Here is a 142753-nt window from a genome sequence, read left to right as displayed (position 1 = left end):
CATGACACCAGCCAGCTGCAGGTAACACTTGACCTGCTGCCTGATCTTCTGGAAGCAGTCCACAATGGGCACCGTGGGGATGGTATGGATACGACTCAGAATGTCCAGAGCCACGTTCACCAACCCCTGAGGAACCAGCACGACATGGACCCATCAATGCCACAGCAACTTAAAGGGACCCTTTTGAGATTCTGATGAAATGTTAGAAGCAGTTAATATCTCACCATAGTAGGCTGGAGGTGGTGCGGCATTAATAATATTCCCATGAAGAACAAATGCTAAGAACAACTATTTAAAAAGGTTCAGAACATTGCTTTTCCACTGATGGCTTTGGGACTAGAGCCGTTTTAAGAAGATGGAAGTCTGTGTGGTTCTGGTCCTTCTCGGACTATCTTAGCCTCTGGGTCCAGCTAATCTGGATTTATACTAATTAAAGACAACAACAGTTATCTACTGAGGGTAAGAGATGAACTGCTTCCCACTTTTCTTTTGTTACAAACCAGAAATATTCCTTTAAAAACTAAAAACCTCTGATGATTTCTGCATGTATGAAGCGTCCCTCGAACTCGGACCAGTACCTGTTTACGAGCGATCTTCCCATACTGAATGATAGCAGAAGCTGAGGCATGAACTCCCAGCATGGCGTTGTTGTTGATGTTGTTCGGGTCGTGTTGTGTGTTGGTCTCGTATGCCGTCACTATAGCTGCAGAGGGAGGAAAAACAGTGATTAAGATGACGTTTCTTACAATGACAAAGAGAGCGAAGATGTTCTGCTGCCAGGATCGCAGGAGGACACCGGGGACGGCAGACATATTGAAGAGCAAATGAACCATGGAGATGGATTCCATCAACTAAGATTCCACTTCGCTTTAGGTTTGAAGGCTGTCGAGTATAAATGAAGTGGATTTTATTGGCGTGCCGCTGCCAGCAACACCATCATTATTTTAGCCCTCAGTGCCACGTGGAGCTCAAGTTGCTTGAGACATCACATTTTGCAGTGGCTGCCTCTCTGAACGGTTTCAAAGTCACTCCTGGAGAGAGCAGAGCACTGACCAGAGATGTGTGTGTGTAATGTCCTCTGTGCCATAGAGAGCTGACATTTGGAAATGCACAGACACCCTGAGGCGGTTCTTCACACCGTGGCCTTTTAAAGAAGACCCCTTCCTACAACTCACAGAACCCAAACAGCCATCTGAGAAGGTGTCTAGGTTAACGTGGCATCTTTCAGCACATGTGCTGGGCTCAGAAGAACCTGGCTACACTTACTGCGGGTCACATTAAGGAGGAAAACATCAACCTGAGAGTATTTGTCACCTTGGTAGTGGTGCTGGCGCCACATGAATATGCTGCTCCAGTGAGAGAGGTCATCTGAAACAATGGGCAGTCGATTCCTCCACGTCTTCACCACTGTCTTCATGTCATGGAGGCTGGTGCTGCGGCCCAGGTTTGTGGGCTGAAGCCCTGCATTAATCTGAGCTGCTTCCTGGAGCTCAATGATCTGCTGAGCCGCCTGGAGACAGATGATGAGGATTAAAAGCAGTTCTCGCTCGTTTTGCATCTCTGAGACAACATTCAGTCATCTTCCTGCTCACTTTAAACAGACTTTAAATGAAAATAACAGACCTATCATTATGCACACAATGAACACAAACAGCCAGCAGAAGGAAATGGTTCTCATGTGGATTTAATGTCCATCTGACTTTAATCCTGGTAATAATCTGTTCGTGCAGCTAAACAAATGAAAGCTGTTATTTAAACCTGCAACCTTGTTTGCACAGCGTTACACACACCGAGTCCATCTGCTGAACACAGATGCCTGCTCACTTACTGTAAGCCTTCTCGTATCAAACATTGTTTTTCTCTTCTATCTATGACCCAAAATCACCATCATAAAAGGTTGTATAGTTAAAACACCCAAACGGACCCCTGCCCCAACAAAACACAGTTTAAACTTGACTAGGAATTTTCTACAGGGGTATTAGAGTAAAGGGGCTGATCACATTATAAACATCATTTTATTTGTAAAATCATTTAAAAACCCTGAATCATTTCCTCCCCAACCACAGTTATTCACTACGCTGTGTTGGTCTGTCGCATTAAATCCCAGACAAATAAAGCAGGTCTGTGGTGATAATGGGAAAACTTTGCTGAGCTCCAGATTCAACCAGAGTTTTAACGTCTCCACCCCAGGCATGAAGCTGAGCTCCTTCAGAAACGGACTGCTGCATCCTAGGTGCACAGAGCAGCGTTATCACAGGTCCTTTCTCCCAGTAGCTTTATAACCATCACTGCTCCCAACAGACTCAGTAAGTATTTACGCCCCCTGCTGTTTTTATGCACAAACATGCATGCACATATACAGGGGTTGGACAATGAAAGTGAAACACCTGTCATTTTAGTGTGGGAGGTTTCATGGCTAAATTGGACCAGCCTGGTAGCCAGTCTTCATTGATTGCACATTGCACCAGTAAGAGCAGAGTGTGAAGGTTCAATTACCAGGGTAATAGCACAGTTTTGCTCAAAATATTGAAATGCACACAACATTATGGGTGGCAAGTCTTTGTGATGTATCAAGAGCCACGGTATCCAGGGTAATGTCAGCATACCACCAAGAAGGACGAACCACATCCAACAGGATTAACTGTGGACGCAAGAGGAAGCTGTCTGAAAGGGATGTTCGGGTGCTAACCCGGATTGTATCCAAAAAACATAAAACCACGGCTGCCCAAATCACGACAGAATTAAATGTTCACCTCAACTCTCCTGTTTCCACCAGAACTGTCCATCAGGAGCTCCACAGGGTCAATATACATGGCCGGGCTGCTATAGCCAAACCTTTGGTCACTCATGCCAATGCCAAACGTTGGTTTCAATGGTGCAAGGAGCGCAAATCTTAGGCTGTGGACAATGTGAAACATGTATTGTTCTCTGATGAGTCCACCGTTACTGTTTTCCCCACATCCAGGAGAGTTACGGTGTGGAGAAGCCCCAAAGAAGCGTACCACCCAGACTGTTGCATGCCCAGATTGAAGCATGGGGGTGGATCAGTGATGGTTTGGGCTGCCATATCATGGCATTCCCTTACCCCAATACTTGTGCTAGATGGGTGCGTCACTGCCAAGGACTACCGAACCATTCTTGAGGACCATGTGCATCCAATGGTTCAAACATTGTATCCTGAAGGTGGTGCCGTGTATCAGGATGACAATGCACCAATACACACAGCAAGACTGGTGAAAGATTGGTTTGATGAACATGAAAGTGAAGTTGAACATCTCCCATGGCCTGCACAGTCACCAGATCTAAATATTATTGAGCCACTTTGGGGTGTTTTGGAGGAGCGAGTCAGGAAACGTTTTCCTCCACCAGTATCACGTAGTGACCTGGCCACTATCCTGCAAGAAGAATGGCTTAAAATCCCTCTGACCACTGTGCAGGACTTGTATATGTCATTCCCAAGATGAATTGATGCTGTATTGGCTGCAAAAGGAGGCCCTACACCATACTAATAAATTATTGTGGTCTAAAACCAGGTGTTTCATTTTCATTGTACAACACCTGTAGTACATTTTTTAAATCAGCCTACTCAGCTGGACAGTATTTTTTTTCTTATGTTATAAATTTTTCCCTTCTGTAGTTAGTACTTTTTGTTTTTTATATTTTTTTACCTTCGTGTAAATCTACATGTCTCCATTTGCCTACAACTTTGCTGCTGGTGTGCCTGAATTTGAGGGACAATAAAGGAGATTTCTATTCTATTCTGTTGGAGAAACCTGTGTAACTGCTGTTCCAGTGTAAAAGCTTACAGGGTCATACTATGGAGAAAACATCATAAAATGGGCTAAACAAACAGCAACAATAAAACTGTTATTCCTAAGGATCAATAAGAGAACCACCTAATAAATCAGTCATACTGGTCAACTTAGAACAAACATGACCTTCAAGAAAACCTACACCTAAACAATCATCAGCTCAAAGCCATCATATCATTATTTCTGACACAATTTGATTTTGATTTCCCTTATCCGGGGCTAAATGACGATGAGGAGGCCCAGTTTTAGCTGCAAGTAGCTCTAATTTATGCGACCCACATCAGTCTGAAAGGTATATGAGCAGATGATGTCCTCCCACCTTTACTTCAGCCTCTAACTGCTGTAATGCAGCCCAGAGAGGCGAAGCAGTGAGATGTGAAAATGATAAGTGAGGAGCTTCTTTCTCATTCCCTGAAAAGAAGCCTCATTGATTGTCCCAGAGCAGCTGTGTGAACATATAATCAATCATACCATTATGAGTACCTATCAGTCAATATTAACGCCAAGCCCTGTAATCGATAGTGAGGGTGATAATTCATTGATCGTTGGGATTTGATGATAACTTGATTCAAACAGTGCAGTATGTGCAGACTCTGGACTCATGGAGGGCTGAAGTTGGGATATAAAGATTTACAGCAGGTTTCTGGCTGGGAGGAGAAACTAATGGCTTTTTTCTCTTGGTTTGGGTAAATAATTCAATTACACACACACAGTCCCAGTATAGGTAAATATAGACGTTCCACCCCCACCTGACCTGAAATCAAACCTCTCAAAACCAAATAAATTAGGCAGTAGAATATTCTTTCCCAATTATCTGCTCATATCAGCTGATGGTCCACTTCTCACCTTCATTCAGGCCGTCCCATCCATCATATAAATGTATTCTGCTGCAGGTATTTAATCAAACACTATCTGATGGCAGGGAAGTAATTACAGAAACTCTAAACTAGCCCTCTATTTCCTCTCCTCGCTGCATGGACTAGGTTTTTTTCCATCTCTGCTCAGCCCGTTGTACAGGTCCTTCTCAAAATATTAGCATATTGTGATAAAGTTCATTATTTTCCATAATGTCATGATGAAAATTTAACATTCATATATTTTAGATTCATTGCACACTAACTGAAATATTTCAGGTCTTTTATTGTCTTAATACAGATAATGTTGGCATACAGCTCATGAAAACCCAAAATTCCTATCTCACAAAATTAGCATATCATTAAAAGGGTCTCTAAACGAGCTATGAACCTAATCATCTGAATCAACGAGTTAACTCTAAACACCTGCAAAAGATTCCTGAGGCCTTTAAAACTCCCAGCCTGGTTCATCACTCAAAACCCCAATCATGGGTAAGACTGCCGACCTGACTGCTGTCCAGAAGGCCACTATTGACACCCTCAAGCAAGAGGGTAAGACACAGAAAGACATTTCTGAACGAATAGGCTGTTCCCAGAGTGCTGTATCAAGGCACCTCAGTGGGAAGTCTGTGGGAAGGAAAAAGTGTGGCAGAAAACGCTGCACAACGAGAAGAGGTGACCGGACCCTGAGGAAGATTGTGGAGAAGGGCCGATTCCAGACCTTGGGGGACCTGCGGAAGCAGTGGACTGAGTCTGGAGTAGAAACATCCAGAGCCACCGTGCACAGGCGTGTGCAGGAAATGGGCTACAGGTGCCGCATTCCCCAGGTCAAGCCACTTTTGAACCAGAAACAGCAGCAGAAGCGCCTGACCTGGGCTACAGAGAAGCAGCACTGGACTGTTGCTCAGTGGTCCAAAGTACTTTTTTCGGATGAAAGCAAATTCTGCATGTCATTCGGAAATCAAGGTGCCAGAGTCTGGAGGAAGACTGGGGAGAAGGAAATGCCAACATGCCAGAAGTCCAGTGTCAAGTACCCACAGTCAGTGATGGTCTGGGGTGCCATGTCAGCTGCTGGTGTTGGTCCACTGTGTTTTATCAAGGGCAGGGTCAATGCAGCTAGCTATCAGGAGATTTTGGAGCACTTCATGCTTCCATCTGCTGAAAAGCTTTATGGAGATGAAGATTTCATTTTTCAGCACGACCTGGCACCTGCTCACAGTGCCAAAACCACTGGTAAATGGTTTACTGACCATGGTATCACTGTGCTCAATTGGCCTGCCAACTCTCCTGACCTGAACCCCATAGAGAATCTGTGGGATATTGTGAAGAGAACGTTGAGAGACTCAAGACCCAACACTCTGGATGAGCTAAAGGCCGCTATCGAAGCATCCTGGGCCTCCATAAGACCTCAGCAGTGCCACAGGCTGATTGCCTCCATGCCACGCCGCATTGAAGCAGTCATTTCTGCAAAAGGATTCCCGACCAAGTATTGAGTGCATAACTGTACATGATTATTTGAAGGTTGACGTTTTTTGTATTAAAAACACTTTTCTTTTATTGGTCGGATGAAATATGCTAATTTTGTGAGATAGGAATTTTGGGTTTTCATGAGCTGTTTGCCAAAATCATCCGTATTAAGACAATAAAAGACCTGAAATATTTCAGTTAGTGTGCAATGAATCTAAAATATATGAATGTTAAATTTTCATCATTACATTATGGAAAATAATGAACTTTATCACAATATGCTAATATTTTGAGAAGGACCTGTAATCTCCTTCAGTGGAATTAAAGAGGCTTAAAGGCTTCTTTCATTGGTTTTCTTCCATCTTAATATTACAAAATGCAGTAAGAGAGGAAGATGAGGGTCGTTATCAGTGTTGCTCAACACCACCATGTCTCAGAGCTACTGAAGATCTCTGGATATGGATCTCCTTCAGTTCTTATCACAATACACTGACTACCTTCTTCCAGTCTGACATAAATGAGCCTAATCGACAGAGGAACGCTAACCTGCAGCAGCGGCGTGTGCACATGGGACACGATATGAGGCAGTCTTCTCCACTCACGAATGGCCAGGCTTGAAGCCATCTCCACCAGCCTCTCTATAAAGTTGAGCTGCTGCTCCTCTGGGTTGCAGATGGCCAGGTAGCCACGGTGCATATTCACCTTCCAGGCCATTTCCTTGGGACAGCTCAGCTCCACCTGGAAGAGAAAAGAGTTTCCATATATTTAAAAAACAGTCATCATTAACTGAGCACAAGGCGTGAAGTTTAAAGCAGTTTTTAATAATTTAGAATCAAAAGGTATCACCAGAAACGGACTTTGAGTAAATGATCTCACACACAGCGCCGTGCATATGGATCCAGACACAGAACTTCACATTACAACACATAGTAGGAAAATATGAAACAAATTCTCACCATTTTGTTACCCTCAACAATTAGGTCCAAGCAAGTTTCTTCACAGGTCACCTAACATTAATCAGAGAAGCAGCCAAGGGGCCCATGGTAACTCTGGAGGAGCTGCAGAGATCTACAGCTTAGGTGGGAGAAATCTGTCCACAGAACAGCTGCAACAATCTGATTTTAATGGAGGAGTGGCAAGAAGAAAGCCACAGTTGAAAGAAATCCAGAGGAACTCCTGGCTGCAGTTTGCAGCAACCATGTAGGAGACACAGCAGGCATGTTGAACAAGACGCCCTGCTCAGACGAAATCAAAACTGAACTCTTTGGCCTGCATGCAAAACACAATATGTGGTGAAACACTAACTCTGCTCAGTTTGAACACATCATCCCAACAGGGAAGAATAGTGGTGGCAGCATCATGCTGTGGGGATGCTTTTCTTCATCAGGGACAGGGAAGCTGGTCAGAGCTAGTGGGAAGATGGATGAAGCTAAATCCAAGACCATTCTGGAAGAAAAACTGGTAGAAGCTGCAGAAGACCTGAGACTGGGGTGAAGGTTCACCTTCCAGCCGGACAACTAGCCTGAACATACACCCACAGCTACAATGCTTTAGATCAAAGTATATCCAGGTGTTAGAATGGCCTAGTCAAAGTCCAGACCCAAGTCCAAAAATACAATTGACACTGTCCATCCAGTCTGACTCAGAATGAGATGTTTAACAAAGAATGGAGAAACTTTCAGTGTGTAGATTTTCAGAGATAATAATGACAATCAGCTGGAGAGGTGGTTCTGAGTCAGAGGGTGTGAATACTTATGACTGCAACGCTTTACAGATTTTTATTGTGAAAGTCCATGTATGAGTTTTCTTCTGCTTCACAGAGCAAAGAAGACCAGAGGGCTGAAAGCACAGGTGTGTTTGTTCCTGGAAGAAAATTACAGTGGTCAGTCAAAGCGCAGGTATCAGGGGTGATGCTTGATGAATATCCTGGAGACAGAACCGCCCTTATCAACTGCACGCTTTAATTGAAAGCGGGGACATTTGGACTTCACCTCCAAGCGGTGGGCAGGCAGGGGACTTCAGGCTTTGCTCCTCTCCTCTGCCGTAAAAACAAATCACCCTGCAGCAGATGCTGAGGTCATTATTCATGCACACAGCTGTCATAAATATTAGCTGCTACAACCTGGGCTATGGAGCGCAGGACAAAGAGATGTGGGCCAATGGGTAAGAAGATAGAGGTGCTAATATCAGAAAAAAATATTCAGGAGCAAAGCTGGAGATGAACAAAAGAAATGAGAGGAATGGATATGCAGAAGAGGAACGAGCAGAAACAGGAAGGAAGGGATTTAGTGGAGCTGATGTTGCCATCCAAACACTTTAATTAGATGTCACCTAAAGACAAAGCAGCTCGATGGATTGGTTCAAAGTCTCCTTGAAAGAGGAAAACAGGATTATTTGTTATACGTCAGGTACTATCAGAGCCTCCCAACCCCTCCACACTTTGCTTCAGGAAACATGAGGCGACTAAATTAACGACCATAGCAGCTGAACCGCACCTCCACAGCTTTACAGCCCCCTTTTATCCTCCCTCCCAGGGGGTGTCAGGTTATGATGGGGCTGGACAGCGCTGATATCAGGTTATTATACTTCCCCATTAACACAGAGTCTGGGTGTAATACACAGCAATATATATAGAAACTAGAGATGCAATAAAAACCACTTGGTGAGGTCACTCTGGTCCTCAGGGTTGAAGCCCACAGGCTCCACTACATCTGGGACTCTGTTAGGAACAAGTTCTCCGGGCTTTAGGAGTTTTCTCACCACCTCCTCATAACAGAGACACAGAGATTTAAACCAACGATCCTTTCCTCACCTGTACCAAAGCATCCTTCATTGCACTCCAATTAGAAACCCTCCAAGCACATTCAAGCACCAAGTATGGGTTGGAGTGGCCTTTAGACTGCCCATATTCAGTCAGTGGTTCCCACTGGTTCAGTTCTTTGGAACATCTGCAGACAAAGATGAAGCACACATTAAAACTGGTGCAAGATGATTTTTAATTATTATCACGATATTACCAGGTATCCTCTGTGTTTGAGAATATATACAGGCTTAAAGAACACCGTATCAAATATAAAAAGCATATACACTCCTCAAAAAAATAAAGGGAAGACTCAAATAACACATCCTAGATCTGAATGAATGAAATATTCTCATTAAATACTTTGTTCTGTATAAAGTTAAATGTTCTGACAACAAAATTACACAAAAATCATCAATGGAAATCAAATTTATTAACCAATGGAGGCCTGGATTTGGAGTCACACACAAAATTAAAGTGTAAAAACTCACTAGAGGCTGATCTAACTTTGATGTAATGTCCTTAAAACAAGTCAAAATGAGGCTCAGTATTGTGTGTGACCTCCATGTTCCTGTATGACCTCCCTACAACACCTGGTCATGCTCCTGATGAGACGAAGGATGGTCCTCCCAGACCTGGACCAAAGTGTCCGCCAACTCCTGGACAGTCTGTGGTGCAACGTGACGTTGGTGGATGGAGCGAGACATGATGTCCCAGATGTTCTCAATCAGATTCAGGTTTGGGGAACGGCCGGGCCAGTCCATAGCTTCAATGTCTTCATCTTGCAGGAACTGCTGACACACTCCAGCCTCATGAGGTCGATATCTAGCATTGTCCTGCATTAGGAGGAACCCAGGACCAACCACACCAGCATATGGTCTCACAAGGAGTCTGAGGATCTCATCTCGGTACCTAATGGCAGTCAGGTTACCTCTGGTGAGCACATGGAAATAAATGCCACCCCACACCATTACTGACCCACTACCAAACCGGTCATGCTGAAGGATGTTGCAGGCAGCAGATCTCTCTCCACGGTGTCTCCAGACTCTGTCACGTCTGTCACATGTGCTCAGTGTGAACCTGCTTTCATCTGTGAAGACCACAGGGCGCCAGTGGTGAATTTACCAATCCTGGAGTTCTCTGGTAAATGCCAAGCGTCCTGCACGGTGTTGGGCTGTGAGCACAACCCCCATTTGTGGACGTCAGGCCCTCATACCATCCTCATGGAGTCGGTTTCTAACCGTTTGTGCAGACACATGCACATTTGTGGCCTGCTGGAGGTCATCTTGCAGGGCTCTGGCAGTGCTCCTCCTGTTCCTCTTTGCACAAAGACGGAGGTAGCGGTCCTGCTGCTGGGATGTTGCCCTCCTACGGCCTCCTCCACATCTCCTGGTGTACTGGACTGTCTCCTGGTAGCGCCTCCAGGTTCTGGACACTACGCTGACAGACACAGCAAACCTTCTTGCCACAGCTGGCATTGATGTGCCATCCTGGATGAGCTGCACTACCTGAGCCACTTGTGTGGGTTGTAGAGTCCGTCTCATGCTACCACGAGTGTGAAAGCACCACCAACATTCAAAAGTGACCAAAACATCATCCAGAAAGCATCGGTACTGAGAAGTGGTCTGTGGTCCCCATCTGCAGAACCACTCCTTTATTGAGTGTCTTGATAATCACCAAAGATTTCCTCCTGTTGTCTTTTTCATTTGAACAACAAGATGTGAAATTGATTGTCAATCAGTGTTGCTTCCTAAGTGGACAGTTTGATTTCACAGAAGTTTGATTTACTTGGAGTTAAATTGTGTTGCTTAAATCTTCCCTTTATTTTTTTTCAGCAGTGTACATTGTTTATTAGGTCAATGGTGCATTTAACATAAAAACTCCTAGTTCTGCGGTAGGAAGCCTACCGTATCCAGTGGTCCTCCCACAGCTGGTACTCAGGGAAAATGGCTGGAGAGACGTTGCTCCTTTCATGCTCTTTTCTAGCTTTCTCCATGGCCTTTTCATAACTTTCCTGGGCCTGAAAACACAAGGACATATTTTCATTAAGATAACCCCTTTTCAGGATGAAGAAGAGCAAACAAGAACATTTATTGGTTGTAACCAAACACCAAGAAATCAGCTGGTGATAAAATTTCCAACTTGATCAGACCTCAGAGGCCAGACACTGTAAAATCCTGAGTTTCTCCTTGGTGTGAACGCACCACACTAAGGTTGAGTTTAGCAAGTTTTTATTGAGGAGGGAAGTTGATGCTAGCTATGTTTTTAAAAATCAAGTCCCGACCTTTATACTATGGCATGTCTGTGGTTCATTCAGGCTGCAGGAAAGTGAGAGAGAGCTAGACTTCTGCAAATAACAGGAAAGCTGAGTTGATGCCGGCAAAGCTGCTGTTTTCATCCTGTCATGGAAAATGCTGGATTTGGAAGTGTTTTGGTAAGGATCTACATTCTCAAGGATGAACACATGGAGATTGCTAATCAGACTTAATGAGGAAGGCTTGAAACAAACAGCTTCAATTATGTTCATACATGCTCTCATTTCAGCGCTCCTAAAGAGGAACTGGATCAGCAACAAATGCAGCTCGGCTCTTCTCTAGCTGTAACTGTTATACAAACTAATGGGTCTGTTTTCTTCACCTGCTCAAAGAAGCCGTGCTGCTCATAGGCAATGGCCGTCGTCGTCTCAGGAAACTTGCATCTCTTCTGCCATAAGCCAGCCCACATGTCCTCTTCTTGGAGCAGAGAGTAGAGCTCTGCTAGAGAGTCCAAAATCTCCTGTAAGGAAGACAAAACGGGACCAGAACCAGAACAGTGTAGATTTAACAAGACCAGAATAAAAAAAATAACTCACCCTAAACTCTAAAATAAAAAAATAATGAAACCTTACCTGCTGAGGTGGAGTGATGCTCTCCTGTTCATAAAACTCTGTGCTCTGCTTGGGTTTAGTGTGCAGGCTCAGGCCCTTCTCAAAGGCCTGCTGCTCCAGCATGAGGGTGGAGCGCAGCCACAGGTTGTGCGTCTTGCCCAGGTACTTCAGCACACAGGGCCTGATGGGGATGGGAGGCACACACTGCGACATGGCCTCCACGAAGCAGTTAAGGGCACTGGGCTGACAGTCCCTTTGGGCCTGGTGGCTGCCGCTGCACAGGAAGGGGCTCAGTTCACCAGACAAAGCCTGAGGAGCACAGAGATCATCACCTACTGCAGCTCCTTTTTACTTTAGCAGCTGTATAATGATATGGAGTATTGATAAAGGCATTTTGTTGCATGTTCGGGATGCAACATGATGCATTTTTCCAGTAAGAGAGCTGTGAAGCAGGAAAAGAGGGGAAGACAAGGGCGAGGAAGGGACAAAAGACACATTGTGTGCAGCTTTCCTGCCTGTCCAGAAAAGCTGCCAATGCTTTTATTAATGAAATCATGATACCATATAAAACTGTACAAACAGTCAAAACCTGCAATTATGTTATTTATTACATATCTATGTGTATTTCACTAATTTAAATTAATTTACTCAGTTCAGCGTAAATTATGTTGCAGAAATCAAAAGCAGCTTCTCACTGAGGAGGTCAGAGGTCAGAACAGATCGCACAGTCAGTGCTCTGAAAATCACAACTGATGTATTTCTAATGAATATAATTCACACTGCCCATTGACAGCCGTGAGTAATTTATGCCTTAATGGTCTTTCTAATTAGACTGATGATGGAGAATGCAGAGATGCCATCAGAGTCCTTCCTAACGAGGAGATGCTTTTCTACTGTCCTCCTCCAACATGTAAACACGGTTCACGCAGACATCTGTGCACAGGTGACATCTCTGTGACCCGCCACGCGTGTCAAAGCTGGGAAATATTTGGGATCCAGCTAAAGCATGCAGCTGTCAGCTGTTCCAGAGTCTAATCACTTAAAACAAGTTCTAAATACTCAGCATAAATTTGGTTTGTGAAAATCATCACCGCTTTTTATTTTTCACTCTGAATTAATCAGTTTTAGGAAATGTTTGCAATGCCTGAAATACTAGCAGCCTCCCAACGCCGTAAAGGAAACATTAGTGACAGCATGGTGCTTGATGAAGCATTCATACTTTACTGCAGTATTAACTGATAGACCAACCACACTAAGGTCCTGAATGAGGACCACATTTTCAAGACTTGCTATGAATTATATTCACATTTAGATTGAGGTCTGGACTTTGACTAGGTCTTTTTAACCCATGAATATCATTTGAACTAACCCATCCATTGTATCTGTGACTGAATGTTCAGGGTTGTTCTGCTGGAAGGTGAACCTCCGCCCCACTCTCAGGTCTTCTGGATTGAACCCCATCCATCTTCCCATCACATCTGACCAGCTTCTCTGTCCCACAGCATGATGCTGCCTCCTCCATCCTGTTGAGATGGTGTGTTCAGGTCGAGGTGCACTTAGCTTTCCAGCTCACACAACAATTTGTATGGAGGCCAGAAATGCACTGTTGGTCTTATCCAAACACAGCAGCTTCTACATGTCTACTGTGTTTCCGCCATGGCTTCTAAAGGCTTTCTTTTTGAAACTCTTCCATAAAAGATCAGATTTGTGGAGAGCACAACTGCAACTAATAGTTATTGGTCAAAAGATCATCCCACCTGAGCTGTGGATCTCTGTAGCTCCTCCAGATATACCATGGGCCTCCTCTTTAATTAAAGCTCTCTTTGCTTGGCTGGTTTCGGTATACGGCCATGTCTTGATGCTTTAAGCCTCTCCACAACATTCTCCCTGACCTGTCTGCTGTGTTTCTTGGTCTTCATGCTGATTGTTCTCTGATGTTCTTTAAAGAACCTCTTAGATTTTCAGCTGCAGTCAGACTGAGAATAAATTACACTCAGCTGGTACCTGATCAGGTGGCTTCTGAAGGCAGATAGTTAAACAAAACTTTCTTTAGAGGTGTCAGAGTAAAGGGGGCTTATTGTAAGTTCCAGAAATATTTTCAGGTTTTAGTAGTAAATGTATCACCTTCTTTCCCCTCCACAGTGTTGTGTTAAAATCTCTGTAATGTGAAAAAGTGTCTCCAGCGAAGGGGAATTTCCTCGGCCAAGTAACAAAGCAACATGCATTCATTTATCCTGGTTCAATGTTTATTGAACATCTAACCATCCGCTGCTTTCAGGGTAACAAGACATGCAGCAGTAAGCTATACTCACATGCTGCTGCCTGTCAGACAGGATTTTCCACAGTCGAGGGAAAAGCTGCACCCAGGTCCTCTCAGCCAGTGGAGTGGAGATGTGACAGAGCTGGATGAGGGCGTTGAGAAGGGCTCCCGTCTGAAACAGAGCAGATACGTGAAGCAGGAGCAGAGCTACACCGATACTAACATCTACCACTCTGATGGAGAAGATGCATTGAGGAGGACAGCAGTGAATGAACTCATGATGGCCAAGAATGACTTCAGGCTTTCATAAGTCTCCTCCATGTCACCTGGAGGCACCGAGAGCATTTCTAACAAGGGGTCATGTACCATGACCTGTTCTGAAGAACATCACCGGTACGGCTGTAGAGGAACTGCAGTCTAGTCACCAGGGACAGAAACATGAATCGGCCATTGTTTAAGCTAACATGGCCACCACTGACTGATACCTTCACATTGCACAGAGACAACACAGTTGAGGTATTTACCTTGACCTCTCGTAAGGAGTCCAGGAACTTGTCATGCCGGTTGGTCAGCATGTGCAGCTGGTTCCCAGTGTCTCTCTCTGCCTGCTCCTTGGTCTTGGGAATGGCTGTCTGGTCACCTGGGGCCAATTCTATGTCAATCTCCACATCCTGCAAACAGATCAGATTCAAGAGAAAAGCAGATTTTTAGAGACACCACAGCTCAAATTGGATCAACTGAACCTACAGTGGCCTCTTAGTAAGAGATGATAAAGAAACATTGGACATAAAAGTCATCAGTCTTTCCAGGAGTCTCACCTCCTCTTTTGTCTCGCTGTTTTCCCGTTCACGTGGCTCCTGCTTGACGTGCGTTGCCATGGCGAAGGCAGCGCGGTCATGGCTGTCAGCCAAGTTGATGACGTTGGTGATGGAAGGCAGCATGGATCCCTGGCAGCTGGTGCCGATGATGGTGTTTCGTTCACAAACTGCCAGCAGCAGCTGTCCAACACAAACACAGGTGAACAGTCTGAGAACCTCAGAGGGATAAAACTGTCAGCAACACACTGAGCTGAGAGGAGAGGAGAGTGGACCGAGCGCGGCGCCGTTTACCTCAATGCACTGTTTGATCCAGAAGTGGCTGCCCATTGCCTCCCAGTTCTGAGAACAGCAGATGTAGAGCAGCCTTTCATAGACACGGCGCTTCATGGAGGCATCAAACACCTCAAAGAACTTGGCCCTGATTACTGGCTGAGTGCAGCGAAGCCCCGAGAGGAACGCCGGCTCCAGCTTGGATGTGATGTCACTTCCTGAGAGGCTCTCGTCTCTGAATAAGACAAGGACAAACAGCCGTCAACATGGTGGATGTATTCTGTTTATAAAGTCAGTAAACCTTACAGAGCAGGTTCTGGTTTATATATAAACAAATGTGGAAATATTCACCATTAATATCAGTAAACCAGATGCGTTTGTGATTAAGATTTGAGTCACAAATATCTCTGGAAACTGTTGGGTTTGTTATTTCTGTCACATCACAGAGAGAGAGGTGATCTTCCAGAGACTTCCTAACTGTGATCCAGCATGGCTCATCAACATCACGATGTCAACACACAAACTGTCTGCTGAGGGCGGCCAGGTCCATTAGGCTGATTAAAAGTCATTGTGGGTGAGATGGATATTAGAAAAAGAGTTTCTGGTCCGACTGGTTGCTCTGAGATGAGCTGAAGAAAAGCTGGTTCTGTTGTAACTCTGCTAGTTTAATACCTTTCTGCATCTGAAGCACTAAACGCAGCAAGTATCTAATGTTACCTTAATGCCTCTTATCAGGATCTAGAGGAAAGGAAAGACCAACACAGACTAGTGGAGGTGGAATGAAAAATGTGTTTAAAATAAAAATCGAATAACTCCGTCATGCTTTTAAATTTAGCTGCTTTTATTCTGATAAACCCAAATAAAATCCAGTGGAACCAACTGCCTAAAGATATCAGCCAAGAGAGCCCTGGTAACTCTGGAGGAGCTGCAGAGATCCACTGTTGAGGTGGGAGAATCTTGCACACTGGAGTCTAGACCTCCATAAATCTGCTGAGAAGAACGATAACTCCAAACAGAAGAAGTCCTGTTTGGAGTTTGTCCTGCAGAAGACACCGCAAACATGTGGAAGAAGGTGCTCTGACCAGAGGAGACCAACATCACACGGCGTTCAGGATGTACGCCAAAGATTTTGGAGGAAAGCTAAGAGTCTGAGCACAGCATGAGTCATGGCGGTGGCAGCATCATGATATGGGGACACTTTTCTTCAGCAGGGACAGAGAAGCTAAAGATGGATGGAGCTAAACCCAGGACCATCCTGGAGGAAAACCTGTTAGAAGCTGCAGAAGACCTGAAACCTAAATACAATCCAGGAAATATAGCAGGACTTGAACATTGATGCTCACAGAAGTTCTCCATCAAGTCGGACTGAGAATCAGCGTTTTTGTAAATAAAAATGGACAAAAGTTTCAATCTGTAGATGTTCAAAGCTGGTGGAGAAAAAAAACAAGGAGACCTGCAGCGCGCAACTAAAGTTTGTGTTTGTATTTTGAGAAAAATGTTAAAGATGCATGAAAACTTTAACACTGTTCGGATGATGTCCTGCTCCTGGTTAAACTCTCCAACCTCCCGACCTTCATCAGTCGTGTCAGACTGGAAGCAAGGGCGGCTTGCCGTCGGTGCCGTGGCCATTTGGCTCCGTGATGAATGGAGGTAATTACCTGTAGACGTAATTAACGAGGTCCAGGAACTGGCCATTTAGCTCAAGTTCATCAGGGAAACGTTTCTCTATGTAGGTCATCATCTTCACCAGCAAGATGGACTTCTCACGCAGGTTTGGCATCTGAGAGGAAATGGATTATTAATTACAGTGAAATCATAACGGAGAAGGTGTCAAGACAATAACGAATGAAGAAGAAGATTGAGAAGAAAGGTTTTCAGACCTTTACTTCTCACTCTTCTACAGTTTATGAGGCATCAGGTGTTGTGTGTAACTGTTGGGCTTTGTCACCTGGTTGGCGGCCATTGGAGAGTTGTTCTTCACCCACTCCTCCACGATCTTCACCACAGCACGAAGGATTTTAGGGTCAGAGGACTTCTCAATCAGAGATGTAAGGATGACCTGGATGAAGTTCTTCCTCATCTCCATGCTCATGACAGACAACCGGGTTTTCACCAGATCCAGGCTGAGCATCACCAGCTCGCTCGTCACTGATAGGATGGAAGCAAATCAGTGACTGAGATAAAAACACTGACCAGCAGCAGCTTTAATATTCTGCACGTTGTAGGAAGGAGATGTTTCTCTGTCATTAGGGTGCTTTATTTCTCAGAATCAGAATCAGCTTTATTGCCAAGTTCGTACATACAAACAAGGAATTTGACTCCGGTACACTTTGCTCTTTGGTTTTGTTTTTGCAGAATAAACATATTTACAATGTACAAATATATAAATAAAAAGGTTCATTTGCAACATCTGTATGCTGTTGTTTTGTACTCTATTAAATGTTCATCAGAGAAACAGCCTGGAGGAAGAAACTGTTTCTGTGGCGGCTGGTTTTAGTGAACAGTGCTCTGTAGCGCCACCTGAAGGTAAAACTCTAAACAGTTTATGTGCAGGGTGTGTGGGGTCTGCAGAGATTTTAGCAGCTCTTTTCCTGACCCTTGACCTGTAGAAGTCCTGGATGGAGGGAAGGTCAGCTCTGATTATTCTCTCTGCAGTCCTGATTATTCGTTGCAGTCTGGACCTGTCCTGTTTAGTGGATGATCCAAACCACACTGAGATGGATGAACACAGGACAGACTGAATGATGACAGTGTAGAAGATGACCAGCAGCTCCTGTGGAAGGTTGAACTTCTTGAGTTGCCTCAGGAAGTACAGTCTCTGCTGGGCCTTCTTTCGAACAGTGTCTATGTGTGAAGACCATCTCAGGTCCTCAGAGATGGTGGTTCCTAAGAACCTGAAGTGGTCCACGGCCGATACAGTGTTGTTGAGGATGGTGAGGGGGGTGTATGGGGATGGTGTTCTCCGAAAGTTCCCAAGCATTTCCACAGTCTTGAGTGGGTTCTCAACATCTGCTACATCTTTTACAAGCACAGAAGAACCAAGCTGGCCGTAAAAACCATCAAGATGAACAATGTGCTGAGCTTCAACATGCTGCAGCCGCCAAACAGGTCCACTGGAGTTGGGCTGATTGAATTACTGAAACCTGAAGACTGTTTGGAGGTCCGATAGCCTTTGGTCTGAGTGACTTTAACGGCTCATGGTGGAGGGTTAATGTCTGTGTTTCCCGATACAGTCATTAGGGAACCATTTAGAGCCCTGATCGTATCTTGCAGCCATTACCTCCCATGAGGGTAACAGCAGGAATGATGAGCTGAACCAGAGCTGCAGTTCAGCTCACAGAGAAACTGAGCAGGAAATGGTCCTGAGTCAGAAGTTAGCTGATCTAGAGTGTTTTTACCTTGAACGTCACTGAGGTTTTAATAGTGAACACAGGGAGACCAGATTATCTGTGAGGTTGATCTCCTTGCCAGCACTGGGAAGTATGGGATGTGTTTTAAGAAGCTTAAATCTCCTGATGTCTCAATAAATGTCAAAAGATGTTAGAAAAAGGTTTGTTTTCCAACCTGGATTCAACGGTTCACATTTCTAAAAGACATAAATCTGAATTTCTTTTAAATAAATTGCTTTTCCAACTCGCTCCATCTAAAAGATGGAGCATGGAACTGAAAGACTTTAATATGCTCTCTGTAGTTGAATAAAGTATGAAATGTTTCAGTTATCCAAGCTGCTTTCATTTCCTGAAAATGATCAGAAACCTAGAAGGAGGAATCAGATCTACTGATGATGCACAGATGTAACTGCAGAGGAAGATTCACCAACTGATTCATTACGGACCATGAATCCAGCTGAATCATCTCTTATTTACCGACTTGGTTTAACGTGGTTCTTTTCTCACACCTTCAGCTGCATCCAAGTCTTTCACATGTGAATGTGTACCTGTACTGGTTTCATTGACCCCTGGGTTGGCCTGCTGGGGGCTCAGGTGTTCCCGGACCATCTTCTGGAGCGAGCGCATGAACACGGAGATGAGGCGGTCAATGTAGCTGGCGTTGTAGCTGCAGGCAGACTTCAGGATCATCAGAGTTCCTGTAAGACAAACGAAGAGGACGGGAGGTGGATGAAGATGGAGAGACACAGCTGTGGTCAGCGGCTGCATCACTAAACATTTACTGGTTCATTTCTCCGGTTTTCTGAGTGCCACAAAGACAAGAAGAATTAAAACGTTGAGGAAGCAGAACGGCTCTTACCAAAGAGCTGCGTCGGGTTGGTGTTGCTCGTGGCTTTCTCATAGTTAGTCAAGCCTTCATAGATGACTTTGCCCACAGCAGCGTAGAGACACTCCAGTTCCTCGTACTTGGACGCCACGTTTGACGTGCCTGAAGGGAAGAATAAAGAAAAGCATTTACTTTGAACAAAGGAAAAACCAAAAATCTGGACATCGTGACATAAAACAGAAGGAAAAGAGCAGAGATCCACAGAGTTCAGTGAACATTTGAGGGCTCAGATGATTTCTCAGACGTTAGATATAAATACGGCAGTGATGCCTGGCACTTCAACGAGCTGCTTAACGAGATCACGCTGCAATGGGCAGCAGCTAGGAAGATACACAGGTATTAACCCTCTCTAACCAACCAGAGCGGACCGTCCCCATACAGCAATAGTTGACTCACCTAAATAAATAATACTAATCTTTATTGGTCATTGCACATGTACATTACAACGAAATGTGTCCTCTGCATTTAACCCATCCCTTACAGGGAGCAGTGGGCTGCCATTGTGTGGCGCCCAGGGAGCATTCTGGGGCTAAAGGTCTTGCTCAGGGACCCAGAGTGGTAATCTGTGGGATACGAACCCGGCCCCTTGTGTCCCCTCTGGAACACAAACCTCCTGTTCTAACCACTGGGCCACCACAATAAAGAAGAGCCAGAAAAGCATCAGTATTCATACGGTTCTGTATAGTTCCACAAAACAGAACTTACTTGGCTCAGTAGGGAAGATGCTCATGAGGCGGGACAGTAGGGAGTGGACCGCCCGCAGGACTTTTGTGTTGCCACAGGTCATGCATGCAGCGATGCCCCTCTGAAGAGGCTTAAAGTGGGCCAGGATGGCCGGGGACTGCAGCACCGTCAACAGGAAGCAGAGGATCTCCAGTCCGGTGCAGATGTTGGAGATGTTAGCTTGGGCTGGTTGCTCCTGAAAAGTGTAACAGGAGAACAATCAACACAAGAGGTACAACTGAACAAAATGAAGCAGTGAAATAGTGAAATATAATGTTTTCATGACATTTACAGCGATGCAAGAATTCTTGACCTTTTTACAAACTAAAATGCATTTTATCAGGATTTCATGTGATGAATCAACACAAGGTGACGCATACTCAACTCTGACCAGCTTATCTGTTCCTGCTAAAGAAAACCATCCCCACTGCATGATGCTGCCACCACCATGCTTCAATGTGGGAATGCTGTCCAGCATTTGTTTTCCACCACACGGTGTTTAGGATGTAGGCTGGTCTCGCCTGGGCAGAGCTCCACCTTCATGTTTGTTGTGTCCTCCATGGATCTAAACAGTACTTCAGTTAAGTTGTGCTTTTCTTCTCTTCTTGCCACTCTTCGCTTTATAAAAGCTGGATTTGCAGAGCGTTAAACTGGATCATTCAGGTGACTTCTAAAGGCAACTGAACTGGTTCCAATAACCTTAATTTATTGGTATTGGAGTAAAGGGGGCATAATGCATTTTGCTGTTTTTATTGGTAAAAGATTTCAGATTAAAGCATCATTTTGTGTTCGACCCCATCAGAACATTCGAATTACATCCATTGAAAATTGTGGTTGTAACGTGAAAAAAGGGACAAAGTTTGAGGCGTATGAATACTTTTATACAGCATAGTATAACCATATCCCAATACTCCACAAAACAGCAGGACTTCTCACATAAGGAACAAGGCTTTGGGACGGCTGCTAAATTAAAGATCAATGAACTAATTCTGTCCAAATTGCAATCAAGGTTTACAATGGCAGGACCAGGAGGATAATCTTGCACTGATCCATGGTGCTAATCTTGTCTAATGAACAAGGTGACTCTGGTGATAAGGCTCCTGGCAGATATTAGGCTCTTATTGATTTGGCTCAGTATTAACAGGATGGGAGCCGAGCAGATAGAGCGTACACATGGAGTCTCCGCTTTTACAATTTAGACCTGGCCTCATGCCACACTCCTACTGACTAATCTGTGCCGGGCTGGTACAATGAAATGATAAAAGGTAATCGGATCAGGACCATTGTTCATTAGTCTGAGTAGGACAGATGAGCAGGTAGAGTGCCCTCCCAAAGGGAGAAGGGCCTGTGTTTATTTATCTACATACAGGCCGGATAGTCGGATCATCCCTCTGTGGGATCTGGATGTGTGCACATGGCAGCAGAGTGAAAACCCAACTGAGGAAGTTATTCCCTAAAGAGGACAGGGAATGCGTGACAGCTCCCAGGACATGGCAGCCCCCCGTCTGAGCAGCGATGCTAAATCGCACTGAAGTGATGAGCAGAGGAGAAATGGATTAAAAGAGAGAGAGAGAAAACAGGCTACGATAAGAGCAGGGAAGTGGTTAGAGACCAAAGGTGAGGAGATATGTCCAGGACCTCAGTGGGCCGACACAGAAAGCAGGAGGATGCTGGGAGGAAGAAAAGTTGGGGGTGGGTTGAATAGGAACGCACACGCTGACCCAGAGAGGCTGTCGTTATCTCACTACTGTCATTATTTAGCCATTATTGCTGTGGGCGCCTCACTTTGTGTTTTACAGATAACAGACGCTGAGGTGATAAAGCAAACCCTGAGACAGCTCAAGAGGACACTTCTCCTGGAAGGCCTTGGTCCTCCCTTACTGTCTGCTGCTTATTGATTGGCCCTTTAACAAGGAAGTGATAAATACAATAAATCTCTGCACTGCTTCAAAAATAATCAAAGGCTTACATGAAAACTACAAAAGACCGTGAATTCATGGAAATCCAGAGAAGAAGAGTAAAGCTGGGTAGTGGACTAAGCCACCACGGTGAGTGTGGCAGGTTGGCAGCATCATGACAATCACTGAAGAACCATCTCACCACAGTCATTAGCAGCTTGTCAAACCATTGAAGCTTGAGCTCAGCGCGGGGCCACATGTCAGGCCTGAGGGCGGTTTTCATCAGGTTGACACAGCGGCGGGACAGCAGCTCCCCTGGCGACCCCGCCACATTGGTGCTGTCGTTCACCTACACACAAGAACAACAGTGGACTGGTATCATTATAATTACTTCCATGACAATGGAGCTTCATTCCCTCCATCCAATGAAGAGGAAGGAAACCAAGGACTACCACACATTCCCATCCCATAATCTGAAAACATTTCCTCTGTCTGTTAGAGGTTTTAATACAGATGATCACTAATCTATGGTAGATAGTTCTACAGCTTTGAGTACAGAACCTGCAATAAACACTGAAGGATGGACCCTGTATAGGAGGCACTGATTGTCTCCAACACTGTAACATTGAGCTCTGCAGCCTGGAAGCAGAAGATCCTTCATGAACAAGCTTCTACAGTCCTTCATGCAGTCAGCAGGTGCCTCCTTAACCACCACACTATCAGCTGTAGATGTTCTGCTCTCTGACCTCTGGGAACATTTCTCTACAGGGATCAAACCAGGAACACAAAGCACTGCCATCAAATGAACACAAAGAGGAGATCGTGTTTGTGGGAACGCTCCCAGGAAGCTCTATATGGGAACCTATGGCTGGAGATGGTTGGATGAACAGACAGAATGAAGCTTGGCTCAAAAAAGGAGAACATTCAAGGTTAGGGACATTTCAGGAGTACATTTCAGACCTTAGACCAAGGTCAAAGGTTATTCTAATCTAAAGGAAAGCAGGGACAGGTCAGATACTGGTTTTAATTGAAACTAGTTGGGAGTTTTGGATTTTACTGTGAGGTGGCTTTAAAAGGGACGCTGGTTCTGACTTGTTTCACATTCTTTCTATGATTTAGAGTAAAGCTTCGTCCTCAGATTACAGTCTGAAATTTATGGGCTCACAGCAGCAAGAAACGATGATGCTTGTTACCTGGCAAGCAATCCTGATGAGGAAGTTGACCACAGTGTCTGTGTGTTGCTTCTCCACAGGCTTGGTGAGCATGGTCTCTGTCCCAGGCATGGATTGGCTGCGTCCAAACACCTTCAAACACAAACATCACAGCGGCTCATATGTCAGGACTGTCTGTGGAAACGGACTCAACAGAGCAGAGGGTCAGATTATAATTTACAGCATGTTGAGTTTTCCTCCTGACCTCAGTCGAAATGAAGCCCTGACCTTTCTTTCAGACACTTTTAACATAAAGAAGGAAACAAGATAGATAGAAAAACGTTTTATTCAATTTGAATAAAAAGCTAACTCCGACTGAACTGTTCAATGGTTAGGATTAATAGGAATGTATGAACCTGACTGTTGTGAAGAGCCTTGAGACGACATGTGTTGAGAATTGGCGCTAAATAAATCAAACTGAATTGAATTGAACAAACTGAATGAAGAAGGCTTTAATTTCAGCTGCTACAAAACAACCAAGAGGACCTTATTTGGGTCGCTTAGTTTCTTTAAAGTAATTTAGCTCTTTGAATCCTTACACTTTCTATGATAGAAATGCTTTCTAGAAGTAAATGTGTTAGAAATAAATCATGTTCTTGTAGAACAAACCCACATGGACCTAGATAGCAACTTCTTTCAGAACCAATAAACCAAACTGCTGTGTATTAATATCCTGAACCTCCTGTTGATATTTGGGTTTATTCTTGGTCCTGATAAACTTTAAATCCAGGTCCAATCAGCAGCTGTTCACAGGAGGGGTTGGTGGTGTGGTTGTTTTCAGCTGAAACTGACCGTGGAAGTGGTGCCGGCTGCTGTACGGAACCGTTTCACGTCCTGTCCGGTACCGGCGGATTCAAGAGACAGTCCCCTCTTCACAGCGCCGCCGCTGGTTCCCTCTCCAGCCGCTACTTCGGACTCGGACTCCGGCTGAGAGCAGAAGAGGTGAGTTTAACCTACTGCAGATGAAGGTTAAAGTTCAACACCAGCGAAGGTTTCTGTGAGGTCACTCCAGACTGGCAGGTCGATTGACATCTTCTGTATTGTTAACATTTCTGTCTCTTCCTGCCATTCCTCCATGTATTTTATATACTACATAAGTAGTACATGGAAGTATACGTATACAGTTAATGAAAGTGGCCTTTCCAAACCTAAGACTGGTAGACCACAGAAACATCTAAGCATCTTCTGCAGTAAAACTGAATATTTTAGGACTCGACTGGCGATATTAGTTGAATGTTAACAGCCCTGTGAACAGAAGCGGACTGGTTTTACTGGGTCTAAAAGACGAGACCTTTACCTGCTGGTCTTTGATCCTCTGCAACTCCCACTTAATAACCACCTCAGCCAAGTCCACGGCAAGTTTCCGTTGCTCTATGGTGACGCTGGGCGTAAAGCCCAGACGCTGCATCGCGCTGATCATGTGCTGCACCAGGTGGTGGCGGACCGGGTAGTACACCTAGGAGGCAGACAGACGCCATGAAAGCACAGTGTCAGGCAGGACTCAGACGACCTCTCCTCCTGAAGCACCATGAACATCAATCAAGCAGTGAACGGAAAACAGCAGAAGAAGAGGAGAAAAATGAAGTTGCTTGGGCTGAAATTAAATTTGAATGCAGAATGTTTCAAACATAGACAGATGGAGATAGATGATAGAGATACAGCAGAACTGGGGATCAACTCTGGAAACAGATTTATCCTAACTCATTCAGACATGCAATAAACAAACATCGAATTCCTGGCTTCGCTATATTCCTCCAGACTAAACATGAACCTTTAAATTCAGAATCCATTAATGTGGAGAGAAGGAAGCTGATCAAAGCTGCATCTAGAGAAGGACTGTGTAAAAATAAACCAGCAGCACCAGGATGAAGCTGAGGTTCATCATTGGTTGAGTTTACCTTATCTAAATAAAGTCTGTTCCTGTTATCAGCTATGAAAGCTAAATGGACGACTGCTTTAGGGTTTCATCTGGTCAGAACTAATTACTTTAATAGCTAACCAGAACTAATCGATGTACCAGCAGGTAAAGTCCAGATTTTTCCTTTCTCCTGATGTTTCTGGGGATGAAGACACGATGCTCAGACTTCAGAGTCTAAATGAACAAACTCCGACTTCACGCTCCTCTTTAGTCTCAAGGCCACGATGACACACACTCAGTCCCTCTGCTTGTGAAAACCGAACTGGGACTCTCATTTAAACATGCAGACAAAGAGCGGAGAGATGAAATGTCTATCCGAGTGGTTCTGTCAGTGTCAGAGAATATTAAAGCTTCTCACTCCGAGGGTAATTAGAGTTGATAGAGCAGGACTCTGCAGCCTCTTAATGACAGAGTAGCAAAGCCCTGTCCATCACGTGCACACGCAGACAAACATGCATGCAATCTCTCTATTACTTTATCAAACACACACACAACCTCATCTGTCTGTCATTATCTCCTCCTCAGTGTAATTATGCTGATGTGATTACATTAGATTAGTCATCTGGCCCAGTGAGAGCCGCCTGTCAGAGAGATGGAAAGGAGCTGAGGGAAATGTCAGACTTCTGCTAAAAGATCATCACCATCCTGAACATCAGCTGAAGAGGGGGATGGGGTCTTTCAAGTTTAAGAAGGAGGTGAACCTGGAGGTAAATGATCCTCTGCTGCTGAGCTGTCTCCATCCATACAACATGTTCTTTCACTCTGCTTATGGTGTCAGTTTACAAGTCAGACTGCACTGTTCAAATCTGACTCAAGATCCCGTACAGAGCCAGAAGAGTCCAGAGACTCAACAGCACCGCTGCATCCTGCCAGCAGGTCCGATTTATCATATGAAATTACCTCTGAATACAGAAAGGTGTGCGATGCAGGTAAGCTGGTATGTCGGGAAGAAAGGTGTTAAGTTGCAGGCGTTTTCCTTCAATTTCCACCTTAAAAAAAAAAATGACCGTCATGGTTGTGCCCGATATCTAAAAGGGTCCGGAGGGCAGACGCATCATGCCAGGTGGTAAAAAAACGATAAAAACATCAGCAACGTTCTTAAAGAGCAGGCCTGGCCGGCAGAGAGCTGCACACGTTGAAGCCATCGTTGTTGTAAGAGCTTGAAACCTTGTTCGTACACAAAATCTTGGCCAATAAAGCTGATTCTGATATCATCAACAAGGTGATGGTATATTTCTGTCTGGGTATCTGACCATCCTCCTCATTAGAAATAAAGAGGTCATTTAAACTGGCTGGTTCTGGGGCAGAGACCCGGCTTTGAGGCATAAACTCTACATGCTCTACAGGCTGGTGGGCTTGGCCCTTCCAGCAGCTTCATGTTAGCCCAGTTTGTCCTAAACCAGGAGGTGTATTTTTAACGCTAATCTATAATACTTTCTGGGTTGTGCACCAAATTAATGAAGTAAAAATGGGCCCAAAGCATCTTTAACTTTGTCATGGGATTCTGTACCTTTCTCACCTACACTGTAGCTTTTAAACAGGCGTGGAGACAGTTTTAGCATGGCTAATATAAAAACTTGCTCTATAGAGACTCAGAAAGAGGCTTCATGTAATCAGAAATATCAGGAAAATGGCCTGTGGAAGATTGTCCTTCCACAGGATTTCCTCTGTATTGAGTAAGCTACAGAAACAAGCAGCTGTGTGATGATGTCCTTGTTTTTATCTGGGGGGAAGCTTATCTGACCATGACAGTGAAGATGGGTTGGTTTATTGTAGAAAGGTGTTCCTTAGATTAAACTCATCCATCAGGATGTTCTGACAGGAGGAGCATTGACTTCTACATCTGCTCACCCTGAAGTGCTGCACTATTAGATGCAGTATGTGCACGAGCTGCGGCACCGTGTGGCCTTCCTCCACAATGATTTTGCGAGTCCAATGGGTCAGCATCTGATGGCCGTCCTCCATGCGAGCGGGCACGGCGGGGGTCAGGATGGCCATGGCCTGGCGGACGATGGCCCGAGCCTCCATAGTGTGGGCCTTCAACAGGCTGTGGAAGACCTGAGCAGCAGACACATCACATTACATGCATGACTTTCCTTCTGTCTTTTAACGAGTCCTCAAACTCACCTGCAGGACGATCTTCTTGTGAATGGCGAACTTCGCAATGATGTGGGCCAGAAGCAAGTGTCCGCTGTATTTACAGGCGGGGTCTACGCAGGCTTTGGGCAGCAGGCACGGCCACGCGAACGTCATGAGGCGGCGCAGCTTGCTGTTGCGGGACTTGTTGTTGTCATGTATGTGGTGGGGCGCGTGCTCCACAAGTAGGGTGGAGAACTGCAAGAGGCAGATCCTCAGAGAGTCCAACAGGTCAGCCTGCTTCTCCGGGTCCAACACCTGAAGAAAGGTGTCAAAGAAACGGTTCATCTGGGCCCAAACTGAAAGTTAATGCTGCAGAATGCATCAACCTGACAGATTCATAATCAACTGGAAACATCAGGAGGACATTTATTCACAAGGAAGGAAGACATGTTCTACTGAACAGTCTCCTTTAACACAAAGTCCTGCAGCTCTGAGAAAAGCCACCAATCACAGCCAAGACAGACGTAGAGAGGAGAGGACACAGAGACAGGATGGATGGAGGACCAGAACCATTAGCAGCCATCAGGACTGGTTTTAGTCAGTGATGAGACCTGCTACAGCACAAACAAACAAGCTGACCTTTAATGCAGTCACACAGTGACATTAACACCAGCAATTATTGTTGCTCTGATGAATGAGAGGTGTTGGAAGCACAGAGAGAAACAAGGACACATGGGAGACACCTGAGAGGAGGAACCACCAACCTCAATGGAAGTGGCAGACCAACACTAAGCAGGGTATGATGGGAAGGAGCCTGATTCAGGGTGTCAGGACAAAAAAAGTTCAATCATGGTCTCATCTGACCAAAACAACAGTTTTTTCTTCTTCTCCTAAAGAGGACAGAATTCATGGAGAAGACCTGAATGAATCCTTTCCTTCTCAGTGTAGAGGTAGACATTAATCTGGGTTGGTCTTTCACACAGAATCCCAATAAAATGCAATAAAATCTGAGGTTCTAATGTGACAAAAAGCAAAAACGTTCCACTGAGCAGAAGAGAAATGTTCATAAGTAAGATGCAGTTAAAGACGGGATGATGATGCACTAATGGGACATTGTGAAAAGGTAAATACTAGATGAAGAGATGCGACTCTGTTTAATAAACTGATCAAATATGGAAAAAGAGGTGCTGAATATGTGAGTATCTGAATGGGTTTACAAGCAGACCTTGGTGATGAAGACACTGGTGATGCTTTCTGGATTGTCTCCCTCAGGGTTAGGTGGTCCCAGGAGCGGCTCTCCTTCCCCCTTCTCAAAGCTGTACAGGAAGGCAGGGTTCAAGATGTGCTGCAGAACCTAAGAACCAGAACCAGAACACAAGTTTGAATCATTTTAATTTAACTTCTCCTGCCTCTGCAAAAAGAAGGTCACCCAAATGAAGGGGAGGAGCTGCGTGTGTACAGCTGCAGGAGAACCTGAGCATAAAGCTAGGACTTTCATCCCTATAGATGGCTGATGATCTCACACATGCATAATCACACGGGTCACAGGTCCTAATGAAGACAACGACAAGCTAAGCTCTCAATGCTCTTCATGCAGCTTCTCACATGGATCCCAGAAAGACGTCATCCATGATGGAGATATTCTTTTTTTCAGTAAAGATTTCACTTCACTGTTTGCAATTTTTAAAAAGTTGTCATTTAGAAAGGTTTGAATTGTGGAAAACCAATCATTACTAATAGCAATGTTTTGATGGTGTCCAGAAGAAAGGTGGAGCAGGTGTAGGTATGATGAGGACAAACATGCCACGTTCTGCAGCCCTTTAATAAAGTATTCACACCCCCTGAACTCTTTTGCCGTTTTACCACATTACAACAACATACTGCAACAACAACTGTGAAGCACAAGAAAAATAATAAAACAATATTTTTAGGCTCATATCTTCATATGTGGGAAAGCACAGCGAGCTCTGACCTGCAAAGGTTCTGGTGGATCCGGTTCCTTTCTGTGCAGCGACTGTTTGCATAATTTTATGTCAAGCTGCCAGTCTCTGTGAGGCCCGGTTCCACCAAACCAGATGGTCCAGCACAACTGACAGGGACACTCACAATGCATTAAGGAATAAAAGGAGGATTGAGCTGCAACCACCAGCTCTCAGGAGCAGAGAGCTACAACAAAGGCTCAAACAAACTAAACATACATGCTTAAAGAAACACCAGTAAGCTTAAAGTCCCTAAAAACGTCAGGCTGATTTTCATCTTTTGAACACAGCAACTATCCCCCGTTACAGAAACAAGCCAATTATAGCAACAGAATGTAAAACCAGTGCTTGACATTTCCACAGGTTTGTTGGTTTCGTCTCCTTGCAGCTTCTTCACAAACAGAAATACTTTTGAAATAAAAGAGGAATCACTAAAGTTGTTTTCTGCATGAAGTACTTGGATAAAACAAAGCAGCATAAATGATTCATCCCTGTTGTTTCTTTCCTGCTGCCACACACACACACACACACACACACACACACACACACACACACACACACACACACACACACATCTCTCTCTGCTCAGATATCCTCATGAAGCTACATAAAAAGCTGGATTTCTGTCAGACTCCCAAACACAAACAGACACACATTACTTCCTGTGATATTATGCTTGTGGCTAAATGCTGCTGGCATTTATGTAAATGTCAATGTAGACCACACAAACACTTCTTCTCCAGCTCATGACTCACACACACAATCAACACAAACATGTTCTCGCTGGTCCAGGCCACATGTAACATCTCCTGCTCACAAGATCAGGACGGTTAGACGGAGCAAAGAAACAACAGAACATTCTGGTAAAAGGTGGGGCGTGGACTCCTGCAGGGCTGGTAACCACGACTACACAAATTTATTACGTTCTCAGGGTTTATTTCTTTAAATAAACACCAAACTTCACAACAAACTCAAGACAAACATTTCTGGAGCGATCAGGTGTCTAAAGGCCTCTAAGCATTTCCAGGAAGAAAGAAAGAGTTTTTCTTTTATTGGAGCATAGTTGTTGAATCAACCCACAGGGACATGTGGAGTGAGTGAGATCAGAAATAGCTTAGGGAGGTCTGGGCATACAGTACATGCCATCTCTGTTGTAATTCGGATGTTCTAGTCACACAACCTGGACTCGCCTTCCCCACTGACCCATTCCGAACCTAAAAGCAGTCCTGCATGCAGGAGAGAAAGCAGTGCAGAAGGTCGGACAGAGAGATTCATCTGTGAGCCTCTGAAGGTCACAGCAAACAAAATGACCTCAGTGACTCCATCAAAGTAGCTGTGGTGCAACCAGAACTTCAGCAACCAGACAAGTCACACAGATCAGGTCCCTGAATGCAATGTTTCCCAAACTGGAGAAGTAGGTAAGCTGAGAAGCAAAGAAGTCCCTCACATCCACCAGAGAAGTACTGCACCCCAGAGCTGCATCATATTAGTAAATATGATGATGATGATGATATCGGGTTGGATATCTGCCTATCTTCCTCTTTGGCAACATGGGAATAAGTGCCTTGCCCAGGGGCACATCTGCATATGGCAGGAGGAAGCCGGAGTGGAACCCACAACGTTCAAATTCCAAGATGACTAGTCTCGCCATCGTTACCCAGCAGAACCGCTTTGAAGGAATCACTACGGCTGCATTCTGCCATGATTTTTACATACTGGACCCATCGGGTCTGGATCCTTGTATCATAACATTAAACTCCCAGGAGTTTGGCTGCTTTCCTAAACCGTTACTCCTGATCTGTCTCTTCTCACAGTCGACCAAACTAACCACATCTAAATAACTCAACTTGGCTCTTGCTGCATGTTGGTACAATGAGGTTCCAGAGGCAGCTACTGGCCACGAAGCTGGATGATTCCCCCCCCGACACACAGAGGAGGAGGTTAAAACATCTTCAGAGGTCACTGCTGCGTACAGCAGCATCTCAGTGTCTCCATAACAACTATTAGACACTATCTACATGCTAACCAGCTGTTTGGGACCGATTAATGTACACTAGTATCACAGAGGTAAACATGGTGGAGTGATGCTGCGGGCCTGTGTCCAATGACTGAGGTCAGCACCATATAATCATACATCATTTTATACGCTCAGACAATGAAAAGTAGGATTGCACCGATAAGAACATTTTGGGCCAATAATTTGATATTAATATTGCTGTTATGGCCGATAACTGATATTATATGTTATATATAATAGATTGTTTCCCTTTTCTACAACCGCGGGCATCTGTTTCTCTACTTCAGTTCAACTACCCACAATCCTGTGCTGCATCACTACCACTCTCTCATGACCAAACAGATACCACATGACCACCCACCTCCCCCTCCTCTCCAGAAACACGAACGGCAACAAGATGGAAAATAACATCGGGCCAGTTTTACTGATCGGACCGGTACCGATGTTAATGTATCATGAATGAAAAGTCTTTGGTACGGCATGCCAAACGAGTCGATGCCTGAACACATCTAATAATAGATGTGCATAGCATAAACAGCAATAAAATGACTTCACTGCTGAGGTATGGACATACTTAGCAAGCAGGAATAAAGCCAGTTTCTCAGATTGCGACTTACCTTCGCTTTTAGCTCATCGTTGAAATGAGGATCATTAAACTCAACGAAGCGGAAGAACAAGGCTCGTTTCTGGGGAATGGAGTAGTTCCTGGGAATGTCCTCCTCCATGTACTCCTTCAAGAAAGTCATGTTGCAAAGAAAGCGTCCAGTGAAAGCCCGCACCAGTTGGAACAGCAGCTCGATCTCAGAGTAGTTACGCCTGTTGAAAGGATGCGGCGTCAATAAGTTCACTCATAAAACCAGATAAGTCCAACGTGACACAGAACAGCAGTCATAGAACTGTTGCAGGTTTCATAGAAAGCAAATTATTATTTATTATTGTAGATATGTTTATACGGTTTCATTTGTATTGTATTGCACCGACTACGCCAAAACAAATTCCTTGTATGTCCAAAAACATACTTGGCAATAAAGCTTTTCTGATTCTGATCCTGATTAATCCCAAAGGACATTTTAATGTGACATTGGAGCTCCTTGATAATCCTTAATCAAGGCCAAGATTGATCTGATTCAGTCGACATACTTGCAGTAGCTCAACAAACAGTAGGCCAGCAGTTTGGGCTCCTTCCAGTTTGTGGCGGCCATATTGTCTTTACGATGTCTTTCCTGGAAGGCCTCGCTGACCCAGACTCGCCGAAGCTGGCTGACCAGGGAGTGTTGCCCTGCAAGCCAACCCTCATCATTCTTCACAATGATGCTGATGATCTGAACAGATGGAGCAAGAAGAACGTGAAAAGCAAGGTGCCTCCTGTCCAGGTGCAATATTACCTTAAATGTAGCAGAGCATACCTTAATGGCTTGAAACTGCAGATCCAGTCTGGCTGTGGTGGTGGAGGGAGACCCAGGTCGAACAGTCACTGCAGTACCCGCAGGAACCAGCAGGGGGACGAAGCGGTTGGGATTAGAGGCCAAAACATCTCTGAGTGGCTTTGCATCTTTGTGTTTCAGAAAACTCTGCATGTGAACACAAATCATAAGACCACCATCACACAGAACAATGACATCATAAACCAAGAACAGGACACTGAAGATGAGGCGTGATCCACCTATAGCTGCTGTTAACAAGGCCTCAGAACACGACACCTCCTTGATTACAGGCTGTTACAGCTGCTGACATAAAAATGTGTTTTTAAAAGAGAGGAGAAGTGGATCTCGTCTGACCATGAACATTCGGCTCCACTGAGGGTCGTTGAGGGTAGCCTCCATCATGAATAGCTCCACCGTCTGGGATGGGTGGCGAGTCAGGAACTTGATCAGAGGCTCTCTGAATGGACTGCCAGCCTGGGGCAGAGAAAACGTCAAAAGAAACACAAACAGACCAGTTTAAGTGTCTAATATTAGCTTCCAGATCCTCAGTCTGGGCTAACATGATGAATTTAACTGTTAATCTGTTGTTTACATCCAATCTAAGACCCAACTGATAAACACAAAGAGAGAAATGATTACGTGCTGCTAACGTCCCAACACATTGTGTCCTACCTCAATGAGCATGGCCCTCTCCGTCTTCATGACCACCTCCAGAAGAGGTTTGACTAGAGTCTGAGGTGCAGCTGGGATCAGATGGAAAAGGTTTATGATGGCAGAGCAGATCTTCATCTCCTGCAAAAATCCAGAAGGAAGACATCAGAAGAACAAGAGCGGGATGAACATGTGAGCCAATCAGGTTGAAACAAGCATCACAGCTTCCTGCAGACAGTCTTGATGACTGTGGAGAGACGAGGATGAATCTACTGAACTACTGAAGACACCATCTGTAGGTAGCTGGCGGTTACTGCAAAGGTATTCATACCCCTGAACTTTTCCACAGCTTGTCACATTACCAACCCAACGTCAGAGCGTCTCTTTTGAACCAACCGGACCAGCTAAAAAAGGTTGACAAACGTGGGGCATGCATTAGTATTAATCCCCCCAATGTTGAGACCCCTAAATAAAACTAGTGCAAGCTATTGCCTTCATTAGTAAACAGAAAGACGCAGCTGTTTCAGGAAGGCCTCAGGGGTTTGCTGGAGAACATTAGTATGAAGACCAAGGATCACAGCTGACAGGTCAGACAGAGAGCTGAAGGTAATGTAATCATGTTCTCCACAATCCTGACATTTATGGAGCAGGGAGAAGAAAAAAAGCTACGTGTGTTTTGGTGGTGGCAGTAGCATGATGTGGGGATACTCTTCTTCTGCAGGGACAGGGAAGCTCGACCTAATGGATGGAAAGATGGATGGAGCGTAAATCCAGGACAATCCTGGAAAAAATGGCTCAAACCCCAGACCCGAATCCAAATGAGAATCTGTGGGAAGACTTAAAACTGATGTTGCCAGATGTTCTCCATCCCACCTGACTGAGCTTGAGCCCTTTTACAAAGAAGAATGGAGAAAACTTTCAGTCAGTAGATGTTCACAGCTGGTGGAGACCTGCAAAGACCTGCAGCCCAAGGTGGTTCTACAGAGGACTGACTCAGGGGGCTGAAAACATCTGCCTGCCACACTTTTCAGATTACTGCTTGAAGGCACCAGTGTGTCTCCTGTCATGGTCTAATTTGTGCTGGTCCATCACATAAAAGCCAGATAAAATGCTAAACACAGAAGATTGTTGAAGTAATGTGACAAAATGTAAAAATGTTGAAGGGGTATGAATAGTTCTGCATGTAGCTTCTCAGGCAGAGACCAAGGCTCAGATGAGCTCCAGGAATGAACGTCTCCAAGGTCAGGAGGAACAGGAGAACTTGAGATGACAGGAACATTTTCTAACAGAACCACAGACAGATGGACATAGAGATACGGGGAACGTCCACCACCACGACACAGGTTTAACGCTTCAATCACTGACAAGACTCACTAACAGCCGGGACACATCTCACCTCCACACCCTCCAACGCAGGCTGTACCAGAACGGGAGACAATGATCAGAGTCAGCAGAACAAAGTGTGTGTGTGTGTGTGTGTGTGTGTGTGTGTGTAGAGAGGAGCAGACAGAAGCCAAATAAAAGGGTGAACTTCAGCTGTTTCTTTGGGTCTCAGATTAGTCCTCCAACTGTCCTAATGGACCATCCTAACCTCCACCTTACCCCCCTCTCCTTCCCTATTTTTGTCTTTATCGGGAGAAGCTAATTGGCTCAATGACCCCGGCTCTACTGTCCCTGCCAGCCTCGCTGTCACCAGGCACAAAGACCACCACTTGGGGAGCTGCAAAGACAAAAGGCCAATTTGCATCTAATTAAACGCATCATTTTGAATCCAGTCAGGATGAACTTGCATAAAGAGACACGAGCAAAGGAGCAGCGTAAGAAGGAGAAGCAGCTGTATTTTTCCCTCTCTGTCACCTTTTCTTTGCCTTTACAAGGTTATCTGTCGGGGAGATAATGAGGATGTGAGTAGCTGGGCCCTCCACCGCCCGCCTGGCGCCTAATTAATCATTGATTGAAATATGGGCCCTCACAACTCATCTCAGAGGAGGCCACACCGAGCCTGTTGACTACACGCCACGGTGGCTTTGTGAGCACAAGGAACAACTTCTATCTCCTTCTGTGAGAGCTATTTGGTTTAGGCAAGGAGATTATCTGAAGAAAAGCTGGAGCAGTTGACGGTCATATTGACCTGGAGCCTCTGTTTAAATGCAGGAGAGAAACAAAGAGGACACAGGTAGGAAATGTGTTTACTTACACTGCCATCACTGCGCTGGCCTCCCTTGTGCGTTATCACAACCACCTCCATCCATTTCCGAAGGTGTTGCTGAGGAAACCAAAGGAAAACAATCAGGGTCTGTTTAGCTCTGCAGGGAAGAACATTCGAGGAGCAGGAATCCACGTTTCAGGAGATAAATTATGCTGAGCAAACCTCTGCTTACTTTTACAACCATTTCAGAGCAAAGAAGAGCCAATCATTGACACCGTGCATCAACCGAACCCTGTTGGCTCTGGTTCTGCAGAACTTTCCTCCGACCTGAAGGTAACGACTGTATCTGGATGTGTGCTGAACTTTAGAGCACCTAGATCCTGTGAGCTTTTTCATCATTCTGCCACGCTAAAACCACAAAAGTATTTTATCTGGATTGTAGGAAACAGAGCAACAGAAAGCTGTTTCTGAAAAAGGTTTGAAATGTTTTTATGACTAGAAATCTGAAAAGAGAACGATGCATTCAACTTCTGCCTTCTGACTCAATACTTCATAGAACAACCTTGGTCTGCAGGTCATTTTTCTTTGTTCTTGTTTGTAAAATAACTCGGGATCTGGACTTTGACTAGGCCATTCTAACACATGAATATGCCTTAATGCATGAAGGTGAACAACTGCTCCACTAACAAGTCTTTTGTATCTTTTTCAACGATGGTTTTCTTCCATGGAGTCCAGATTTGTGTAATGCAAGAGTTGCCTTTGTCCCGTCAACATAATCTCCCACCTGAGCTGTGGATCTTTGCAGCTCTTCCAGAGGAAGACCATGCTCCTAGGCTGCTATCCTTGCCTGTCATGCCAGTTTAGCTGGATGACCACACACACTAGTTTGGCATCATCTTGTTTTGGTCTATCCCTGCAGTTTGTGGTTTTAACGTGACAAGTGAAAAAGTTCAAGGGGTGTGAATACTTCTACAATGCTCTGTGAACACATTATTCTACAGCTCGGCTGCCATGTCCTGGCTTTAAAGAACCAATGAGCAGGAGCTCAACAGCAGATGTAGAAGGTTCTCACCATCATCTGATCACAGAACTTGTCATTGAAGGAGTTGGGGAAGAGGCGCGTGACGGAGGTCAGGCGGTTGACAACGTTGAGCGTCAGACTGCGGTAGTCACCGAGCATCATCAGCAGAGGACGCATATGAGTGTGGATCTGGTCGACCTCTATCGTTGCTCCCTCCAGAAACTACAGAAAGACACGAGTTACACAGATGTAGCCTGATCTTCATCACACCAGAACATTACACACGATATATGGTTCTGAATGGAAGTACTGAAGCTGTTTAGACACCAGAAAGCCAAACACAAGCCTTTTGGCATTATTTCCATCCGTTTTCAGATCTTTAGCCTAAAAGTGTTAAAAACGACCAGTTTCATTTTCGTTCGTTGGTTTTTGCATCATTACATCGGCTATGAAACCTTCAAGACACCTTCTGTCACCTTTAAGGACCAAGGCTACTCCGACGAGGACATGGGGAGCTGTGAACAAACAGACGGCAAGCAAACAGTGATGACGCACGCTCTCGCGCAGACGGCGAGGAAATGATGCATGGCAGCCACATTCATTCTCCTCTCAGCGCCGAGAACAAACACTCCATCCTGTATCGATCTAGCCATGGCAACGCTCATTAGTGCTAGCAGCGCAGAGATGGAAGAATGGAGAGAACAGAAAATAGAAAGAAAAAATTACAGCACAGTGAAGAGGAGTGACAGCGCGGGACAAAAGAAAAATAAGGACAAAGAGCTGCGAGTAGATGATAGAAGAGGAGATTACATGGATACTTTGATGGATGGAAGCAGAAGTGGCTCAGGGACAGTGGGATAAAGTGGACGAGGTTCATATGAAGATAAGTGCGAAGCAGGGAAGGACTAACAGCACTGATCCCGTTCACAGGAGGCAGAAAATATGATTTCATTTAAACGGCACAATAACGTTTCCTGACTAGATTGCTTCTTACCTTAGGGGCACAGACTAATCCATAATTACAAAGGTTACGTCTGCTGGTGTACGGCCATGTTTGGCTCAGAAGAGATTGCAGACGGATTAAGGGATAAAGAAAGAAGCATGAGGTTTTTTTAAGTAATTGAAATTAAATCTGAATCAAATCAAGAACAAAAAAGGCCGATTGGGAGAACGATCAGGGAGAAATGAGGTAAAAAGGATTTAAACGATAAACAAAAACAAAAAGGTTGAACAGGTTTCATATAATCTACTGTTTCAACCTTAACATGAAAAGGACGCCTTCCAAAATGAAAAAGGCACGGACTGCTTCCTGGCAGCGTTCAGGACCAGCAGACACCTTCAGAGTTCATTGGTTAGTCATCAGTTCAGAAACTCCTCCCGATGAGACACCAGAACACACCGGCCAGCAGGTCCAGCTCAAGGCTGCATGATGCCTAACAGAACCACCTTTCATTAGCGTTTGAGGCGGTTCTTTGTAGAGGAAACAATTAATTCCCTAAATGGAGCAAATGAGCTTCACTTTTGGATTTAATAAGCAGCTTATGGCTGTAAATAAATCAGTCTGTGATTCAGTCCTGCACTCCGGTCCAGAGGACAGAACCAGTAAGGTCCAGAGAGAGGGGCCGAGCTGTAGGCTGCATGAACTATGACCCCAGCTCAGACATAGGCAATTAAATGACTACATGCAACCATTAAAATAACACAACTAACAAACTGAGACACACCTCATGTTTTATAAGGAGTGGAGAACATCTAGAGTGTTGATGCAGCATCTCTGAGTTATTCATTGTCCCAAAGCAACCATCTACTAATAAAAACTGCAGGATGCTGACCTTCCTCATGCATGCTTCACCCGCCTCCTGCAGCTCATTGTTGGTGGAGTTCAGAGCTTTGAACAGAGCAGCGATGATCTTCTCTCTGGACTGAGGTAAGTAGTTGCAGGCTGCCAGGGCATCTGGTCAACACAACAAATACCAACATTTAACTAAAACCAATAGAAACGGTTTCTAAAGGTTCCGGCTGGGCCAACTTACTGAGGCCGGCGATACGGAGCGGAACCAAAGAAGGAAGACTCTTGTAGCAGGGCAGCTTCATCAGAGCAGCATCCTCTGCCTCGCACAGGTTCAACAGCTAGAAACAAACCCAAGAACAACAGATAAACTGCTAGTTAAAGCCAGCAGAACTAGTTATATGGGAGGTTACTTACCTCTGTGTAGAAGACCTTGTGCTCCATGACATTGAGGTCCATTGTGAAGAGGCGTGGCTGCAGGGTGGTGCAGAACGTGTTCCCCTCCATCAGGCCAATTTGGGCATTGGCAGGCTGATGACGGAGCAGGTGTTTCTTTGGAGGAACCATGTCTTGTAGAACCTGAGGAGCATGTTGGTGTTAAGAAGAAACTCGTAGCCAGAACAAAGTAACATCAAGTTTTATTTTGCCTGTACAGCAGTTAACCTGAAACAAATAATGATAAATAAAGCACATTGATGTTCAGCAGGAGTCACAGCGTTACAAATGAACGTTTCAGAGGTGGCTTCAGAGCAGCACAGACTTCCCTCCACACAATCCTGACGGTGCTTGCTTCTACCTCTTTGTGGGGCTCCATGATGACCGTCACACTCTTGCCGGTGACCTGTGCCAGCACCTGCAGGGAGTGCATGGCCTGCTTTCTGACGGTGGAGTTCGGGGAGGTGACTTCTCGGACCAGGTCGTGGGTGACCATATGGAAAGATTTATCCTGGGCAGCCAGGAGCTCCTCGGTCTTCTCTTCATCTTTCAGTGGAGTGGCACAGCGCACCAACAACTGCTCCAAGGTGGTCTTTGCCATGGCCACGGCTCCGTTTGACACCTGAGGAAAAAACAAAGTTAATAAGATCTCAGGAATCAGAAAACAATAATGTGACAAGAAAATTACAGTTTCACATCCACTGAACATCTGTCCATGATTCAACCACAAACTTTAATGTATTCTGATGGGATCTCATTAGACTGGACCACATTTAGCAAACTGTGAAATGGACACAAAAGAAGGGTTGTCAGAATATTTTACAAATACAAATCTGAAAAGTGTGGCATTACTCTCTTTTCAGTCCTATTACAATGATACCCCCCAAATAACATCCATGACAGCCTTCAGAAGTCACCTAATCAGTCAATATTCCAGGTTAAGAAAAACACATTCTAGGGGAAGATCTGGCGCTACGAACCATATCTGACCCCCCCCCCCACACACACACATCCGTGTTTTACTATCTTTATGAGGACTTTTCGGTTACTTCCATTGACTTCCATTTATTTTCCTTGATTTTTAGTGCCTAACCCTAACCAGTTAATACCTAAACCTAACCCCTGTCCCAAGAACGGAATTTGAAAAACTGAGGACCAGAAAAATGTCCTGACTTTGTCAAAATGTCCTCACTTTGCGATAAAAATACGAAAAATGGTTCTCACTCAGCAACAAGTACAAGAACACACACACACACACCTTTAAAAGCCAGCACCAAGATTTTTAAATGCATAGATATAATCTACAAACAACAGGGTAAATACTGCAAATGTGTGGAAAAGATGCTCCAGTCAAATGAGATCAAATTCAACTTTTTAGCGTACAATCCAAACATGATGAGCGCAGAAAAACTAACCCTATAAGCCTGATTACCAACCCTGAGAAACATGGTGGTGGCAGCATCATGCTGTGGGACAGGGAAGCTGGTCAGAGTAGATGGGAAGATGGATGAAGCTAAATCCAGGACAATCCTGGAAGAAAACCTGTTAGAGGCTGCAGAAGACCTGAGACTGAGGTGGAGGTTCACCTTCCAGCAGGAGAACCACCCTGAACATCCAGCCTGAGATACTATGGATGGTTTAGTTTAAAGCCGGGTCATGTGTTAGAATGGCCTAGTCAAAGACCAGTTCTAAACCTAAATCTGTGGCAAGGCTTGAAAAATAATGTTCATAGATGTTCTTCATCTGACTGAGATCAACCGTAGATGTTCAGTGCTGGTAAAGACCTGCAGCTGGAATCACATGTTTCTACAAATTACTGACTCAGGGGCTTCATAAACAAACACACCACACTTTTCAGATTTTTGTTTTCATCCCACTTCACTCTGAGGAACCGCTTAGTGCTGGTGAGGATGCAGTAAAAATTATGGTTGCAACATGATAAATATGAGATGTTACTCCTGCATGGCGCAGTCATAAACAGCAAAGAGTGAAGGTTCTGCAGCAGGAGAGGACCACCACAGCCTGCAGCTGTTTATTATAGTGAAAATAAAAATGATCTCACCTCTCCAGTCAGGTCCATCATGACAAAGAGAAGAGCTTTGAGAAACGTTAGCTGGTTCTGTAAGACCCAGATCAGAGGCAGTCTCTCCATCAGAAACTTGATGGACACCACGCCGCCGAGTTTGGCGTACCAGGCCTGCTCGTAGCAGCAGGCACACAGACGCTCAACAATGTAGGAGAACAAGGGCAGCTGGCAAGCCTGGGGATGCAGAGGACAGAGGGAATAACAAGGATACAAAGACATAAAACACATAACATAGAAAATAAATGACTTCATCCAAAACACAAGAGCCTGAAATAACCGTAACCAGCCCTGATGTTAAACAGGAAATGAAATGACCAAGTCCAATCATTTGCTCTCACGGTAACCTACCCTCTCCTTGGAGCCCAGGATGATGCTAGCCACGTCAAAGATGACAGCCAGAGCCACTTCTCCGATCTTACACAGCTCCTTCTCCTCGTAGGCCATGCAGATGGCTATAGCATCAATGAGAACCAGTGGATCCATGCCCTTTGACCCGTTCTCCTCACTGTGGAACATGGCTGTGCTCGGCTGGCTACCCAGCTGGTAACACGGTAGCAGGAACGGTCCTGAAGAAAATTATTTCTTTTCAAATCAAATATTTTTATCCGTTTCTACCAATTGCACATTCTGGAAAATTCCATATAATAAACTGGTGACAGAGTCAGGATCTTGTGAAGCAAGGAAATGACTGCTAATGCAACGTAATTATTTAGAATAAGGCCTCACCGCACTGCTGAGCCACGGCCACCATGGTGTAATGGCGAATCAGACTGGCTACGAAGGGCAGCGCACTGGGTCTCAGGTCCTTGATCACAGCAGACATGAAGGCTCCGGTCAGGGCCTGCTCAAAGGTTCTGCGGGCAGGAGTGTCCTGGGCCTTGTAGCGGTGGGAGATGATGACGCTGGGAATCCACTTGTCAGTAAAGCTAAAGAGGAAAAGCAACACCAAGAGTTAAGATGATTACCAAGGCAGACACACACGTTAATGGTTGCTTTGAAACGTCTTTGTTCTGTTTATCCATACTTCTCCCTGCCTTGGTCTTCCTCTGCTGGCAGGTCTCCAATTTGTTTTCTTGTGTTTAAAGAGCTGATGGATCACTTTGTTTTACTAGCACCATTTCAAAGCAGCTCTTTAGGGGCAGAAAGCAGGGAAGACACTGAGGGAAGGGCTTGTCAGGGGAAAGAGTGCTGGGTGGAACTCACTCACTCAGTCAGGGGTACAACATTTCAACTCCACGCGTCATCTTTACTTTCACTTTGCTTTCAGTGAAAAACTTTCAGGTAAGGAAAAATGTTTCAAAGATGATTGAAGGAGGCAGAAGAGAAGAAAGGTGAGAAAATGAGATACTCAGATCTAGACACAGAGCCATGCTGGTGTCCAGGTGTATGTTATGTTGTGAGGGTCGAGGTGTAGGACAGACAGACAGGAAGTGAGCTAGCTGCTGGCCAGGAATCCCTGATGGTAATGAGGCTAACACACCTGTATGTTTGTGCCTGGCACTGATGGCTGACTGGGTAGGCGGCCTGTCAATGCATAATTATCAGCGATGCAGCTTAGAGAGGAATTAGTTCAAACAATGTGTAGCAAAAACACAGAAACAGTGCAGGACAGTGGCTAGCAAGAGATGTGAAGCTAACAGGAACCAAAACGAACAAGGTGTGATTTAGGAGATGGGTCGGAAGTTCAAGCAGAGGGTAAAATGATGAAGCAGAACACCTGACAAGAGCGCAGCATTCAAGCCTCCTGTTAACTGCAGATATCTTCACACTTTTTTATTTTATGTGATTTGGTTTAATTTTTACACAGTTTGGGGTTTGGTGTCAGCATGTTGAAAGCTTCAGAGGGAGAGGAGAGGACTTCAACCTGGAGCAAACTATGACCTATTTATTATTAGCCGTGACAATTCATTTTCGTCTATATTTGATATTATATTTTAATATGTTTTACTCCTATTTTTTCTAATCAATATATATTTTAGAAAATTTACCATGCATTTTAAATCCTACAAGACAAAAACGTGTCCCACGAGGGTAACTGCTTTCACAATGCATGATGGGAGATGCAGGACTGCACACCTTGTTGCTGCAGCAGAACTGCATCCAACATGCAGCTCAGTCCATCCGCCCCACGTGTTAATGTGCTGATTAGGGAGGAAGAGGAGGAGACAGCAGGAGAGGTGTTGTCAGGGCAACAAGAGGACAGGAATCCCCTCTGACACTGCTTGGTATTTGCTATAGGATGTCATTGGTTGTAGGAGTGTGTGTGTGTGTGTGTCACACTGAGCAGGACGGATCCAAACTCTCAACCAGAGAAGGAATTTGGCTGAACGGTTGATGCACTCAGTGGGAACCCGGATTTAAGGGAAGATGTCATGTTCTTAGATGTTTACCCACAATCCTTGGTCACATTGCAGAAAATGTAATATTGAACAAGCTAATTTTATTTTTGGGAAATTAAAACAACATTTTCCACATTGTTTTTCTCTTCATAATTTCAGTTTGATTCATTATGTGGAGATAATACATCTAACGCTCGTTTTGTCATCATAACAGTTTACTTGTTTTATTTAGTCAACAGGGTTTTAAACTGATTAAAATGAATTCTCATGTTCAGCAAATATTTTAAGAGCGTTTTATAATCTGAAAATCATGAGATGTTGTTGGTAGAGCCCAGGATGCTGGTAGAACGTTTCCATCAGAGAACGAATCAGACCACGTCTGCAGCTCTGCTTCTATCCAGCTTTTATGTTCAACCATCAGAGAATTAGTCCAGCTCGAAAATGTGAACAAAGCCTAAAAACAACAATACATTTTTTTTATGCTCAGCTTGATATTCTCCAAACTTATCAAACCTGGAAAATGATCAGAGTAAATATAATGTTTTTTACACCCTGAGCATTATTCTAGTATGAATGCAGTATTATAACAACAACTATAACTGGAACCAGGGTGCAGAAATATAACCCAGCCGAGTGAAATGCAGCGTGTTAACTGACTTGGGATGGGACAGGAGCTGGTAGAGAGCGTGTTTATTGTCGTCCAGACTCGTCATGGCCACCAGGAAACACTTAATGACCTCCCAGGCCTGCCGTCTGTAGTAGGGCTCGGTGTTGGCGCTCTTCAGGCAGTCTAGAGCCGTCTCTATGGCCTGACGACAAAGAAAGGGTGAAAAATAGGGTAAATACTTAAAAATGACAAGTTTATGAGATGCAGCCCACCAGTGCTGTTAAATTAATAATATGAGAAACAAACAGTATATTCTATATGTGTAATTAATTGGCTGAGGGAACACGGAGCACCATCTGGCCCAGGAGGGTCATTATCATCTCTACATTATGAGCTGTCAAGCCACAGCGACAAGGCACTTAAAAGGGGGAAAATGAAGTAATTATTGCCACTCAGAAGACGAGGATGAGGAGAGGAGAAAAGAGCAGAACTGAATCATTAAACCTTCAGAGCATCAGGTTTCAGACTCCTGACAGGTTGTCAGGTTAAACATTCAACTGTATGGAAAACAGTATTTAGAGTTTCATCTTCATGAGCTTCAAAGAACAAGACTAAACATTACATGCAACTGCTTTAATAAAGTATTCACACCCCTAGAACTTTTGGTCACATTCTCACCACAAACTTCAACAGATATTTTGGGATTTTAGACAGTAAATTAGTTCCTTATTTGTCCAACAAGTTTTCTTCCAGGATTGTCCTGGATTTAGCTCCATCCATCCTTAGCTTCTCTGTCCGTCCCCGCATCATGATGCTGCCACCTCCATGCGTCACAGTGGGAATGGTGTCTTCAGGATGTGCAGAGATTAAATGACCCACACAGCTGCTCATTGTAATTATGATATAGTTGCATATATTGTGAATTAATAAAAACAGCAACTCTTCAGATCTTTATTTTAAAATGTTGAAAACCATCATTTTTCTTTTCGCTGAAATTTGACCTAAAATCTACATGAAATCAGCCGAGGTTCGACTGAATCAGAAAGGTTCAGCAATCAGACTGCTTTTCAGCAGGCGAGATGTTTCCACTGGTCTGAGATGCAGCACTGCTTTCTGGTCCGCATCTAACACACGTGTGTGTGTGTTGTGTGTGTGTGTGTGTGTGTTGGGTGGGTGGGTGTCTGAGACCAGTCATTAGAAAGAATAAATAATGCCATCATGGTGGCCCTGCACTAGATAGATGATTACTGACTGTGGATGAGAAACAAGACATCGCACATCCCCTACTCACTGTTCCTCTCACACACACACACACACACACACACACACACACACACACACACACACACACACACACACACACACACCTGTGACAAAGACATATTGATCTCAGTGGAGAACAATAAGGAGGAATATTAAGCTCTTTTATACCTAATTCCTTCTTTCTTCATCCCACAAATAGAAACTAAAAGAGAGCGAAAGGCCGTGTTTAACCAGCAGAACATCACCATGGTCATCATATTCACCTTCTCCATGGGAAGTTGTATGGATGCTTTGCAGTCAGTGAATTCCACCTTAATGCTGGGGCCCTGGACCTCAGTCACCACATACTGCAGCCGTTGAGACTCCTTCAGCATCTTTCTGTTGCTGCCTCCAAACTTTCCCAGGACCCGGTAAGCTACGTGGGAAATGCTTTCTGCAGGATTACGGAGTGTCCGCCACAGGGCCTGCAGGACGGCACATGCATAACAAACTACCAGTTTAGAGCATTCTAGCAACCAGTTTAACCAAGACACAAACAATTGTATGAAGAGATTTCATGGCGTTGTGCTGGAGATCAACTCTTTCTGTGAGTTTTGTTCACAATGACAGGAGAAAAATTCGCCAAATCATCAAGGAGTAAGTGAGCTAATGCTAGCCTAGCGCACTTCACACTGTTTTGGGGACAAAGAACCTGGATCAGAACATCTCTTCTATAAAACAAACAGCTTCCCACCTGCATGAGCTCAGCCCGAACAGGCTGGATGTGGTCATAGAGGAAGTCCGGCTGCAGGTTGTCCACACACAGCTCCAGGGTTCGGAGGCCTTGGCTCACTAGAGTCTGCGAGCCGTTGAGTGCCGAAACCAGCGGGTCCATTAGCATGGGTAGGTAGGGCAGCAAGGAGCTCAGGCGGACCGGTACCGTCAGACACAACTCTACAAATAGGTCCTTCATGTGCTGCTTGTGGAGGCCGCTTTGCAGCATGTTCAGACCTAAATTAGAACAGAATGGAAATTTCCTGGTAGGTAAACCTTCCCACACTTTTCAAGAGGGCAGAGAAGTTTAGTTTGAAATCCTTAATAACCACTAGGGAGAGTTTTAGTGCAGCCCTGGGAGAAGAAGTAACTTGTGTAACGTGGTGACATGTTGTACCTTGCAGCAGATTAGGGAGAAGAGGTAGAAACTCCTGATAGAGAAGGTCGTGGCTGCCTCCACCGATGGAGCGGAAGAGAGCTCGGAGCAGCAGGAAGTAGTTGTAGGGTTCCTTGGCAGACTGCGCCAGCTCCATGGAGCTGTTCACTATCTTATGCAGGTGTGGCTGAGGAGAACAAAAACAAACGTTTAGTGGAAAAAAGGCTTGACAAGGTTTTCTACCACTGTCAAACAAAAACACAAACTACCTTGAGCATCTGCTCGTTCTCAGCAGCAAACAAGGAGACTGAGCCAAACACTAGTTTGAAGAGCTTCAGGTAAAGGTTTGAGAGCTCAACGTTGGAGCCCATCTCTGGCAGCCTTTCCAGAAGATACTCCACTAAGATGGTGGCGAACAGAGCGGACGTTGACAGGTTGGCTAGAAAAGAGTTTGCCACAATCTAGAAAACACAACAAATGAATCAAATTTGGAGATATAATCACCAAGCGAGTAAAACTGTAGAAACTAGGCTCTATGCACCTGTAGAGCATAGTTCTTGGAAATCCTCTCCACCATGTATGGCACAGTGGTCTGAAAGATCTCTTTGAATGTCAGTGGATTCATCATAGTAAAGACCCCAGCGAAATGCTCCAGAACCTCCTTCTCCTCCTTCATGCGGACAGTCTGGCAGTTGGCCACCCTGATGTAGGTCTGCTGGTTGTTAGCAACCTGTACCTGAGCAGGGAAGGCAATCAGTACTAGACTGGATCCAGAAGAAGCGCTGTTGCACGAATGCTAGTTTTGGTTTAAAGCCCAAGTTGTTAGTTGATGGTTGTACCTGGTAGATGTCCAAGGCCTGCATGGCGTATTTGACCAGTTTAATGTAGATCTGGGTCTCCTTTGGCTGGAGCTGCTTGTTAGGGATGAACTGAGCTTCTGAAATATAATCAGAACAAATCACTTTACTGATAAATTCTTCATATATTATTATCCTGGAAAGATTGTGCATAATGTTAATGAGGTGGCTTACCTCCAGGAGCTTTGCATGAAGTAATTCCCCAAGTAATTGTCTTGACTCCACACACCAGGGTCTTGACCAAACTACGGCAGTCTGACACCTGAAACGTCTGCTTGTCCTCCTTCTCTCCGGGGCGGTCAAAGGGCGTAGCTGGTGGGGGGGGCGCAGTGGCGACGGGCGTGGGAGGAGCGGGTGGAGGAATGGCAGGAGTGGTGGAAGGAGTAGGTGTGGCTGGTACCCCAGGTAACGCACCTGGGTCAACCATGCCCATCTCCGACTGAGGTTTGCACTTCTTAAAGATTGAGACGAGCTGGTAGCGTGCAATGGTGTGAAACTTCAGCACAAACACCTGAATCATAGAAGGAAAAATAATGAGACATATTTCCTGCCTTTCTGGGCAAGAATATTCAGATTCGGGACCTGCAACACGTACCTCCAGCATCCTCATGAGAATGTCCCGCCCGTTCCCGTTTTCCTGCTCCGATTTGGAGCGGATGCAGTCCACCAGGTTAAGCAGCAGCTTGCAGGACATGGTCTGGATGTTACTGGGAAGTGATTCGTCGTCGATGTTCTTGGCGAACAGCTGGACAGCTAGAGATAAATCTGTCAGAGGCAGGTTCTGACGAACATGGTGCACCAGATCAGCCAGGGTGCTGTAGGCCAGAGGTCTGGAAACAAAAGGCTGGGATGTAATTCAGGAACAAATACAGTGATAGTTAAAACGCTCCGTTTTTCACAAGGACAAAAAGGTCAGAATAAAGAAGGTTGAGTTCAACGTTTATAGCAAGCAGCTAAGTGATGGAGAGCGGGTCTGAGTTAATGAATGGCACTAATAGTCCTGTCTGATCTCATCCCTCTGACGCATTTCCTGGACGTACTAATGTGAAACGACAGCTATTCTGTTGATGAGGTGAGCTATTCTGGCAACTAGGAGGAGGTCAAGGAGGCTCTGAACTGAAACCAAGAGCGGCGGCAGGGCGGCCTGCCTTGGGAGGAAGATGAGGGAGTACATGACGAATTGATGGGGCAATCTGTCCTGAAGTGTTACAGTCAGCTTCCCTGAGATTTTCCCAATAGCCAGAGGCTTCGGATTAATATGATCGGACACCTAACACCCTGATGCAGCAGGCAGACAAACCACGCGTGAGAACGTCTCTGCTGACATCAAGGAGTTCAGAAGATGGTGAGAAAACGAGTACTTACCGAAGAGTCTCCCGAGCTGTGTAACCAGAGCCGATCAGGATGGATTCATCAAAAAGTTTGTCCATACAAGGAATAAACTCTAAAAACAAAGAAAGTGGCACAACTGTTGGTCGCTCTATCAACCATTTTAAATGAGATGGAAATAAAGCATTTCATTCATTCATGTGTTTTAAGTTGTGCCTAACTACCACAGTGAGGAGGAAGGTCACTATAACTACCATCAGATGTTATTAACAAGCCAAGCCCTTCTGTCCTGAATGAAACTGTGACTTTAACTGAACCTGTGAGCTCTGGTCACACAAGACCAACATCGAGTTTTTCAGCAGCAAACTCTCCAGGTGGTTTGGTGTGAAACGCAGCAGAAACATGTTAAAAACACCTTATGTCAACGTAAAGTGGAGGATCTGTGATGCTCTGGGCCTGGTTCTCTCCCGAAGGACATGAGAACCTTGTTAGAGAGTAGCCATCCTGAATGTGAGGGACAATAAAGAACATTTCTATTCTATTTTATTCTTTTATGAAGTGTTGAAATGTCATTGAAGTAAAAACCTGGTGGCCTCTGGCACAACACTGAAAATGGGTCATTACTGGGTCTTCAGGCAGGATACGGATCCAAAACATTGGTCCACATCAACAGCCTTCTTCCAGAACCATCTCAGTCCACAGAACTAAACCCTATAAAGAACCTGTGGGTCGAGCAGAAGAGCAGAGGCTAGGGGGGAGGACCCAGGACTCTGGATCATCTACAGAGGACTGGTCAAAGATCTCCCTCTCTCTGTGCTCCAACCTTGAGAAAAGTGGTAGAAGGACCCGTTACTGTCCACCTGGCAGAACGGGTTTGTTCAAACTATCGACAGCAGGGGTACCAGTAACTGTGGCAAAGCGGATAAAACATTTAGTCCTAACAGAACTTATGCCCCAATAAATAAATGAAATGATGTTTCTGTGATTTTATGCTTCTGCATAAAACATTTATTTATTTAAAGGCTGTTTAAAGCAGAGGCGTCCGCCTTATTCTGCTCAAATCATGATTATAAGTGGTTAGTTTCTGCCATTCTGACATTGTTACAAGACCAGACCAGACCAAGAAAAGAACAGACTAGACTAGAATAAAATGAGATTTAAAGTCAGGAAAGGGATCTGCTGAACCCTTGCTCCTGTTCGCATGTCGCCAGAAGCAATAAAATTAAATTCAATCAGAGACAATGGTTCCAGCATAGGAAGCTCTACTCCACTACAATCAGCCCAAATAAATCATTGTTGGGTCTTTACTCACAGCTATTTGGGCTTTTGTCTTTTATTTCATCCTGATTCTCAGTCTCTACAGGCACAGACTGACAAACCCAGGCAAGGATTAACAAGATGCTAATAATCGGACTAGTGAGAGCAAATCAAGCAATAACCTGGTGTGGAATAAAAACACTTGTGAGGTAAATGGTGTACAGTGATTAGTAGGAACTTGTGTGAGGGTGTGTGTTGACGCGTACGGCTGCGCAGGTCCGTGGTGAGGATGTGTTTGGCTGCGATCAGCAGCTCCTTGCGGAGGTGAGCGGTTTCAGACGGACAGTTGGAGAGGAGCTGCAGCATGCCCTTCACCAGCTGTTGGGAGTACTTCCCCACCAGGTCCTGACAGAGAAACACGAAGCAGTGACGGACCATCACAACGTAGAAATACTATGAACTGAAGGGAAAATCATTCATGGGCTTTTAAACTGAAAAGTGTGGCGTGCACATTTCTATCTAATAGACTGAAGTCTCTGGTTGTAATGTGACAAAAAGGTTCCAGAGGATGAATATTTATGCAAGGCTCTGAAAAAAACTGGTAACATTCAGATCAGTGCAAATGATCTGTAAATATAAGAAAATCGCTTCAAATATGTAACAAATAGTTTATTGACCATGCATGCGGAAAGCTTTCTTTGGTTTTCACACCCTAATAACACACAGATAATCTGTGGAAATCCCACATTCAGGTCAAAGTTTTCAGTTCTCCTTCTTAATTGAACCTGTTTGGTACCTGGTAGATGCGGATGATGTAGGCCAGAAAAGACAGAGTCTTGATCTGGGCAGCAATGAAGTCTGCATACAGCTCCTTGTTGAATAACTTGTGATGCCTACAAAGAAAACCAAACATTTAGTGCATTCAGAGACATTAACGGTGCGGCTGATTCTGTTGTAAACCTGCGGTTCCGGCAGTTACAGCAGCTGAAACTGTGGGTCTAAATGACAGAACCAGTTCTACAGACAGCTGCGCCTGACTGTAGAAGAATCATTCTACGCTCTGCTCTCCTGAAGAAGCTCTGGACCATTTCCTTCCTGTTAGAAATGTTGAACACAAGCCCGCTCCTTCCCTGAAACCCTAAACCTCCTGCTAAGCCAATTTCTACAAGTTTAACTTGGCCAAATGGATTTTAGCTCCTGCTTTAACGAGAAAAGTGCCAGCCAGCGCAATCCACACATTTAGTGCAAGAAAGGAAGGAAGAAGTCAAATAAATCCTGTTTAACAAGCCAGAGTTATTTTCTGTGAGGTGAAAAATGATTTGGGTTTTCCCAACTGACCATGACGAGTGTGTGTTTACAGAGATGCATCTCACCTGGCCTGAGGAGACACCTGGAGCATGATGGTGTTCATGATGAGGGGAACAAACTCTGACACTACGTTGTGGATGTTCAACTTATACAGCTGAGAAAACATGAAACAACTTCAATTATTAAAACATGTCTGGATGAACTTATCACAGTCAGAACCACGTTTCCGTGTGAAAAGACGGGTCTAAAGAGGTCCGGGACTATTTCACTCACTTGATACATCAACACCACTATGATGGGCAGTTCTGCCAGAACCTTGAGAGACAACGAGCCCCGAGGGATGATGGTGTGCTGGAGGCAGAAACAAGAGGAAGATCTAATGATGTAACTGCTGGACATGAACCTGAACCCAGTAAATGCACATAAACACAATAATACATACAACTGAATGTGTCGAGGTCAAAGATGGAGACAAATCTGATTTCCTTATTTAGCAGCAGTCATATTTAAATGTTCAGTTCACTGTAAGCAGATATGCCACTGCTAAGGGCCAGTTATGAAAACCAGAATGAACAGAACTGCAGATTCATCGTCTTTCAACACTGTAACAGCGCACTACTGCCACCCAGTGGTTACTCTGGGTGGTGTAGAGGTGATGTGGGATCAGCAGCTTACTGTTCGTGTTTCGCTGTCTTCCCTCTCAGGGGCGGTCTTAACCAAGACGGATGTGATCATCCCCACCATTTCTGGAGAGGGAACGGTGTTTTCAGCAATCACCTGAGGGTTCTCAAAGTACCTGGCCTGGAGGTAGAGAAGACAAACAGTTACTGTTTGCAAACATTAGTATTTAGATTAAGAAACGACAAGGGAGTAAGGATAAGAGCCAATCAAAATATCTACCAAGAATGAAAAATATCACATCATAGAATCTTAGGTTTACTCACAACAACTTTTGGAAGGTCTTTGTAAATCTGCTTCACAAAGTCCAGAAAGTGGTGGATCTGAGGAGAAATGATGATAAAAATGTTACAGAACCTTTTCAGTGAACTGTTTTAAATGTTAATCAGAGAAAATGTCCTCCCTGAGTGTTATTTATCTTCACACGAATCATTTTAAAGTATCAACGTCCTTCCTGTCTGCCACAGACCGAATGTATCTTTACTAAGACCCAGATCAGAAATGGACCGCCTTGATCAGAAATAAGGTTTACACATAAGACCCGTTCAGATGATAGTCCTCAACCAGGAAACGCCATATTTCTGTCACAGACGTCAACGTGTGCTTTCAGAACATGAAGCTCATGCAGCATAAGGAACAAATGTGGTCATCAGAAAGATGCTTTCAGCTGAAACCGGGTCACCTGGGTCACATTAGACTAGAGAAAGATGAACAGTGAAAGGTGGGCATCATATTTTTAAATGTTTTCTCTGAGCTCTGTGTCACAGTCTTCATCCTGGACCTTCAAATGGGCTCCAAGCTGGCCTTCATCCTCAACATGTTAATATGTGCTGAACATATTCATCCAATCAGCAGCTCACACTGGTTCAGCCCACTGTTGTGATGGTTCTGGTTCCTAACTCCAGACACAGATCAGAGACGTGGGTCGACTACAACCCTCCCATTCTGTATCTACACCTGTCATCTGACCGAGAAGCGTGTGGATCACCTGAAAGAGGCCATGGATGAGATACTCACCTCCTGAGAGATCGGAGGCCGGAACTGCTTGTGGAGTTCAATAATGATCCGGAGGCAAATCAGGACATTTTCCTCACTTTCAATCTACAAAAAAAAAACCCATGAACAACCATGAAGGTCAAACTGCTATGAACCAACTCCTGCATGCATGATATCAGGAAAAACACACAGTAAGTACTCCTCAGGGCCCGGGGCCCAATCACTGGCCCTCGAAGAATTTCTAGGACATTTTGGGGCGAATGCAAGTTATTCTAAGATGTATCTCTAAAATATATATTTGACCAAACCCATGACCGTCTAATACATACTGTAGAAAAAGATGTTAAATTAAAACCGAAGGCTTCATACCTCCAGGAAACGGAACATCACAGTTAAAATGTTCTTGGTGTGTGGACGAAGGTGCTCATTTGTTGGGATCCGGTGGATGATTTCCAGCACCAACTTTCTCAGTTGCTAAACAACAGAAGCACAAATTAAAAGGTTTTTATGGATGGCCAGTCTTACTTTAAGATACGCTGTCATGAACTCCAGACTATGATAAATATAACAAGTTATTCCATTATTTACATCAGCTGGGGTCAAACTGCTCTTAAACACTGAAGGTTCAAAGAAAAAGAAGCCAGCCTTCAGACACACACCTGGGTAGGTTTCTCTTGCAGAAATTGCACCTCTCCATCCTGAAGAAATGTCAGGAAGCGAGGGATGATGTGTTCCAAGAACGTGGAGTACTGAGGTGAAGATGTTACATTCTGAAATGGACAGGTCTCACATCAGCACGCTGCTTTGATTTCATACATGCATTAACTGAAAGCTATCATCCATCTTCAGAAACAATGAAGCCACTTCATCACACATAAAGGGCCTTCATCAAACTCACCTCGAAGTTCTCGCTCACCTCCTGCATCATCTTCAGCTTGGTTTCATCAGCTGGACGTTGAAGGACAGAGAGACACCATTAATCACACTGGCTAAGGATGCGGTTCATACTTCAAGCCTGTCTCCATGTGCTTAGCAGAGGCTCTCAGATCTTATCAGTTTTACTTTCAGCGTCCAGGTTATTCAACAGGTACATGAAGAACCACAGTCAGTCAATCAGTCAGACACACTCTCAGCACACCAGACTCTCCCAGACACTCGTACCTGTGACTGGACTAAAGCACATCGCCCTCATCACATCGCCCTCGCTAAGCACATGAACGAAAACTGGCTTTAGCACAATAAAAATACACAGATTTCCTTTGCCTTTCCAACCTTATTATTATACAAAGATCTCTTCAGAAATCTTCAAGCAAATATTAATTTTTACTGTTATATTAATCCCTATTGTTAAGAAACCTAACAATAAGTTTACCCCAAATAAATGAGATGGAGCAAACCTATTTCTGACAAAGGTATCATATAACTATGATATATGTAATAATAGCCATATGCAGCTCTTTGTAATAACTGTTCATTCTAAGCTACATCTTATATATTCTGGCTCGGAGTTATTGTAACTAGAACAGCTCATCTTCCAAGGCTTTACAGTGTTTTAAAGCATTAATCACTGCAAAAAGGAAATATGAACTAAATAATGTTTTTAGAACCAAAACAGTTTAATATTTCCAACAAAACAGGTGAAAAACTCAATGTTCATCTTTCACCAAACAGTCCCTAACTTCAAAAACAACCATGCTACCTTTGTGTCATTTAAAGCCTCTAATATGAAACTGTTTTATTGAAATTTCACAGATATAAACCTGAAATCCAACGTTTGGAAACAGGAGTATTTAATGAGATTTTCAGTCACCTGATGGTACACACTCAGGGATGTGAACTTACGTGTGTTGGCGTCTGTGAGTGCTGCCACAAACTGCAGGTACTTTTTCATGAGGGTGGTCTGGTCCACCACAGTGGGGCTGGGCGTGGGTACGAATGCCATGGTAGCAGCAGGGGCAGACGTAGCAGCAGTCTGCAGGGATCTGTGAGATCACGACATGTACTATAAAAAATAAAATACATAGAAGATTCACAGGTTAAAAAACAACATTGTGCTAATGTTTAGACTTTCTATAATTTCCAGTCAGACGTTCTTGACTTCCTCTTAAACAGGTCTTCTCTGTATCTAGAATTAACCACCACATTCAAATGGATGTTAAATAGGAGTCAATCTCACCCTCACTAGGTCCTAAACTCACCAATGTCTGGGTACTACATGAGACAACAATGTTCTGTACTGTCTACGTGTCAAAATGCATTTTCTATGCAAAAACATCCCTGCACATCACCAGAAGACCATCATCCCCACAGTGAAGCATGGCGGTGGCAGCACCATGCTTTGGAGCTGTTTTTGGTTTTTTTTTTAGGATGACCCAGGGCCTTAGTCAAGGTAGGAGCAATTATGAGCAGTTTCCAACACCACTATCTTTCAGTAACATAGTGACCAACAGCATACAACTAAATAAAAAAAATGGCTTAACTCAAACCAGATTAAAGTTCTGGAACTGCCCAGCCAGCAACCAGTCCTGAATCTAATGATCTGAAGAAGGATCCCTTCGCCATCTGACAGATTTGAGCATTTTCACAAAGAAGAGTGCGCATTTATTGCCGAGTCAAGATATGTTACACTGACAGACTCCTTCTCTGTTGCAGTGAAAGGAATTAAAAGATTTTAAACTAAAGAAATCTTCAGTAATTGCGTCTTTATGAAACACCGTTTAAAAACAAGTTCTCTAAAAGCTCCAATTTAAAACTGCTGTTCTTAATAATAACTGTAACACTAATTTACTCCCAACAGAAAAGGAGTAGTATGCTTTATGTCCTATTCACCGAGTCCTACAGATTTGCCATGAACTCTTCTAAAACTGATTATAAAGGAGCCACAGGCCAAGAAAGATTTAAAGACAGCCTGAAGATCTTCTGATCAACCTCTGAAAACATCAAGGTCTGGATCCTTGAAGCCAAACAAGGAAGGGCTGAAGACCCATTACTGTACGGGATAAAACAAATCAAAATGTTTTCTATTAAGAGAAGAGACACAAATTAGTTTTACAATAACTAGCAACAGAAAAACAACATGCCGTTTAATGGGCGCTTCGTGATGACGTAGTCATTAGCGTCGCCGAGCACCAGCGTAGTGAAGTCCGGTAAAATATTAAAGCATTTAAAACCATTTTATCGCATAATAAAAATTGTTCCAGCTCGATTTGTCCAGTGAGTTTATGTGTTACTGCAAGCAGAGAAAGTTGCCTTTAACATTGTTGCTAGAAAACAGGCAAACCGTTAGCAAAGAAGCTAGCTTCCCTAAAGAAAGAAAGCGCTCGTGCCTTCCCTCAAAAGGTACTTCAAAGTAAATAAGCGCGAGCCACATACAGAAAAACTCCCGGCAATAAATAAAAACAATACAGTTACACATTAACCCGCGTCAAAGAGGCTATATTATAAAGCTAATATTTGATGAAAGTTTAAATGACAAAGCGGAGTGCTCTCACCCTGCACCGCCGACAGGAAGCAGTCGGTCCTCCTCACTGGGACCGCCGCGTTCGCGCTCCTGTTTGCAACCAAGGCGAAAATGTCACATATCCCTCCGCGGGTTGTTTCTTACGTTCTACAGATTAAACCATACATACAGTATATGTGTTTGTCAGTGATATATGTATGAAGAGGGCATGGTTAACGATTGGCTGTGGATGACTTATTTTATTGGTCGAAAATGTTTAAACTAGTTCCAGCGGAAGGATAAAATGGAAAACATACGATATAAGACCATCGTTTTCGATGGTCTTCTTGCTGACAGGCATATCACAATCAGTAGAAGCTTCCTGTTAGACAGGATATTTTTGTATATTGATAAATGAATATTTTTGTTTTATTGACATGATTTAACAAGCAGTTTGTATTCATTATAGTGGTTCATATGTTTGCACAAAATTCCTTGCAGAAAAAGGTGTAAATTTTCTTTACACTTAACAGTTATGTGCATTACTCAGTGTTAAAAAGAGAGAAAGAAAAGGGAATGTCTTGAAGGTCGTTATATACTGTCCACATGCAGTTATGGTATGGTAAGGTACCTCTATAATGTCATCAAGCAGTTGAATTACTGTGGGCTATTTTAACCAGTAGATGGCAGTCTACTGGTTAAACTGGGGTCTGTAAACTGGTTCCAGAGCTGCATGTCTTTCTTTCTTTCTTTCTTTCTTTCTTTCTTTCTTTCTTTCTTGGCATGATCAGACTTTCCTTTATTTAAAAACCTATTTAAAAGCCCGCTAGCATCATTTTAGTGATCTTACTGTTAGCTCAAAGGAAAATGTTGATAAGCTCCGGTCAGCTGACTGGAAGAAAGAGAAACATTCAGCTGCTGTGACGAAAGCTTCAGAGCACATAAAACCATAAGCAAGTGCATGCCCAGTCTTTTAAAGAGGGTTAAACGTATGGGTCGAGTTGCCACCAGTACAGAGCTTGCTGAGTAAAGGCAACATGCAGGTGTAAGTGTTTCAGCAACACAATGAGGTATAAACTTTGCCTCTTGTCCAAATAAGGGACAGTTTGTCCATAAAATATCACTATGAATAGCAGATACAATCAAAACAACACTGAAACAGGGGAATTCTTCTGTCAGTTTGAAAGCTTCGGGCCACAAGTGAAAAGAGGAAAGTAGAAGCTTGGAGGATGGTGAACAAACAAGAACTTGGGTAAAGTGTTTTGGTTTTCCTTCCACAAGCTAAACAGTTTTGGCCCATTCCTCCTGACAGAACCGGTGTAACCGGGTCAGGTTTGTAGGTCACCTTGCTCAAATGTTCTATGGAACTGAGATCAGGACTCTGATGGTCTCTCCAAAACATGGACTTTGCTGTCTGTCAGGCACTTTGTAACTAATCTGGTGGTCTGCTGAGGGGCATTGTCCATCTGGGAGATCCATCTGTGTCCAAGCCTTAACTTCCTGGCTGATGTCTTGAGGTGTTGCTCCAATATTTCCCCACAATGTTCTTTCCTGATGCCATCTGTTCTGTGAAGTGCACCAGTTCCTCCTGCAGCAGATGATATCATCACCCCTTCACTACACAGTTGGGGTGGTGTGAGCTTCTCCCATTTCCCTCCAGATGAACATTATGTCCAAACACGTCAGTTTTAATCTCATCAGACCAGAGCACATGTCTCCAATCATTACGGTCTTTGTTTCTGAGTCCATTTGCAAACTGCAACCTGGATGTTAGAGTGATGGCTTCTTCCTCTCTGAGTGGCCTTCCAGCCCATGTTGGTGCTGGACTGGTTTCACTGTGGATGATGACTCTCTGAGCAGCTTCAGCAGCATCTTCATGAAATCTTTAACTTTTCTTCTGGGGTTGAGTCACACATTTAACACCAGAACCTGTTCATCTCTGTTCCTTCCTGAACCGTATGATGGATGGACATCCCCATGCTGTTCATATAACTGTCTGAACTGATGAACATGAAACCTCTTGTGAAGTTTGAGCTCAAAATAACACACAAATCTAACTGAATTTTTCTGAGAATTTACATACTCAAATACTTCAAATGGGAGTGATAATTCTGGCCTTGCTTTGCTGCTGGTTGAGTAAAACCTGGGTGGATTGCAACAAATTGTATTTTTTGGAATCTGTGAGCTCTCTGCTTACACGTGTGTGTGTAGAAGCCATGTGGTGAACAGCTGAGACCGAGTTTTGCGGAAATGTCATTTTGTGGAGTTTGTTTATTGTTGGATTCAACTGCCTTTAGTTTGAACTGTTTTTGGTGTTTGTAGAAATGGTTTATATCAGCTTTTAGCCTAGATTCTACTATTTCTGTGGATACCAAATTTGTTTATGTTTAACTAATTGAACTTGAAGTAAAAAAAAGTAGAAGAAAACAAGAGTTAAATTCTGCCCCCGGTACTGGAGGTTGGCCTTAAGAGGTTAATAAGTTTATTCTCTAGATCTGCTTCTTGTTGTAAGTTTTTTCATAAAGGGAGTTTTAACCGATCATCCTGAAAGGAGTTTTTCTGTTGTTTCTGTTAGCTTCCACATCCACAGCTCTGTGCTTCATGCATGGCAGCAGATCTTTATAGCAACAGGCCATAATGCTCTGTTGTAATAGCTATGAATAATAAGGCTCGATTGAAAGATGACTGTTCCTGTCCAATCTGTGAGGTTCCTCTTCTACCCACCAGCATTGCTAATGGGTTTCCATTCATATTGTCTCCTTCACAGTCTCCCATAGACTGAGGCCTGTGGCAAAAAGGCTGCAGAATGAGATTCTCCTTTCACTGAATACCACACATCATGTAAAAGATCATTTGACATGTATATAATGCCACTTTCTCCCATCGCTCCCTTAAGTAATAATAATCTGCTAAAAGATGTTTGCCTCTGTCTTATTGCACTGCCCTGTTTGTTTCATTAGTGGATTTCAATTCTTAAATCTTTTTAAAGTTTTTATTTTGTGATGGGGGCTTTATGTTAGGCATAGAGTGGATGACACACAGATACAGCAGCTTTCCAGAAACCTCTCATCTGTCCATTACATGAGTTTTTCTTTCAGTGCAATGGTGTGTCTGCCCATGCCCCTATGATGAAACCAGATCACCCCTGCAATATTTCTTCTATAAAACGAAGTGCACTCTCCTTGAGTCTGAGTCTGAATCATCAGCAATACCCTATGATGATCCATTCATGCATCTAAAAGCCCATCCACACTCAGCCTCTCATTCATATACTTTTCTAAGGTCCGCAAATGAAAAGAGCATATTGTGTACGACCCTAAACAAACAGAAAACAGAGCACATGCACTCCTCAACCTTAGTCAACGTGTCAATACTGAAAATAGCATTAGTGCTCCTCATCATGCAATCAGAGGCCAATTTTCTATCTCTAAATAGGTGCCGGTCGGCAGGTAGCTCCGCTCTGTGTCTCACAGAGTTACCTGAAAATAGGTGTGATGTCAGGGTCTAAAATTCAGCATTAAATCAAAGGAGGCAGACACACAGTCACAGGTCTCTCCAAAGCTACCTGTGGCTGTGTACAACCAGCAGAAGGTGTTGATGGTCTATTTCTGCAGCCAGATTCTCCCTATTTCTATCTAAGAAGTGATGAGAAGCCTAAACAGGACAGCCTGAGACATGTAAATTTACCTTGCAAATATCTTTTCCACATTTACTGGTGTCCTCTGTGTGATAGACCAGGACAAATATACACATTATTGTTATATATCAGAAGTCACATAATGAGAAAACAGAGTCCAGCTGTGTCTAACAGCATCTGTTCTGTTTCTGGCCTTTACATATGTCTTTGGAGAACATTAAAGAACAACCAGCATCATAGATACCAAAGCAGACAGGTCAGGGATAAAGTTCTGGAGAAGTTTAAAGCAAGATTGGGTTCTAGAACAATATCCCAAACTTTGAAGAGAGATGAAATGAAAATGCCTATGCTGTCCTGAAGACAGCATCTTCATAGTGAAACATGGTGGTGGCAGCATCATGCTGTGGGATGCTTTTCTTCAGCAGGGACGGGGAAGCTGATGAGAGTTGATATGAAGATGGATGGAGCTAAATCCAGGACAATCCTGGAAGAAAACCTGTTAGAGGCTGCAGAAGACCTGAGACTGAGGTGGAGGTTCACCTTCCAGCAGGAGAACCAGCCTGAAAATACAGCCAGAGATACAATGGATGGTTCAGATGAAGGCAGATTCATGTGCTAGAATGGCCAAATCAAAGTCCAGACCTTAATCAAACTAAGAATCTGAGCCAAGACTTGAAAATTGAGGTTCATAGAAGCTCTCCAGCCAATCCTATGGAGCTTAAGCTGTTTCACAAATAATATCTAGTTGTGCAAAGCTGGTAGACTCTGGACAATATCACTGCACTAAACCATATTTGTGACACTTTATTAGCTAATTGCTGCTGCACTATGTGTACTTATGTATCGTACGCTATTAGTACTTTTTGTGGAACGTGAAAAGGAAGAAACGTTCAACCTCAGACTATTAACCATTAATCTTTTCTGTAATCTTTTCTCGCTGATAAACCTTTAACAACAGTTGTTGATTAGCTCACAGTGAGCTGCAGTTTTACCTGGAAGCCCTCAGGAGCTGAGATCTTCTCTAAACTAAGATCCCGATCATGAAAATAGACCTGATATCCAATCAGGGTGGGATCCTCAGACCTGTCATCAGATCCAGGTCATCTCAGCTCTTTACATCACCAGAAGGTCTGATGTTTTTTATGAGACCCAGCTTCTTTTAACATCAGTATTTATCAATATTGCTCCAACTTTTCTTTTTGCCTAAATGAGGCAAAAAGTTTCCCAAACAACCGTAGCTTAAGGGATTTTTAAAAGTACTTTGAGTCGCAATGACACATCAGTTTGACTTTAATTGGCTGGAACTAACCCTCAGGTGTTTTCTGAAAAACATGTGAAGCTGATCAGTCAGATAGCAGCGGTTTCCATGACTTCGTGCTTCATTAAAGAGAAAAAAATCCCTTCCTGCCTGTGATGAAGTGCATGGGTCTGTGTGAGCAAAGCACAGTGGTATGTCTTCCCCTCTGCACACCAGGCTTTATTGGCCTTTTACAGCAAACTGGGTCTAATTGTTTACCACCACATGCGGTTTCTTCACTGCTGTCTCTATTCAGCATGTGGCACATGAATGAATAAACTGCCTTGTTCTGGATGGGTGTAATTCTGACTTTAAACATGTATTTGTATGTTTTGCAGTCACAGAACATCTCTAATAGTGGTGGTTTATACTCAAGCATTATGCTCAGGGTGGGACGCATCAGGGCATCACCAGAAGACAACAAAAATTAAAGCTTTATCAGTAACTGTTCCCGTCCCTGTAGTCAATGGGAACGGGCGCCCCCATGTGGTGAACATTGTGTAAGGACTATAAGAACATATAGCTGCAGCATGGGCTGCTGATGACTCCATGGACTGCATTTGACCATCTGTAGTTCAGAACCCTGCATTTTTAGACGGGTCAGACCTCAGATAGATTATTCTACACTGGACTGAGATTCTTGAAAACATTATTTAAGATTCAGGAAACCTTTATTTTACTTGTGAAAATACTACAAATTTGCACATTTTATCTATCTATCTATCTATCTATCTATCTATCTATCTATCTATCTATCTATCTATCTATCTATCTATCTATCTATCTATCTATCTATCTATCTATCTATCTATCTATCTATCTATCTATCTATCTATCTATCTATCTATCTATCTATCTATCTATCTATCGATCTATCGATCGATCGATAGATTGTCAGTGGGGTGTGTGTGTTATGGGCTCCCAGAAAGGGGGGCTGGCTCAGGGCGCTCCTTAGATTCAAGGACCGCCACTGCTAACATCCTGTACATTTTCTGGATAAGAAATGATTTATCATAGGTCGTGTTTTAGTTCCTGTTCAGTCCATTCAGGCTGTTCTTCGGCAGGTGGACTTGAGTCCAGTGAGGAACTGAAGACACAACAAAGGGAAGCTGAAAAATGACATCATCAGTTCAGGAAAAGGAACACCTGGTTGTCTAATTAACTTCATAAATGAACAAGTAAACTGGTGTCTTCTCCGATTTGCTCGTGACGTCAGCCACCTCTGACCAATCAGCGCGTTTTCACAGACACCTTTTTTGGTAATCCGCTTTGGCAATCGGAGCTGTCTGTTCAGCACCACACTGTGCGCGCTCTCTGCGCCAGAAATAGTCCTATTAGCGCGAACAACATTAGCGGGCTTACAGTGACAGACTCACACTTGATCGGATTTTCCTGCTCTTGCTCCTTGGTCATGGCGCTGCTTTGAGGAAACAGCAGGGCCAGCGTATGGTGAGGGGTAGACCTCCCACGGACTGAGTTTTACGCAAAGAAACTGAGGAGTTTGTTCGGCTAGAGTTCGGAGTTTTCACTCTACATGATTGTTCTTTTAAACAGAACCGGTATGTTTTCATTCTTGTGCGGATTATTATGCCTTTGCGCGCTAATAATCGCACAGCCGGATGATGGAAAGCGGTACATCTGCCGGGCAGTACCCATCAGCGGGGACGCCAGCTGCCCTGTGACATTACTACCCGACCTCAGCTCCGGGGGTCAGGAAGAGGAGCTCCGGAACACCGTCATGCAGCTACGGGAGACGATCCTACAGCAGAAAGATACGATCTCCAAGCAGCTGGGGACCATCAACGAGCTGACCACCAAGCTGTCCCTCTGCGCCTCGGCCACCGACAGGAAGTACGGTAAAGGGGCTTCGTGGGGGAAGGACAAGCAGAACACGATGGGGGACGTCCCCACAGACCCAAACGACTCCATCGACAGCCTCGGGAAAACCATGCAGGGGCTCAAGGAGCGGCTGGAGAACCTGGAGGTAAGGTGGCACCTGTTGCGCAATCCCCGCAAGAGCATGGAGCGCGAGGGGCGTTTGTAGGGTCTCAAAACATTGGGGGCTTTAGCCCAAACCTGAAATATTTAAATTTCAATAAAACAATTTATAGGTAATTTAAAGTTAAAATAATATAGGACATATTGTACCAGTTCTCTGTCTCGGCTGGTTTTAGACTGAATGTAAATTATTGTGAATCAAACAAAAAAAGTTTGCAATAATTGTACTTTTTATTTTTGTTAGAAGCTGAATGAAGGACAAGGAGAAACAGAGTTTAGGACTCATGAAAAACCATTTTACTGAAGCAAATAATGACACATTTTGAGGTATTTAGAAAAGATCTTAATCTGAATTTTTGTTGACAAAAGTTTTCATAAACTCAGAGATGTTTACTATGGACCAGATAAATGTGCTTCTTTTCTCATCTACATAAATGATCTTTTTAAACTTTATTCTCATCAAAGTGTTTCACTCCTGAGGCTCCATTGTCTTTATTCTTATATTACAAAAAAGGAAAGTGGTATAAAGTTGATTTAGTCAAATGGTAAAATCCTAAAACACATTTATTTATTTTATTATGCCAAGAGCTTTTGAAACATTTTATTAAAATTGTTCCTTCTTTTATGAACCTGTTCTCTTTTATCGCCATCTTTTCAGCACTTTATTCCACTTCTGAAGAAATTTGTCCTGCCAAAAATAATAAAAGAAACATTTTTCAGTTCTTACTATTAAACACTTTGAGAGGAAAGGATGTTAAGTTGTGGTGTTTAAAATATAGCATAGAGCCTCATCCTGGACCTTATCAGGACTAATATTACAGTTATTAATAACAGGATACATATGGTATGTATGTCTCACCTTCAGTAAAACTCTATCCTTGTTTAATTAGTTTATATAATATTTCATGTGTAATTCAGAAAAATAAAATAGTTAACTAATTAATGGTCCACCTGTGATGAACTATGATTTATTTCTTAATTATTCTGCATCTTTAAACCCAGAGCTGCATGTTTAGAATTAGCAGAAGATATGAAAGAGAAGATGGAGGTTTACTTTCTACTACGTCTTACTGGAACCAGGAGATATTTTCCTGGTTTATTGAGCAACACCTGGTTCTGTCTACATGTAGAACTGGACTATAAGACCGGCTGCATCCATGAGATCAATGTGATGATCTGAAGGACCTTTAAATGTGTTCAGCTACGTTAGGATTAAATGATTTTATTGTGACTGAAGTTAAGGACCAGATATTTTCACATTATGATGTAAATCCAGCTAGAAGCTCACAGAGAAGGTTGCTGCTGTTTTCTATCACAGATCATTTAACTTCACCTGTAGCTCAGGTGAAAGTTCCTCATCATGACCCTGAAGATGCTCATTAGAGTGAACCTCCACCTCATGTCTTGCTGGGTGAATCAGTGATTATCTGTAACTTACAATCAGTCCATCCTGAGTCAGCATTCAGGTTTCACCACCATCTTCTCCTGGGTTAAACCGCTCTGCCTCCACCTGTTCCTGAACACACCCACCAGCCTCCCTCTCTCCAGCTGGCTCCATGGTTGCTCTGAAATGATCTCTGTTCGAGGCGCTCAGTGTAACTTTTCAGGTAATGAAGGAGGCAGGTCGACTTGGAGTAAACTGCTGTTCTGGACTTCTCCAGAACCGAGTCCGTCTCTGGCTGTGCGCGTAGTTTTTTGTCTTCTCCTTTTAACTCATTGTCAGGTTAGGTGGAGCGGGACGTGATTGAAAAAATCTGATTGTTTTTCAATAAAAATGTGAAGTCCAATACCATATTGTGGCTGCATCTTAATACTTCTAAATTTCTTCTATCAAGAAGTCCGGGGACATTCAGACAACAACTACGCGCCTGTGGAGCGCCATGCGTAAAACCGTGGTACGACGCTTGCGATTTAAGAATTAGGGCAATTTTTAATTTTTGACTAACAAAAATTAATTTTACAGCAGCTTTTTTAGTATCTCAAGCAGGAGCTCTTCAAGGTTTTATAAGGCGGCGGGACCAATGGCGGCCACGAATAACCCAAACCCATAGTTTTGATGCGTCATGAGGTTTTATATATGTTTGGTCATGATGGCGGAACTTAAAAAAGTCGAACAGAACTAGATGCTAAAGATCTGCTGGGTTGATATGTTTGAACATCATTTTTAGTCACGGCAAAATGTAATGTCCTCTCTAACCTAAATATGCGATCCTGGTATAAAGAGAGGAAAGAAAGGACAAAAAAATCACCGTTCCCGGCATGATGTTGTTTTGTAAACTTGTTGCTTCTTTGTTCTGAGGTTTTTTACAATCTCAAACTGTATCCTGTTAAGGATAAAGTGTGAAATATGATTTTTTTCCCTCTACTTACCTAATGTGGCCTCTTTTCTCATCTAACAAGGGCAGCGCCTGTGAGTGGGCAGCAAAGCCTCGGTGACCCTTCCTCCCCTTGTCTTTTGTCATGATTTATGTTTGGATGGATTGTACTGGACTTCTAATGTCCCCTCGGGGATCAATAAAGTATCTTTGAATTGAATTGAAAACCTGAAAACATTTATAGAAACAAATGCTCCATATGCCATCACCCCCAGTTTTTATCATGTAAGTTTCAATAAAGACCTGATAAATATTCCTTCTAGACAGAGAAATTGCTCTGAAAGCTCCTTAATTTACTTCATTCATGTTAGAATAAATACTGAAGACCATTATGGACCAGAGCTAAATCTAGAACGACTTGTTAGATGGTGATGTAAACCACTGGAAATCCCCTGTGGTTTAGCACCTGATTACGTTTATGCACTTCCTGTTTATGTCTTCCTTCTCAACTCCTTCTGCAGCAACAACAAATGAGGGCCAACTTATCTGGCACCTCATTCCCCAGCGAGCTCCGTGACCTGCTACAGCGTCGGCTCGGGGAGCTGGAGAAACAGCTCCTGAAGAAGGTCAGTAACCTGGAGCAAGAGAAGAGCCAGTTGTCTAACGCCACGGCCGCCTACAGGCTGAAGACAGAGAGCACCCTGAATGCCCTGGTGGAGAGGATCAGCGAGTTGGAGAAAGGTACAGAGAACCAGGATGTTCCTTCCTGAAGAACCTGCAAGACAGTCAGACGTTCATTGTGACTTGAAGCTGTGGGTGCTTGAAATGTCCCATGTTTTATTGGGTTTTATGTTAAAGACAAACACAGGGTAGAGCATAACTGTGATCTGGAAGGAAAATTGAGCTTTTTAAAATCTTTTCACAAGTCAAATCTGAAAAGTGTGGCATGCACTTATACTCAGGTCCCTGAATTAATGCTTTGTCTAATCACTTGTCTATTATTTTAGACAGTCAGAGGCAAATTTTTTGGTTCAATGTTCTTCGCATAAAAGCAGTCAGATTGGACCTCTGCTTCATGCTCAGGTCTTCTGCAGAGGTTTTCTTCCAGGATTGTCCTGGATTTAGCTCCATCCATCTTCCCATCGACCGGCTTCCCTGTCCCTGAAGATGAAAAGCATCCCACAGCATCATGTTGCCACCACAACTCAACCCTACTTTAAACGTCCTCCTCCGCGTGTCGGCTGTGTTTACTAAATAATGGATTTTTGAAAGTGACTGGTTGCTCCGGATTTTATTTGGAGCTACCTGGATGGAGGGGGTTGTCACATTTTTATTTTTAAATGTTTTTAAAGACATTTATCATTTTCCCTCCTTGATGACATCATATAAAGTCTTAATTAAATGCATTGGAGTTTGTGGTTATAAAGTGGCAGAATATAAAGAAGTTCAACTGGTTTGAATATTTCTGCAAAGCAAAGATCAGGTCAAGGGAAATATGGAAACAAAATGTAGAGATAACAACAGTTAAGAGGGAACCAAAATTAGCAGAAGACCTTCCACGTTACAGTGTATGATGCAGATAAGAAAGAAATCCTGATATTTCCTAACAAGCTTTAATCTCCTGCTCTTATCTTCTATCTTTAAACCAGGGGGGGGAGACTTTAAGTCCCCTGAGCAGTTTAAGCTGTCCCTCCCTCAGAGGACCAACTACCTGTATGGCCGTATCACCAAGACCCTCCCGGAGATGTACGCCTTTACGCTCTGCATGTGGATCAAGTCCAGCGCCAGCCCGGGTGTCGGAACGCCTTTCTCCTACGGCGTTCCGGGGCAAGCGAATGAGATTGTGCTGATCGAGTGGGGCCACAACCCCATTGAGCTGCTCATCAATGACAAGGCAAGTCACCGGGCTGCTGTTGCATAAGATGGCAGAAGAAGCAAAAAGACTTACAAAAGTGAAACATTGTTTTGGTGCAGGTTGCCCAGTTGCCACTGGAAGTACGGGATGGCAAATGGCACCACATCTGCATCTCCTGGACCACACGAGATGGCCAGTGGGAGGCCTACCAGGATGGGGAGAAGCTGGGAACTGGAGACAACCTGGCAGCTTGGCACCCCATCAAACCTGGAGGAGTCATCATCCTGGGGCAGGAGCAGGTAACAGCATGCAATCCTTAGTAGATATCACCATGTACTTCACTTCAGCCATGCTGTCATGATCAGAAAAGGCTTTCTGAAGAAACATCAGAATAAAAACATGTCTTCATCCTGCTGGAGCAGCATGTTTCATATAGGCAGTAACTTTGGCTCCTAAATGGTTCCTTTAAAAACAGAACAACAAAGTGGTTTTACCCACAGAAAGTTTGTTTGAGATCATCAGATTTTAATATCAGACTAAGAAAACCTGTATAAATAAGGGGAAGTTCTATAGAATAGAATAGAATCCAAACCAACGTGGTTTAAATCATAAATTAAGTCATGGATTTAATATGATTTAATGTGATATTTTCTGGAAAGTTGGAAATTTCAGCAGCCACATGAAAAAGAACCTGTATAACAGTATGAAGTAGGCAAAAAAAATCCCAAAAGCAGAACATCTTCACCTGATCCACCAAAAATTATCATCAGCCACCCATCCAGGAGGCTCGAGAAGAACCCAGAACATCTAAAGCTCTGCAGTCCTCACTGCGTCACTTAAGGTCAGAGGTCATGATTTACAATAAGAAAGAGAGACTGGGCAAATATAGTCTCCATGAGAGAGTTCCCAGGCCAGAACCATTGCTGACCCAAAAGAACAGAAAAAAACATTTAACAAAAAACATCTTGATTATCGCCAAGACTAGGAAAACATTTCTGTGGATCCCGAAACAACTGGAGTAAAAGTAACACAGCATGTCAGAAACAGAACATCACACGTACAGTCAGACATGGTGGTGGAAGTATGATGGTCTGGGCTGCTTTGCTGTTTCAGGATCCGGACAATTTGTAGTAATTGATGGAACCATGAGTTCTGCTCTCAAGCAGTAAATCCACAAACCATCAGTTTGTGATTTTCAGCTCAAGAACAGTTGGGTTCTGCAGCAGAACAATGATCCAAAGAACACCAAGAAGTCCGTCTTTGAATGATGCACCATGACCTTTAACTGCCTGTAAAATTCTAGAGGTATTTACTTTTTCACACTGGGTAAGGCTTGTTTCGACAGATTTGGAATAAAATCCTCATTTGAAAACAGCTTTTTGTATTTATTCAGGTTATCTTTATCTCAGTATTTTTTGATGATTTGAAACATTTAATTGGGTCAAAAAGGAAAAACAAAACAGAAGAAATCTGTTTCCAGCACCATTGAAACACCGTAGAAAAAAATGTATGCACTGTGTGATCATTGCCTCCTCTTTGGATATTGTTTGCACCTTAGTGAGCACAGTGGTTGAACTGAGAGGAGGACCTTGAAGGGAACCCTGATGGAGAGAAAGTGTTTCGTGGTCTGGCTCACATAAACAAACATGACTAATTATTTGAAACTCAACATCTACACTGATATTATCTGGGCCCCTGATCTGGCCCTCTGGAGGCGTTGCCTGGTAAAGAAAAGCCCACCACTGTTCTTAGAAAAATGTGGCAAGACCCGCAGAAACCTGCAGAACTACTGATCAGGGCCAGTTTAAAGAGGACAAAGAACAGAACTTTAATGTTTAGGGCTTGTTCCAACAATAACACAACAGAACAAACAGCTTCATCAGGTTAGGAAATCATTTTTAGCCAGTAGTTGAAAAGAAAGTCCGCAAAGCTCCTCCTCATCGTTTTGACTGGTGTACATCACACCCAGCATAGTCAGACTGTAATAGATTAAGCACATGCTTTCATCTCTAAACCACCATCATATCTAAGCTGACAAAAGACCCCCATAGCATGATGCTGCCACTGCCATGTTTCTGCTATATATAGCAATTTCTTTCATGAAAGCCAAACTGTTTTGTTCCCATCTGCCAGAGTTAACAAAGTACCTTTAGTTAAAGATGTTTTGGGAGCAGTTTGTGTCTGCTTCACAGACTGCCATGAGGCTGGGTTGGACCTACTGTCATGTACACCTGACTCACAAATAAAGCAATCACACATTAAAACTCAAGCATTTAGTGACTTCCTTATTCCCTCTGACTACACTCCCCTCCTTATCCACCCACCTTTGATAGTGCTGTTGCTGACCTTGCTCTTTATGGCCCTCACAGGATGTGGTAGGCGGGCGTTTTGATGCTGGACAAGCTTTTGTGGGCGAGCTGAGTCAGGTGAACATCTGGGACCGTGTCCTGAAGCCTGTGGAGATCCAGTCGATAGCAAACTGCAGCTCCTACCTCGCTGGTAACGTGATCTCCTGGCTCTCAAGCAACGTGGAGGTTTTTGGGAGGGGGGCCTTCAAGCGTCCCCTGGAGATATGCCTCGAGCGGCTGCCCAACCTTTAGAGCTTTCCTGTCTGCTCCTGGTTTTATTGTTTCCATCAGTTCAACAAATGCACTGACCATTGTTACTGTGAGGCCCTCCTGGACTTTATTTCATAGTTTCCATCTATTCATCAGCAGCATAAATGTAACATTTATTTTAAGCTTTTTATGATTCCTTTGCAAAGGTATTTTTCAGGGTGGAATACATAATTCATCCATCATCTATCCATTCATGGTCGTGGGAGGAGGCGCTGGTGATTATCTCCGGCAGTCAATGGGCAAGATGCAACATGCAGAATCAGCGATTTTTAAAAACAGGAGCAAGGTCACAGGTTTGAACTTGTTCTTGGTTTTCTCTCCTTCATGGAGGATCAGAATGAAACAAGCTCAAATACACACACTTCCACTAACATTTTTTTAAATGTTCCTTAGAAACCTGCACAGAAAACACATGATTTTATCTAAGGCAAAAAGCTTCTGTGCGGATACTGGATCACTTCTTCAATCAGAAAGGATAGATTTTATCCTGATGTCAGAGCCATTCCAGAAGCTTGATGTCTGCATTCTTTATCCATTCCAAGTCAAGTTTAGATGTGGGTTGGAATCATTGCCCCAAATGACTCCAAGTTTCAACAGTCCGACCCAAACTGTCCCCCTCAGATGAAGGAACATTAGTTAGAATGTTCAAGAGAACTACCCAGGAACCACCAAGGTCCAACCTCTCACACCTAAGAATACTGTATTAACTGCCAAGCATGGTGGTGGTAGCATCATGCTATGGTTCTGATTTGCTGCCAGTAGTACAGGTGTACTGAACAAAGTGATTGGAATAATGAAGAAGGAGGACACCTCAAGTTCATCTTGCATCAAAAAGTAGTTCAAACTTGGACACAGATTGTCACATTTTATTGTTGCTTATGTCCAAAACAGTGGGCCCACCACCCACAGGGGGAACCGTGAGGGACCCGTGCAAAGAGGATTGGGTGGCGGACGATGGTGGAGACCTCAGCGGCCCGATCCCCGGATGCTTAGGCTGGCTCTAGGGACGTGGAATGTCACCTCACTGGGGGGGGAAGGAGCCTGAGCTTGTGTGGGAGGTCGAGAGATATCGACTAGAAATAGTTGGGCTCGCCTCCACGCACAGCGTGGGCTCTGGAACCCATCTCCTTGAGAGGGGTAGGACTCTCTTCTACTCTGGAGTGGCCCACAGGGAGAGGTGGCGGGCTGGGTTGGGTTTGCTTGTTGCCCCCCAGCTCAGCCGTCTCATGTTGGGGTTTACCCCAGTGGATGAGAGGGTCGTATCCCTGCGCCTTCGGGTTGGGGAGAGGTCTCTGACTGTTGTCTCGGCCTATGGGCCGAGCGGTAGTGCGGAGTACCCGGCCTTCTTGGCGTCCCTGTCGGGGGTGCTGGATAGGGCCCCTCCCGGGGACTCCATTATTCTGCTGGGGTACTTCAACGCCCACGTGGGAAACGACAGTGACACCTGGAGAGGCGTGATCGGGAGGAATGGCCTCCCCGATCTGAATCCGAGTGGTGTTTTGGTATTGGACGTCTGTGCTAGTCACGGATTGTCCATAATGAACACCATGTTCAAACAAAAGGGTGTCCATCAGTGCACTTGGCACCAGGATACCCTAGGCAGGAGGTCAATGATGGACTTTGTTGTCGTATCATCAGACCTTCTGCTGCATGTTTTGGACACTCGGGTGAAGAGAGGGGCTGAGCTGTCCACTGATCACCACCTGGTGGTGAGTTGGATCCGCTGGAGGAGGAGAAAGCCGGACAGACTTGCCAGGCCCAAGCGCATAGTGAGGGTCTGCTGGGAACGCCTGGCGGAGCCCTCAGCCAGGGATGTATTCAACTCCCACCTCCGGGAGAGCTTTGACCAGATTCCAGGGGATGTTGGAGACATAGAGTCAGAGTGGACCATGTTCTCCGTATCTATTGTCGATGCGGCAATCCCAGAACCCGGTGGTGGACACCGGCAGTAAGGGACGCTATCAAGCTGAAGAAGGAGTCCTATCGGCTGTGGTTGGCTTGTGGGACTCCTGAGGCGACTGACGGGTACCGTGAGGCCAATTGTGCTGTGGCCCGGGCTGTGGCAGAGGCAAAAACACGGGCCTGGGAGGAGTTCGGTGAGGCCATGGAGAAGGACTACCGGTTGGCTTCGAATCAATTCTGGCAAACCGTCCGGCGCCTCAGGAGGGGGAAGCAGTGCTTCGCCAACACTGTTTACAGTGGGGGTGGAGAGCTGCTGACCTCGACTGAGGACATTATCGGGCGGTGGAAGGAGTACTTCGAGGATCTCCTCAATCCTGCCATCACGCATTCCCTGGTGGAAACAGAGGCTGGGGACTCGGGGCTGGACTCTTTCATCACCCAGCCTGAAGTCACCGAGGTGGTTAAAAAGCTCCGCGGTGGCAAAGCTTCGGGGGTGGATGAGATCCGCCCTGAGTTCCTCAAGTCTCTGGATGTTGTTGGATTGTCATGGTTGACACGCCTCTTCAACATTGTGTGGTGGTCAGGGACAGTGCCTCTGGACTGGCAGACTGGGGTGGTGGTTCCCATTCATAAGAAGGGTGACAGGAGAGTGTGTTCCAACTACAGGGGGATCACACTCCTCAGCCTCCCTGGTAAGGCCTACACCAGGGTATTGGAGAGGAGAGTCCGGCTGACAGTCGAACCTCGGCTTCAGGAGGAGCAGGGAGGTTTTTGTCCCGGCCGTGGAACACTGGACCAGCTCTATACCCTCTACAGGGTACTCGAGGGTTCATGGGAGTTTGCCCAAACTGTTCACATGTGTTTTGTGGACCTGGAGAAGGCATTCGACTGTGTTTCTCATGTGCGCCTGATCCTTGTTTTTTAAAAACCTCAATGTTGTCAGATCCGTCCACCCTGAAAAAACAACGGTCCAAACAAATCATTAAAAGTCCAAAATTAAAATGCGATTATAATAATAAATGTGTGACTGCAGCCCTGGCGGTCAGAGAACATTTAGACTGAATAATGTTGGAACAGCCTCTGTGTGGAGCATAAGCACAGTCATTCCCTGAGGACACCATGAGCTCCTTTCTGATCCACGTCAAGTTTTCAGATCTCCAAGGTGCAGAGCTCCTGCAGGGACCAAAGCAAAGACATGAAGACGTCCCTCCAGTCCAACTCCCTGAGGCAGTCCTCTGCTCTGCTACTGTAACATGGTGTCAATATTCTGCTTACAGACTGCAGGTTTCTCCCCTTCTGATGTTGTGGCATAAATACTACGTGGAACTCTGTGTGTTGTGTTGCGCCGGCTGCTTGGTGGCTGCTGGACATTTAGTTTGTATCATGCATCGTCTTCACTGATAGTGGTGAGCCTATCCCAGTGCTTTCAAACCAGAGCTGTTAAAACATTGGGTGTTTATTGACACCGACAGTGCTGTAAATTATTTTTATTTGATAGTTGTCGCTGAGTGTTACATTGTCAAAATAGAAGCCCATAAAAAGCTTTTAATATGTATTTTAATGTAAATTATTACTTGATTATTACAGTTTTGCAGTGTTAGCATAAGCCACCTCGTCCCATTGCCTTCCCATTAACATTTAAGTGCCATTAAACATTTTTTTACATGCTTTGACATCATGTCTTGAGAAAATAAAGAGAATAAATATTGCACATTGACTTTCCAACTGTCTTTTGTTTATTTCTTTTTATTTAAACTGGTCAAAATGGGCACACTGCATTCAGCACTGGCAGCCCTGTGCAGGGAGTCAGAGGATAAACTCAGTTTGGGCTTAAGGGTGAATGTGCATCGGTTTAAAGCCCCTCATCTCTTGTATCTGTTAAGCTGGTGAAGCAGGTGTGGCGTGTGCCGTTAATAGCACAGATTGCGTGGGATCTTTAGGCTCAGTTGTCTCGGGTCAAACAGCAACAACAGGTGTGCCATGTGGCATTAGCAACGCTTAACTGATGAAAGGCCAGAGGGTCAGGTGTGATGCTGCCCTCTGTGGTGCCAGCACAAACTGCTCAGAAAAATACTTTTATTTTTGGCCAAATAGACTTCTGCAATGTTTTAATAATTTCATCTCCTAAAACCTCCCAATTAAATAATTATTTGATTAAAGTGTTGTGAAAGATGAATTTCTAAACCAGCAAACTAATTTCTAAAAAGGCAGAAGAGCTCTGGCTGGCTGCTTTATTAGGCCCAAATTGGCCAATCTCACAAACATGGTTGTCTAAAAAAGGGAGAAAATATTTAGTGAGCACCAGTTGTGTTAAAATCTAAACTTGGTACAAAAAGCACAGATATTTGCGTTTGATCCATATTTTCCTTGGCTGTAGCGATGCTGCTTGGCAGTAAATCTTATACCTTTGGAAGCTGGTTTATTTCCCTTTATGTGCTGCCACATTTATAAGGAGATGCATTTGTTAGTAAAGAGGTGGACCTGAGTTCATGAAGAACTTGCCAAATCTCCTCTACAAACACCAACAGCTTATTCTGCTGTTGACTCTCACTTTGAGGTTCTGATACCCCAGCTGTGGACAATCAGCAGCTATGGCCTCAGCTACAGCGGGTCTGTACAGGTCCTTCTCAAAATATTAGCATATTGTGATAAAGTTCATTATTTTCCATAATGTCATGATGAAAATTTAACATTCATATATTTTAGATTCATTGCACACTAACAGTTGGAAAGTCAATGTGCAATATTTCAGTTAGTGTGCAATGAATCTAAAATATATGAATGTTAAATTTTCATCATGACATTATGGAAAATAATGAACTTTATCACAATATGCTAATATTTTGAGAAGGACCTGTATATATCTGCTCCAATCAGGCCATGGCACAGCGTTACTTGGAGTGAGCTCTTGTACTACTGAAGGCCATGGCCCTTCTAACAGACAATGTCAGAGACAAAGTGGACGACACCACAGAAAGACCATTTCCTTTTCTTCAACAGATTTACAGTCAGGATGATGCTCTCTAACCACACTATCAGGAACAGACTACCTGCAGCCAATCTCTGGACTCATGGGACTGCTAGGAGGCCTCCCATAGCTGCTCTTCATCAATTCAATTCAATTCAGTTTATTTATATAGTGCCACTTCTCAACACACGTCGTCTCAAGGCTCTTCACAACAGTCAGGTTCATACATTCCAATTAATCGTAACCATTGAACAGTTCAGTCAGATTCAGTTATTTATTCAAATTGGATAAAAAGTTTTTCTATCTAAGGAAACCCAGCAGATTGCATCCAGTCAGTGACTTGCAGCATTCACTCCTCCTGGATGAGCATGTAGAGACAGTGGACAGTCACTGGTGTTGACTTTGCAGCAATCCCTCATACTGAGCATGCATGTAGCGACAGTGGAGAGGAACAACTCCCTTTTAACAGGAAGAAACCTCCAGCAGAACCAGAACCAGGCTCAGTGTGAGCGGCCATCTGCCACAACCGACTGGAGGTTTGAGAGAACAGAGCAGAGACACAAAGAGAACAAAGAAGCACTGATCCAGGAGTACTTTCTATGGGAAGGAAAAGTAAATGTTAATGGATGTAGCTCCATTAGTCGTTTCATCTAGAAAGAAAGAACAGATAAACTCTGAGCCAGTTTTCAAGGTTAGAGTCTGAAAGAGAGCACATAGAGTTAGTCACAGTAGAAGCTCAGTCAGTAGCCATGTCTAGGAGAGAGAAAGGGTTAAACACTAAAAGACAGGGCCATGTGGATCATCTGTAGAAGGTGAGCATTAAGTTGTTACCAGCAGAAGCTCAGACGATGCCCCTCTCCAGAAAGGTTTCACAGGTAGACACAGAGCCAGGCCAGGTGTAACTTCTAGGAAGAGAAAAGAGACCACTTTCACCCTCTTCGCTACATTCTCACACTACTCTCCAATTTTGCATTATTTGCTGTTATTTCAGCTTTTAACTTTATGTCCTCCAGCAGCCTAAGCCTATAGCAGCATAACTACACAGATAGTTTCAGTTCAGATTATTTAGTTAAACGGTGCATATTTACAACAATGTCGTCTCAAGGAACCCCACAAAGGGTCCGGAACGGCACGGGGCCGCTGGAGAGGCCAGACCAAACCACCGAGTGCCAGAGCCCGGCCACCCCAGAACGGGCCACGTGTAGGGGCACTAAGTAAAATAATAAACTGATAAAGTTTGTCCATCTAGAACCCACTGATGGCCATTAGTAGAGGTGACTGAAAATATTTCACTGGAACCTGAGCATGTGGAGGAGCACTATGTTCGATGAGTCCAGATCCTGCCTATGGAAGTTGGATCCTAGAGTCAATGTGTGTAGAAGTTTGCTGATTGCTGTACCAGGAGCATAACAGATTTTGATTGGAGGATTTGAGCTTATGTGGAGCAGCAGCTCCCTCACTGGAAAAACAAGGTTTGGAGCCAATCTTTCTCAGGCTTTTTTGTGGCACTAGTGACCCTAATTTTGTAAGATGACCAATAGGACATGGGGTGGAGAGACATGAAGCAAAGGTCAACAGCCTGGGACTTGATATGACGGCTGTGTCAGCTGCTTTGAAGACAGTAGCCTCTGTGCATTGGCCGCATGCTTTACCCCTGCACCACCGCAGCGCCTGGTTTGGAGCCAATCTTAATGAAGAGAGATATCTAGAAAAGGTTCTGCAACCAGTGGCAATCCCATACTGTCTGTCCACCTTTAGGACCTGAAGTCTTTTATCACTTGTGTATTGCTCCCTGAAAAATATAGGCCAAACCAGTAGCATTCCTGACAGTCTACAGTTTACTTCAAAAACAAAATGATAGCGTGTGTTAATAGAATTATTCCAGCACCATTTGCTCAGACCGCTGGGTTTGAACTTATGGGTCCTGCCTCGGTAACTGTTTGACTCACACATGACTGCTTCTGATTTCCCAAACTGAAATCACTTTCATTACTGTCTACTGTAGGTATGATACTGCCTTCTTATAAGTACCCAACAGAACACAATGTACAAACATTAAGGCATGCCTCTAACACTTATTGTTTGAACATGAACTGCACATGAACCATCAGTCTGTAATAATTGATGGTTCAATTATTATCAATTAAACACAATTATATCCATTTAAATGTGAACCTGAGCACTCTGACTCAATCATCAACAATTAATTACTGCACAGCACAGTTTCCACTCAGAACATGTTTATTGTTGAACCTAGACCCACACAGGCACTAATTCAACTTTATTGAGTATAAAACACATAACAAGACAAGCTTGTACATGCACAGAGTAGGTTCATATATAGAAGTTTAGATCAATGTAGCAGTTGTCACTACACAAAGGTGGCTTAGAGAGAACAGGACGAGGAGCAGGGTGGTGATTAATAGTACTGGGTCCCGTGCTGCAGGACGAGTGGCTCTCTCTCTCCTTTCTCCATGGAGGAGAAGGTGAAAACGATTTCACTTTGACCTCCAGAGTCTTGGTCTTTGAGAAATGCAGCGTTACTGGAAGCAACAACCTGTAGTATTGACATCTGTCAGTCACCAGTCAGGTACAGTTGAACATGTTTCACATTTACTTTTAAGCTGTTTCATAGCCAGAGTAATTTAGTTCAACATAAGGAACACATTTAAAATAAAACAGTATATGTTGTGCCTAGTTACTCCATTACTATTTCTAGGGTTCTGCTTTGAGCGCAAACCATAGAACCTCAATGAGAACACAGTGTGGCAAACGAGAACCTCCATTACTAACATATGAACTGCAGTTTTTCAGGTCATCCTAGCACACCTTTCTCAGCATCTTTTAAACTACAGTACTCCTTTATACTAACACTACACTGCACTGCACTATACTGGTCCTTCTCAAAAAATTAGCATATTGTGATAAAGTTCATTATTTTCCATAATGTCATGATGAAAATGTAACATTCATATATTTTAGATTCATTGCACACTAACTGAAATATTTCAGGTCTTTTATTGTCTTAATATGGATGATTTTGGCATACAGCTCATGAAAACCCAAAATTCCTATCTCACAAAATTAGCATATTTCATCCGACCAATAAAAGAAAAGTGTTTTTAATACAAAAAACGTCAACCTTCAAATAATCATGTACAGTTATGCACTCAATACTTGGTCGGGAATCCTTTTGCAGAAATGACTGCTTCAATGCGGCGTGGCATGGAGGCAATCAGACTGTGGCACTGCTGAGGTCTTATGGAGGCCCAGGATGCTTCGATAGCGGCCTTTAGCTCATCCAGAGTGTTGGGTCTTGAGTCTCTCAACGTTCTCTTCACAATATCCCACAGATTCTCTATGGGGTTCAGGTCAGGAGAGTTGGCAGGCCAATTGAGCACAGTGATACCATGGTCAGTAAACCATTTACCAGTGGTTTTGGTACTGTGAGCAGGTGCCAGGTTGTGCTGAAAAATGAAATCTTCATCTCCATAAAGCTTTTCAGCAGATGGAAGCATGAAGTGCTCCAAAATCTCCTGATAGCTAGCTGCATTGACCCTGCCCTTGATAAAACACAGTGGACCAACACCAGCAGCTGACACGGCACCCCAGACCATCACTGACTGTGGGTACTTGACACTGGACTTCTGGCATTTTGGCATTTCCTTCTCCCCAGTCTTCCTCCAGACTCTGGCACCTTGATTTCCGAATGACATGCAGAATTTGCTTTCATCCGAAAAAAGTACTTTGGACCACTGAGCAACAGTCCAGTGCTGCTTCTCTGTAGCCCAGGTCAGGCGCTTCTGCCGCTGTTTCTGGTTCAAAAGTGGCTTGACCTGGGGAATGCGGCACCTGTAGCCCATTTCCTGCACACGCCTGTGCACGGTGGCTCTGGATGTTTCTACTCCAGACTCAGTCCACTGCTTCCGCAGGTCCCCCAAGGTCTGGAATCGGCCCTTCTCCACAATCTTCCTCAGGGTCCGGTCACCTCTTCTCGTTGTGCAGCGTTTTCTGCCACACTTTTTCCTTCCCACAGACTTCCCACTGAGGTGCCTTGATACAACACTCTGGGAACAGCCTATTCGTTCAGAAATGTCTTTCTGTGTCTTACCCTCTTGCTTGAGGGTGTCAATAGTGGCCTTCTGGACAGCAGTCAGGTCGGCAGTCTTACCCATGATTGGGGTTTTGAGTGATGAACCAGGCTGGGAGTTTTAAAGGCCTCAGGAATCTTTTGCAGGTGTTTAGAGTTAACTCGTTGATTCAGATGATTAGGTTCATAGCTCGTTTAGAGACCCTTTTAATGATATGCTAATTTTGTGAGATATGAATTTTGGGTTTTCATGAGCTGTATGCCAAAATCATCCGTATTAAGACAATAAAAGACCTGAAATATTTCAGTTAGTGTGCAATGAATCTAAAATATATGAATGTTAAATTTTCATCATGACATTATGGAAAATAATTAACTTTATCACAATATGCTAATATTTTGAGAAGGACCTGTACAACACTATTCTATACACATATATTATTATAGGCTGTTTTCAGTGATAAAAATAGGCAAAATAGAAAGATACAGTGCAATATAAGAATTGCCAACATGTTATATTGTTTTTGTGTAGTACCTGTGATTTGCTTTGTTGCCACGGGCGACAGGTGATGACTAGGATGAAGGAGAACGTGGCTACAAGAACGGCAGCGCATGACAGGATGAACAACGGGTGGCTGTGATCTGCAGACCAATCAGGTTCCAGTGTAAGAGCTATCTAGATATTCTAGTCAAACTAAAATTAAATGCTTAGATGACATATTTTTATCAGCTTTCTACAGCTTTGGCATCAACCTTATTTGGAGGGGATCTCAATAAACACCAGGAGAGGTTAGCTCCCCCCACTGACAAAATATAACAACATTCCTCTGAGAAGATTTTCTGTAATTTATCACAAACTGCAAAAAACTAAATTAGGAAAGATATTATACATTAAAATTACATTTTTGGCACATTTTCCAGATCAAGTAAGGGACTTTGTAGTATTTGCCAGGGGTTGTAACTGTGTTTTGGTGAGATGGTGAACGAAACTCTTGGACCTGCAGGTCTCTCTGATTTAGTTGTCCTTATTAGAGTAGATCCATCCTTTCAGGAGCACAGCTCGATCCTCTCAGGTCTAAGCAATAAACTGCTAAGAAGAGTCTGGATCACACGCCTAAAGTAGATAACAGCTAAAACAAATCAATCAAGCACAGTAGACATGTGAGGACGAGTGAGATTGGCCTCACTCTGCGTATGGGAAGCTAAAAAAACAACTCTGCTGCTCAGGTTGTGCTTTAATATCACCAAATAATTGCAGACGTAAGAAAGTTGCTCCAGCACTGAGTCATTAGCTGCCTGTGTTGGGATGGAAAAGTTATAAAAAGATATATCAATATGCATCTAACATTAAAGTGTTAGTTTATTTGCCCACAGGCCTCCAAGGAAAAGTTTTCTTTAAACATGAAGATAATTATGGATTTAGATATTCCTGATATGCTTCAAAGGATTATAAAATGTGATTTCCGACATTCTTCGGCTTTACATTGTTGAATACCATGTTTGTCTCGGCTTATTGGAGTTTGGGGGAGTCGACCGCTCACCATTTCTTCTAACATAGAGGCTGAAGGACGTCTGCAGCTTGCTGATGTTGTTGCGGACACTGATGTCCAGACAATGGACACCAGCGGAGGTGAAGGTGTGGTTCAGCTCCAGGCTGTTCTCATACAGCATGGTCAGTGTGCAGCCAGACGCCAGGTCAGGAAGGCAGTTTTTCAGGAACCGCCAGCACACCCACATCGGAGGACTAAACACAACATGGAAACTGGGATTGTTAAAAAGTCTTTGGTCTGCTGAAACTGGTCCAAACCTGGGTTAAATAAGTAAAAATCACCAACTGTGGAACTTCATTGTCACAGATGGAACAGTGAGTGGACATTTCATGAAGTGTCTAAGTGCAGTTTACCTTCCATCAACATGGAAAGCCACACTGGAGTCCTGGGACACCGTATAATCTGAAGGCCCCTCCAGTTCAATGTTTTTGATGGCATCTGAAAATATAATTTTAGTTAATTTATTGTTTCAAAGATCAATTTGGACCCAGCTTGTATGATCTAACAGAAAGTAGCACCTAAAACAGAACATGGTCCGCATCAGACCGCTCCTCCTGGCTGCTTAACTCAGGGCCTACAGAGCTTTGCAAAAGTTTTCACACCCTTTTCACAACCACTTTTTTCACATTTTGTTACATTACAGAAACTTGAATTAATTGGTATTTTATGTGACACACTAACACAAAGTGATGCATAAATGTGAGGTGGAAGGAGAACGATTTATGCTTTAGAAAACAGGTCTGATGTGCATTTCCTCCCCCATGACTCTGATACCCCTGAATACAATGTAGTGCAACCAAATAGCGTCCGACGTGATGACAACTTTTAATTATGTGGAATGCAGACAACTAAAAAGTCGCATTTCATTACATATTTTATTAGTTTTTATTACCTGAAAAAAGGAAATTACTACATTACATCAGATACTTTGTCAGTAAGTAATAATTGTATTTTAACTGGATTTTTATGGAATTTTTTATGTTTACAGAAACTTAAAACATATTTACTTTAACATTTAGAAAAATATATGTGTATTAAAATGTACATTTTGAAATAACTTAAATGTATTAAACTATACCAACCAAGCACTTGGACATCCTTGGAGTAGACGCCAGTAATCGGAGGTGCATATTGGGCCACATTCACTCCTACGTCCAGCCGCAGGGTGTAGTTTCCTGGTTCTGAGTAATGATAGCGGACCACTGGCTCGGTCCCCTGGATCACTTCTCTGCATCAAGAACAACAGTAAGAAAAACACAGACCGCACCGAACACAGAAACCTGATCCATGTTGTACCCATTCCCCAGGTCCCAGGTGTAGGTGAACTTTGCTGCACTGAAGTTCCTCTGAGGGTCAAAGAGTTCAAATATTGTCTCTGTGGGAACATCTGATGCCAGTTCTCCTGTGTCTCTCACGTAGGTGGCGTTGCCCTCAGTTTGGTAGAAGACTAGCTTTCCAGCAGCATTCTCTGGTGTAAACATATAAACATTTTCCAGTGTAAAAATAGGAAATATTTGCGCCTGAAGTAATCTGAATATACTGGAGGAGGTACCCAAATCTGTCACAGGGGCTCCACTCCCAGCCGCAGCTGGAAGAATCATCAGAAGATGCACCAGCATCCATGGAGGATGCTCTCTGTGTGCAGACAACCACAGCCTTGAAATAGATGTCTAGAAGGGAAACATCTTAAATATATCACAGAAGTTAGCTTTACCTGTCCATATCTGCTGGTCCTCTCCTTCAAACGCCTGGATAGTCAGTGAGGGGATGCAGTCAGCTTGGCTGGATGTGAGGGAATGAGTGGGTGATGGGATCACCTCTGGCCTTTGAGATTCAGAGCATGCTAATGCGAGCTGTAAAAGCTTGAAATTAGGAGCATGCGTTAAAGTCATGAGGCAGAGGAAAAACAAACAGCTTTTGAAGGAGGCTCTGGGCCTGGTCACACTCTTCAGTGATGTGAGATGCTCCTTCAGATGCTTAATTAATGTTAATCTAACGTTTTCCTTTGAAAACGAAATGAGAGCTAAAATCTTATTTGACTAGCTCCAGTTTCATTTTTCTATCAGCTCACAGGAGTATTGCAGCAGCAGCTGAAAGAGACTAAAAGTTGTTTGTCATTTCCAACCAAACCATCAACAGCTGCTGATGAGTCACACTGACCAATGTGTGTCGAAACAAGCTATTTTATCTTGATGGAGAGTAAATAGGAGGGGGCCAAGGGCCTTTTTATTCTATGGGTCAAAGGTCATTCTGTTTAATTCAGTGAGAATACAGAAAATGGGAAACAAAGATTTGTTTCTCTCAGCCAAACATTGTTCCAGAAAATGACGAACTGTTTCTAAGACCTGAAGCCATAAGACGACTGCTGGGATATGAAGCCACCGGCTGCTAAACCGGACCAAGACCCTCATTTATCTTGACATCCCTCACAGCGATCAGGATGAATAGAGAGCCAAGAAACATCTCCAAGGTTCAATGTTACAAAACACCTTGGAGGTACCAAGTATCCATATCAACCATTAGAGATGATGAATCCTGGATTAGACCGCCCCCACCAGGTCGCTTGAAGCAACAACATGTCAGCCTTTCTTACTTTGAAGCTTCATGAGAAGTAATCTCTTTATGTAATTTTGTACATGTAGCTGCATGCAGCATGTTTTACACCTAATCCCAACATATTCTGATCATTTCATTTAAAGCATGTGATCATTTGCTGCTCTCCCCTGACAGCTACAGGGCATTTCTCAGACCCTAAACCCCAACCATCAAAGATCTTTTACAGGATGGTGAAAAAGGATTTGCCTCCTTCGGTTTTTTCCTTTTTTGTCTCATTTAAATGTTTCTGATCATCAAACAGACAAAGGTAAGCTGAATAAAAACTAAAAGCAGTTTTCAAATGATGATTTCATTAATTATTCAGATCCAGCTGCCCTGTGTGAAAAAGGCCAGGTTGCTTTCATAACATTCAGTCCAGGTCATTTATGGATTGACTGAGATTAACCACATTCTTTGAAAGGTTGGGTTCGATTTTATGCCCAGATTAGATTACTTCCAAGAAATTACATAAATAGAACCTGTCTGACAGCATGAAGCAGGCTTAAAGATCTTAAACAGCAGCACATCAGACCACGATCTCAAGAAGTTCAGGAACACATGAGAAACAAAGTCACTGACATCCATCAATCTGGAAAGAGTTACCAATCCATTTCTAAGGATTTGGATCTCCACAGAACCACAGTGAGAACCACCACCCATACATTGAGAAAGCATGGAACAGTGGAGAACATTCCCAGGAGAGGCTGACCTTCCAAAATTACGACTCATCCAGGAGGTCAGAGAAGAACCAACAACAACATCTAAAGCTCACTGCCTCAGTTAAGGTCAGAGGTCATGATTGAACAATAAGAAAGAGAGACTAGACAAAAATGGGCTCCATGGGAGAGTTTCAAGGCCAGAACCATTGCTGACCCAAAAGAACACAAAGGCCCGTCTCACATTTACCCCCAAAGAAATCTTGATGATCCTGAAGACTTTTAGGAAAATATTCTGTGTGCTGATGAAACAAACGTGGACCTTTTTGGAATCAGAATATTGACATTTTTCCAAGTGAAAAGCCTTAAACGTATAAAGCAAAGAAAAGTGTTGAAGTCTGGATCAGTGATCAGAAAATGTAGGTTTGTTGAATAAATTATTCAACACACTGATGACTAAAAAATCATTAACCTCAATAAAGGAATTATTTCATCAACAGCTTTAAACAAATAAAAACACACCAAACAAGCTGTTTTCATTGAGCCGATATGCAACAAACTGTTTAAAAGAAACATTTAGCAAAAGCAAACACTCTAAAACATTTCCTAAATCAAGCAGCTTAATCCTGACTGGAAATATTTGGGCCAGGCCCTTCTGGATAATTACCTCGGACTCCATTAGCTGTAGCTGTATAATGTCTTCAGAACACTGTCCTGTTTTAAAAGCTTTGTTCTCTACCAGCTGGCCTTCCCGTATTTGTACGCGTCTGCACAAATTTACACATGTTGGATTGGCATGCTCCTACTGTCCAGGACTCAGGTGTTGTGCATCACCTGCCAGGAGGTCATCACAGACTGGTTCCTATGCTCTTTCTTCCAGTCTTGTCTTTACAGTCCTGTAGGAGAATGTGCCATCATCAGTTTTTGGCAGCAGGACAACATTCAAAAGCACATCACCAAGCCCACATTTAAAAGGCTCAAATAAACAAAATGAGGTTATTGGAGAGGCCTAGCCAAAGCCTGATTTCAAGCCGGTTGAGATTCTGTGACCAACCTTTAACATGCTCAAGACGCCTCCATTGTGGCTGAATTAAAACATTCAGTACAAAGATTATTAGAAAACAATTTTTTTTTCTTCGGATTATTATAATTATTATCTAATATTCAAACCTGTTTGATGATCTGAAACATGAAAATATGGCAAAAAAAGAAAAAACAGAAAGACTGTAGTTCAGCACCACTGAATGGATTAACACCTACAGGTCCTTCTCAAAATATTAGCATATTGTGATAAAGTTAATTATTTTCCATAATGTAATGATGAAAATGTAACATTCATATATTTTAGATTCATTGCACACTAACTGAAATATTTCAGGTCTTTTATTGTCTTAATACGGATGATTTTGGCATACAGCTCATGAAAACCCAAAATTCCTATCTCACAAAATTAGCATATCATTAAAAGGGTCTCTAAACGAGCTATGAACCTAATCATCTGAATCAACGAGTTAACTCTAAACACCTGCAAAAGATTCCTGAGGCCTTTAAAACTCCCAGCCTGGTTCATCACTCAAAACCCCAATCATGGGTAAGACTGCCGACCTGACTGCTGTCCAGAAGGCCACTATTGACACCCTCAAGCAAGAGGGTAAGACACAGAAAGACATTTCTGAACGAATAGGCTGTTCCCAGAGTGCTGTATCAAGGCACCTCAGTGGGAAGTCTGTGGGAAGGAAAAAGTGTGGCAGAAAACGCTGCACAACGAGAAGAGGTGACCGGACCCTGAGGAAGATTGTGGAGAAGGGCCGATTCCAGACCTTGGGGGACCTGCGGAAGCAGTGGACTGAGTCTGGAGTAGAAACATCCAGAGCCACCGTGCACAGGCGTGTGCAGGAAATGGGCTACAGGTGCCGCATTCCCCAGGTCAAGCCACTTTTGAACCAGAAACAGCGGCAGAAGCGCCTGACCTGGGCTACAGAGAAGCAGCACTGGACTGTTGCTCAGTGGTCCAAAGTACTTTTTTCGGATGAAAGCAAATTCTGCATGTCATTCGGAAATCAAGGTGCCAGAGTCTGGAGGAAGACTGGGGAGAAGGAAATGCCAAAATGCCAGAAGTCCAGTGTCAAGTACCCACAGTCAGTGATGGTCTGGGGTGCCGTGTCAGCTGCTGGTGTTGGTCCACTGTGTTTTATCAAGGGCAGGGTCAATGCAGCTAGCTATCAGGAGATTTTGGAGCACTTCATGCTTCCATCTGCTGAAAAGCTTTATGGAGATGAAGATTTCATTTTTCAGCACGACCTGGCACCTGCTCACAGTGCCAAAACCACTGGTAAATGGTTTACTGACCATGGTATCACTGTGCTAAATTGGCCTGCCAACTCTCCTGACCTGAACCCCATAGAGAATCTGTGGGATATTGTGAAGAGAACGTTGAGAGACTCAAGACCCAACACTCTGGATGAGCTAAAGGCCGCTATCGAAGCATCCTGGGCCTCCATAAGACCTCAGCAGTGCCACAGGCTGATTGCCTCCATGCCACGCCGCATTGAAGCAGTCATTTCTGCCAAAGGATTCCCGACCAAGTATTGAGTGCATAACTGTACATGATTATTTGAAGGTTGACGTTTTTTGTATTAAAAACACTTTTCTTTTATTGGTCGGATGAAATATGCTAATTTTGTGAGATAGGAATTTTGGGTTTTTATGAGCTGTATGCCAAAATCATCCGTATTAAGACAATAAAAGACCTGAAATATTTCAGTTAGTGTGCAATGAATCTAAAATATATGAATGTTACATTTTCATCATGACATTATGGAAAATAATGAACTTTATCACAATATGCTAATATTTTGAGAAGGACCTGTACTTCTAAAATGTGGCCATCTGTAATTCAGCACAGCGTCAAACAGCGCCCCCTGCCGTCAACACCTTCACCGTCCTGTGTCGCCCTCTGCTGGTACCTCAGAGTATTTTATTTGAACTCAGTGAATTATGCGTCATCATTTTGTCTCCCACCAGGGGTCCTTTCATTTCACCTGTTGACAACTTTAATGAACGTGACACCTCCCGTTACGTCACTGGAACCACCCCTTCCGCTCGCTTGAGCGACCCTAAAGGCACGCAGACGACTCTCGGTGTGCCAGTCAGCCGGTCCATCAGTGAGTCCTCCGCCACCGGCTGCTGAGCGTCTCTCTGCCCACATGCAAGGCACCGAGGTCCAGACTGGGAACCGAGGCTACGCTGGGAGTTTTTATTGGGACTAAGAGGACAGCACCTGGATTACAGAAGCACCTTTTGGATTTTTGTTCTTGTTGATTTAGTTTTTCTAATTGAAATCTGCTCCTGACAGACATCCTGCCGTCATGTCCCGGACGCCCGAGGTTGTGAGCAAGCTCACAGAAAGTACATACAAGGTGAGAGAAAGCTGCACCTGAAAGTAATTACCTGCTGCTCCCGGTTTTAAATCCAGCTTCAGAGTGTTTCCTAGTCGGGTGATGTTGAAATGTGTATGTTTATTTAATTTAATTTTCCTGCTAGGTTTCATTAAAGTCTGAATGTTTTGCTGCTAGATTTGAAAACTGAGAGGTTCGGGTTCTGCTGGTCCCGATCCAGCCCTGCACTCTGTCTGATGGAACGGGGAAAAACAACCTGTTTTCTTATCAGCACTTCTGGACTAATTCAATCAGTCATTTGTTTATGATCGTGTAATCTAGTCTAAACTACGCAGCTGGATCTCATATGTATCAACTGGATCTTCATTCCTGTCCTGTTTATGAGAGGCTGACAGGGCAGCGGCCCAAGGCAGAAGCAAACTGAGATTCCGCTGCTTTGGACCCCCAGGCCAGCAGGGGCGCCCCCAACATAATTTTCTCACAGAATAATAGATTTGTTATTTTTCAAGAAAAGAATACTTTTAGATTTTACACTTTAAATCCTCTTTAATTTATAAGTAAGACATATTGAGTGTTTAGAACTAACTGCACTTGTTATCTTACAGAGGTTGACAGTCTCAGATGAGATTATAAAAATATTTTAGGGAAAACTAAGAAGCACTCGTTTTTTTTTTCTTTTATTCATCACTTTACCCAGAAATCTCATTATGTTTTAATATTTCAAGATTTTCTGTGGACCTTTACCAGTAAAATGTGGTCCATCTGGATGAGACTGCTGAACTGAACCAGAACATCAGAATAAACCCGTCTCCAGAACTTACTTTAATAAATATGGCCCAGGAAGAGATGAGTGATTTATGGTTAATTTAATTGTAGTTTATTATTAAACTATGAAACTACAAGTGTTAAATGCGCAGTTAAATGTTATTAATGGTGCTTTGGTAACTTAACAGGAAGTGGACCAATGACTCTTATACCCTTGGGTCGGTTCTCGCTTCACACAATTAAAAATTGCGGGTTGTGAGATGTAGTAGTTGCCTACCGATCTGCGTATCGGTGTATGAATGTGTGAGCGTTAGTGAGTGTGATTGGGTGAATGTGGCTCTAGTGTAAAGCGCTTTGAGCGGTCTGTATGACTGGAAAGGCGCTATATAAATTCAGTCCATTTACCATTTATCATTTAGTACTGGTTCAGTGGTTAGAATATAAATCCAGAATCTATGTCCTGTAGTTTAGTAGAAGCTGGAGAGAGATGGACAGACAACCAGGAAACCTGATTCTGTTTTACTCTGATGTCCACATCAAGTCATACCTGTCCTCCTCATAGTTCTGTTGAAGGTGTGGCAGGGCTGTAGCGATGGAGGAGGAGTTCAACGTTTCTTGGTTGGTCCGGCAAACAGCTGCTTCTCTGTGTAGAACTTTGCTCTTCTGGGGTTTTTTTCCAGCATAGAAGTCAGGTTAAAGATTGACAGTCTTTATTGTCTTCACGTGGTGATATTTATAGAGCAACAGGAGAAATAATTGCTGTTGGATCTTGTTTTTCCACCCAGCCACCAAAACAGCCCGGGAATGTTTATTACTCACTGCATGGCGTCCTGTTTTAATAATGAGAGATGTGTACCAGTTATAGAAAGAGAAACCAGCTCAGTCAGACGGTTTACCTGCTGGGAATAACTGTGGTTTAGACTTTTTGCCACAACAATGTGTCTCTGCTCTGTTTTCCAGAATGTGATGGAGGAGTTCAACCCAGCTCTGAGGAACCTGGTCAACCTTGGGAAGAGCTATGAGAAGTCTGTCTCAGGTAACATCAGTTTTCACATTGGCAGCTGTAGATGTCTCTGCTGCACCTCTGTGATGACTGGGGGTAATTTTGGCATGTTTTCAGAGTCAAACTGTCTCTTTTCTCTTGCAGCAATGACTCTTGCTGGAAAAGCCTATTTCACTGCTGTGTCAAAGATAGGAGAGAACGCTATTGTGTCTCCCATCTCCAGGGAGCTCGGTGAGTTTCAGGTCCAGTTTCAGGTTGCCTGCACTAAAGGAAATGTTTGATTGTCTTGACACTGCAGCTCTTTCAGATTAACTTGACTTTCAGGAACGGGACTGCCTCCGTTCCTCATGTTCACGTCTGCACGTAAGGCACGATGTAGATCTTCAGTGTAGACGTTCCCTCTGAGATCAGCAGGACAGCGATGATTCATCTGATTGGGGGAAATATTTTTAACGAGCTCAAACATCAGCTTTCAGTTTTCTGCCGGCTCTTATATATTTATTATTTAACGGCTGCTGGATGTTTTTACCAGTTATCAGTAAACATCCAGCACCAAACCCGACGTTCCAACACCTTTCCTGCATCATATGATGCCTACTCGCTTGCGAAGTAATCACGCTGCCTTGAGGTTATCCACATTCTCTGACACAACTGCCTCGAACCATCCATCCATTGTCTGGTCCCACTTCTCTGTGCATGGTCCGATGGGGGCGGAGTCAGCCTAAATGAACCCAATGGTTTTCAGCCACCTCCAGAACTCTTTGATTCCAAACACAAACCGGGCTTTTAGTTTGTTCTCTACAGAAGGTCATAGTTGGTACATATACAGGTCCTTCTCAAAAAATTAGCATATTGTGATAAAGTTCATTATTTTCCATAATGTCATGATGAAAATGTAACATTCATATATTTTAGATTCATTGCACACTAACTGAAATATTTCAGGTCTTTTATTGTCTTAATACGGATGATTTTGGCATACAGCTCATGAAAACCCAAAATTCCTATCTCACAAAATTAGCATATTTCATCCGACCAATAAAAGAAAAGTGTTTTTAATACAAAAAACGTCAACCTTCAAATAATCATGTACAGTTATGCACTCAATACTTGGTCGGGAATCCTTTTGCAGAAATGACTGCTTCAATGCGGCGTGGCATGGAGGCAATCAGCCTGTGGCACTGCTGAGGTCTTATGGAGGCCCAGGATGCTTCGATAGCGGCCTTTAGCTCATCCAGAGTGTTGGGTCTTGAGTCTCTCAACGTTCTCTTCACAATATCCCACAGATTCTCTATGGGGTTCAGGTCAGGAGAGTTGGCAGGCCAATTGAGCACAGTGATACCATGGTCAGTAAACCATTTACCAGTGGTTTTGGCACTGTGAGCAGGTGCCAGGTCGTGCTGAAAAATGAAATCTTCATCTCCATAAAGCTTTTCAGCAGATGGAAGCATGAAGTGCTCCAAAATCTCCTGATAGCTAGCTGCATTGACCCTGCCCTTGATAAAACACAGTGGACCAACACCAGCAGCTGACACGGCACCCCAGACCATCACTGACTGTGGGTACTTGACACTGGACTTCTGGCATTTTGGCATTTCCTTCTCCCCAGTCTTCCTCCAGACTCTGGCACCTTGATTTCCGAATGACATGCAGAATTTGCTTTCATCCGAAAAAAGTACTTTGGACCACTGAGCAACAGTCCAGTGCTGCTTCTCTGTAGCCCAGGTCAGGCGCTTCTGCCGCTGTTTCTGGTTCAAAAGTGGCTTGACCTGGGGAATGCGGCACCTGTAGCCCATTTCCTGCACACGCCTGTGCACGGTGGCTCTGGATGTTTCTACTCCAGACTCAGTCCACTGCTTCCGCAGGTCCTCCAAGGTCTGGAATCGGCCCTTCTCCACAATCCTCCTCAGGGTCCGGTCACCTCTTCTCGTTGTGCAGCGTTTTCTGCCACACTTTTTCCTTCCCACAGACTTCCCACTGAGGTGCCTTGATACAGCACTCTGGGAACAGCCTATTCGTTCAGAAATGTCTTTCTGTGTCTTACCCTCTTGCTTGAGGGTGTCAATAGTGGCCTTCTGGACAGCAGTCAGGTCGGCAGTCTTACCCATGATTGGGGTTTTGAGTGATGAACCAGGCTGGGAGTTTTAAAGGCCTCAGGAATCTTTTGCAGGTGTTTAGAGTTAACTCGTTGATTCAGATGATTAGGTTCATAGCTCGTTTAGAGACCCTTTTAATGATATGCTAATTTTGTGAGATAGGAATTTTGGGTTTTCATGAGCTGTATGCCAAAATCATCCGTATTAAGACAATAAAAGACCTGAAATATTTCAGTTAGTGTGCAATGAATCTAAAATATATAAATGTTAAATTTTCATCATGACATTATGGAAAATAATGAACTTTATCACAATATGCTAATATTTTGAGAAGGACCTGTAGTGATGCTCAGTTAAAACCTGCTGCATGGTGGGTCGTGGACACTCACAATATGGATTCTCGGAACCAGACCAGAACTATACCAGTCAGGTTGGGTTTCTTGCCGAGCAGATTGCTTCTTAAAATGTATGAAATGGTCCAAGTCAGAGAATCAATGCAGGTAATGGAAGATTTTTGAACCAGAGGGGCTGTTTCGACCCAGCCTCCACAAACATCTGCTAATAACAATAACCGACCCGTTTCAGCTGAGTCGGTGCAGAAATTCATTAGCATTCAGAGCCTGACTGAAGTGCAGCAGCCTGTTTTTTCCTGTCCTATGAATGAGTCATCACCAATTATTGGATCTGTGATCAAATTTAGAGCTGGCTTGCTGTTTCCAAAATCAGAACAGTGTACCGCTCATGCCGGTACTGCCTGCTTTGCTTCATGTGTGGGCTTTATGAGTGGATCTCAGGTTGAAAATAAGCCCAGCTCTATATTCTCTACATTAACTGAAGGATTGACCTGTTTGGTGTAAAGTGAGCGACCAGGATCTGACATTAGATTCCTCTGAAATCTGAGGAGAAATGCAAAGAAAGCAGGAAGGAGGTACTGAACATGAAACTACCGGACCTTGTAATAGTATTTACCTCCATAGAACCTTTCCAGATTCTCACATTGCAAACACAGACATGAGTGTATTTTATGAATGGGTGGGAGACTGATTGTGGTGTAAAGTGCTTTGGCGTCGTCACACTTCATAAAGCTCTATACAAGTACAGGCCGTTCACCATGTTCCAAGGTTCATGTTTGAGTAGATGCTAAGAGAAAGTCCACCTAGCTCCAAATGAGTCAAACAAAGAAGACAATTTGTATTTGGATGTATTTAAAATGACTGTGTGTGTGTCTGCCATTAAAAGCTTCGTGGGGAGAAGAGACATTCCTTCCAGTGTTGTTACGAAACGCTGATCAGGTTTGCTCAGCCACACCTTGCAGTGAACAATGGCCGTGTTCATGTGCTGCATGACATGTTTTCTTTGTGTGTTATAGTGTTTCTGAACCCTGGTTCTCAGGGCCCACAGTCCTCCATGTTTTAGATGTTTCTTCTCCAGCAAACCTGACTGATGTTATTTCATTACCCCCTTGGGGAGCCCCTCAAGTTCTGCAGAAACCTGTTAATAATCCATTCATTTAAATCAGGTGTGTGGCCTACAACATGCAGGACCAGGGTGGAGGAACCCTGCTGTAGTGTGAACATCTGACATGTCCCTGATGGCAGCTTCAACACTAAATATTCAGTCTGATCAAATCAGATTAAACAACGGGGAAAGTTTTTGGTGAGAACAAAATCATCTTTGTGATGTTCTCCTGGTCCATGACCTTGCCCATTGAAGCCATAGTGATCCACTTCATCTCCTTTTCATTAGTGAGCCCGCCGTTCAGTCTCTGCTTCTTACTGCAGGTATACAGCGGTTTATTAGGACCCCCACCCACATTGCTCATCTGGCCCTTTTCTAAAAGTGGGAGGTCTTTATGCTCGGGCTGTCAGGTATGACCGACCAGGTACGTTAATGAGCAGCTCAGAGGATTTGTATTCTGCTGAAGCAACACATTGTTTTTCTTTCTTTGTCTCCATGAATCGTTCAGAGCGTGACAAAGGTTGGCAGGGAGGCTGTTTGCAGGAAGCTAGTTGAGGCATTAGCTTAGCCTCTGCTCCTGTTTTCTAGACGACCTCCATGATTGAGATGAAAGTCGTATTTTATCTGGTGGAAACGGCCTCTCAGCAGCTGCTGCGGAGACCAGAGCTGTGACTCTGTTGCTCTGATCTTTTAATCGGTTGTATTTCCACCATCCTCTGCATGTATCGGCACTCCTGGTAAAAATGTTTTCTCTCAGCAACATCATCTCACACTCACAAAGTTAGAAGAAATAAAAACTTAATTTATTCAGAGTGAAAAATTTCCACATGAATAAATAAGTTTTCATCAAAGTCACTGGTGTTGCAATCATTGACCCATGGTCAACAATCCATGGAAAGAGAGTCTAATAGGCCTGGTCTGATATGGGGAGAAATGGTGCCGTTTCATTGGATCATGTCACCTATGCAACAAAATTGTAAAGTCCCACTGCTGCTAAAATAACATCCTTAGTTATTGACTCATATATTTATTATTTAAACAAGGACTGAAGCAAAATAAAACTGAAACATCTGTTAAAATAAGTCATAATTTTCATATACAGGTCCTTCTCAAAAAATTAGCATATTGTGATAAAGTTCATTATTTTCCATAATGTAATGATGAAAATTTAACATTCATATATTTTAGATTCATTGCACACTAACTGAAATATTTCAGGTCTTTTATTGTCTTAATACGGATGATTTTGGCATACAGCTCATGAAAACCCAAAATTCCTATCTCACAAAATTAGCATATTTCATCCGACCAAAAAAAGAAAAGTGTTTTTAATACAAAAAACGTCAACCTTCAAATAATCATGTACAGTTATGCACTCAATACTTGGTCGGGAATCCTTTTGCAGAAATGACTGCTTCAATGCGGCGTGGCATGGAGGCAATCAGCCTGTGGCACTGCTGAGGTCTTATGGAGGCCCAGGATGCTTCGATAGCGGCCTTTAGCTCATCCAGAGTGTTGGGTCTTGAGTCTCTCAACGTTCTCTTCACAATATCCCACAGATTCTCTATGGGGTTCAGGTCAGGAGAGTTGGCAGGCCAATTGAGCACAGTGATACCATGGTCAGTAAACCATTTACCAGTGGTTTTGGCACTGTGAGCAGGTGCCAGGTCGTGCTGAAGAATGAAATCTTCATCTCCATAAAGCTTTTCAGCAGATGGAAGCATGAAGTGCTCCAAAATCTCCTGATAGCTAGCTGCATTGACCCTGCCCTTGATAAAACACAGTGGACCAACACCAGCAGCTGACACGGCACCCCAGACCATCACTGACTGTGGGTACTTGACACTGGACTTCTGGCATTTTGGCATTTCCTTCTCCCCAGTCTTCCTCCAGACTCTGGCACCTTGATTTCCGAATGACATGCAGAATTTGCTTTCATCTGAAAAAAGTACTTTGGACCACTGAGCAACAGTCCAGTGCTGCTTCTCTGTAGCCCAGGTCAGGCGCTTCTGCTGCTGTTTCTGGTTCAAAAGTGGCTTGACCTGGGGAATGCGGCACCTGTAGCTCATTTCCTGCACACGCCTGTGCACGGTGGCTCTGGATGTTTCTACTCCAGACTCAGTCCACTGCTTCCGCAGGTCCTCCAAGGTCTGGAATCGGCCCTTCTCCACAATCTTCCTCAGGGTCCGGTCACCTCTTCTCGCTGTGCAGCGTTTTCTGCCACACTTTTTCCTTCCCACAGACTTCCCACTGAGGTGCCTTGATACAGCACTCTGGGAACAGCCTATTCGTTCAGAAATGTCTTTCTGTGTCTTACCCTCTTGCTTGAGGGTGTCAATAGTGGCCTTCTGGACAGCAGTCAGGTCGGCAGTCTTACCCATGATTGGGGTTTTGAGTGATGAACCAGGCTGGGAGTTTTAAAGGCCTCAGGAATCTTTTGCAGGTGTTTAGAGTTAACTCGTTGATTCAGATGATTAGGTTCATAGCTCGTTTAGAGACCCTTTTAATGATATGCTAATTTTGTGAGATAGGAATTTTGGGTTTTCATGAGCTGTATGCCAAAATCATCCGTATTAAGACAATAAAAGACCTGAAATATTTCAGTTAGTGTGCAATGAATCTAAAATATATGAATGTTAAATTTTCATCATTACATTATGGAAAATAATGAACTTTATCACAATATGCTAATATTTTGAGAAGGACCAGTAAATCCCTTTTGCTGTTCTGTCCTTTTTTATAGAGTTATAGCATAAGCAGCTGTTGCTGGGTGGGTAGTGACTGCGGCTGGCTGCTCAGTCAGCTAATTCACAGACAAGCTCCTAGCTTACTGTAGTTTAAAGTGCTTGCTTATTAAGGGGGATGATGGCGTTGCTTTAGTTCCCAAACCATGGCTGCATTTTAGTGTGACCAGACACATTTCCAATTGACCTTTCTCTTAAGCAAGGGAAATATTTTGCCAGCTGCCAGGCAGTGTGCAGCAGTCGGTGGGGTAAGGGCAATACTGTGCACCATATAGCTGGAGATCACTGATGTTGGACTTGAAATCACAGGAGCTGTATGCAGGAGAACGTGAGGCTTTGAGTTTGTTTGGTATAAATTAATGCAGCTAACTGGGTGAAGAGTGTAGAAACGTGTCACCATACTGTACAGACCAAATGTTTTGGTCACCTTCTCATTCAAAGAGTTTTCTTTATTTTCATGACTATGAATATTGTAGCTTCACACTGAAGGCATCAAAACTATGAATGACTATGAATGAACACATGTGGAATTATATACTGAACAAAAAAGTGTGAAACAACTGAAAATATGTCTTATATTCTAGGTTCTTCAAAGTAGCCACCTTTTGCTTTGATTACTGCTCCACACACTCTTGGTATTCTGTTGATGAGCTTCAAGAGGTAGTCACCTGAAATGGTTTTCCAACAGTCTTGAAGGAGTTCCCAGAGATGCTTAGCACTTGTTGGCCCTTTTGCCTTCACTCTGCGGTCCAGCTCACCCCAAACCATCTCGATTGGATTCAGGTCCAGTGACTGTGGAGGCCAGGTCATCTGGCGCAGCACCCCATCACTCTCCTTCTTGGTCAAATAGCCCTTACACAGCCTGGAGGTGTGTTTGGGGTCATTGTCCTGTTGAAAAATAAATGATGGTCCAACTAAATGCAAACCGGATGGAATAGCATGCCACTGCAAGATGCTGTGGTAGCCATGCTGGTTCAGTATGAATTCAATTTTGAATAAATCCCCAACAGTGTCACCAGCAAAGCACCCCCACACCATCACACCTCCTCCTCCATGCTTCACGGTGGGAACCAGGCATGTAGAGTCCATCCGTTCACCTCTTCTGCGCCGCACAAAGACACAACGGTTGGAACCAAAGATCTCAAACTTGGACTCATCAGACCAAAGCACAGATTTCCACTGGTCTAATGTCCAGTCCTTGTGTTCTTTAGCCCAAACAAGTCTCTTCTGCTTGTTGCCTGTCCTCAGCAGTGGTTTCCCAGCAGCTATTTTACCATGAAGGCCTGATTCACACAGTCTCCTCTTAACAGTTGTTCTAGAGATGTGTCTGCTGCTAGAACTCTGTGTGGTATTGACCTGTTCTCTAATCTGAGCTGCTGTTAACCTGCGATTTCTGAGGCTGGTGACTCGGATGAACTTATCGTCCGCAGCAGAGGTGACTCTTGGTCTTTCTTTCCTGGGGCGGTCCTCATGTGAGCCAGTTTCTTTGTAGCGCTTGATGGTTTTTGCGACTGCACTTGGGGACACTTTCAAAGTTTTCCCAATTGTTCGGACTGACTGACCTTCATTTCTTAAAGTAATGATTGCCACTCGTTTTTCTTTACTTAGCAGCTTTTTTCTTGCCATAATACAAATTCTAACAGTCTATTCAGTAGGACTATCAGCTGTGTACTGTATCCACCTCCTGCACAACACAACTGATGGTCCCAATCCCATTTATAAGGCCTGAAATCCCACTTATTAAACCTGACAGGGCACACCTGTGAAGTGAAAACCATTTCAGGTGACTACTTCTTGAAGCTCATCAACAGAATACCAAGAGTGTGTGGAGCAGTAATCAAAGCAAAAGGTGGCTACTTTGAAGAACCTAGAATATAAGACATATTTTCAGTTGTTTCACACTTTTTTGTTCAGTATATAATTCCACATAGTCATTCATAGTCATTCATAGTTTTGATGCCTTCAGTGTGAAGCTACAATATTCATAGTCATGAAAATAAAGACAACTCTTTGCATGAGAAGGTGTGTCCAAACTTTTGGTCTGTACAGTATATGGTTGGGGTTACCTACCACTATGTAACTTATATCTGTATAACTAGATAATAAAACTGGAGAACTGAAGTTTGATGTCAACGGCAATTTTAAAAATACAGTAATAAATTCACCCCCACATTTATTCCAGCTTAAAATGGCTAAAATCCCACACAGGTGTATCACATCAGGTGGACGTGATGAGAACATCTTTACTCATTTAGAAGGTTTGCTCTGTTTAAACCTCATTAGGTTGGTGCTCCTGACTGTTGGAGTGAGAGTGAACACCATGGTGAGATCCAAAGACCAGTCTGAGGCCTTCAGAGAGAAGATTGGAGCAGCTTCTGAGTCTGGTCAGGGATTTAAAGAGGTCTCTGATCTGAAAGCAGCCGTTCCACTGTATGGACAATGGTCTACAGGTGGAGGCCTGCTGACCCTCTGGTCTCCTCTACATTGGTTGTTGGGAACTGTCGATCTAGAGGCCATAGACTCCACTGGGAGTTTCTACTGAGCTCTGCAAAGCAACTAAGACTTCTATCTGCAGTTTTAAACCCAGATGTCTGGGTAGGAATTGTTTCAGTAAAGACCTGCAGGAGAATGGCTTTGGTTCTCTAAGTCTGCAGAGGTCAGTCACTTGTGATGACTCGATGCTCCTCCACTTCAGACCTGGATTCTGCTCCAGTACATCGGGGGTTTAACCCTACAGAAACCAAGAACTCAAACGTTCATAGATAATCTTCAGATTGTTTCATGTGAAGCCAGGAAGTACTGCCTATTATTTAGTATTAAATGGTGTCCATGGTAAAAGTAAGTGCATCCTCATCCAGTTCAGGTTATTTGTAGGAAATGGGCGTAAGTCGGGATGCGCTTGCTTCAGTATAATCTTGAGCATTGGCAAATGGACATCAATTAAATGCTTTTATATATAAAACAGAAATTTAACCATTATTTCTATGGCTCCTAAAAAAGTCTAACATTCATTTTTTACAGTTTTCTGTCATTTTATTTCTTGCTTTCATTCTGATTCTTGGACTTAAAGTATAGAAAATGTTGCTTCTTGTGCAGAATATTGTATCCAGCTGATTTCAGCTGCTTTATTAGTCAGGGTATCTGCTCAGTTAGCCAGCCTTGTCGTTGATCAGCTGTAGCTTTAACACATTGTTGCCTTAATAACAGCCTCATGATGTCATCGTTTTTATTTATTTTTCTAAATCTATTTTAACCAGTTGCTCATAAGGAGGTCCAAAGGCTGACGAGACACCGGGTCACTCCTGGTCCTGTGACTTCATTCTAATAATATGAAGCTTTGGACGCACCCAGAAAGTCATCTTACACTCAGTCACATTATGATCTTATTTGATCTTGAATCATAGAGGACGAGCCCATGTTTTATCAGGCGCTAACAACAAGAGAACAAACCAATAATTTGGTCAAAGTTCAGATCCAACTGATATGAGGTTCTGAGCATGTGCCAACAGGTTGGTTCCTTCTTTATCAGAACCCAGGAGGTGGGATTTGTTCTGGCATTCCCATCTCATAAAAGCTGTTCAGAATGTAAAAGGCGTTGGTCTCTCTTCCTCTTATCAAACTCCTATAAAAGATTCATTCAGTTCAGCCAGATATGCAAATTCCTGACCTTACCTGTCTTTAAAAAACAAGCGTGGAGGTTTGAAGTTTATTTTCTGAGAGAATATCTAGTTTATAATAGTTCAGTCATGGATGGTGCTGCTCATCCTGAATCGCTGGTTGAATCAGGAACGTTGCAGTTTTTCACAGTGATCATATCTCCAGCATGTTTCAGTGTGGCTGATTAAAAACATCTGAGCATAACGTCTGAGATCTTTATAAGGAAACTAGATTATCTTGGTGCCTAATATGAAAACCAATTGAAACAGGTGTGGATGGAGATAAGATAAGTTTGTTGTTCTGTAACTGATGAAGGACCTTCATGTTCTGAAGGTGGAGAGAAAGATCGGGTCAAATCATCTTGACACCATGTAATGAGTTTCTCCTTCAGGTAGGTTTTCACACCTTGTTCACCCTAAAGGTGAAACCAGCAGCTGCACAATGGCCTCTTTGACCCCCCCCCCCCCACCCCAAGCCTTCCTCAGCAACCTACCCACCCCCCACCCATGCTGTCTGCTGTTGACCCCTGCTCCAGTACAAAGGCAGCATTTACCAGTATGTTCTGGTGACCTTCAGAGGCAATGTTGTTATAGATAGCAGCTCTGAATGTTCGGGTCATTAAAACCCGTTTACTCTGAGTCAGGTGTTGGGTCCAGTCTGCTGACATGGACCCAAACATCCCTCTCGCCCTTTTCAGTGAACACTGACTCAGTCACATGTGGAGATATGATACACTGTAAAAAAAAAAAAAAAAGCTAAAGCTAAATAACTTTCCAACATCATGCACTGTTAAACCAAACCGTTAGATTCAACCAATAAAATAGAATCATTTTTACCTAATTAATATTTGAGAAGAAATATTAACTAGAAGAAAATTAAATAAAAACTTAAAGGTCTTTTTTTGTAAAGATAACTTTACTAACATTACTTTAGGATTTAACTGTAGATCATTTATCAGTTTATATTTAATTATTCGACTAAAACAAAGAAAAGGGCTTGATTAACAACAAGATAATGGTATGCATGGAGCCTCGCCTCTCGTTTCCCCAAAAATCCCATAAGCCCAACAGCTCCTGTAGCAACATCAGTGCTCTTAGTGGCGAATGTTGGCCCGGTACTCAGAACCGTAGGACACTGTGGTTCTGGTTTTTCTTGCCATTTTTTGCAGTCTCAGCTATATCCTGTTTTAATTGGCCCATTAAGAGTTTCTGCAGCTCTACTGCATCAGGCAGGTGATTCCTGCTTGTATGTGCATGTTGCTGCTGCAGACCAGCAGGTGGGAACGTCCTGAAGCCTCCACCTGAGCAGTGCTGCACCGCTAGAACACTGATTCAGTTCCTCGGCTTTCCTTTCTCTAATGACTACTGTCTGACTGAAGAGATCACATCAAGATGAAGCAACCTTTGTTCCCAAACCAGACTGTGGGACTTCATTTTAATAATCACATCTAACATGGTTTAGGTTGCCAGTTAGAAATCTATAGGTTTGTCTGAGTGGACTGATCAGATCTTTTTGGATCAAGAAATGAGGGAGAAGTTGCGCCATTGTCCAGCAGTGTTGCTGGGTCGGTCTCACAGAATAATCAGCATCGTTGGACGTTTGTTGCTGATGTTGGATTCGAGCTCAGATCATTTTTTAAGGCTCATCATCAGGCTGTCACTGTTTAACTGCTAGGAGTTGGAGAATAATATTATTCTCCTTTCCTGTGAATACAGACCATAATAAGCATCAGCCAGAGGCCTGTTAGATTAGCTTGGTTTAAAGTATAAAAGGAAGAAGCTCTAAGGTTACAGGAAATTAGCTGAAAACTAAAAGTTGTTGGTAATTTCTCGTAGGTGGTGTTTTGATGGAGATTGCAGAAAGCCACAGGAAGCTCCACAGTGAACTGGAGGACAATGTAAGTAGCTTTAAAATCACGTTTTCAAAATGGAAAGTAATGTTTTAGTAAAAATGAATGTTTGTGTAGCTGTCTGCTGGTTGCCATTATTGGGTTAGAAAAGGTTACTCAGCAGTCCTTTTAATGAGATGCTAGAGAAGGTGATGGAGTGACCTGACATTTCTCCACTCTAGAACATAGAGTGGCTCAGTGCTGCCCCTCTCCCACCTATTGCTGCTCAGCTGGCTGTCACTCTTACATGAAAAGGAGCAGAAAAGTAAAATTTTAGCTGCAAGAAGCAGTTAAACTGTCACGAGCATTTAGCAGCTGTTTATTTTAACCCTGACTTAAGTCTATGTGTGAAAATCTTATTGATAAGATAATTGCAATAATGTGAACTTAGCAGCCGTAAGAATCGTCTTTTCTGTTTTGGAATTAAAACATTTTTTGTGTTTTTGATCAGTCTAAAAATGTTAAACTAGAGATAAAATCCAGTCTGGATTCCTTAAAAACGGCGTAATAGCCCTGTAGTTCAACTAATGGGGAGGTCTAAAGCATCTCCTGCCGTGAGATCTTCTTTCACCCAGAGAGGCCACCACCGCTGAATAAAGCTAGCTTCTAGCAGGTGTTGGAGAACAGATTAATGAGCCAATCATCTGGTGAAGACGAATGATAAAAGGGAACTTTTCCAGACCTTTTGCAGCTGAAGACGTCTGTTAAAGCTGCAGGAATCTCAGCTTCTCCTGTGGACGATTGTTCTAGTCGTCTGATTCAGGAACTCGGGAGAAAAACACAGTTATAGAAAGTGCTCCTGGTAAAATCCACATGATTCTGTTTAACCTGGAAGATCATATCGCAAGACAAAGAATCACTTTAAAGCTTTTTAACTGAATGCTTTAGTCATTCTGCTTTCAGCAGTTCAATGGTTGCTGCTCTGAACTATGTGACCCAGTTTACACATTATTGCTTGTTTTAAACCTCAGTGATGATTTGGACACATTGATGTTTTTTATGCGTCACTCTGTTTGTCTCTGAAGTCTGAATCTGGACATAGAAAGACGTGAAGTCCAGGTTGAGTGTTGCGGGAGCAAGTCGGACAACCTGCGGCTTTTTTCTGACCCGATTAACTACTATTAGCTTTACAAGGCGACACCTGAAAAGCCTTAAAGAGACATGCTCACAAAGGCATGTAAGTGCTAAATGCTCCACTGTTTCCATGCAGACCAGCAGCAGCGCAAACTAAGTTCATTCATGCTATATGCAGCCATATTAGATCAGGAAGCTCAGGGACCTTCAGCGGGCATCCAGTTGATTTACAGACTCTCTGACATAACAATACAAGCTTAAGTCCTTGGAGGTGAGAGATGATGTGAACTTTTCTCTCTTCAGTTCAAAATATTTCACAGAGAGATTATTGCTGAGCTGGAGAAGAAGACGGATATGGATGTAAAGTACATGACTGTAAGTGTTACCGTGTACAGTACAACTCTGACAGTAGCTCCTCACATCTTAGGAACATTTCTGTCCAACATGTGTCTACAGGCTACCTTCAAGCGCTACCAAACAGATTATAAACTGAAGCAGGAGTCTCTGGACCGCTCCCAGACAGATCTGAAGAAACTCCGGCGGAAAGGTCATACAAAGCACTCATCAAAGTACGACCTGAAGGAGAACGAGGTGAGACTTTTACATTTTTCATTACTTGTAGAATCTGCTGCTTTGAGCTTCAAACGTGGTTCTGATGAAAACTTGAACCATTAAGATGATTCCTGTGAACGGATTGAGACACATGGAGGAGGTGGTTGTTGTTGGGATTTTTAACTTCCAGATTTATTTTCCAGTCTTGTTTTAACATGACCAGAGTGCATCATTGTTGAGGGACATCTGGAACCTGTTAGATGATCGATGGTTCTGGATTCAACCAGTGAATTTTCTACATAATCGGTCTTAAAATCTGGGAAAGTATTAAATTGGTTTTAGATAGTTTCCAGCCCAGAATAGAATAGATTTGTATTACAAGACATTAATCCCTGTCCCAATGACTAAATGTCTGAATATCCGTCCATCCGGTTCTTTTCCAGGAACTCCATATGAAACCAGATTTGCTGCAGATTCATTCAGAGCTTTAGTCTAAAACTGGCCAAGACGTTGACTGAGAAACCAGGATATTTCAGTCTTTTAATATAAAATGTGTTTCAGTGTTATCTCATATCTCTTCTGTATTACGTTTCTTTACTCAGAAGTTCAAATATCCAAGTTTAGGGTTGGGAAATTTAAGAGAAGTCCCCTAAAGTTGGTATTCAAAGTGGGAATGTTTCCCACAAACCCTGAGCTCAAAATCCAGGATGAGAACCTGACAAACTGTGATGGTTGCAGTAAAAGCTTTTAATCTGTTCTTCTTTCTGTCAGAATAAATCTTTCTGGCATGGCCAACTTGTTGCTGCAGTGTTTAGAAGGACAACATGCAGTAAAATACTTTGTTCTTAGCTTGGACCGTTAATATTAGCTGTTGTGATCACTAAACATCTCCATTAGACACTTCCACTGGTTTCAAACTAGGAACTGGATCCCACTTGAGTTGGATTTGAACTTTATTTCTGATCAGCAAGCTCATCCTTTACCTTCAGGTACTGTAGAACAGTTATTTACAAGCAGATGAACAGAAATGTTCTGATAAAACCCAATCTCAGAAATCTGAGAAAGGTCTACAAACACAACTTGAAGGCTTCCCTGCTGCATATTGACATTACTCAGCTTGGGTTACTGTGTTTTACGCTGTTCAGTGACCCGTAGCTATTGGTTAAGGTATAAACTTCCTCAGGTTCCACACTGTTTACATGCAGCTCTGTCGTTGTGTTGATCAGTGTGTAGGGAGACGAAGAAAGGAACGGCTGTTTTCACACTTCACTGCTCTCTGCTTAAAAACAAGCAGTCTGGGTTAGTTCTGGTAATCCAGTGTGGGCTCAAACCTGGACCGATCCAGGTTTATTTAACGCCACGAAATACTGGGTCCGGTTCTCGTTCCAAAAGATCAATAAAACAAACTAGCAAAGAGTGGATTAACGATAATCCCCTAATCTCAAATTGCAAAAGTAAAGACTTCAGATTTGACCTAAACTCGTGCACTAAAGAGACTCGGACTCCATGTCTGTGAGTTTAGACTCATTAACAATCAGGTGAAAGTAGGTCAGTAAGTTTAAATGATTATTATTGCCTGCTGTAAATTACCACCTGTATACAGATAACTGGTTGTCATGGTAACCTGTCTGTGATGTTCTTATAGGTCAGTATTTACTTATTGGAGCCCAGTGAATAATCCACAGATCTGACACCTGATCTGAGTTTTGCATATTCCAGCTGCGATTAATGCCTCATAACAATCAGTTCCTGTTTGCTGAGCTTCATAATAAAGATTTCATAGATGTCCCTCAAACTGAACTCATAACAAAGACACTTCCTGCTCTTCAAAATAAATACTCCTGTTGTGTTTATTCAGAAAGTTGATCTTTTTCTATTCAACTTGCCAGAAGGTTTCAGTTGTCTATTATTTCTTCCAGGTGTTAAAGCTCATTGGGAACAAATTGACACCTTTACAAGAAGTCATTTTATTATCTGGGTGGAGGTCTGACCCTCTGTCAAGCTGAGGTGAAACCAGAACCTTCCCTCTGTCACTCCTGGCTTTTTATTAAAATGACACTACCAGACTTCTAATAATCATGTGCAAGGCTTAAGTAAACTTGCAGTAATGAGTCCAGAGCTGCTGCTCCTCTCCTTCCTCTGGCTGAGAGTCGGGGCATTTGTTTGCAGGGAAAGTGGGAAATGAAGAGACTGGATTCAGCCTCAGAGAAAATGAGGTGAGCCAGTTGGTGGGAGTCTTTCGCTGATTGCTTGGAAACCGGCTGCTTTTCCATCACCATGACAATCTGAGGGTAATGGAAGAGGGGGAGCAGAAAAAACAGATGGGAGAAGGCCTGAGAAGCAGTTTTAAAGAGTTTGTTGCATGCTATGTCAGGTTCACTGGTTTATCATCAATGTGAAGCTTAGAATGAATTCTTAGTGGGGAGGTGTTCCTTCCAGCTTACTAATTGGGCCTTCTTTGGTCTAAGATTGGTCCAGAAGAGATCTAAAACTGCTCAGTGCCTTAAATTCACAAGTTCACCTCGATTAGTTGTTCTTGGGTCTGTCAGCACGGGAAAGCTGCAAACGCAGTCCCATAAGTAATGAATGGTTTTTCCAGTATAGAGCAATAAAATCAAAGATGAGGTCTTTTATTGGGACTGATAACGCAGCAGCTCTGAACTTTAGACTGACTGTAAATGCATGACAACAACAGGTCAGGTATCAGTTATGGATTTGAACAATACCAAAACGTGTGAAAAACTGGAAAACCAAACATTAATCAAAACAAACAAAGATAAATAAAATAAAATAAATGCAGGATAACATCCATGAATAAATCAAATCCAGTCCATGACCTTCCTGTTGTCCTCTCAATCTCTGCAGTATTTGGAAACCATGTCATCCCGCCAGATGGACATGCAGAGGTTCATCGCTGAAGGCTGCAGAGAGGCCTTGCTGGAGGAGAAGAGGCGCTTCTGGTTTCTGGCAGAAAAGCACTGCATGTTCTCCTACCAACTCAGCAACTTCCACGAGAAAGTAAACAACGAAAGGAGACAAACATCTCATGCAGCCACATTTTGGCCTTTTTATTTTCCAAGTGTCTTTTCTGCTTTACAGGCCAAAGACATTCTGAGATGCAGGCTACCCACCTGGCAGGAAAAATGCAGAAACATCGAGCAAGTCCCAGACACGGTTGCAACGATTATAGAGGGTTTGTCCACCAATCCAGAGCAATCGGCGCAGGTCGAACGTTTCAACAAGGTAAGAATGTATTAGTGAATTTGTTCTTCAGAACTATGCAGTATGAAGCTGTGGTGTATGATAGAAGGCTTCAGGATGTTTAGCGGTACCACACACTCACCTTGGGTCAAATCTGGACCAATTCAGCCCTGAGTTGTTTTAACAGAACAGTGTTGGGTTATAGGTTGGAACAGATGCCTAAGCTGACTCCTCTTGGTGTGGAGGAGCAGTGGCTCTACTCCGAGCTCCTTCCGGAATGGCCGAGCTCCTCACCATATCTCTAAGGAAGTGCCCAGCCTCTTGTATCCGAGATCTTGATCTTTCAGTCATGACTCAAAGGTCATGCCAATTTGTGAGGTTAGGAACATAGACCGACCAGTAAATGGATAATCTTGCCTTTCAGCCTAGCTGTCTTCACCACAACGGACCAGCACAGCGTCCTCATTGCTGTGGTGGCTGCCCTGATCCGCCTGTCGATCTCCCGCTTCATTCTCCCTGCACTTGTGCACAAGTCCTCCATTTGAGGCAGGAGCTCTCCTCCAACATGAAGAGGACAAGCCAAACACGATTGGACATATCTCAAACACGTGAAGTTGTCTTTCTTGTGCGCTAGGCTAACAGCCTTCTTTCAGCTTGTTGATTGATCTTGTCCAGCCACATTTAGGAGAGGGGTTAGTGCTTCTTTATGCTTCAACAAGCCGAAGAAAAGTCTAGATATACCAGCACTTTTACCATCATCAGAAGGCCTTGAAACCATATTAACGTTAGGCCAGACGAACAGAGCTATCGCTAGCTTGTGCTAACACAAGGCCTAATGTTAGCTTAAATAAGCTAACTCATTGTTTAGTGTAGATTACCAAAACCCAGCGACAATGACGTTATGATACATGATAATTGTAGCATTTCTTCTTTCATTCTGTGGAAAAGCTTCAGTTTGATCAGGTGGTTTTGTAATTAAAAATGGCCGCCGCCAAGTCTCCTCTCTAACCCAACAAACTGGGTCAGTACCTTTTGGTTAAAACTCCCCAGCCTTGGTTCTAACAGCTCAAACTAGCATTTGGGTTTTCAGTTTGTGAACTTCCTGTTAAGTTCATCATCATTCTGTTGTCACTCATAATGAATTATGTTTGTGCTTTTGTCCCGTATTAAAGTCCACCTTAGTGTGTTGGAAGAAGTTAGTTACTCTCATGGTGGATTAAATTATTGCTCTGAAATGTCTGGATCATGAGGTTATCTGACCTAAATGTCACAAGCTGGTGTTATTCATGTTCCCTTGGACTAATTCTCATCACTTCCTCAGAACAACATGGGGTCTTTGATGCCTCCTCCTGCACCACCACTGAAGATCAGTCCGTTGGCCAACATGTTTAACCCTGAGCCCAGAACTTCACTGAGCACCTCTTCAGACCTCAGCTCAGGTACCCCACAGCTGCTCAGAAACACTCATATTGATTCAGCGCCCAGACACGACAGCCAAACTCAATCATCTGGCAAGCAGTGAAAGCACTGCTGCTTAGGTCTGTCAGATCCTCCAGAAATGTCTAACTGTTCATTTATCCTCCATCCTACAGACCAGGGCAGCCTAGAGGAGGGAAATCTGTCCAGGTCCGCATCTGTGTCATCTGATCTCAACGTTGGGAGGAAGTCCAGGGTTAAGACCATCTTCCCCCACACGGCGGGCAACAACAACACTCTCCTCAGCTTCGATCACGGCGATATCATCACCCTGCTGATCCATGAGGAGAAGGATGGGTGGCTGTATGGAGAGCTGGAGAAGACACAGCAGTGAGTGTTTTATGTCTGCACTGATGTTGTTAGATGGTCTCATAAAGATTCCAAGGTCATCATCTCTGATCTCTAACTTCACAACCTCCGTGGATTGCTGCTATTAGCAATCTGGTTCCAGTTTGCAGCATTTCCATCTTTTTCTGTTGCTGTTTTCTCACAATGAAAAACATGAATGAGAGAAACTTTGTTGTGAATTTGACCCAAATTACGGTTCTGTAGAACCCACACCACATAAGAAACAAACAGAATGCAGAATTTTAACCCAGTTCAATTAAAGTGATGAAGAACCAATTAACCACCGATGTCTTCTGAAGACTCTTTACCAGAGAACCCGGCCTGATCCATATCCAGTTCAGTCCAGTTCATTTGGGCTCATTCAGATCCAATCTGAACAGTGCTGTCAATACACGTCATCAGGCTAGCAGGTTAAGTCATGTGAGGTCAGTTTTATTGAGCAAGCATGTGGGGACAGTGGAGAGGAGCCTCCAGCAGAACCTGGCTAAGATGAGCAAACACTTGCCAAGATGGATGGGGAGTTGAAAGGAAGAAGGCAACCATCCCATAGAAGTACTGGGACCAGAAGTACTTTCTGTAGAACCAAAAACTGTTCATGGTTGCAACAGCTCAGGGAGTGACTGCAGTTAATGAAAGAGATGCAGCTAAACACAGAAGCACCGAGCCAGGAGTACTTTCTATGGGCAAGACTAAGACAGAGCTTTCAAGGAGTTAATGGATTTGTTCTGTAAAGACCCACATCTCATCAGAATTAACAGAACCAGGGGACTGTTCAGAGTTAATGGTACCAATATCTTTCTGTGGTTTCATCCGGGATAGAAAGCGCTAACACAGAAGCTTTGAACAAGGAGTATTTTCTATGGCAAAGATATATGGAGAGATTATAAAGGCAGCATCTGCTCCATCAGTAACTTTGTCCAGGAAGGAGAAACTGCTAAAAGTGCAGAAGGTACTCCAATAGAAAGTACAGGAAGAGGTACAAAGAAAGTACAAAGTACGAAGAAGAGGGATGCAAAGACTTTGGGGTCTAAATTTAGTCCTGAATTGTTCAGTTTGGAACTGTGAACATGAATGAATTTAGTTCTGATCTTTCAACTGAACGTTGAGCTCCTTCTTATTAAAGAGAAGTTGCACAACACTGGAAGGTCTTTGCTGGATGGACCTGAAGTTCCTCTATCAAGCAGCTTCAAGGAAATTAATGAAATTAAGTACTTACTTTTTTTGTCCGACATGCACACTGAGCACATAGACAGTGGCCTCAATCGCTACCACCATTTGTCAGGTTGCTGGTGTTCACTTCATACCAGTCAAAGGTCGTCTTATTGCATCTGCGCTGCTATCGACACACCCGCCAGGGGAGTATTTTGTTCCAAGAAGTATGCAGCAGCAGTGACACACAGGTCATTGTTCACATAGCTCAGGCAGTACTAGTTTCTGCCCGTGTGTTTTAATATTTTGCTGTGCTAGAGCATAGTATGCCAGGTATGTTTAAAGGACATGCTTTACTCACCTAGTGCTTCATTCCTCCCTCAGAAGCAAACAGAACACAGAACTTTTCTTTCTGACTGAGGCCTTCTGGCTGTGCTTCAACATCACCTCCACAGAAGGAGGAGGTAGATGCTACCCTATGTTAGCTGATGTAGCTACAGCAGCAGCAGCCTTTAAACTGTGCTTCAATGAGTTTGTCCCCCTAGCAGGACGTTTCCTCTCCTGCTCTGGTGGTGTTAAGTGGCTGTTTGTGATGGAGGGATGTTAATGCAGTCAGTGCAGGTTTCTCCATCTCTGTACCATCTGTTTCCTAGCAACAAATCCAGCCCATTGGTCTAAGCTATTGTTTTTTCCATACGTGACCTGATGAACAAAACATCTGTTTGAGTTTTGTCCCCAGCAGCAGTTTACAAGCATCTGCCTGCAGATCTCAGGCAGCTTTAGGGTTGCAGACATGATTTAGTTCTCCAGGTTCTGACCTAATGATTGAACCTCTAACCTGCATTGTTGGGATGTGTTTGTGTGTTATCAGGCATGGCTGGTTCCCCTCGTCATACTGCCGGCCTCACACTGAACCAGTGATATTAAACAGGTACGGAAACATCGATGCATTTCTGGAAGCTGAGTCAGAGAAGTGTTCTGCTGTTTGACGACGGAAACGTTTTTACATGTTCAATGTCTGCAGCAATCTGAGTACGCCGGTGAGGAGTCTGAGCGTGGCCAGTCTGCAGGAAGAGGACGAGGAAGCCCAAGACTATGAGCCCGTTTTGCTGCCACCGCCAGACTACAGCGACGCAAGACCATCTAAAGCAGCGGTCCCGTCAACGCCTTCATCTAAGAACACGGTCAGTACTGGAGATCGGACAAAACATCAACGGTAAATGGCAAATGGCCTGTACTTATATAGCGTTTTATCAAGTCCCCAGAGACTCCAAAGCGCTTTACACTACAACCAGTTATCCACCCTTCATCCACCCATTCACACTCTGACAGTGGTGAGCTACAATGTAGCCACAGCTGCCCTGGGACAGACTGACAGGTGATGTTCCCATATACAGGCGTCACCGGGCCCTCTAACCACCATCAGTAGGCAAGACGGGTCAAGTGTCTTGCCCATGGACACAACGACTGAGACATAGTGGGTGCTCGAACCAGCAACCCACAAGACGAACCCCTGCCACTGTCGCCACGGTTGCCCTAAAACAAATTAACAACACAAAGTAGAACCTTGGATTGCTCCGTCCATCTTTCCATCAACTCTGACCATCCTCCCTGCGCTTATTGAAGAACAGCATTCCCTCAGCATGATACTGATGCCTCCACGCCCTTAAAGCACAGCTAGTGAGACACTCCTCAGTCCGTGTTCATTTCCCTCTGAGTGTTTCCATTCTGCAGAAGCTTCTTAGGGTGTTCGATTGGTCGAGTGTCGAGGCAGGCTGCAGAAGAGATGTTGCAGCTTTTTTTGCTGGTGTTGAGTAAAGAGTTAAAGATGGCGGCATCATCTGCTGACTTATCAGTACAGCAAGCGAGCAAGTACGGACACGCTTTGCTCTGCTTCATCACCTTCGTCGCTCCTGTGCTGCTGCTGCATAGTCTGCAATGTACTCTGTATCTGCTGCATCAGGGTTTACCATGCACCATGAGATGAGGGTTTACTCTGTCCTAAATTCACACAACCATACCCTGATGTTCAGTTTTTTTTTAATCCTTTGGAAGATTTGTTTAGGGAAAACGGGAATCTGAATTTCCTCTTTGGTTGTTGCTTTGTGCTTCGTCACCTTGAACTCTGAGTCTTCCTCTGAATCTTTGAAGTCACCCTCAAACCAGTCTACTTCCTTTAACTAAAATATCTTTTCATGGTTTCAGTGGATGCAGCATTTACATTAACTCTGATTTTATCTGTATGATCTAATCATACAATACGGTCACAGACATGAACCACTCATGTTTTATTAGTAGCGATGCTTCACCCATGTTCAGGTAAACCAGTTTGAAATGTCCCAGTTTTCTTAGTTTTAGGATCATTTATTCAACTAATAATTGTCTAGTTTTTTCGTACAGTTAAAATAACATTTGGGGTTTCCTAGTAAACTTGGAACATGATAAAAATCTAACTTTAAAGATGCAATGCTCTGGCATTTGTCTGCTCTTATAAAAGTTCCTGCTGATTTTAACTGTTTCCAGTTTCTTTTTCTCTGTAAGAAGTTATTGCAGGAAGGGTGTCCGCCATGTGGTTAACCCGACGTTTGGTTCTGGTCAAATTGAAATCCGGTCATTGTCTGATCTGAAAGGTCAGATGCTGTTTGGTGACTGCTTAGGATAGCTATGTGGTGATTGGAAGGTGCTAGACTGGATTCAGCTGTCATTTGATTGGTTGTTTCTTTATCAGACAGCTACATGGCAGCTTCACTTGTTGGTTTTAGTTCAACGTTTTTCTCCAATCCTCCTGCTGCTGTCAAACAGACTGTTTAGCCTGAGTTTCAGTAGATCCCACCATAAAGATCTCTGATACCATCATAGTTTGTTCAGTCAACACTAGACTGGCAGCTCGGTCTGTATTGGAGCTTCCTCTGTCTCACAAACTCTTTACCGTTTTACTTAAAAAATGAGTTATGCTGTGGGCCTCTACCCAGTATATTGAATTTTATTTCTATAGTTTTTTGTTACACTTTAATGAATCGTAATTTATAAACGTTTAAACATTGTATTTGTTTTAACAGATTTAATGTTTGAATAGTAAAATTTGCAAGGTTCTTTAGTTTCCCGAGCAGCTGATTTAACTCTGTCAGAGCTCAGATGTATGGGGGACGGTGCTAGTTTGATAGCTCTGGCTCGGTCTGCTTCCCTGTGTTATTTCTTCCTTTGTCTCGTTGACAGGTGTCTTTAGTTAATGGGATGGCGAAGGCTCCTTTCTTAGGGTGAGTGAAGCAACCCAAAGAGCAAAGATTTGTGCTGTGTCTTTAATTCTGAGCTTATATTTTTGACCTATGAATTTCTCTTTATTTTTGCTGCAGAGGAGGAAACCCATTCGCAACAGTGAAGCTGCGGCCGACCGTCACAAACGACCGGTCAGCACCAATCATCTAACAAAGAGCAAAAGGAGTTTGTTATATTGCCACAATGCCTTCAGTGGAATGGAAAGATCTCCCTTATATCTCACCAGCCTTTCAGCACTACTCTGCTTCGTTGCTGTTAGAAAATTACAGCTACGCCATGCCTTATATTGGCCATGATAGGTTAACATTGCACAACTAACGCCCCCTTCACACTGAAATTATGGTTGCTCTGCAGTCTCCAGGATCTCCCAGCATTTAGATGATTCACACAATTTGGAGGTGTGTGTGTGTGTGTGTGTGTGTGTGTGTGTGTGTGTGTGTGTGTGCGCTCTCCTTTCACCAGCTACAACCTTTTTACCAGTCCCCTTATGCAAGGGGTCTGAGCATGCCCCTTGCATAAGGGGATGCTCTTACCCCCTCATGGCTGGGTTTTTACTATAGCTGCCTCAGATTTTGTTGGTTGAACCCAGAACATTATACTCATAGTTGTTGCATTCTGGGAACTCTCATGTTTCATCACTGGCAATTGAGAACTGCCTTTATTCTAGGTTCACCTCAGAAGGCCTCTCCAAGACCCGGCAGACCGTTTATATTGTGCCTAGTCTTAGTCTGGTGTGAAGGCGGCCCAACAACAGTAGAACTAGAAATTGCTTTAAGTATCAAGAAAATGTCCAGTACATGCATCCAACTTTGTTTTTGTTTACTGAAACTGACTCCAGATTGGTTGGGGTTCCTGGATCTCCACCATATGATGATCTAACCAAGATGACAACCATGTTGCAGTTCCAGTGCCTGCCTTGCAATAACATTTACTGCATGCATTTCAGTGACGGTGGGACGATGATGAGCAGATCATTGAACTGGGCGACATGCATGCAGCTTTTCTTGCAAATTGGTCTCTTGCAAATAGATGTTTAGAGGCCCAAGATCAGGACCTCTGATACTTTCAATATTACAGTAGAAGGTACCAGTCCACAGAAAAAAAAGGTTCAGGACCACCTTAGCAATTAAATCAACGGGCATGATGGTCCTTCTACTTTTAATCTGAACCATTTCCACCTCACTCCCGAGCATTTTGACCTCTAACCGCAAGAAGAAACATTATTTTGTTATTATCTGTCTTTTAGAGATGTTTGGGTGAGTTTGCCTGCATCTTGTTTGTAGATGAAGACCTTCAGTACGAAGCCTTCCTGCCTTGTCCTGCAAGATCATCTAAATGTAATTAAAGGGAACTGAGCTTTTTTAAGCTCTTTTTTTCCAACAGAAAATACAAATAATAAAGAGATGTTGGTGTTTAATCGATGGCAGAGACTTCCTGACTTACCAAAAATCCTCTCGTTAGAAATATTTGTGTCGAAGATGTTCAGACGTGGTGAGAATGAAGGGAGACATGATTTTGTAGCTTTGTGTGCAACTTTAAAGGCTTTTTATATAGAGTGTGTTTATATGGAATATTTAAATAAACGTGAATTCAGACGCCCACTGTTCAGCCTGAGTCATGAAGCTCCTCCTGATTTAGATTTCATTGCTGGGGTGTAATTTAAATGACTTTTTACATTTATTTTCCCTTAATTTTACTGTCATGTAATATAATGTATGTTGGATGCACACTTCATGCAAATGAAATGGGCTTTCCTGGTACACCATTGAAATGTATGTGAATAATGTGCTTATTGCATTAAAATGATTTACAGCGAAGTTGCTCCACTGAATCCAGTTGCATCATTAAATCTGCTGATAGATGGACTCTGGTGACTTATTTACTTTCCTTAGCAGCCTTTTTTTAATAAAAATATGAAGTTATCTCAATGAGTGATTTTTGTTGCACCAACTTGGGTCTTGGTGTTTCGCTCTTCTCCTTCACCTAGTTGAGATGTTTACTTATTGATGCATTGTAATCAACTTGGACATCAGCGCCACCTAGTAGGAGACCATGTTTATCAATTTCAGAGATGGGAAAACTAAGTTTAATAAGTTGCAATTTACCTTAATATGATGCCATGCCCATTAAAACAGTTGATATTCCACCAAGCTTTTTGGTTTTGGTTTACCACCTCAAGCTCATCAGTGGCCTGTCTGAGCACCTTTTAAAAACTAAACACAGGAAACAGGATGGATATGTGGAAAAACTTCTCAATGGGTACAGAGGAGGATCTGTAATGCTATGGGTCTGTTTCTTCTCTAAATGGCCTGTGGCCATTGTTAGAGCAAGAAGAGGGGAACTCACTGAAATACCCTTTTTTGACCATAGTTTTTATATAATGCAGCAGCAGCCCATCACTGGGTGAGAAGCAGAAGAGTTTAAGAGTTAAGATCTGAAAATATTTTGTTAGAAAAGCAAACTATTTCCCTCCACTTGGTAATGGTTATAGAAACCAATCAGGTTTTTTTTTTCCTGCATACAACATCCCAGCATTTGTTGATCCCTGCAAACCTACTTTGCACAAATATTACCCTGAGCAGCTCAAAGAAGAAATGGCAGCAAAGTTTTGAAAGTTTCAGAAATCCTACCGATTCTACAGATCTCAACAGATTATCTTTTAGAAAGAAACCAGTCGGACATCACAAACTAAGAACAGCTCCTTCCATGTTGTTTTACCATCTGTGAGCAAAGAACGTTTCATTATGTCGGTTTCCTATTGAGCAATAACCTCAAATATCAAGGTGAAACATAAACTGACAGCGCCCTCTGCTGGAAGTAGGGTCTATAAACAGCGGCAGGTGACTAGGTCATTACCAGTGACCTCTGAGGTCTATCTGTGTGTCAACATACAGTTAGACAATATATAGCATGTAGTGTAACAGTTTCTAAAGTAGTTTAGATATTCAGTGGCAACATAATGCAAAGAAAAGTCCAATCCCAGCTATTGGTGGAGTTATTTTCCTCAGTCACCACCAGGAGATGCTGTTGGGTTAGTGATGGTTCAATCAAAGCTCACTACTAGACCAACTGACTTAAACCATCATGTGTGAAAAAACTGTTTTTAACCAGATAAACCTAGAAAATATAAAGTTCACACTGCCTTGCAAAAGTATTCACCCCCTTGACTGTTTACCTATTTTCTAACCTATAATTTATGTTTTGTAATCTTATTTTGTGTGACGGATCTGCAGAAGATAGTCTAAATTGGTAAAGTGAAATGAGAAAAAAAACAAACCTATGTATATACAGTACTGTGCAAAAGTTTTAGGTAGGTGTGAAAAATGCTGTAAACAAATAATGCTTTCAAAAATTGAAGTGTTATTCATTTATTTTTATCAATCAACAGAATGTAGTGAATGAACAAAAGAGAAATCTAAATCAAATCAATATTTGCTGTGACCAACCTTTGCCTTCAGAACAGCATCAGTTCTTCAAGGTCCACTTGCACACAGTCTTTGAAGGAACTTGGTTGCTCCAAACATCTTGGAGAACTAACCACAGATCTTCTGTAGATGGAGGCTTCCTCACATCCTTCTGTCTCTTCATGTAATCCCAGAAACACTCCATGATGTTGAGATCAGGGTTCTGTGGGGCCAGAACATCACTTCCAGTAAGTCTGGTTCTTCTTTACGCTGAAGATGGTTCTTAATGACTCTGGCTGTATGTTTGGGCTCGCTGACCTAACATTTTAGAAATTGATAAAAATGAACAATCTGCCTAAAACTTTTGCACAGTCCTATATATATATATATATATATATATATATATATATATAAATATATATATATATATATATATTTATATATATATATATATATACAAAGTAATAGCGGTAAACACCTGTACTGTGCTTACTCCTAGTCCAACACCACTTGTGTGTGTATAACGTTTGAATATACTGTTGCAGGAATTGCCTGAACTATATGTGATTAGAAGCTCAGTGTGTGGGGTGTATGTTTCGTGTGTGTGTATGGAAGATGTTGACATTACTCCTCCGGACAGAGGTGGCGCTGTGTGCTGCCGTAGCTGAGAATCAAGAGTGAAGGAGGGACGTCGGTATTATTGTGTGTGTGGGGTGGGTAGAGACGGCGACCGGAGCAGCGGTGTATGAGTCTGTAAGCCCTGTGTTTTTACGTGCTGCAAAGTCATTAAAAAGAACCCCGAATCTCGTCAACAACTCAGTGTTTTGATGCTGTTTCTTCATGCTCAACTCAGCAACGTATGAGTGAGGGAGTTAACCCCGAGGAAACTAGTAACTTCGGCCCTGGAGAAAGCGTCTCCCCTGTGTCATCAGACTACGGTCAGGGGACAGAAACAGGAAAGGTTAACAGTACTAACGTTTGATTTAGTGCATCAAACTGTTTCTTTTACATGTTTACTGAATTTCACGTTTTAACTAACGTTTGATTTCAACTTCAACTTCATAGACTCCAATGCATTCCTAATGTGCGGTTGGCTCTATTCAATATAATTCTATGTAGAGGAGACCTTACCATGAGAGTGAATGGAGTTATCAGAACGCTGGTTTGTAGTGTATTGATAAAGTTTGACTGACTGACTTATCTGACTGTTTTGTTGACATTCTCTTTAGCACAGCTCCATCTAGTGGATGCATAACGCAACCCCAGTCAAACGTTTGACTGCAGTAGCTTCTATTCTATGCGCCTTATAATCCGGTGCGCCCTATATATGAAAACAGTTCTAAAATAGGCCATTCATTGAAGGTGCGCCTTATAATCCGGTGCGCCTTATAGTGCGGAAAATACGGTATATAAACATATATATATATATATATATATATATATATATATATATATATATATGACAGCTACCTGATTCTCACAGCTATGCTGCAGTTAGGCATTAAACCTCATCTCATCATGCAGGGAAGTAAAGTTCTCTGTTTAACCGACCCTGATTACAGGTTAAAATACATTGATAGCCTGTCCTTCATGTGTATGAAGCTTAGTGCGATGCCGAAACCATTAGGTTTTAGTGATCAGACCAAATGTTTTTTCCCCCACCTATTCTCCTCTGAACAACATCTCCAGTATGTGGGGTCTTTTCCTCCTCCATCCTCCTACGCTGTAGAATGCATGAGTCTTCAAGAACAACAGGTGTTTAACAGCTGGTACAGAGAAGTGAACAAAGGGGTCTTTGACTTTGAGAAGGAAGCTCTTCGTTATTGTAAAAATGATGTGGACATTCTTTATCAAGGTTGTGTTAAATTCAGGGATGAGTTCTTTAAGGAGACAAGTGTGGATCCGCTTAAATGCGTCACGATAGCATCAGCCTGCATGAAGGTTTTTGTAACCAATTTCCTTCCTCCTAAAACCTTGGCCATCCCCTCACCTCTGGACTACAGGCGTAGTAGTAAGACGTTTTCCAGCGCATCCATTCAATGGCTTGGCTGGATTTCAGACAGCAGAAAAATTGACATCGAACATGCATTAAACATGGGGGAAAAGAAGATTGGTCCATATTCTGTGGATGGGTATGCAGAGATTAACGGTGTCAAAGTTGCGTTTGAATTTTATGGCTGTTTTTTCCATGGCTGTAAAAAGTGTTACATGCCTCATGACAAGTGTCCTTTGAGAGGCGTCGCATTTGAACAGTTTTACGCAGCGACAGTAGAGAGAAGCAAGGTGCTCCAAACTGTGTACGGTCTTCGTCTCGAGGTCATCTGGGAGCATGAGTGGACTGAAATGAAAAAATCAGACCCAGGGGTGATCAGCTTTCTTGAGAAAGTTAATGCACCCGAACCGCTATCACCCCAAGATGCTCTGTATGGTGGACGCACCTGTCCTATGAGGTTGAGGTACACAGCAGGGCCGGGTGAAACTGGCCCCGCTGGCATTTACATTAGGGTACATCTCTGTACCCTTATGTCAATTTGGACAGCATCAAAGGGCTGGTTGAGGGTTACTTAGCGAGGTCCAATGAGGGTTTCATTGAAATTCCTCAGCACACCATCAGGAGGGATAAAAATAGATTCCGCTTGAGAAATGCTGCATTTGTTAAAACGTTTCGGTTGGTCTATGAAAAGAGATGCCTTTTTTCTGACGGGACAACTCTGCCTTTTGGTTATTAGAGCATAAGAAGAAGAAGAAGAAAGATAAAATAAAAATGTTGCAATCTGCCAATTTACAGGAGGTTGATTTTGATCCTAGATTTAGAGCACCTTTCTCATGTCTGATAATAGGATCCAGTGGTTGTGGGAAAACGTTTTTTGTAAAAAGTGTTTTGAAAAATTGTAATCATGTCATGGATATTGTTCCAGAAAATATTGTATGGATTTACACATCTTTTCAACCCATGTATGCTGAATTGCAGAAGATGAATAAAAATATTACCTTTGTGGAAGGATTGCCTCATTCTTTTGAAGATGAAAACCTGTTTCCTCCTGATCAGAATCATCTGATTATTCTAGACGATGTTATTGCTCAAGCCTCAGATGATGAAAACGTGAAGAAGGTCTTTACCCAGTTTCGTCACCATCGTAATATGAGTGTTATGATGTTGACTCAGAATGTTTTTCATCAGGGAAAGTTCAGTCGCACTATTAGTTTGAACTGTAATTATATGGTGTTGCTTAAAAACCCGAGAGATAAACTCCAGCTGAATATACTGGCCCGTCAAATGTTTCCATCTCAAAAGGGTCTCTTCTTGTAGAGTTTTGAAGATGCGACAAGAGAAGCTCATGGTTATTTAATATCGATTTTACGCCTACCTGCCCAGAACATTTCAGACTGAGAACAGGCATACTTCCTCACCAGTGGCCTGCTGTGTATGTGCCCAGAACAAAGTAAGTCATCATGTCTGCACGTATAAAATTGTTATTCAGAGCTCTGTACCAAGCTACTCCACAGAAACGCAAGGATATTCTCGCACACTGCTCTCCCGACTTTCTTCAGGCTCTGTGTGAGATTGCTCTGAATATTTTAAAAGGTAACATTAAACTATCACCCTCTCAACACCGACAATTGAAGAAACAAAAGAAAAATCATCAGGTTGTTGGGTGATAAAAGAACTGGTATCAAACGTAAACAGCTGGCTCTCAAAAACCAGGGAGGTGGTTTTATTCTCCCCATCTTAACGGCTCTTGCTCCCTTGATCGGTGATCTAGTGGGTGGAATCATCAGGAGATAATGTCTCTCAGAACATCGCAGAAGATGCTTCTCATTTCCCCTCATCAGTTCAGACGTCTGACCCAGTCAGAAACATCCATCAGACAGACGGCGGAGGAAAATTTGGATGCTGAAATGATATCAAACGAGCCCGGTTTGACTTCTTATGAAAAAATAAAAAAATATGATGCACTTTTGCAGAGGTATCTGACTCTACTCAAGCAGGGTGTGAAAGAAGAACCACGGGTGAGTTTGACGCTTCAGCGTGACACATCAAACGAGACTCCAGACCGTGAGCAGCATGATGAAAATCAGGTCCAGGGGCATAACCAGGTTGCTTCAGATCAGATTGTTATGAATGTACTGAAAAACCTACCAAAGCATAACCGTAAAAATGCTGAGTACATTTTGAAGAAATTATCCAAAGAAGTGGGTATTGGACTTCGTGAGAAGAATTTGTATTTAAAGGAAATGTTGTAAAGGGGTCCCATATGATTGACTTGTTGAAAAATCTCATGCTACCGTTTAAAAAACCTGGAGCATGGCTATCCCAAGGATGGTCAGACTTTCTGCATACCTTGTCAGAGGTAACCATCCCCATATCTTCAGTCAATAACCGTTATGCTCGTGATGAATATAGACAACTCAAAACAGACGGAGAGGCATCATTTATTGAAAGTGCTGAAGCATTGCCTTGCATTAAGCAGAGAAGAAAAAAGCAGATAACTCTTTCTCCCCATTGGTCGAGATCCGAGCAGGAAGACCCTAAAAATACTACCATGAAGCCAAAAAAGTCTGTTCGTAAAACAATACTACCTCCCAGATGGATCACATTTTCATCATAAACTGTTATAAGAAAATGAGACGTGTAACCTATTTCTTTCATTCAATAAAATCTTTATTGATTATATTTTCATGTCTAGCATCATGCTCTACTTCACACGCACACACACGCACACCCACGCCCACGCACGCGCACACACACACACCCCGCACACACACACACACACACACACACACACACACACACACACACACACACACACACACACACACACACACACACACACACCTACACGTTTTTACTACCTCGTGGAAACCCCTGTGAAATTAAAGGCTGATGGGATCCACCATTTCTGAAAGGTTTAAAAATTTAATTTTAGTTGCCAAATTTATATTTAACAATTATTTAAAAAAACATGATTTAAAATTTCAAAAACTCTCTTTTTGAAAATTTAACCTGATACCTTGTTTCCTCCTGGGGACCAAACATGTCGACAATATTACCAGAGCCAATGAGAAATAACAAAACTTTATGAAAAGGTTTTAGAATGTTATATTTAAAGAAAGCAGTAAAGTAATGCTTCAGAAATGGATTCTATCAAAATGGTCTGCCGTATGAAAGTCAAAGTTTAAATAAATGGTGCTGCTTGACTCTTGCTTAGGAATACTGAGAATGTTTAACAGTATAAATTTACACGAGTCTTCACATTTGAGACAAGCAAAGTTATTCTATTGTTTACAAATTTAGCCACAGGGTTTTCTTCTAATTTCCATTCTGCTTACACGAATTGCCTTACATACAGCAGATAACAAATGACACTTCAAATATGCCAATGACATGGCTCTGGTAGCCTGTCTGACTGAATCCCAGGCACTGAGGGGGTAACAGCAGGGTTTTCACACCCTTATCTAAATCTTTGTTGAATGTGCATAAGAGCTTAACATTCAGATGCACAGACCAAGCACCGGTGCAATGCATATAAAGGAGGAAATGAGGACCATTTGTTCCACTCAGCATCTAGGTTCAACAGGTGGAATAGGTACTGTTTTAAGTATCTCATGTCAGCATCTGTCTACAAAAAACTCCAGAAAATCTCCATATGCCCAGCAACTGGAAAGCTTTTAATGTCAGCAAAGCCAGAAAAGCCAGAAAGGCCACCATCATTACTGAAGAAAATACCAAACCTACTGAACAAAATTAACAGAAAGGTTTTCACAAAACATTCTGATTGATCAAAGTAAAAGCAGAAGGAAATGTTCCTTTAACAATTATTTGGTAAAAACTAAATAAAATCAGCAGCAGTCAAACATACTGTGATTGACATAAAAATAATAAATAATAATGCTGTCTTAAACTGGAGCAACAAAAAAGTGTCAGCATGTTCTGATTTATACAACTCAAATTTCAATATGTACAAACAAAAATCCTTCTGTACTAAAATCTCGACGTGAGCAAAGTTTCCAAATCTTTAAAAATCTCAAATTATCAAAACATTTCCACCAACAATTTACAATGAAAACTGAAAACTAGTAGCAGTCAAACAAACCTACACTTTAACTTCAACTGTTAAGGAAAAAAAAGTGCTTTCTTTTAAGCATCAAGAAAGTTGCTAATGTTTTTCAATTGTGCCCCTCATGCACACATTTAGAAGTGGACATTTCTTAAAATAAATGTTAACATAAATTCAAGAAGACCTGTTAAAACCAAAAACAAGTACTTACATTTGAAGAAATTACATATTGTTAGTACTTTCTTCTGGCACTTTCCCTCTGAATGGCAGTGATGCGGTTTTTGACATAAAATTTGATTGCTTTCCAATTTCTATTTTTAAGTGCCTCCGGTGAAGCCATAATACAGGCATCACATTCTGATTTTCCCGGTACTTTACCAGTCTGTATGAACTCCATTAGGGTCTTTTCCACAGCACAGATCTCCATCTGGGACCAGCTCCGTCTGGTTAAGGTTTCTAAGAAAGGCATTATAAAAAATGTAAGAAAGAATAATAATACAAACATTGTTATTAAACCTTTATAAAATTGTATCTAAGTAGCAATTTTATCTGAAAATATCAGTGATTAGACTGTTACTTAGTACAAACCATTAAACAAAACAGTGTCTACTTTTTTCCTTTTGTTTGCACAAAACTTTTACAGCACATTATAATAGCAAAAATCTGCCAACCATGAGAATTTCTTTCCTTTAAGATCTGTCGCAGTCAAATAATAAAAGGTTTTACCCCACAGTTCCACTTGAGACAATTCACGAATGATTAGTAAAATACAGGCAAATACAGTTAGCAGGAAACGTGATGGACAAAGGGACAGAATTCTTCAGTAAGCCCTTCAAATGTGCACAGCATTTTGCCAAGTGCTAATCATGGAATATTTTTTGCATTTTCATGTAAACCTGAATACACACAAAAAAAGGCACTGCAACAAACAAAATGTTAAAGAAAAGAGACTGCAGGAGATAAATATTTATCAAGAATATAATCACCTTTTGCTGCAGGTTTGTCACACTTTCTTCTGCTGCTCTTCTTCATCAATGTTGAAGGAACTATAAAGATAATGTCTCATATAAATACATACAATTTAAAACAAAGTAAAACAGTTACATGGTTGAAAGAGAAAGCTTACTGTCACGGCGTACATCTCTGCCACAAAACCCAAATCTTCTCAGTTTGAATTAATATTTTATGTAATTACACCCCTTTATCCCATTAACATAGCATTGTTGAGTGATGGATTGATGGTGATTTTTTTGGAGTTCCTGCTTAAAAATTGCATACCCAAATTAACAACAAAAAGCAACTATGCGATATATTTGAACACATTACATACCAGAAGAAACTTTGTTTTCCTTGCAACTGGTATAAGACATCAAGGGTAAGAATAAAGGAAACATGATATGACAGACGTGAAAGAATATAGGTATGGTTGTTTTAAAACCCGATTAAATGATACCAACATTGCACAATTGTAACATATATTTAAGTTTATAAGATGATACATCTCCCGTGTGTTTATGTAGTGAAAACCTCAAGTGTCTTCATGTTAATTCAACCGATCACCACTTATGACACCAGCACTAATGTTCCTATTCTGCAACTGAGGTCTAAAAGGACAACATAGTAGATATTGTTATGGTAGATATTACAAATTGTCCATTTGGATCCTTTTTTCCACACAATTTGAGAGTTTGTTATATTTAAACTACAAAGCTTGTTAAATTTGTTGTAAATACATAGTATAATGACTGCCAGCTCTGTTTAAAGATTGCATTCTGTGGAAAAAAACTAAGCCTGAGCTTTCAGAAGATACCTAGTAGTGTTGGTAACATGTAATCGCTAAACCTAAGAACCAGATTTGTGTAGATGCATGCAGCATTCTCCTTTCTTTTTTTATTATTAGACATTATCAAAGGAAGAGGTCAACAAACAACATCTTACATCACCAGTCTGATGAGAGATTCAGGCCTCTCTGTCCTTAAAATATAATCAGCGATTATAGAACAGAGCTTAGGGCAAAACATCTCTGGTGATCAATTAAATTTGACAAGTTAACTTATTACTCATTTGGTGTTTGAATTCTGTTTGGTTTAAGTTGAGATTATGATTGGCCATTTGCTCAGCTTTCTCCAGTATGTTGCATTTATATTTGTAAAACCCAGCTTGAATGATACCTTCTTGATCTTGTGACTTGTAATATGAAGAAGCACAATAATTTGCAAGTTGTTAGAGAGACAGAAAACATTTGTTGTGAAAAGAAATACCTTCCACAGGTTCCTCGTAGTCCGAGTCAATCTGCTGCTTTTGTTTTGATGTTGGTGCCTCTGTAAAAAGAAATAAAAATAATTCTCCAAATAGCAGCATACTTTTCGGTATCCTACTGTACTGTATTCCCCCTTTAGAATAATCTGACTTAGTCTAAAATCTTAATTTTACTGTGAATTTTAAATTAATTGGCAAAACTCAGGGTCAGCTCTTGTTGTCGGTTAATATAACTAGACCTGACACATGTATATTTAATCAACACCTTTTATGAGACAATAACCATGTCAATTGCAGACAGTTAATTAACATGCCTGAATTAAAATGATTGATCAATAAGCAACACAAAAAACATTTTTTGTAATATGTTTATGACTGAAAATAACTATGATTTTTGAAATTGTGAAGCTTACAGAAAAATGGCTAACCAGAAGAATTTTTTGCGTACCTGCAACTGGGTAATCATTTTCAGACAGTACTCCCCGTCTTCTAATAGGTGATGAAGTACCTGTTGAAACAAAGAGGGGATACAAGTGACTCTGCTCGACTGCTTAATAGCTAACAAAATGGAACAAATAAAGGCTACCTTTAAGAATTCAGATTACCTTGGAGTGCACTTTCACCACCAGATTCTTCCACATCTGTCTCGATCCTTCTGGATCTTGAAGAGTCTGGAAAAAAAAAGGATTACTGTGTTGTCTGCAAAAAGTAAAACACACAAAAAATCCTTCTCTGTCTCCTCCTCTGAGACCTCACTCTCCATATTTTCTGGCACTTTCTCTGAAAACAATGGACAGCCAAATTAAATATGAACATAGAAATCAATCTAAAATGTATTCAAACATTATGTTTATTTCATTCACCATTGGGATCTATTTGGATTTGGTCCATGCTCATCCCTTTAAAGTCCGACAGTCTGCCTTGTTCCAGGGCAATCAGCACCTTGCTTACTTTAGCCAACTGGTGGGTTCCCTCAGGAAGTCTGTAGTACTCCTGATGGACTCTGTCATGGCCAAGGAAATTTGCCAGCGTGTCCATCTCATTGTCTTTCAGATTTAATACTGTGGATAGTGTTGACACATGTTTCCTCAACTTAGTTGAAGACAGAGTTTCAGGATGTTTGGCACCACAGTCTCTTGCAATCTGCCTAATGGCATCTGACCCTCTTAAATGAGTCTCAGCCTCAGGTCTTGAAAGAAAATAGGGATTTTCATCTGGCATACCACAGACCCGCCTATGTGCAACTAAGGCTTCCATAGAGGAGAGCATGTCTGGTGTAAGAAGGATGGGAACTTTCCTATTCCTTCTCCCTCTTATTTCAATCTGCTTAAAATGTTGGCAAAGCTTTTGCTCCAACTCTGAAAGTCCATCTGCCAAATCGGAGTGCACTCCTGACGTGTCCCTGAGGGTGAAAGCACTTAGAGGCATCTTTGATACTTCACCCTCTCTTCGGCGATTGAACAGGATGACTTCACATAGAGTCACATTGGCAAGTTTTGACCAGTTGTTCTTTATTGGTTTATCCCTACGTTTGCCTTGGTATTCTTTTCTGCAGTCATCAAGGTACATGTGCATCTTCTTGACATCATCAGTGAATGGAAGCAGCTGGGGAGTGTTCCATTTAGCTTCTTGCAGAGTTTGTAATGCGCGTGATGACACAAGCACATCCCACTTTTTCACCAAAAGACTTCTGGTCTTTCTAACATTCTCAATAAATTGCTCATTGTCTGACTCTGCCATCTGTGCCTCACACTCAAGAATATCTGCTATCTTTTTTAGAGAATGACCTAACTTAAGAGCCAAGGATGGGGTTTTGTAGGTGTTCTTGTCTTCATCAAACCCAGCAACATCCTTTACTGCTGCTATCACAAAGTTGAAGTTGGAAGGTTTATAAAAGTCTTCAATTTGTTTCACCTTTCCATTTCTTTTTGCATGCTGAATCAGTCTTCCCAGTTCTCGCATTTTTTGTCTAATATAGTCATGTTTAGTCTTATCATGTCTGTGCTTTGCATATAAATGTTCTCCAAGCCTTAAAATACCTTTTTCCTCTCTAACAATTTGTGTGACTTCATCTTGGTGCATGGCATTTACCAGCTGCCAAACCTTTTTACTTACACCTTCAGGGACAGGCTGTGCAAACGCACAGATAGACTGAACCCGACTTCTGCCTGGCTTTTGTGTGCTGCACTTTTGTGAAAGTCTGCATCTGGACATGTGCCTCCATAAGCTCTTTCTTTTAAGCAAAGCCTGACAATTTATGCAGTGCATGTAGTCACTTGCTGTCACTGGTTTGGATGTTTGTTGACTAGGGATAAGTGTTCCACTGCCATGTTTTAGGATCTCAATATTATGAGCCCTATTTCCCTTGTTCCTAATTAGGCCAAAATGCTGTTTTCGTTCTTTTGATTTCAAAGGCAAACTTATGGCTTTTGCTACTGAAGGTTCATTGCTATGTTTGCGCTCCAAGTGTCTTGCCATCTTAAAGCATTTCTCAGGACAGTACAGACAATAGTGTTTCTTATTGTAAATTCTTGAGCCATCTCTTTTTTTTTCCACTTTCATTATTGAAATGTCTTGTTTTGTGCCACATTTTTCACTTTCTTCAGTTGTACCATCTGGAGGTGTGTGATGCTTTCTTCTTTTGTAAGTCCTCTGTATTTTCTTTCGCTTCAGTGGAATTGTGTCTTCTGAATCAATGGATTTATCTGAAGTGGTCTCATGTTTTGATGGAGTGTACTCATCTGAGCTTTCAATGCAGCTTGTAGAAGCCTCAGATTCCTCAATGTTTGCGAACTGGTCAAGGTGTTTCTTGGTTAGCTGAATAACAAAAGAGCACAATATACACACAAACAGCACAATCAGCATCAGATGTTTCTGGAATGCTTGTTGATAAGCTGCTGTCACAATCCAGATTTGGACTGTTGGGTTGGTAGTTTGGCTCAAATGATGCATTTCCCTCTCGATGTTTTCTTCTTGAGGGCTAAAAACACAAAGATATTCTGCTAAATGTTTTGAGGGATGTGGTTAATTATGTCATTAATGTGATCATGTCTGCAATTAAGGAAACATATTAGGATGTTTTGTTTGCCAAATTCAATCAAGTATCTGACTTTGTTTCCTAACAAAACTAATGCACTGAGGGCAAAATCCTTTGGGTGGGAAGTGATGCCAGCATTGCCTAAATATACAAATTTACCTTCATATTCTCGACCTTGTGCTGACATATGCCATTGAGTGTAATGAAATATCAATATTTACTCATAACCCTGTCCTGTCTGACCATTTTTAAAATAACCATTGAATTTAATTTAACTGAGCACTCCACACCTGAAAGGAAACTTCATTACAATAGATCATTGTCGGACAGTGTTGTAACAAACTTTAACTTGCTTAAGTAATCTTCTCTTGATTAAGATGATTTACTAAATTACAGACCTATATCCAATCTTCTAATCAAGTGCATGAGCATTTAGACAGTAAGTATCTCTTTGAAAAGTTCAGTCAGGCTTCAGAGCTCATAGCACAGAAACAGCACTAGTGAAAGTGATATTATATTCTTATGGCCTCAGATAATGGACTTGTGTCTGTACTGGTTCTGTTAGATCTCAGTGCTGCATTTGATACAGTCAATCACAATATTCTCTTACAAAGGCTGGAATATGCTGTAGGGATCAGGGGAACAGCGCTAGGCTGGTTTAAATTATATTTGTCTGACAGATTCCAGTTTGTTCATGTAAATGATAAATCATCTTTAAACTCCAGGGTTAATTGTGGAGTACCACAGGGTTCAGTGCTAGGGCCAATTCTCTTTACTATATATATGCTTCCAATAGATCAAATTATCAGGCAGCATAGGATAAATGTTCACTGTTACGCTGATGATACTCAGCTTTATTTATCTATAAATCCTAATGACCCCAACCAGTTAGACAGACTACAAGCATGTCTTGAAGATATAAAAACTTGGATGACTCAGAATTTTCTGCTTTTAAAATTTAGTGTTTGAAAAAGAAATTGCTTAGTCAATCACTTAACCTGGATGGCATTAAATTGACCTCCAGTAATAAAGTAAAAAAACTTGGTGTTAACTTTGACCAGGACATGTCATTTAAATCCCGTATTAAACAGGTTTCTAGGATTTCCTTCTTTCACCTCCAGAACATTGCCAACATTAGAAATATCCTATCCAGGAGTGACGCTGAAAAACTAGTCCATGCATTTGTTACTTCAAGGCTGGACTATTGTAATTCTTTACTATCAGGATGTCCACAAAATGCAGTTAAAAGCCTTCAGCTGATTCAAAATGCTGCAGCAAGAGTTCTGATGAAAATTAAAAAGAGAGATCATATTTCTCCTATTTTAGCTTCCCTTCATTGGCTCCCTGTTAAATCCAGAATAGAATTTAAAATTCTCCTCCTCACATATAAAGCCCTTAATGATCTAGCTCCATCATACATCAGAGATCTGATTGGTCCATATGTTCCTAACAGAGCACTTCGTTCTCAGACTGCAGGTTTACTGGTGGTTCCTAGAGTCTCTAGAAGTAGAATGGGAGGCAGATCCTTTAGTTATCAGGCTCCTCTCCTGTGGAACCAGCTCCCAGTTTTAGTCCGTGAGGCAGACACCCTGTCTACTTTTAAGGCTAGGCTTAAAACTTTCCTTTTTGATAAAGCTTATAGTTAGAGTGGCTTAGTTTATCCTGAGCTATCTCTGTAGTTATGCTGCTATAGGCTTAGGCTGTTGGAGGACATATTGACCACTTTCACTCTCTCTGCTACATTCTTATACCAATCTCCAATTTTGTGTTAATGGCTGTTATTTCAGCTATCAATTTTGTTCTTTCTCAGTTTTTTTGTTCCTCTTCCCAGAAGCTACACTTGGTCTGGGTCTGTGTTCAGCTGTTACACCTTCCTGTACCCTGTCCCTCTTTCTAGACATAGATATTGTTGAGCTTTTACTGTGACTCACTGTATGTGCTCTCTTTCATCCTCTTAACTCAAACATTGGCTCCGAGTTTATCTGCTTAGCTGCTTTTCTCTTCTAGATGAAGTCACTGAACAAGCTACTACTGCCTCTAATATTTTACTTTGCTGTCACATAGAAAGTACTCCTTGATCAGTTCTTCTGCTATTTTCATGTCTCTGCTCTGTTCTCTCAAACCACCAGTTGGTCATGGCAGATGGCCGCTCACACTGAGCCTGGTTCTGCTTGACGTTTCTTCCTGTTAAAGCGGAGTTTTCCTTTCCACTGTCGCTAGATGGATGCTTGGTATGAGGGGTTGCTGCAAAGTCAACGCCAGTCACTGTAGACTGTTACTGCATGCTTATCCAGAAGCAGTAAATGCTGCTCATTTCATCACTGACTTAATGCAATCTGCTGAGTTTCTTTAGTTTGAAAAAGTTTTTAACCAACTAGAATAACAAACTAATTTAAATGTATTGTTTGATAACTAGGATCAACTGGAATGTACTCCGCTCAAAAAAATAAAGGGAACACTTAAACAACACAACATAACTCCAAGTAAATCAAACTTCTGTGAAATCAAACTGTCCACTTAGGAAGCAACACTGATTGACAATTAATTTCACATCTTGTTGTTCAAATGAAAAAGACAACAGGAGGAAATCTTTGGCGATTATCAAGACATGCTCAATAAAGGAGTGGTTCTGCAGGTGGGGACCACAGACCACTTCTCAGTACCGATGCTTTCTGGCTGATGTTTTGGTCACTTTTGAATGTTGGTGGTGCTTTCACACTCGTGGTAGCATGAGACGGACTCTACAACCCACACAAGTGGTTCAGGTAGTGCAGCTCATCCAGGATGGCACATCAATGTGAGCTGTGGCAAGAAGGTTTGCTGTGTCTGTCAGCGTAGTGTCCAGAACCTGGAGGCGCTACCAGGAGACAGGCCAGTACACCAGGAGACATGGAGGAGGCCATAGGAGGGCAACAACCCAGCAGCAGGACTGCTACCTCCACCTTTGTGCAAGGAGGAACAGGAGGAGCACTGCCAGAGCCCTGCAAAAGGCCCCTGAGGCCACAAATGTGCATGTGTCTGCACAAACGGTTAGAAACTGATTCCAAGAGGATGGTATGAGGGCCTGATGTCCACAAATGGGGGTTGTGCTCACAGCCCAACACCGTGCAGGACGCTTGGCCATCTTTGTAAATGGAAAATATAAAATAGACCTACACATGTGCACTCCAGGCATGACAGCCAGAAAATGTTGCAGCCTACTGACCTAAAACTTTACACGCCCATTCAAAACAAGTGGTCGCCAAAGGATTTTGCTCTTGCTGCATTAGTTTTGCCAGAAATACATGAAGGTCTTAAACATTTTGAATGCACTTTGTTGACAGAGAAAAACAATTAAAAACTATTTTCATTAACATTTTAGTCAGAGAAGGAATATAGACAAGCAAACACATGAATTACACATTTCACACTGCAAAAAATAAGCTACAAACTGACATGCAAAATATTAATGAGCTTTAAAAAAAGTCAGTCATTATGAGAATAACTACATATAAAGTGACAACCATGGATTTTACATTTAGTTATCCCACCAGTGATTAACAAAGATTTCACTTCATCAAAAAACTTACTTTTAAGAGCTTGTTATGCCTGGCAGCGCATTCATCATGGTGCTTCCTCAAGATTGCCAATCTCTTCTTAGACCTGGAGGCTTGACTGAATGTTTAAACAAAAGAGAACAAAAAATGTCATATTACCCTGCTTGTCTGGAAATAAAAATATTCAAGCAGATTCATACAGTTAACAACAAAACAAGAAATTGAGTCAAGAACATATTGAGTTCAGTGAAACCTACTAAAATCCTCTTTTAGCTTACCTGGAAATTGAATAAAAAATTTAAGTGAACAATTTGGATGAAAGAAGTAATTTTTTTTCATCCATCGATCCAGTTTTTGTCCTTTCTGGGTCATCGAGAAGCAAGTGACCATCCCCAGCTGTCACCAGGTGGGAGGCTGGGCACACCTATATGCGTGTAATTTCAGTTCAAAATTGCCAGTGTGCTGCAACTATTTGCACAGCTGCAGCTCACCGGCAATTTTTCGCTGGAATTACACTGTGCTGATGGTGTGAGCACCGAACACAAGCATGACTGACACAGATCATCTGTCTCAAATTCTACTGCGCAGGCATAGAGCCACATGTCTTTATTTCAAGTCACATAAAACCATACAGGGCACCTTTAAACCCATTAATAAGTTAACAAAGTTTTAAATATGGCAGAAAAACGTTTCAGTTGCTCAACAATTTACATTAACAAGCTAGCTAGCACAACAGTTTGCTAACCTGAGCAATTAGCATGCAACTTGTTGTAATCTCTCTGCCATTGCTGAAATCGCGTGTGCAGCAGGGGGCGGAGCTTACAGTAGCCAAGCAGGACCAGTGAAGTCAGGAAGAGTGTATCTCCGGTGCGCTCAGCTCTTGCATTCAGTTAACACACCCAGAGTTTGGGGATAGGAATAGTCATATCGGGGACCGCAAAAGTCAGGAAAACAGTTTTTCCACTGAACCCAATACATTAAATAAAAATGTAAAAAGCACAACTTAAAAATATGTATTAATAACCTCAGTTCAACTTTAAGCTAGCTAACTAGATAAATACCTATGTTTATATATATATATATATATATATAATATTAATTACCTTGATTACCTGTCATGATAGATAAGGAATGGATCATAGGGGCAGCAGCGTGAGCCGGCAAGCCCAGACATCTCATTTTTTCCTTTTACTGCCACATCTGCTAGCTCTTGTGAGATATCTTCAAGGCATTCCCAGGCCAGCTGAGACAAACACTCTCCAGCATTTCATGGGTGTTTCCCGGGGTCTCCTCCCTGTTTGAGATGCCTGGAACATCTCCCTAGGGAGTCCACTTTCAATGTGAAGGAGCAGTGACTCTATTCTCTCTACGTCTCTCCCAGATAACTAAACTTCTCACCTTCTTTCTGAGGGACAGCCCAGCTGCCCTGCAGAGAAAAATAATTTCAACCTCTGGGTGGCTTTGGGATGTCAAGCCATCTCTTTCTCTGAATCAGAATCAGAAAAGCTTTATTGCCAAGTACATTTTTGGACATACAAGGAATTTGTTTTGGCGTAGTCGGTGCAATACAATACAAATTAAACAGTATAAACAGTATAAACACATCTACAATATAATATAAATATATGTGCACAGTTTTAAGTGAGTGAGAGTAAATATAGAGCAGTATAAGATGCAAGAGCAATACAACAGTGCAGGTGATCATTGTGCAAATAAAGCAGGAGTCCAAGCTGAGCGTTAATGTAACGCATAGAGTTATAGAGTTACAGGTTTGTCCTGTCAGCAAAAAAGGGGGGTGTGGGTAAAAGGGAGAGTGTCAGGGTGGTTTCTGGGCTTTGTTAACAAGGTTGGTGGCAGATGGGAAAAAACTGTTCTTGTGGCGTGAGATTTTGGTCCAGATGGACCGCAGCCTCCTGCCAGAGGGGAGAGTTTCAAAGAGTCTGGGACCGGGGTGGGAGGGATCAGCCAGAATCTTCCCTGACCGCTTCTGGAGCAACAGTAGACTGCAGCCAATCACCTTCTCCGCAGATCGAATGACACGCTGCAGCCTGCCTTTATCCTTGGCTGTAGCAGCAGCGTACCAGATGGTGATGGAGGAGGTGAGGATGGACTCAATGATGGCTGTGTAGAAGTGCACCATCATAGTCTTTGGCAGGTTTAATTTCTTCAGCTGCCGCAGGAAGAACATCTTCTGCTGGGCTTTCTTGATGAGGGAGCTGATGTTTGGCTCCCACTTGAGATCCTGGGAGATGATGGTTCCCAGGAAGCGGAAAGATTCCACAGTGTCAATTGTGGAGTCACAGAGGGTGATGGGGGCAGGTGGGGCTGGGTTCTGCCTGAAGTCCACAACCATCTCCACTGTCTTTAGAACGTTGAGCTCAAGGTTGTTCTGGCTGCACCAGTCCAACAGATGGTCCACCTCCCATCTGTACGCAGACTCGTCACCATCAGAGATGAGTCCGATCAGGGTGATGTCGTCCACAAACTTTAGAAGCTTGACAGACTGGTGACTGAAGGTGCAGCTGTTGGTGTACAGGGAGAAGAGCAGAGGAGAGAGAACACAGCCTTGGGGGGAACCGGTGCTGATGGTCAGGGAGTTGGAGACGTGCTTCCCCAGCCTCACGCGGTGCTTCCTGTCAGACAGGAAGTCAGTTATCCACCTGCAGGTGGAGCCGGGAACACTCAGCTGGGAGAGCTTCTCCTGGAGGAGAGCTGGGACGATGGGTGTTGAAGGCAGAGCTGAAATCCACAAACAGGATCCTGGCGTAGGTTCCTGTGGAGTCCAGGTGCCGGAGGATGAAGTGAAGGGCTAGGTTGACTGCATCATCTACAGACCTGTTGGCTCTGTAGGCAAACTGCAGGGGGTCCAGGAGGGGGTCGGTGATGTCTTTTAGGTGTGAGAGCACAAGGCGCTCAAAGGACTTCATCACCACAGAGGTCAGGGCGACGGGTCTGAAGTCATTAAGCCCTGTGGTCCTTGGCTTCTTGGGAACAGGGACGATGGTGGAGGACTTGAAGCAGGCTGGCACATGACATGTCTCCAGTGAGGTGTTAAAAATGTCTATGAAGACTGGAGACAGCTGATCAGCGCAGTGCTTCAGGCTGGCTGGTGAGACAGAATCCGGACCAGCAGCTTTCCGGGGGTCCTGTCTCCTGAAGAGTTTGTTGACGTCCAGCTCCTGGATGGAAAGAGCCATCCCCGGCGTGGGTAGGGGGCTGGTGGGGGGGAACTTCAGGGTGGGGGTTGGAGGTGCCAAGGCCCCTCTTGAGGTTGGGGAGGTGGGGGTGGTGGATTGTGGCTGCAGCTGTAGGGGGGTGTCGTGGGGGATGGTTGCAGGAGTGTCCCTTTGTCTTTCAAAGCGGCAGTAGAACTCGTTCAGGTCGTTGGCGAGGCGTCGGTTGTTGATGGAGTGGGGGGCTTTCGGCTTGTCGTTGGTGATCTGCCTGAGCCCTTTCCAGACAGACGCAGAGTCGTTGGCTGAGAACTGGTTTTGGAGCTTCTCAGAGTACAGTCGTTTGGCCTCTTTCACTGCCTTGCCAAACTTGTACTTTGCCTCTCTGTATATGTCTTTGTCCCCACTCCTGAAGGCCTCTTCCTTATCCAGTCTTAACCTTCTGAGTTTGGCTGTGAACCAGGGTTTGTCGTTGTTGTAACTCACCCTGGTGCATGATGGTACACAGCTGTCCTCACAGAAGCTGATGTAGGAAGTCACAGCCTCTGTGTACTCGTCCAGACTGTTGGTAGTAGTCCTGAACACATCCCAGTCTGTACAGCCTAAACACGCCTGGAGATTCTCCACAGCCTCACTGCTCCACTTCCTTGACATCCTCACAACAGGTTTGCAGAGCTTTAGTTTCTGCCTGTATGCAGGAATCAGGTGGACCATGATGTGGTTGGATTGGCCCAGTGCAGCACGTGGGACGGCGTGATAAGCGTCTCTAATGGTGGTGTAACAGTGATCCAGAATGTTGTCCTCTCTGGTCGGACATTTTATAAACTGTCTATATTTGGGGAATTCGTGGGTGAGATTACCTTTGTTAAAGGCGCCAGTCATGATAACTAAGGAGTCCGGGTTGGTCCGCTCCACACTCAGTATCTGGTCGGCGAGCATGCGCTGTGCGACCTGCTCGTTAGCTTGCGGCGGGATGTAAACACCGACCAGGATGAACAAAGCGAACTCACGGGTGGAATAGAAAGGCTTACAGTTTATGATGAAGGCTTCCAGGTCTGGAGAACAGTGCTGCTGAATCACTGTCACGTCGTTGCACCAACCACTGTTGAGGTAGAAACAGATTCCTCCACCTTTTTGCTTTAATACTTTGTAACTTCCAGACAGAAGCAACTAGATGCTTCAACCTTGCAGGATCTTTTAAGGACCAATAAAGGAAAGTCTTTGCTAACTTTCAGCTTTCCATGTTGATCACAGCCACCACAGTGGCTGCACACATTTTAAAATGAAGTGTTAATTGAGGCTCAATCTATGGGGCTATTTACGGCTCATAGGATGAAGATACAGATACTTTCCAGTCAGTATCACTTTAGCCCATTATAGCTCAACTTTTAGATGTTTTACACCTAATAACTACAAAGCAATTTGGCCCATTGGAACCAGACTTGGCACAAGACATCCTCTCTGACGTCCGTACCGACTTGCCAAAGTGCAGCTTTCTATCTCCTTCCCTCAGCTCATTCAAATTAGCCACATTGTAGGCATTAGCCTCTAAGAGTGTTGGGCTAAGGGTCGCTTACCCAGAAATAGGTGCTTGGACCTTGGTTTAGATCTGTCCACCACCACCTGGTCTACAACCGGACATCCAGGGTAGATGTTGACCCAGAGATCCAGGGCATATTTTGACCCCTGTAACTTTCCTCCAGAAGCACATAGATACTTCAAACTGATAGGATTCTTTAAGCATCTACATGGGAAGAAGCCTGTAAAATTTCAGCCCCCTACGTTTATTGCAGCCCTGGCAGCAGCCGCACAACTTTTACAATAGTGTCAATGGGGGCACAAGGCCCAAACTCCAGAGTGAATTACAGCTGGGAGGATAAACCCAGAAAAACATGGATGGGCAAAATTTTTTTGTCTGTGTATGTCCTTTCCAATGGTGCCAAGCATGCCTAGAACAAACAAGATGTTTTGTTCCCCCTAAGAAGCACTTTCCCTCCTGATTCATGTTTTTTGGGGTGTTTACAGGAGACCAGTGGGTTGCAGAGACACAGGTAGGCTGCTCTCGATCGTCTAAGTCTGCCCTCCCTGACAGTACCCGGCTCGCCTACGACAAATGTTGCAATGCCAGAGGGTAAAACGCACTGAAAATATCCCCCTTCCCTTTCCCTAATTGGCAGTGAAGCTTGTTTCTCTCCTCCCTCGGCCCCCCAAGCACCCAGAGAGCCCAGAATCCCAGGGTCCTCTGGTCTAGAAGATTAGTATGTGCCTGTGCAAATTGGTGGCTTTAGGTGCTTGTAAAATATAGTTGGGGGTTCTTTCATCCTGAAAGATCCTCTTTGATACAGCTTAGACCCTACCTGCAGTCTTTGGAGCTCTTGGAAGACCAAATATTTCTAGGACACCTAGAAGGCAGATTTTCACATATGTTGTTCTGCATGTCATCCTAAGTAGAACAATACCTCCCTGGTGTCTGTGGAGCATTTCTACTCGCACTACTGGGGGGCCGCTGATCGGGCCCAAACTTGTCAACTGACTTCCTCTGTAAAGTACCTACAGTTCTGCCAAAGCACAGCTCTGTAAGGCTTTCCCATGGCTACTTTTGGTTAACAATGACCCAAGCATAAGTTGCTAACAGCATTGTGTTAAGGATGGGTAGATGCTACTCTGCGAGTTTAGTCCAAATCCTCCACTGGGAAGTACCTTAAGAAGGCATACAATTGCATAGGGCCACATCAGGTTGTGGCCGTGTCCTCCTCTCACAAAGACCAAACCTCACAGTCAGGGAGGCTTGGAACAAAGGCACAGGGAGTCAAATTTGCGGGGGTCTAGAGGGTCTGTTGACCAGTAGTGGGATGTTGGCGGAGCCCCACACAAAGTACCAAGAGTGCCCATTACGTACCACTCTATGCCCCTCTTTAAACCACTAAAAGAACTCTATAAGATCGTGCCGGCATGACGAGCAGGACAAGACCCTCTAAAGACATCTGGGCCATGCCCCCAAAAAAATGCCATTTTATGCCCCTTTTCCTTTGGGACAGTCCAAACTAAAAAATAAAAAAAAATAGTGGGTCCACTTTACAGATGGTCTGTGAGAGGTCAAGGCTTTGACCCACCAACATGTGGGTTCACACTGGTACATGTGTTAAACACATTAAATATAATCAAAAATTGTTAATTATAAGTAGAGCACCATACATGTAAGAAATAAAAAATTTAATCTTTCTATTAATCTTGCCATTTATCAGCTCTCAACAACTGAAAGAAGCAAATTGTTTATCACATGGATTTCTTGTCATATACAGTGGGTTATAAAAGTTTTCATACCCCTTGAACTTTTCCACATAGTATCCCATTACAACCACAAACAAATATATTTTATCGGAATTTTATGTGAAAGACCAACACAAAGTGGTATACAATTGTAAAGAAGAAAGAAAATTATACATGAATTATATACAAAACATTTTTACAAATAAATAACTGAAAAGTGCTATTCAGCCCTTTTACTCTGAGTGCAACCAGTTACCTTCAGAAGTTGCCTTATGATTGTTAATGACTAAATAGAGAGAGTCCACCTGTATGTAATCTAATCTCAGTACAAATACAGCTGCTCTGTGATGGCCTGTGACAGCATCATGAAGTCCAAAGAACACACCAGACAGGTCAGGAATGAGGTTGTGGAGAAGGTTAAAGCAGCCTTATGATATAAAAAGATTTCCCAAGCTTTGACTATCTCATGGAGCACTGTTCAATCCATCACCCGAAAATGGAAAAAGTATGGCACAACTGTAAACCTACCAAGACACGGCCATCCACCTGAACTTACAGGCCGAACTAGGAGAGCACTGATCAGAGATGTGGTCAAGAGGCCCATGGTGACTCTGGATGAACTGCAGAGATCCACAGCTCAGGTGGGGGAATCTGTTCACAGGACAAACATTAGTCATGCACTGCACAAATGTGGTCTTTATGGAGGAGTGGCAAGAAGAATCCCATTGTTTAAAAAAAAACAATAAGAAGTGCAGTCGGCAGTTTGCCAAAAGCCATGTTGGGGACACAGCAAACATGTGCAAGAAGGTGCATTGGTCAGACGAGACCAAAATTGATATTTTTGGCCAAAATGCAAAATGCTATGTGTGGCGGAGAACTAACACTACACATCACTCTGGACACACCATCCCCACTGTCACAAATGGTGGTGGCAGCATCATGCTCTGCGACTGCTTCTCACAGGCAGGGACCGGGAAGGTGGTCAGAGTTGATGGGAAGATGGGTGGAGTCAAACACAGGGCAATCTTGGAAGAAAACCCGTTGGAGTCAGCTAAAGACTTGAGACTGGGGAGGAAGTTGAGCTTCCAGCAGGACAACGACCCTAAACATAAAGCCAGGGCTACAATGGAATGGTTTAAAACAAAACATATAAATGTGTTAGAATGGCCCAGTCAAAGTCCAGACCTAAATGCCCCAATCAAGAATCTGGGAAATCTCTGAAAACTGCTGTTCACTAACACTTTCCATCTAATCTGACTGAGCTTGAGCTGTGTTGCAAAGAATAATGGGCAAACATTTCAGTCACTAGATGTGCAAAGCTGGTAGAGACATACCCTAAAAGACTTGCAGCTGTAATTGCAACAAGAGGTACAACAAAAATAACTAAGGATGTGTGTGTAATTTGCTGTTCAGTAATTAACATAAAAGAAAACATACTTAAGGATCTAAACCAAAACGGTAATCATAAGTTTATATAGACTACGATCATTCTTTTTGACAGGAGACTGATTTAGGTTTCAATTAAGAAGATTCATTGAATTTTTTTACTTTTTCTACCATAAAATATGAAATTACATAAAAATTGTTGAAATCATACTGAACAGTAGCTTATATTTTTTATTAAATGTAAAGTTAGACAACATTTGAGTTTCACACTTTCTCAGAAAATTGTCCCCACGGGTGCAATTTCACACACTGCAATGCCACCTACGACCTCTGGGGTGCAGAAGTCGAAACACACCTTGTCTGAAAAAATCCCACTGTTGGGTCCGAAGTTTTTTTTTTTTTAAACTGCACCAGGTATATCAGCATGTTGTTTCCTATCGGTTGGAAGGCTCGTACCCGTGGGGACCACAGTTTGGTCCCTACGGGGAAAACGCATGCACACACACACGCACGCACGCACGCACACATGCACACACACACCACACACACAAACACACACACACCACACACACACACACACACACTTGTTTACTATATGTAGTGAGGACCATGTGTTGATTCCCATTGACTTCCATTGAATTTCAGTCATTTTCAACCCTTTCTATGACCTAACCCTGACAATAACCCTAAACCTAACTATTACCAGTGCTTACCTAACCCTAACCTTAACCTAAAGTCAATTCACACCTTAGTCCTAGACCTAACCGTTAGCAAAATAGGTTGTGAGGACCAGCAAAATGTCCTCACTTTGGAACAAATGGTCCTCAATTTGATGGTGAAATCGGGAAAATGGTTCTCACTGTGATGCCAAGACAGGAACACACACACACACGCATGCACACAAACACACACACACCACACACACACGCACGCACACACACACACACACACACCACACACACACACACACACGCACGCACACACACACACACACACACACGCACACACACACACGCACACACACACACACAAACACACACCACACACACACACCACACACACACACTGATATACATTTTAATTAGAATTTAAACAAAAATTTAAATCAGAAAAAAAAATAGACAATTTAAATTCCATAACAATCCTGAAACATCTCCAAGGTGCACTGTGAGTGAAAAATGCTGAACTCTGATTAATGACACATTTCTGGTATTTCTTTACAAAGTTAGATACCATTAAATCATTCTTAAACATCTCCGGTGTATTTAGACAACACTTGCTGCAGTGATAATCTGCATGCTCTATGACATAGGTAAAAATACAATGGTGACCGCACACTGTGGACAGAGTGTTTTGAAGCTGGTTATTGTGATACAATATTTTTGATGATCTGTCTTTTAAAAATGTTACGATGCTTGAAGGGTAGAAATCAGAATTCGGAGGAACCCATAAGAGTCAAAAAAGCTGGCTTTTTCTTCCAGAGTCAGAGCCAACCAGTGTTCTCCCGGCATGTGTGAAGGATGTGTGTTCACTATAAACTATGCGGGTCCTGTGAATTTGTCAGCTAGCAGCGGGAGCTGGTTGCACGCCCATACACCGTAAAACAAATCTCCCAGCAGATGATACAGTAGATCCTCAATTTCATGATTATTCATGTCTGATTAGATTAATAATAATCCACCAGCACACGCCTCTTTGAATCAATCTCTAAAATAGAGTCATAACAAGCGTAGATGATCAGCGTGGTGGTATGAGGCAACGGGTTTCTGAAACGCATTTCCAGTCTTAAATTCCCACTGGAAACTGGAGATAGAGCATCTGTGTCCTCGCCCGGGTTAAGATTAAATGCGAATAGAGAGTATCCTTGATTAAATTCCTGACGTGTTATACTCAGCGGAAGATCTTTTAGATGTCGTCCTGTAGCCGTAAACAAGTTGTAATACTCTCTCACTGAATTACCTTGGTTAAAATTGGGCTGGAAGGCCTTAGCAGGAATTTGTCTGCCATCCTTACACAAAGCTAAATATTCCATATCAAAATGATTAAAGTCAAACGGATTGAGATTGCGTGTTCCTGTAAAAGTGTCATGATCCAGTAATGCAATCACCACATACTTGGGAAAGACGCCTAAGAAAAGATTCTCTTGGTTGCATACCCTTGAATTTTCAGGGATGGAATATGTTTTTACATTCACACGTGAAAGTGGATAGAGAGCATTTGCTTTCATTAAAGCTGAAGCGTGCCCCAATCGTACAGCTGGAGAGACGGTAACTTTTTTGATGAACAGAGATGCTCCTAATATCCTGAGTTTGTAAGTGGAGTGTCTTGCTGCCATGAGACAAAAGGCATCGTTGGCTCTTGTAAGTTTAATTTTGAGGTCAACAGAGTTTAAAAGAAGTCTTTCACAGAAAAATATGTCTGCATGCAGGGGGCCTAGGAGATGTACCTCCCTGGAATTTGCCGTAAAGCCTGCTCTGCTGTTAAGACCTTGGTTAGGGCCGTTAGTTGTAACAATAGAGTTCAGAGCACCTGCAGTGTCTTTATAAAAAAGACCAGAGCTAAACTGGCTTTTTAAAGAATTCTCAGAAAAGTTTAACAATGTCTCAATCATGGCTCTATATGGATGTGTAGCGCTGGATTGTGAAATCAATCGATCTCCGAGAGTGACGTCACACTGACTGAAGATGGTGTTTAACGGGTAGTTGATGAGCCCTACAGGTGCATCATCTGGCAGGTTTGTTCCATCCTCGTTAGTAATTTTCACTCTGAGATGCAACAGCGTATCGTTGAGATCCAGATACTTTTCTCCGTCTCCCGGAATGAAAAACTCGATCGGGCCTCCATCGGTGATTGCTGATAAAGGCTGGATCTCGGTGTAAATTTTATCTTCGATCGATAGCTGCGTCATCGGGGCAGAAAATAAGTCCAGCTCTGCCAGCGTGCACTCTGATGATTTGTTATGTAAAAGAGCCATTATTTAAATATATCAAAACTTGTGGATGACTTCCTTCCTCTTCGTTTGTCAGCTTCAACTGATCTCCTTTTTTGCTTTTGTCGTTGTTTTTTAACCGTCCTTAAATGATCACCAGGGGGTCTTGTTCTGGGTCTTTTGGATAAAACCATAATTCCTGAACCTTCTTGACCTTCGGTGCGTGTAGAACCACTCATTTTACTCACGGCTCTACCTATGACATCCGAAGCGATAGTTGATGCAGCCGTTTTAAGATGGGGTTTTGCAATAGCAAATAATTTTTTAACCAGAGGGGATACAAAGCGTAATAATTTTGAAAATAATGATCCAATTCCGCGTCCGTACATGACCGGGGCCCCATAAAACCCTGGCAGATTACCGCCTGATTGACTTACATAGTAATTTACAAAGCGATTTGGATCACGTCTCAGACTTAGCTGTGCCATGTTCTCTCTTGCCTGCTTGATGCAGTGTTGAAGGACCAGGGTAATATGAATGATAACCAATCAGTCTTAGAGGTTATATATATCTCTGTTTATACAAATAAAATTTATCTCAGGCTACGTTGGGATATCACCGGTCTGAAGTGTAGTCTTATGATGGTCTTTCCGTAGACGAAATTTACAGGAACGTTTTGGTCAGATTTAATTTCTATATTGATATTTTCAATATGTCTTCTGGAGACTGGAAGGTAGTGGGCGGGGTTAAACGTCAGAGTAACCATATCACTGAAGTCGCCTTGTACTTTGATGGTCCGCAGTAAAGGTGCAAAAGTGTCGCCTACTATTTGAGGGCTGACCACGTCGCTGTAACAGTATAGGTGATAGAAACCAGCCTTTATATCCGCTGGAAAAGGAGCCAGTTTTGGTTCAGATACATGAATCCATTCCCCTGGTTTCACGCCCATCATATAAGCTAGAGTGTTGAAGAAGCGTATTTCATACGGACCGCTTGCTTGAAATGCAAATCTCTTTTGAACTTTGCTGAATTTAATGCGGATACCCAAGTTAATTTTTTTGAAAAAGAGTTCAATCTCTGTCTCGAGTTGAATAAGGTTATAGTAGCCTCCTCTAATCCTTTGCATATGGATCTCCCCATCACCAACCTTCCTCCATTCAAAGTAGGCATCATGATCCGGTAAATTATGCCATGTATGAGGGTTTGAAATCTCTGCCAATGCCACCAACCATTGGCCTTCTAAATCAATATGTTGAGCTAAATTTACACAGAAACTTGAACTGGTATTATTTTTTAAACACTTCCTTGTGCTATGAATCAGAAAAAGGTGGACCCAAGATTCAGCCAGACAGTACTGAAAGTTTAAAAGGTTTATTCAGCCACAGGAAAACATCACACAGGTAACACTCCTCACAGCTTCCAGGAATCACTGAGGCAGAAAGAGGGATTAGTGACTTATAGTCTCTCCAGATTTTGCAGGGATCAGAAAAGTCACTAACCTGCTTTTGTCTTGAGTGGAACTTGAAACCCAGAGGGGAAACCTCAGTGGGTGGCAGGCAGTGATCTCCACAGCACAGGTAAGAAGTGACTCCAGGCTGAATAATCCGAGGGCTAGGCTGGCTCAATAATCCAAGGACAGAAACAGGGTCAACGATCGGAACAAGAAGCGTCAGGCAAGGGGCAGGCAGAGGCATAAACCAGATGCAGGAAACAAGGTCGACAACCAGAATCCAAATAGTCCGACAGGGAGCAGGCAGAGGCATAAATCCAAAAGACAAGGCAAGGTCAAGAACAATGATCAGACAGGAAGGAACGCTGGATATCTACTCACACGATGGCTTTCAAAAATCTGGCACCGTCTGCTTGTCAGAGTCAGTATATATCAGGGAAGACACAGGTGCTTGACATGCCACACATTGCACTACACTGCAGCAGCCACCAGGGGCATCTAATCTGCTGATTGCAGCCAGGGAGACAGGGTGGAACAGACATGCCAGAATCATAACACCTTGCTAGCGTTAGAGGGAAGGGCAACGTAAAAACCGGCATCCTCTGCCTTGCTGTCCATGATGCTGTATGAATCGTTAGGTTTTAGCACACACCTACTTTATACGTTTCGTAGTTCATCAA

The 142753-nt window shown here is 43.1% G+C and overlaps 4 protein-coding genes across 7 annotated transcripts in view; 2 read left to right on the top strand and 2 right to left on the bottom strand.

The window, feature by feature from the left end:
• The window catches only part of LOC124875128 (transformation/transcription domain-associated protein), an 81951-nt gene extending 25841 nt beyond the window's left edge, over positions 1-56110 (bottom strand). Inside the window, exons 1-61 of one of the 2 annotated variants that reach the window (XM_047376996.1) lie at positions 56057-56110; positions 54408-54567; positions 53464-53513; positions 53225-53335; positions 52935-53039; positions 52587-52670; positions 51836-51892; positions 51567-51692; positions 51165-51242; positions 50957-51045; positions 50380-50476; positions 49850-49988; positions 48363-48441; positions 47593-47827; positions 47172-47508; positions 46980-47077; positions 46682-46876; positions 46410-46601; positions 46162-46327; positions 45745-46001; positions 45275-45475; positions 43799-43950; positions 41529-41728; positions 41151-41368; positions 40779-40976; positions 39078-39338; positions 38699-38860; positions 38526-38622; positions 38325-38446; positions 36544-36714; positions 35520-35588; positions 34719-34739; positions 33344-33463; positions 33026-33145; positions 32654-32818; positions 32388-32569; positions 31865-32063; positions 28477-28605; positions 27300-27566; positions 27024-27230; positions 24552-24710; positions 24047-24181; positions 23237-23347; positions 22246-22392; positions 20128-20341; positions 19396-19524; positions 19085-19234; positions 17096-17295; positions 16806-16927; positions 15169-15382; positions 14878-15057; positions 14584-14730; positions 14112-14231; positions 11821-12108; positions 11571-11708; positions 10841-10953; positions 8946-9081; positions 6680-6871; positions 1315-1510; positions 579-703; positions 1-126 (exon numbers count right to left, since the gene is read on the bottom strand). The exon at positions 1-126 is cut by the window's left edge and continues 21 nt beyond it. In XM_047376996.1, the coding sequence (XP_047232952.1) occupies positions 1-126; positions 579-703; positions 1315-1510; positions 6680-6871; positions 8946-9081; positions 10841-10953; positions 11571-11708; positions 11821-12108; positions 14112-14231; positions 14584-14730; positions 14878-15057; positions 15169-15382; positions 16806-16927; positions 17096-17295; positions 19085-19234; positions 19396-19524; positions 20128-20341; positions 22246-22392; positions 23237-23347; positions 24047-24181; positions 24552-24710; positions 27024-27230; positions 27300-27566; positions 28477-28605; positions 31865-32063; positions 32388-32569; positions 32654-32818; positions 33026-33145; positions 33344-33463; positions 34719-34739; positions 35520-35588; positions 36544-36714; positions 38325-38446; positions 38526-38622; positions 38699-38860; positions 39078-39338; positions 40779-40976; positions 41151-41368; positions 41529-41728; positions 43799-43950; positions 45275-45475; positions 45745-46001; positions 46162-46327; positions 46410-46601; positions 46682-46876; positions 46980-47077; positions 47172-47508; positions 47593-47827; positions 48363-48441; positions 49850-49988; positions 50380-50476; positions 50957-51045; positions 51165-51242; positions 51567-51692; positions 51836-51892; positions 52587-52670; positions 52935-53039; positions 53225-53335; positions 53464-53513; positions 54408-54507 (9198 nt within the window). In that variant the 5' untranslated portion in view covers positions 54508-54567; positions 56057-56110. The remainder of the gene's footprint in view (positions 127-578; positions 704-1314; positions 1511-6679; positions 6872-8945; positions 9082-10840; positions 10954-11570; positions 11709-11820; positions 12109-14111; positions 14232-14583; positions 14731-14877; positions 15058-15168; positions 15383-16805; positions 16928-17095; positions 17296-19084; positions 19235-19395; positions 19525-20127; positions 20342-22245; positions 22393-23236; positions 23348-24046; positions 24182-24551; positions 24711-27023; positions 27231-27299; positions 27567-28476; positions 28606-31864; positions 32064-32387; positions 32570-32653; positions 32819-33025; positions 33146-33343; positions 33464-34718; positions 34740-35519; positions 35589-36543; positions 36715-38324; positions 38447-38525; positions 38623-38698; positions 38861-39077; positions 39339-40778; positions 40977-41150; positions 41369-41528; positions 41729-43798; positions 43951-45274; positions 45476-45744; positions 46002-46161; positions 46328-46409; positions 46602-46681; positions 46877-46979; positions 47078-47171; positions 47509-47592; positions 47828-48362; positions 48442-49849; positions 49989-50379; positions 50477-50956; positions 51046-51164; positions 51243-51566; positions 51693-51835; positions 51893-52586; positions 52671-52934; positions 53040-53224; positions 53336-53463; positions 53514-54407; positions 54568-56056) is intronic. The other variant, XM_047376997.1, reaches the window with a different exon arrangement.
• Positions 56111-62222: 6112 nt separating this feature from the next.
• Positions 62223-70738, top strand: nptx2b (neuronal pentraxin IIb). Of its 2 annotated transcripts, none has more exons than XM_047377475.1 (5): positions 62223-62922; positions 65773-65992; positions 66901-67145; positions 67226-67405; positions 68665-69452. In XM_047377475.1, the coding sequence occupies exons 1-5, from the start codon at positions 62473-62475 to the stop codon at positions 68665-68667; spliced, it is 1098 nt and encodes a 365-aa protein (XP_047233431.1). In that variant the 5' UTR covers positions 62223-62472; the 3' UTR covers positions 68668-69452. The 2 variants fall into 2 exon arrangements, with proteins under 2 accessions (XP_047233431.1, XP_047233430.1); XM_047377474.1 differs by lacking the exon at positions 68665-69452 and adding an exon at positions 69476-70738 and having other exon boundaries at positions 62224-62922.
• A 6079-nt stretch (positions 70739-76817) lies between these two features.
• tmem130 (transmembrane protein 130) lies at positions 76818-82107 on the bottom strand. Its single transcript, XM_047377299.1, has 8 exons — positions 81949-82107; positions 81787-81869; positions 81531-81702; positions 81317-81462; positions 80588-80672; positions 80226-80428; positions 79220-79326; positions 76818-77151 (listed from the first exon to the last, which is right to left on the bottom strand). The coding sequence occupies exons 1-8, from the start codon at positions 81954-81956 to the stop codon at positions 77014-77016; spliced, it is 942 nt and encodes a 313-aa protein (XP_047233255.1). The 5' UTR covers positions 81957-82107; the 3' UTR covers positions 76818-77013.
• Positions 82108-86582: 4475 nt separating this feature from the next.
• Positions 86583-113435, top strand: baiap2l1a (BAR/IMD domain containing adaptor protein 2 like 1a). 2 transcript variants are annotated; one of them, XM_047377297.1, is made up of 14 exons: positions 86585-86904; positions 88609-88684; positions 88796-88882; positions 100442-100503; positions 101872-101943; positions 102025-102159; positions 104986-105138; positions 105220-105363; positions 106643-106760; positions 106914-107127; positions 109166-109225; positions 109319-109478; positions 111511-111551; positions 111648-113435. In XM_047377297.1, exons 1-14 carry the CDS (start codon positions 86854-86856, stop codon positions 111718-111720), a joined length of 1446 nt encoding a protein of 481 aa, XP_047233253.1. In that variant the 5' UTR covers positions 86585-86853; the 3' UTR covers positions 111721-113435. The 2 variants fall into 2 exon arrangements, with proteins under 2 accessions (XP_047233254.1, XP_047233253.1); XM_047377298.1 differs by lacking the exon at positions 101872-101943 and having other exon boundaries at positions 86583-86904.
• The last annotated feature ends 29318 nt before the right edge of the window (positions 113436-142753 follow it).

The sequence above is a fragment of the Girardinichthys multiradiatus genome, chromosome 10, assembly GCF_021462225.1.
Source record: "Girardinichthys multiradiatus isolate DD_20200921_A chromosome 10, DD_fGirMul_XY1, whole genome shotgun sequence".
NCBI classification, from domain to species: Eukaryota; Metazoa; Chordata; class Actinopteri; order Cyprinodontiformes; family Goodeidae; genus Girardinichthys; species Girardinichthys multiradiatus.
The sequence above is the reverse complement of the archived record's forward strand: the minus strand, read 5'-3'. Positions and strand labels throughout refer to the sequence as shown.

Bases quoted from the DNA above. Each gene is read 5' to 3' on its own strand.
- nptx2b (XM_047377474.1), top strand. From the start codon at position 62,473: ATGATTGTTCTTTTAAACAGAACCGGTATGTTTTCATTCTTGTGCGGA. The intron at 62,923-65,772 runs GTAAGGTGGCAC...CTCCTTCTGCAG, and splicing joins AGCGGCTGGAGAACCTGGAG to CAACAACAAATGAGGGCCAA. The intron at 65,993-66,900 runs GTACAGAGAACC...TCTTTAAACCAG, and splicing joins GATCAGCGAGTTGGAGAAAG to GGGGGGGAGACTTTAAGTCC.
- tmem130 (XM_047377299.1), bottom strand. The intron at 80,429-80,587 runs GTAAACTGCACT...TGTTGTGTTTAG, and splicing joins GCTTTCCATGTTGATGGAAG to TCCTCCGATGTGGGTGTGCT. The intron at 79,327-80,225 runs GTGAGCGGTCGA...ATTGGTCTGCAG, and splicing joins CCTCTATGTTAGAAGAAATG to ATCACAGCCACCCGTTGTTC.
- baiap2l1a (XM_047377297.1), top strand. From the start codon at position 86,854: ATGTCCCGGACGCCCGAGGTTGTGAGCAAGCTCACAGAAAGTACATAC. The intron at 102,160-104,985 runs GTGAGACTTTTA...CAATCTCTGCAG, and splicing joins ACGACCTGAAGGAGAACGAG to TATTTGGAAACCATGTCATC. The intron at 105,364-106,642 runs GTAAGAATGTAT...TCACTTCCTCAG, and splicing joins AGGTCGAACGTTTCAACAAG to AACAACATGGGGTCTTTGAT.